At 41.3% G+C, this 106,116-nt stretch overlaps 2 protein-coding genes, 6 long non-coding RNA genes and 1 pseudogene across 13 annotated transcripts; 6 read left to right on the top strand and 3 right to left on the bottom strand.

Moving 5' to 3' along the window:
- Window positions 1–2,533: 2,533 nt before the first annotated feature.
- Window positions 2,534–7,363, top strand: LOC120721955 (annotated as a pseudogene).
- A 1,313-nt stretch (window positions 7,364–8,676) lies between these two features.
- Window positions 8,677–16,853, bottom strand: LOC120721952. The gene is made up of 3 exons (XR_005693302.1): window positions 16,791–16,853; window positions 16,615–16,676; window positions 8,677–9,021 (listed from the first exon to the last, which is right to left on the bottom strand). It is a non-coding gene; the product is annotated as an uncharacterized LOC120721952 (long non-coding RNA).
- A 195-nt stretch (window positions 16,854–17,048) lies between these two features.
- LOC120721953 lies at window positions 17,049–17,530 on the top strand. The gene is made up of 2 exons (XR_005693303.1): window positions 17,049–17,160; window positions 17,314–17,530. It is a non-coding gene; the product is annotated as an uncharacterized LOC120721953 (long non-coding RNA).
- A 109-nt stretch (window positions 17,531–17,639) lies between these two features.
- On the bottom strand, window positions 17,640–28,901 carry LOC120721954. The gene is made up of 3 exons (XR_005693304.1): window positions 28,890–28,901; window positions 25,467–25,468; window positions 17,640–18,056 (listed from the first exon to the last, which is right to left on the bottom strand). It is a non-coding gene; the product is annotated as an uncharacterized LOC120721954 (long non-coding RNA).
- On the top strand, window positions 26,620–31,135 carry LOC120721951. Its single transcript, XR_005693301.1, has 3 exons — window positions 26,620–26,723; window positions 26,795–27,389; window positions 28,865–31,135. It is a non-coding gene; the product is annotated as an uncharacterized LOC120721951 (long non-coding RNA).
- A 148-nt stretch (window positions 31,136–31,283) lies between these two features.
- On the bottom strand, window positions 31,284–37,727 carry LOC120721949 (G2/M phase-specific E3 ubiquitin-protein ligase-like). Of its 4 annotated transcripts, XM_040012593.1 has the most exons (11): window positions 37,430–37,727; window positions 37,179–37,241; window positions 35,079–35,505; window positions 34,812–34,872; window positions 34,099–34,234; window positions 33,782–33,877; window positions 33,255–33,547; window positions 32,749–32,972; window positions 32,263–32,463; window positions 31,959–32,148; window positions 31,284–31,706 (listed from the first exon to the last, which is right to left on the bottom strand). In XM_040012593.1, the coding sequence occupies exons 3-11, from the start codon at window positions 35,184–35,186 to the stop codon at window positions 31,483–31,485; spliced, it is 1,533 nt and encodes a 510-aa protein (XP_039868527.1). In that variant the 5' UTR covers window positions 35,187–35,505; window positions 37,179–37,241; window positions 37,430–37,727; the 3' UTR covers window positions 31,284–31,482. The 4 variants fall into 4 exon arrangements, with proteins under 4 accessions (XP_039868527.1, XP_039868526.1, XP_039868529.1 ...); XM_040012592.1 differs by having other exon boundaries at window positions 37,179–37,727; XM_040012595.1 differs by lacking the exon at window positions 35,079–35,505.
- A 9,673-nt stretch (window positions 37,728–47,400) lies between these two features.
- LOC120721950 lies at window positions 47,401–49,315 on the top strand. The gene is made up of 3 exons (XR_005693300.1): window positions 47,401–47,426; window positions 48,520–48,564; window positions 48,747–49,315. It is a non-coding gene; the product is annotated as an uncharacterized LOC120721950 (long non-coding RNA).
- A 7,115-nt stretch (window positions 49,316–56,430) lies between these two features.
- LOC120721948 (kelch-like protein 10) lies at window positions 56,431–63,383 on the top strand. Its single transcript, XM_040012591.1, has 5 exons — window positions 56,431–57,284; window positions 58,924–59,407; window positions 59,838–60,452; window positions 61,369–61,518; window positions 62,924–63,383. The coding sequence occupies exons 1-5, from the start codon at window positions 57,133–57,135 to the stop codon at window positions 63,284–63,286; spliced, it is 1,764 nt and encodes a 587-aa protein (XP_039868525.1). The 5' UTR covers window positions 56,431–57,132; the 3' UTR covers window positions 63,287–63,383.
- A 25,268-nt stretch (window positions 63,384–88,651) lies between these two features.
- LOC120721956 lies at window positions 88,652–94,097 on the top strand. Of its 3 annotated transcripts, XR_005693307.1 has the most exons (5): window positions 91,280–91,566; window positions 92,077–92,210; window positions 92,572–92,732; window positions 92,798–93,013; window positions 94,051–94,097. It is a non-coding gene; the product is annotated as an uncharacterized LOC120721956 (long non-coding RNA). The 3 variants fall into 3 exon arrangements; XR_005693306.1 differs by lacking the exons at window positions 91,280–91,566; window positions 92,077–92,210 and adding an exon at window positions 88,652–88,743; XR_005693305.1 differs by having other exon boundaries at window positions 91,281–92,210.
- The last annotated feature ends 12,019 nt before the right edge of the window (window positions 94,098–106,116 follow it).

Genomic DNA, 106,116 nt, shown 5'->3' with positions numbered 1-106,116 from the left:
AAAGAAATCAAAGCTATGATATGCAGTGAGTCGGCTCAAACAATAAGCTAACAGGCTAATTAATTTGAATAGTCTCATGTTCTAACTGTTGTTAACATTAAGGTAAACTAGACCAATTTTTTCCATTTTATTAATTGTTACACTTTTTTGTTCGTTCACTATATATCACTATTCACCGCGCACGTATTTTCATTTTTGAATTGAGGTAAATGCTTAGTAACGAAAAACCTGATGAACGTGGATTTGACTGATAAAATTGACAACAAAATGTACCAAGATTGCCTTGAAAAATAAAGAATGTGCGAGAAAATAGAGAAAGCCCTTTTCTACCAGAGATGCACTAGATGTTTGTAACTTTATTTTGAAAGTCTTAAGCGGAAGTAAGGTTATTGTTTTAGGAAGAAAACACCGGCTGCTGCTGTTTTGCGTTGACAGATGTTTTATTTTGTCTTTGTGAGGTAGGCAGGGGACTGGCAAGAGAGCTATTAGATCATATCCGTATATAGGTTAATTCTCTAGCCTTAAAAACAACATTTTACAGATTTAATTTAAGAAGAAAAAAATTCACATCATTATTTATTAGATTTCCAACAAATGTATTTCACAAAGGAGGGAATAACGTGTCATTGAACGTGCTGCTTTGCTCAGCACAACAGTACCGCGTTTTACAAAACAAAAAACAAAAATTAAAGATTGTTACGGTGCTCCACTCTAATAATTACATAAAACAATAGACATATTGTGACTACAGCAAACAAAAAAACAAACAAACCCTAAAAGCCCTGCTTGCTTTTGTTACTAGGGACTGTCTGTTATCGTGTTTACCTGCCAGTAGCTCCTCCTGCACTGCTGAACACACATCTTGAATGGAATGCACGGACAGATAAAGCCTTTTTTTGTTGTAATTGCAGAACATGCTGGCATGCTTACATACTTGTTGAGACCAGTAGAATACATGATGTGTACAGATAATTTCAGTATGATTCATTTCACCTACTAATTCCTGGTCATTTTCTTCTAAAAAACTACCCTCCTTACCATCACGTCTTTGTTGCACAATGTACAACTGTAAGCAGAATATAAGAAAGCTTGGAAGCAATTTTGAAATAGTTCTCATGGGAATATTTCTTGATTCTTTTACAAAACAGATCTTCAAAAGCAGGATTCGGCTAACTATTGGTTACGGTTTTTTGGGTCTGTTAATCAAAAGAATATGAAGTGAATGAGGATGCAACTACTTGGTTCATGAACACAATTTTCCTCTGAAATGCAGCGATTTTCCTGAACAATAAACATTTTTGTTACCACCTTATTTTTTAGCCACCGTTTCCAATGTGGAAAACAAAACAATATGTTTATTTTGTTTTTATGTTATACATTGTCTTTGCCTTACATAATTCATCTGTATTTGTTTTTTTTTTTATTGTTTTCTCATGTTTTTAACTAATTGTGAAGCACTTTGGTCAACTCTGTTGCTTTTAAATGTGCTATAGAAATAAATTTGATGTGATTTGATTTGAATGCTACCGATTTTAAACCAGCTTTGGGGTTGCAGTTACTGAAGCTTGATGTACAGTACTGATTATCTAATGGATAAAAATAACATGGATATGGATTCAGTTCAGTCAAACAATCTAACAGTTAGATATATTGTGCTTGGAAAAATCTTCTGTATATACAGTAGTCAAGTGTTTCTTAACATTGGACAGTTGACCTACTACGCAGTGTACTTTGTTGTTATTTTTATATTTAGCCTTCTTTTGAAACCACAGGGTGAAAGTCAGTTGAAATCCAGGATATCACCATTGCATGAAAAGATCTCCAAGGGATGCCTGTTTAGTTTTAACTCTCTTTGAATGCTGAATCCTTCTTGTGTTGTGTAATCTTCAGGATCGTTAGCAGAGCTGCATGATACCTGTTGCATTTCGCACATATGGAGATTCACACCACCGTCACCCTTTGCTTTAATGAGGCACAGGCAGCTTAACGCAGCCATGAAGGCAGCTCTATCTCCTCTGTTGTTGAGTGATGAGTCAACAGCTGTGAGCTTGTTTGACTCATTGATTGTTAAATTATCATGAGGTAAACAGGTGGTGTGCTGGTGAGTTGTGCGTGAGGAACAGATGCCTAATGATTGAAGTGAAGCATGTACCTCACATGCACACAGGCACAAGCAGCTGCCCATTAATGATGATTAATGCAGAATATAATAAGAGTTAATAAGCAGCTCATCATATCAAGTTGTGGTCATGTAATTGAGCTGTAAATTGCACATTCCACACTGACAATACAGAAAGCCACTGATATTCTAAACTGCTTCTCCCATATTCAGACTACTTTTGCAGCCTTATAATTTCTAATTTGGTTTTTATTTTTAAATAATTATTTCCCTTTTAACAGAAGTTAAAGGCTGAACAACCTTCAGCATCCTCCATGCACAACGAAAAGGTCCATGTCATAGCCTTATAAATTATGTTTCTCCACTTGACTACCTCTGGCAATAAGTGATACCCTGAAAATCAATCACTGGACATTTCTCTGACTGCTGAGAATTTATTTACTCTCTACTTTACCAATAAGAATTTTCTTCTTCTGGTTCTGTTGGACAGGTTGTTTCAGAGGTTCTCAGAAATTGACAAGGGACTGTGGCACACACAGCCGGTCTTCAGTTCTTGCTGGTTTTGCCCTGTTGCAGCGGCACCATGGCCAACCGTGAAGAGTCCAAGAAGATGAATGGCAATTCTGGTGACTCTTCTACCCTTTTGGAATCACCCAAAGTGAGCATGCAGCTTAAAAAAGAGATCTCATTGCTTAATGGAGTCAGTCTGATCGTAGGAAACATGATAGGCTCTGGGATCTTCGTGTCCCCGAAGGGTGTCCTCATTTACAGTGCCTCTTACGGACTCTCACTAGTCATCTGGGCGATTGGAGGTCTGTTCTCAGTAATTGGGGCCCTTTGTTATGCTGAGCTGGGCACCACAATCACCAAATCAGGAGCCTCTTATGCATACATACTGGAGTCATTTGGTGGTTTTATTGCATTTATTCGTTTGTGGACATCTCTGCTGATTATTGAGCCCACGAGCCAGGCAGTCATAGCCATCACATTTGCAAACTAACTGGTGCAGCCGCTCTTTCCAACATGTGAGCCACCGTATGCGGATCCAGGCTCATTGCTGCAGCATGTGTTTGTAAGTACTTTTAGTTCTGTTTATATCCAACTTCTGTCTGCTCATATCTATCTAGCCTTTTCTGCAGTAGTAAGTGTTCCTCTCTTTCCAGGCCTGCTGACATTCATCAACTCTGCGTATGTAAAGTGGGGCACCCGTGTTCAGGACATTTTCACCTACGCTAAGGTGGCAGCCCTGATCGTCATTATAGTCACTGGCATCGTCAAGCTATGCCAAGGTGAGTGGTGACGACAGTACTCCCCTTTTCATGTAGTTTGGAAATTATGATTAAATAACATCCACAGACAGATGATCCCTTGGCTTTAGTGCCTGTTGGAGGTTTTCTAGGTGTCAGGAAAATTAATTTTGTTTTGGACGCATAATTCATGGAATGTCTATTTGTCAGTTAGGAACTTTTAAATCAGGACTTCAGTCCTGAATTATCAGTGCAGCTGAAGAAAGTTAACACTGTAGCTGTAAACCCATTCTTGAAATAGTACAGAACTTTCATAAAGCAAACCCAATGCAAAAGCAGTCTTGGAACTCATTGGATAGTCCTCTAGTTTACCTGGTCAGGCCAACAAACTATTTATGGAGTCTTCAAGTAAAGTCAAGAAATCTTCCTCTCTCTGTGGTGGTCATCGCCTGCAAATGCATACTATTAAAAAAACAAGTTAAAAAAATCTAAATCATCAGATGGCAGCCACCAGTCTCAAGTCCTTCTTTTGATCAGTACAAAGACTGATTAACTTCATCCACACAAAGTCTACTGTAATGTGTTTGGTGAACAAACCCAAACTATAAACAGAAACCAGAATCCTTCCAGTTCCAAAGAAAAGTCAATTAATGATAAGGTCTGTATAATCATATTGATATGCATTAATCCTGATTAATGGATTGCTTTAGATGTTATATTTCTGAAGGTCAGCAGTGCCTTCAGAAATAATAACACTTCTGCTTAGGAGTAAGCAGAGATCTTTGCATGAAAGTTTATGACAAATGACTCTGGGATATTGCTTCAGTAAACATTTTCCTAAGGACTTTATGGTCTTAATCGCAAGTTCATGTCGTAATGAATATGGTATAAATTTTGAAAATTACAGGTTCATTTAGAATAAAGTGAGTGATAAAGCAGGGGCTACCTCAAGTCAGCTACTAATTACCATACGAAGGTGTCCTCAGAATCCTTTTATAACTGCTTGGTGCTACAAACCAAACTGAAATCTCGGGAACCATCAACATACTTCTCGCCAGAACACCTAATGCTGTGTATCTGTGGCATCTTATCACTGTTAATTTGAATGCAATGAGATTTCACAGACTGTTGCTTTGATTGTCATGTTTCCATTTTAGGCTATACAGGCAACTTTGAATCATCCTTTCAGGGATCATCTACCGACCCCGGTGACATTGCGTTGGCGCTGTACTCTGCCCTGTTCTCTTACTCTGGCTGGGACACTCTCAACTTTGTAACTGAGGAGATCAAAAGTCCTGAAAAGTACATTTTCTTTTCAGTGTTTTTTTTTTTTTTTTTTAATATTATTATTATTATTATTATTATTATTTTCCTCAGTAGAAAAGATGTGACAAAAATACTCAGCCTGATCAAATACCCCGTTTTTCCAGGAACCTGCCCATGGCGATTGCCATCTCTATGCCGATTGTCACCATTATTTACATCCTCACTAATGTTGCCTATTATGCTGTTCTGGATGTCAGTGCTATACTGGCCAGTGATGCAGTTGCAGTGGTGAGTAAACAAACTGAAAAGTAGCTAATGAAATGGAAAACTATACTTGTGTTTGAGTTTAAGTTGTTGAACCAGTTTCTGTTTACTGCTTAGACGTTTGCCGATCACACGCTTGGTGTAATGAGCTGGACCATTCCCATTGCTGTGGCTTTGTCCTGCTATGGAGGCCTCAATGCATCTATTATAGCTGCATCCAGGTAGAACAAACAAATATGCAATGATTTAAGAAGTGCAATAAATATACTGTGGTGATTTCTTTTTTTTTTTAACCATTTATTTTTAGGGGTTGATTTATCTTTAAATGGCAGAAATGGTATCCTTTGTGTCCAGGTTGTTCTTTGTGGGATCTCGTGAGGGTCACCTTCCAGATGCTCTGTCCATGATCCATATACAGAGATTCACTCCGATTCCTGCTCTGATCTTCAATGTATGTAAATAGAAATGCAGATTATAGTGGTGGAAGAAGCTCCTACTTAATAACAGCTCACTGGGAATCCTGTGATTACTACTCCTTGACTGCATTATTGAAACTCAAGGGTGTCAGTTTCATTTCTTGTGTTGGGAAATAAAAGGATATAATACAAACTGCTATCATAGGCCGTAAACCATAAGGGGCCCTTGGCACACTTGTTCTATTGTACTTGCTCAAACTATGAAACAAACTCAGATTCTGGTGTCATTTTCCCCATCTGCTGTCCAGTGTGTCATGTCGCTGATCTACCTGACAGTGGAAGACGTCTTCCAGCTTATCAATTACTACAGCTTTAGCTACTGGTTCTTCATGGGGCTGTCCATCGCTGGCCAGATCTACCTCCGCTTGAAGGAGCCAGACAGACCCAGGCCTCTTAAGGTATCTCAGGTTTTCCATGTTCAGTTTGAATATAATGCATGTAATGTTAGAATGTGGGTGACTCATTTTAATTATATGTAATTATAGCATTAAAAGTAATGAAACAGATTTAATTTGGCTTTATTTAATGCTTTAGAAAAAAAAAAAACAGCTTCTACACACACTTTTCTGCTTTGCCAACATTAAGCTGACTGTTTCACTAATAAGTAAAGTTACAGTAACTGGATGGATGTTATGCTGAGGTATGAAGAATGTCACAGTGTAGGTTTACTCATATAAAATCCAAAATAATGATGATGAAGCAAATATTTTCATACTATGTTTTTATTTAGGAGGATCTGTTTTTGAACTCGTGACTCTCTCTGCAGCTCTCATTATATACCCGGTGGTGTTCTGCCTCTGTACCATTTTCCTGGTGGCAGTTTCCTCTCTACAGCGACACCATCAACTCCCTGATCGCATTGCCATTGCCCTGTCTGGTGTTCCAGTCTACTTCCTGGGTGTCTACCTGCCAGGAGTCCAAACGACCACCTGTCATCACTAGCTGCTGCGTGAGTGCACTACATGGGAAGCAAGAAGGATTTGTCATTTTCACTTAACTTCGTGTTGGTTAGTTGACTCAGGTGGTGTTGTCTGTTTTTTGCAGGTTCTCTGACTGACTTCACCCAGTACACCTGCTTCTGTGTGCTGACTGAGATGGACAAAAGTCAATAGACTCTGTTACACTTTAAAACCCAGAGTTTGTGCATCCTCACAGCCAACAGATGTGGCCTTCAGCTGTATAAAACAAACACTCCTTTGTTGTACTGTCCACTGTCATCTGAGTTGTTTACAGCACTGAAGGTGCTGCAACAGATGCACATATTCACCTAAAGATTTTTGTTCTGGGAAAACATTTCAAGGTGCAGTAGAGAGGTGGTTATGCAGTTTATTTATTATTAATCCTTATTAAGTTTAGCAGGTAATTTTATATACTATATGCCTTTTAAACAGTATATGCCTTTGAGACTTCACTGGTGCTATGAACATGACTGCAGGGACCAGAGCATAATGCAGGTTAATATTCTCTTCTGGGTTCTAACTAAAAGGTGTGAGTGTGTTTAACATTGATCTAAACTATTGGTCTTATTTATTTTCTAATGAAGAAGGGGAGAAAATACTACTGCTGCTATTTGAGGACAGTGACTCATCCCTGTAATGTCATTGCCTTTATTTACTCTTGGCCTCATTGCTTGTAGTTTCTTGCTGTGTGGTTTTTTTTTTTTTTTTTTTTTTTTTTTTTTCCAACCAACATAACATGTTTTCCATGTGTTGAATTCAATGACTCTTGAGTGTTTCAAGAGTGGCAGAGCTGAGGTGGGTTTAGTGTAATTCACCCTGTTTCACAGTATGAGATGCTGTAAGCCTTTTTTTTTTTTTTTTTTTTTTTTTTTTTTTAAACCCACTGTTGTTATTTTTGAAACACATAACTAATATGCACTTTCTTTTTGTTCTTAATCATGTCCACACAGACACTTTGTTCATTCCACATCTTTAGTCCAGTTGTGGAACTTCTGCACATCCTGTCTTCTAAAGTAAACTATGCTCCAGACATCTTGTATCTCAGAATCTTCATTTCATCTCAAAAGAGAACCTTTTAGTTTCAGATTTGTGCCTTGGTCAGATTTGGAGCTTTAGTTTTAGTCCAGTCTGCTAGCTGTTGTTGTATGCACGTAGCTGCTGTATGGCTTTTGAAAATTGTCTGTAAAATTCCATATTTTTAGTTTAAATGATCTGTCCTGTCAAAACCTGACTGCAAATGAGAAAAGTTGCAGAAAAAACAGCTAGTCTAGCTGGCTTACAGATATAAACCTGGGTCATTCTGAGTAAACATCACAGAGCGATCACAAGATGTAGCGAATTGTGGAATTATATGTAGCAATATGTGTGACTTGGCAAGGTAGATGTTTTATAACAGAGGTTGCTTTGTTTTTTTTGTTTTTGTTTTTTTACAGGGCGATATGGATAAAAGAAGCTCAATTGATCAGTTTAATTCTGAGTACATCAAATACTGCTGTTTAGTCAAAGCTGTCTCAGAGGTATGATCCTGAGACTGGTTTTATCCCAGGAATATAAAGGGTGTGTCTGTGTATGTGGCATCTTTTGCCTGGCTTGAAAAACACCGGGAACATTTCATAAGCAAAGCATTCAGTCTGTTCAGGGTCTTCCATTTTGAAATTAGACTAAACGTTCAGCAGACGTCCTGCTGTTTCATCTGCTCTGTGCAGCTTGAAGTTGGTTTCATTAAGATTGATTAGCATTTTTAGTTAAATTTTCAGTGGGTCTGATCAGCTCCAGCAGCAGGAGTCCAATCCTGTTGTGCCCTGTTTAGTCTCATAGCTATTTTTGACTCACTGCATTTTAATATTAAACCACATGTTTTCGACTAGCAAATGTAAGTAACTAAAAGCAAAATGAGAAATTGAGTGAAGCAGGACAAAAATTACAGGATGAGCATTAGATATACATTCTTTAGTGTTTTAAACCATCTGTTTTTACTTTATTGTTGCATGTGCCGTACTGCACAACATTGCCACCATCAGAAAGGAGAGGACTCCTGTGGTGGAGGTGCAGCCTGATGATGACCTCCAGCCAGTGCACTTGGCAGAGCTGCACGGGACAGAATTGTGCAACACAATTTCGAATATTAAAAACATGACAAAACATTTTTCATTGAAATTTATTTGAGCATCTTTTTCTGTCTCATCAAAAAAAAGCCAGTCATCATTTGCCAGGAGAAAAAAAAAAAAAAAAAATCATATATACTGTATCACGCAAGGTCATCAATAGTGCTCTGTATGAAAGTGTATTTTTACTTACTCTGAAGTTCCTTTTGAAGCAACTCGATTTCTAGTTGAACTTTTGCCTCATTAGAGCTTGAAGTTCGATTTCACCTAGAAGCTTTTGTTTCTTTAGCTCAGTATACTCCATTTTTTGCTGGAGACTTCTCTTATAGAGCAAACGAATGTCACCCTGTTTCAATTGTAGAGACAACATTTAACGGTCAATACATGTCATATAGGAAGTAAAATTAATTACAAGACTGCCCACCTCTGTATCAGGCCTCTCTGCCGGCCTCTTTGCCTGCAAATCATACTGCAGTCAGAAACGCATAGAAGTACACAAGTAGATACAAATTCAGGCCAAATTATGCATGCACTTACAGGGACATCCTCCAAACCACAGTCATCTGACAGGGTTGCTTCACTGTCCTGTGCAATGGAAACAAAATGGTGTTACAAAGGGATTGGGTACAGCCCATTGGTCTGAATAATTTAAAAAAAAATAATATATATATATATATATATATATATATATATATATATATATAGTGGCAATTCCTTTACTTTTGAAAAATCAAACGTCCCACAACTTAAAGTCCACAAGCCACTGCTGCACTGAGGTAATATTTCGTACGCAGGCAAAAGAAGTCCATTGTCCAAACATTTTAGTTCAAAGTTTTGGTTTTGGTTTATTTATCCATCTTGGCAAGCAATAACAAGATCCTTCCTGCTGCTTCTCCTGCTCTGGTAAAAAACCATAGGCCCACCCCAATGCATGCTGGTCCTATACCAGTCTCTTTATTTATAGAAACAAAATGGCCCTACAGCTCTTACTGACTAATTTAACAACATAACAACAAACAAAACAAATCATTTAAAACAAAAATATTAACCGACAAATAAACCCCAAAATATAAGTAAACTAACAACAAACTTTAACTAATTTCACAAAAAGAACAAATAAAGAACAAATAGCTCCAACACTCCGGCCCCTAATTGTGCATACAATCACAATTACTTTAAAGTCCCAAAGGGAGGAGCTATTCCCTTAAACAAATCCTTAATTTTCATTGAGGATTTTCTTCACGATGAGGCTTCCAGTAGCAAAATAAGTTTTGTCACTGGCCTTTCCAAAACACTGGTCCTTGTTTGTAGTCTCACAGAACGCACCAAGCCTTTTGCATCCTGGTTTACATTTAAGACTTTCGCCATCATCCATGATCCTCTTGGAGCTGTAGCGTCTGCAATTAAAACAACATCTCCAGGTATAAGACATCTTTTAGTCCTCATCCATTTTTGTCTTTCTTGCATCAAAGGTAGGTACTCAGAAAGCCATCTCTTCCAGAACAACTCTGCCATGTACTGTACCTGTTTCCACCTTTTCCTGACGTGCAAATCACTTGGATGAAACAGTCCTGGTGGAAAAACTGGTTTATTTTTCAGCAACAACAAGTGATTGGGTGTCAGTGCTTCAAGATCATTTGAGTCATCTGAAACTTTAGTAATGGGTCTGTCGTTCATTATAGCTTCAACCTCACAGAAAACTGTTTGGAGTCCTTCATCATCCAGAACTTGCTCCTTAAGAACTGAGGCTAAAATATTCTTTATTGAACGAATGAGACGCTCCCACACACCACCTTGGTGAGAAGCTGCTGGGATGTTGAAGTTCCATTTCATGCCATCCTGAACAAAAGCCTTTTGAATTTTGGCAGGGTCCAGCTCAGTCAAACTTTCTTTCAACTCTCGATTCGCCCCAACAAAATTTGTAGCATTATCAGATCTGATGGTCGAAACTGGGCCTCGTCTACAGATGAACCTCCTCACAGCATTTATACAAGAGTCTGTATCAAGTGTACATGCAATCTCCAGATGTACTGCACGACTGGTGAAACAAGTAAAAAGGACTCCATACCTTTTAAGGAGACTTCGTCCTCTTTTAACACTTATAGGTCCAAAATAGTCCACTCCAACATTTGTGAATGGAGCTATGTCTGGCAGGACTCTCTCTTCAGGCAGATCCGCCATCTTTTGTTCAACAAACTTTCCTCTGTTGCGTCTACACGTGATACAACGAGAGATGATTTTCCTGGCAGCAGAATTTGCATTTAGTATCCAGTAATTTTGTCTTAGTTTTGACAGCATGTGTGCTCTTCCTGCATGTCCCAACCTTTGATGGATATGGCGTAAAATCAGTGTTGACACATGCATATCTTTTGTCAAAATTACAGGATGCTTTAATTCCATAGGCATGGCTGCTTTATTCAATCGGCCACCCACTCTGAGGATTCCTGCATCCAACACTGGATCAAGTTTGTAGAGACAATTTCCCTTAGAAACTCCTTTAAGGCCATTGCGGATTAAAGCCATTTCAGTCGTAAATTTCTGTTGTTGTGCATATTGAAGAATAGCTTGTTCTGCCTTTACCAAGTCTTCTGGAGTCAGATTTCCTTTCTTCAAAGTGGTCTTAAATCTTTCCATTCTTATCTCCATTTCTTTCTGACCTTCCGGATCATTCTTATTCAAACCTGCAGCAAGCAACTCTTTCCTCTTCTGTGCCAACAACACCAAGACCTCTTTCATCTTTAAAAGCCAGGCTACAGAGATTTTAAGTTTTGCCCAAGACGAGAAGTAGAGGAAAAAATAGCTGGTAGGATTTTGTAATTCCCTCACAATGGCATTCATTGTCAGGTCCCTTTTGACCTCTGGGTCATCTGCAGAAATTACACTGTACTCCACATCCAGTTTAGGCCATTCCTTTTCTGACTTATAGAGAAATTCTGGCCCTTTTATCCATCTCCTACATTTGAGGAAATCCCCAGCTCTCATGCCTCTGGATGCGTCATCAGCAGGATTCTCCTTAGAAGAAACGTATCTCCACTGATTCACATCTGTTGCTTCTCGAATGACAGCAATTCTATTTGCAACAAAAGTATTGAATCTTCTGGTTTCATTGGAGATGTATTTCAGTACTGTTGTACTATCAGTCCAAAAAACTGATTTTTCCAACCTGACCTGCAGCTCCTTTTGCAGAAGCCTGTCCACCCGAACTGCAGCCATCAATTCCAACCTGGGAATTGTAGTTTGCTTGAGAGGAGCAACTCTAGCCTTTCCCAGGATAAAAGCTACATGCGTGACGTTATTCTTTTCCAACTTTAAATATGACACCGTTCCATACCCATCTTGACTTGCATCAGAAAAATGATGAAGTTGTGCCCCATCTGGTCTTCCAAAGCAATTTGGTTTAATGCAACGTTCCACTTTGAACTTTGAAATCAGCTGGAGATCCTCCAGCCAATCACGCCACCGCTGGGAAAGAGAGTGGGGAATAACTTCATCCCACTTCAAATTTTGTCGGCAAAGCTCTTGTAGCAACAGTTTAGCTGGCATACTGAAGGGAGACAAGATTCCCAAAGGATCATACAGTGAGCTGACCACAGACAAAATGCCCCTTCTGGTTGTTGGACGGTCCTGCAGGGAGGTTCTGAACTGGAACTTGTCTGTTGCTATGCACCACTGTAAACCCAGTGCTCTCTCAACTGGAAGTTGATCTGTGTCCAAATCCAGATCCTTAATTTCCTTTGCTCTTCTTTCCTCTGGGATTGACATGAGCACTGTGCGACTGTTGCTGATCCATTTTGAAAGCTTAAATCCTCCTTTAGCGCAGATATCTGTCAGTCTATTCACCATGTGCTCTGCCTCCTCTTCTGAAGCAACAGATTTCAAACAATCATCCACATAAAAGTTTCTTTTGACTGTATCAACCACTTCAGCTGGAAACTGTTGTGCATTATCATCTGCAGTTCTCTGTAGAGCATAATTTGCACAGCTTGGCGAAGATACAGCTCCAAACAAATGCACTTTCATCCTGCATTCCTGTGCAGACCTTGAAGTGTCACCATGTTGCCACCACAGGAAACGGAGAAAGTTGACATGCACTTCTGAGAAACATGGAATCAATGTCCGCCATTAATGCAACAGGCTCTTGTCTAAATCAGGCTCTTGTCTAAATCTGATCAGAACCCCAACCAGCGAGTTTGTGAGATCAGGTCCCTGTAGAAGCTGACTGTTCAATGATGCTCCTTTATAAGTTGTTCCACAGTCAAATACAACTCTTAATTTGCCCTTTGTGGGATGATACACTCCATGATGAGGGATGTACCACACCTTTCCATCATCTTTGTGCAACTCATCTACAGGCACAAACTCGGCATATCCTTGTTCAAGCATGTTGTTTACACATTCAGTGTATTCATCCTTATAATGAGTATCCTTTTCGAATCTCCGTCTGAGACTCTGGAGACGCTGCTCCGCGACACAGAGGTTATTTGGCAAACTGGAACCTTCTCTCCTGAAAGGCAAATCAATGTGATAATGATTTCCAATAAGCTTTATTGAACTACTAACAATATCCATGAAACACAGATCCTCTCTAGACATTTCAGTCTGCTCCTCTGATGATCTTTCATTAAAATCATGATTGTACTGTTTAATCAACATTTCTTCAAGACGCTCAACAGAAATCCTATTGGCTGTTACAGCAGTGCAGTTGGTTTTATTTCCACTGTTACTTCCAGTGCGCAGGGGACCATTTATGACCCAGCCAACTTTTGTTTTTACAGCATAAGGTCCACCCCCCACACTGTTTATCACCTTCCATGGCTCCAAAACATTGGAAGCATCAGTGCCTATCAGTAGCTCCACCTCTGCATTAACGTTGTGAAGTTTAACAGGTTTAAGATGAGGCCACTGATCGATGTCGCTTTGCTGGGGAATATTAACTGTAGAAACTGGCATAGTCTTTTGAGTCAAAACATCTGGCAATGGCATGAAATTATTTGCTTCCAAACCAGACACTTCCAAACCAGACAGAACTTGTGTACTAACAATCTTATCTTGACTCATTGTTCTCAAAAAGATATTGGTCTTTTTACCTTTTACATTCAGTCTTTTTGCCAGAGTTTCTGTACAGAATGTACCTGAACTTCCAGGATCCAAAAACGCATAGGTTTGCACAATTTTATTGCTCTTTTGGCTCTTAACTTGAACTGGAACTATAGAAAAAATTGCATCAACTTCATGACCAGCCCCAATATACCCACATGTCTGAGTGGTTGCAGTTGAAAAGTTGACATTAGAGTTTGTCCTCTGTTGAGTTTGTTCCAAAGACGCCCCTGGATCCTTTCGCTCTATATGAAGAACCCCTGGGTGCCTTTGGTGACACACGTCGCAATCCAAACGACTCCTACAGTCTTTGCTTGTGTGACCAACTTTTAAACAACCAAAACAAATTCCCCTTTCCTTGATAAAAGTCAACTTATCCTGATGCGTTTTAGCTTTAAAACTGCTTACAATTCTCTAGTAAATGATTGCTGTGTGAACAAAACAAACAACTATGCAGAACGGCGGAAGTTGTTCTGCTTCCAGTTGATTGAGCTTTGATTCCTGGCACTGTACTGACATTAGTGGCAAAACTACTTCCTTTTCTCCTTTGCTTGGTAGAACTTGAAGCTTTAAAGCTGCTTCCAGATTGTGAGTCTTGGATGTTGCCAAACACTGGATCTGATGCTACTTTTACCTGTTTTATTATAAAGGCAACCAGATCAGTGAATACTGCTCTGTAACCATTTTGTTCCTGCAGTTCATAGGCAACAACTCTCCATTTTTCCCCTCAATTTGTATGGAAGCTTCATAACAACCATTCTCATATTTGAGGGCAAATCCAACTCCTTCATATAAACAACTTGCTGTGTTAGATTCGAACATCCTTGAAGAAAAAGAGAGAATGACTGTAGACCTTTCACATCCTCACTTTTAATAGGTACCCAACTCACAATCCTCTCCATATATGCAGAGGCAATTTTATTTTCGTTCCCAAAATGTTCTTCAAGAAGATCTTTGGCTGTGGAATAGCCCTGCTCAGGAGGTAAGTGCTGACAACTATGCACCAAATCCCTAGGCTGCCCCCTAGTGAACTGCTCTAAAAAAATGCAAACAGTCGCTCCAGTTATCAGTTTTAGCTTCCACTCCATTTTCAAAGGCATAAATGATCTGTACTGTAAAGGGTCTCCATCAAACATAGGGATGTTTCTGGCGGGGAGGACAGAAGATAAGTTTTGTTTTACAAGCAAAGTAGTGATGTCATTTTGTTTTTGCATAATATTTACAATCTCCTTCGTGCAATTCCCAGTCAAAGTAGGAGCCTGAGGCTGTGTTTGCTGCGTCACTTGCGCTGAATCATCAACCTGATGTTGGGTTTGACTTTGTCTAGGTACGATTACTTGTGATTCAGATGCAGAATTTATACCAGAGTAATCTCTTGATGTTGGAACAAATGTATCGGCACAAGGATTTAAACTAGGCGCTTCTTGTACGTGCCCTCTTTCAAAATAAGAGTTCATTCCATCAGAATGCTCAGAGCTACAAACTGAACTTATTTTTAAGACACGAGGCTTTGCATTAGTGGCTGCCAGCTCTGTTTCCAAGGATAATGTCTCCTTTTCTTTTCTCAGTTTTTCCTCTTGCGCTTCGATAGAATGTTTTTTCTTTAATGCAGCAAGTCGCTCCATGAGCGCTGCCTTGTCAGCCGCAGCTTTAATGCAGGCGGAAGATGTTGATGAAATTCGACTTTGCTGTGACAAGGTTTTTGAAGGTGGTTTTACACTTGAGATATTAGAGACACTGTCTTCAGGTTTTATTTCATCCAAACTTTCAACAGCTTTATCATTACGAACAGTATTGCTTTGTTCAGTACGGCTCGCCCGCGTCCTGCAACCAAACCTTTACTTTGTCCATAAAAACAGAGAATGCTGTCACCTTCGACTGAAAATGTGCACTTTGCCTTTTCACTTCATCTTCTGGCAGTGGCAAACTTAAAAAGGATTCTTGCAAAGCGTTTGCATCTTGATAGCATTTAATAAACTTCCCAAATTCAGAAGACACTTCCTTAACGTTCTCATATGAGGTCATTAAAGCGGAAATTTTCCCCATGTACTTAGATGCTTGCTTACACATTGAACTGCGCTTTTCTTGGCATGTCTTTATATACAAATCCAAACCTTTTGGCGTAAATTTAACGCTTCTTTTCTCTGCTTGCATCTCAGTGTCATCCTCTCGTTTACTCTTAATATCCGACATTTTTATTGTCCTCTTGGATTATTTCAAACTTCATAAAGATGTACAGCACACTGAGAGTCCATAGCCTAAAGTACAAACATGACATCCATTTACCTGCCTTTTGCAGCGGACAAACATTTCCACAGAGGGCGTTGGCATGTTTCAATTAGCGATCCAATTATGCACCAATTTAGTACGGCAAAACTCAGTTCATCAGTCTTTGTAGTGAAATTATGTCTTTAAACTCCAATAGCTTCACCGTTTTCCTTTACGGCTTAAACAATATTATCACTCACCAGCTTTGATGAACGAGTGACATGTTGATCCAGGCCTCAACATCAAATCCGTCTGGATTACTCACCAGACGATCCAATAACTTTTATTCGAGTTCGACGGTGATCCTTGAAATCCTTATATCCATTAATGAAGGATTATTCCTTTGTCCACGGGAAGGTTTTTTACTTTATGTAGTGGCAATTCCTTTACTTTTGAAAAATCAAACGTCCCACAACTTAAAGTCCACAAGCCACTGCTGCACTGAGGTAATATTTCGTACGCAGGCAAAAGAAGTCCATTGTCCAAACATTTTAGTTGAAAGTTTTGGTTTATTTATCCATCTTGGCAAGCAATAACAAGATCCTTCCTGCTGCTTCTCCTGCTCTGGTAAAAAACCATAGGCCCACCCCAATGCATGCTGGTCCTATACCAGTCTCTTTATTTATAGAAACAAAATGGCCCTACAGCTCTTACTGACTAATTTAACAACATAACAACAAACAAAACAAATCATTTAAAACAAAATATTAACCGACAAATAAACCCCAAAATATAAGTAAACTAACAACAAACTTTAACTAATTTCACAAAAAGAACAAATAGCTCCAACAATATATATATCTCCCAACTTACTGTGCATGCTTCAGTCACCCCTTGCATGGGAACAGGTAAAAGTGATGGAGTGTTATGTAAAACTACACACGAAAAAAACCCACAATCTCAATAAATGTCAAAGTACAAAAAGCATTTTAATTAAGGCAACAACCAAATATTTTACATTGTACAAATAGAATTATGAGCTCATTTACCAGTTATGAAGGTGCTGCTGCTACTGCACCCCAGCTGCTGGTCTAAGGAAGAGCTGCCCCCAGCGATGCCCTCAACAATGGGTCTGGTGGCATTCAACCAGTGTCTTTGTACATATCTGTGTGTGACACAAGGAAACTTTTGATAAGTTGTCTGTATTCTTAAATACTTAAATTTTTTTTAATCTTTTTCTGTCAGACCTGACGAGAGCTGTTAACGAACTCCGTGAGGAGGTCAGAGCCATCCGCAATACCGGCTGCAATGAATCGGTAGATGCTGGGGGTACTGCCTCTGGATTTGCCCTTGCACAACATTGAGGAGCTAAACAATGCAGAGGCAGCTCTTCAATCACAAGAGGCAAATAAGGCAATGGTAAAGGTTATGTACACTTTGTAACTAAAGTGTAATAGCTGTCAGATGTGATTTAAATACATAACAACGGCCTGTTGATTAAACACACAAGCACTTGCATACACATTTAAGACATGAGACACGCTAATTCCATCTCTTAAAATGTATCTATAGGTGAGACGCTTTGCCTTGATTGGAGCCTGACGCAGCAGTTAGGGGCAAACTCTATGTCTGAGTTTGTCTTTGCACAAGCAGTGCAGAAATGGCTCCGATACGCCCCAGATCGTTTGGGTGGTGCAGGACGCACATCATGCAAAAAATTACAAACTTCTGTGAATCATATAAACGTAAATAGGAAACTGTCTTTTAATAAAGTATTTAGCAAACGAAACATGCCTATTGACCTTTTTTTGTTTATTTTTTTTCTCTGTTACATCACATGCAATGCTTTCTTATTTTAGGATATTAATATTGACATGATACATTGTGAGACATTTGGTTTTTTTTATAAAGGGTGTCCAATTTAAGGAATAAATACAATTATGTGTTTAGGTGGTTGAAGTATTGATGGAAACATGTAGTAGTTTAGTATTGGTTAAAATACCTATAAAGAAAGGTAGATTTCCAGTCATTATTTAACTGTTGTTTTAATAAAAAGCAACTGTGCGAAAGAGGTGGAAAATCAACACCATAGCTCAACAGTGTTTCAATATCAGAATCTGAAATTGTTTCAATGTCAGCAGTATTAGAAAATATAACGTTGAATCAACGTCAGGTTTCAACATTGATTCAACATCAAAACCTGACGTTGATTCAACGTTAAAAAAGGGTGCAAGAGTGACGTTAGGTCAACGTCACACTTCAACGTTGATTCAATGACACAGCCTGATATTGACTCAACATTGTTTCAATGTTTCCTTGCTATCTTAGCCTTAAGGACAAATCTAAGGAGGAGGTTGGACTTTAGAGTTGAGCCAGAAATGTACGGCTGAGTGAGGGGCTACTTTTTGTCATCAAACTAAAAAGAAATAAAATGTAGGCTTAGAAGACACGGTTGGTTGTTTGGTTCAGCATCTCTGAATATCTTCAGAGCTGTAGAGGCTTCAGAATGTAGAAGTTTGGATGGAAACTCCAAATACTTGAAGCCTACAAGATGCATCTTTAAAAAAGTCAAAAAGAAGCGAAAAATTGCTCTCGCTAAAACCAAAATAATATTTATAACAACAACAAAAGTGTATGATTTGGTAATATGATTGGAATGGAACAAATGGATTCTGAAAATCAGAGATTGAGTTTCCAAGTGAAAAATGCAGCTGAAAAACCTTCCTGTTATATGAAGACTTTTAACCTATAGTTCAGTATTGATCTGCCACAGTCAGCGAACAAAACTGCCAAAAAGGAAAAAGACATTAAGATCCTCAAAAGCTTGGCATAATATAGTCATACATTTTCACCTGAATACATCTGCCCTGTGCAAATCCGTTTCAAAGGCCTTTGCAGCTAATAATGGTCAATATATTAATTTAAAGAACACAGAAAAACAGCTGGTTCTTTTTCAGGGTTCATAGCTTTTTAGTGTAGAATACCAAGCTTTAATATTATAGAGATTTGCAAGTATCTACAAAGCATGATATGATGTGAAGTTCAACATCTGGGACATGTGTCCCGCTATGCATTGCAGAAAATGACTCAATCTCTTAGTACAGCAAACAAACAATGCAGGAGGGCGGGAAAATAATGGTCTCCTCTGCCGTGGCATCAGAAGTTGAGAATTGACGGGACAAAGTGTTGGGTTTCATGTTTTGGGTTGCCAAAGGCTTCACTGATGCCCAGAAGGAGGAGTACTTCAGGAGGAGATTCAGTGATGAAGAGCTGTCCAGAATCATCTCCCACATGAAGACATCCAGGAGCCTCCACATCATGTGTAGAATCCCAGTCTTCTGCTGGATCCCTGCTACAGTTCTGGAGCACATGTTGACTACAGAGCAGAGAGGAGAGCTGCCCAAGACCCTGACTGACATGTACTCACACTTCTTGTTGGTTCAGATGAAGAAGGGGAACAAACATGTGGGGGGACATGAAACAAGTGAGATGGCTGAAAGGAAATTTCTTCTGAATCTGGGGAGGCTGGCATTTAAACTAATTTTCTGCTAATTTTCAGATGCCAGGTCTACATCTAGAATCAAAATGAGCACATACATAAACAACCAAAGTGAAGCATTAAGACAAAACATAGCAACGTCAAACAGGGTCCACACATTTTGCCACAAATACATGCAAAACAACTAAATTGGGCCACAAAAGTGATGTAAATTGACCAAACTAAGACACAAATCAGACAAAAACAGATGCAGGATGATCACAAACAGACACGTCGGCTACAAACTGATGCAAAATGACTAAAATCACACGTGTAACACTTTCTACATATTTGACAACAGAAGAAAAACACAAACAAACTTGGAATGTATTTTTAATTTGGATTTTTTTTATTTCATGCCGAATTAGATATTTTAAAAATCAAGCCAAATCACAAAGTCTCCTCCCTGTTTGTACTGTAAGGTCAAAGCCCTACTGTACTACAGAGAACCCCAACAATCAAATGATCCCCCTCTGAGCAAGCACGAGGCGACTGTGGGGAAGAAAAACTCCCTTTAACAGGAAGAAACTTCCAACGGAACCGGGCTCAGAAGGGACAGCCATCCGCCGCGACCGGTTGGGGGGATGGAAATCAAAAGGAGACGAGATGGCGTGAACTACAGTTCTAAAATTTGGATTTGAGGGCTGATCCCAAAATTTTATGGTGATGTTTTTAAAAAAAGGATTTGGTGCTAAAAGTCTGCTTCAAGATTTTAAAAGAAGCAGGGCAGTGGGAAAAGCCAAAATGGTCATTTTAATGATCTCTGGCTTTAGTGAACCACCTGAAGGGTTTTAGCAATGTTTTTCCCACCGCAGAAAAAAACCTGGATATTTTGGACGTCTTTGGGGGACCCGGGATGACTCCGAGGCTGATTTTTAGATGTCTAATCAGAGCCTCGTCAAAAGATGAATCATTTGCCATCGAAGCCTTTAAGACATTGTCTGGGGAGCCAAACTCCTTGATGAGGCGTTTGGCTATTTTCTTGATGAACTTTGTCTTGTCATTTGTCAGACTTGTGGCAGACGCTGTGCTGCTGAGTTCAGGCTGCATTAGATTGCTCAGACGATTGATGACCGTGTCTATTTCTTTTGTAGTAGTTGCAATCCGAGCAGCAGACTTTTGGGTCTCAGGTTTAGATTTAAGGATGACTCTCATGATAAGGAGCAACGCAAGGTCATGGGAAATTTTCTCAACATCAGAAGATGAACCTGACACAGAACCCATCTCTGATATTTTGGAGGAATCTTTGAGAGAGTGTTTCAGGCTCAAGGCTCCAGATGATTTATCTGGAGAAATGCTCCCAGGTTTTGGCATTTGAGGTGGTTTTTCAGATGCCACAGAGCATTTATCTGGAGAAATGCTCCCAGTTTTTGGCATTTGAGGTGGTTTTTCAGATGCCACAGAGCATTTATCTGGAGAAATGCTCCCAGGTTGTGGCATTTGAGGTGGTTTTTCAGATGCCACAGAGCATTTATCTGGAGAAATGCTCCCAGGTTGTGGCATTTGAGGTGGTTTTTCAGATGCCACAGAGCATTTATCTGGAGAAATGCTCCCAGATTGTGGTGTTGGAAGTGATGCACCAGATTCTTTTCCTCTGCCATCTGAAGCAGGGCTTTTTTTCCTGTGTTGTGGTCTGTGTTCTTTTAATAAAGTTGTGGATGTCTTCCAGGGCCCCAGAAATCTTGTCCATTTGAACAATTTGATCTTCCTCTTCATTGCAGAAGAGTAAAAGCTTCTGCAAAAACCTTTCTACTGTGTCATCTATGAGGACATAGAGGACTTCAGCAGAAATGCGACGCTTTGAGCCCTCTACTGATTGTGGCGTCCTGGAGATGACCGTATCTGAGAGGGACCTACCCATTAGAGGTATGGGGATTTGATAGCCTCGATCCACCGTAAGTAGATCAAACACTTTTGCCACTAAGTCCTCCGTAAAATTCCTGATATGCCCACTATTTTTAAAGTCCCCCAAGGTCTTATCGATGAGGAAGAGTTCTTCTTTCTTTGTTAATTTGTCAAATAACTGATTAACGTCTGATATAATGACGTTAAAGTCGACTGAAGAAGAACGTTTAATTGCGGTTCCCAGGCTTGCCGTATGTCGAGAAGGGGAGCGATGAGCCTCTGTACTCTGGGGACCAGCCGTTTCAGGTACTGACCCTGGGAGAATGAAAACTATACTTTCATTGGAGGGCGCTGTTTCCTTCTTGGGGTGGCTGCAAATGTTTTGTAGACAAACAAAATGTTTCCTGTTTGCCTTTATTCTTTTTTTCAGCTCTGTTTTCATTTTTTCAAATTGTTTTTTTGCAAACATGGAAAAGTTGTGTTTGCGTGCTTTGAGCCTGGCGTGTGAGGTGGATGGCACACATTTGGAGAAGTGGTGTCTCACCTTGTGGATAATTAAGCCTGCGTTAAAGGCAGGTTTGGGCAAGTTACATTTCTCACAGAGCTCTTCACTGCTTGAATCCATGTTAGCAAGTATCTTTACGATGTCAGCTGCAACCATTTCTACTGGGGTTGGAGCCTGGATACTTTGCGTTTCTGCAGTCGGTTTTATTTTGCTTTGTGCTGTTAGAGCTGATTCTTCTGGGAGCTCATCTTTATCTTTTCCTGTCATCTCTCCATCTGAGCTCCTTGTTGACAGAATAACAGAAATCTCTGCGATTGCTGATTGCACTGATATTTTTGAACCAGTGCGTTCTGTACTGGAATGAGACCCATTTGTCCCACACTGGCAGCGCAGCTTACATGCTGCATACCTTTTCAGGCATGAGGCAGCGCAACAAACCATGCGGTGTAGTTTCTTAATACTACTAAATTTGCCGCTAACATAAACGGCGGGGTCTACTGGGAAATCGGGGCTTTTTTCAATCAGTGCAATGGTTGAGCTGACCTTTTCTGAGATCTCTTCCTCAACCATCAGCGTCAGCTTGTCAGCGCTCTTATCTTGCTGTTTTGAGACATTAAGAGCGCCGGCGATGGCAGCTGAGATCGAGTCTCCGAGGGACACCCTTATTTTCCCCTCATCCATAAACTCTTCCCTTATCATGGGTTCCTGAATAACAGGAAGGGCAATCTGCAGGATGCTGGCAGAGGCGATCTGAATGATTTCAGAAATCATTTCAGCGAGCACGGCATGGACGCTGGAGTCGCATTTTCCATTTTCTATTATGCTCCACTGAACTTCAGAGAGCCTTTCAAAGCACCTGTTGATTGGCGGGATAATCTGGTCTGGTGTGACCACGATTGAATTTTCATTTAATGTTTCCATTGTTGTGTCACAAATGTGATTTTCTTCGTCTGAGCCTGTGAGAATTTTCTTCTATTACAGAGCGCCGACTGCTGAACGTTTTGCAAACAGATGAGCATCGAGTTCTGATTTTTCTGTCTGAGAGCCGTTATTTATGGGCTCGGTTGTCTGTGACGTTACTGACAGGTCACAGCAAGCGCGAACGCCTTTGATCTGCTAGTGACGTCACAAGGAAAGCACGCGAAGACGCGGCGTTCCTTGCGCGCGCTCACAGATTTGAATGACGCCTCAGGTGTATGGTTCGTGACCCACCATAATCCCAGGATTCATTGCGAATCATAGGTTGGAGGAAGTTTTGGGGGGAAATGGCCTACAGTCGAAGCGGAGAAGAAATAAACTATTAAAAGTTAGTTCTGGGTTTTTATCCCACTTCATATATACACCAGAACACATGTTAGCATAATGAAAGAATTGTAGAATTAAGTAAATGGCCTGTATTTACATGGAGTGGAGTCAACAACAGCATAGTGCAGTTGTAGCCAGATGGGCTACTCGCCTTCCGTTTTTTTTCTTCTCTCATTCTCTCTCTCTCGCTCGCTCTACCACCCTCGCTCTCTTTCCGCTGCACTCGCTCCTTGTATCAGGTGATTGGGTTAATTGGGAACCCACCTGCACATTGATTGCAGGGTGGCGCTAGCCCGTATAAAGCTAAGCCGATGTTTTGTTGGATTAATTCTTCCCGAGCTTCAGGTGCGATACAGCAGTAAATGCTGACGTACTGATCAGCAAGAGCCGATTATATGACAGCTACAGGTATGCTCTCGCTTAACCTCAGATTCCCTCCGAATACTGGAATTTGTGTTAATATACTTTTTTCAGAATCAGAATCAGAATCAGAAAGGGTTTATTGCCAGATGTTGAGGAGGTTTACAACATTAGGAAATTGCTGCGGTGCTTCAGTGCAACATACTGTCATAAAAATATAAAAATAAGAATAAGAATTAAAAGTGCTAAGTGGATAGATATATACATGATATATACATGAGTGCAGGTGGTGATCAGTGCCAAACATGGAATGATGCAGTGAACACAGCGTAGGGTCATGTGTTAGTGGTGGGAACAGTCATATGGTTATTGTTCATGTGTCCGACAGCAGAGGGGAAGAAACTGTTCTTATGGCGAGAGGTTCTGGTGCGAATGGACCGGAGCCTCCTGCCTGAGGGGAGCAGGTCAAACAGACTGTGTCCAGGGTGAGAAGGGTCAGCTGAGATCCGAGCTGCACGCCGCAGTGTCCTGGAGGTGTACAGGTCCTGCAGAGATGGGAGTCTGCAGCCAATCACCTTCTCAGCAGAGCGCACAACACGCTGCAGTCTCTGTTTGTCCCTGATAGTGGCTCCAGCGTACCACACAGTGATGGAGGAGGTGAGGATGGACTCGATGATTGCAGTGTAGAACTGCATCATCGTCCGTGTTGGCAGGTTGAATTTCTTCAGCTGCCTCAGGAAGTACATCCTCTGCTGGGCTTTTTTAATGACGGAAGTGATGGTGGGCTCCCACTTCAGGTCCTGGGTGATGGTGGTACCCAGGAAGCGGAACGAGTCCACAGAGGTGATGGGGGTGTCAGTCAGGATGATGGGGGGGAGTGGAGCTGTGTGCTTCCTGAAGTCCACAATAATCTCCACTGTCTTCTGGGCATTCAGCACCAGGTTGTTGTGGCTGCACCAGGACACCAGACGTTCAACCTCCCTCCTGTAGGCAGACTCATCCCCGTCCGAGATGAGTCCGATAACGGTGGTGTCATCTGCAAACTTGATTAGCTTGACAGACTGGTGGGTGGAGGTGCAGCAGTTGGTGTACAGGGAGAAGAGCAGAGGAGAAAGAACACAGCCCTGAGGGGAGCCGGTGCTGATGGTCCGGGAGTCCGAGACATTCTTTCCCAGCCTCACATGCTGCTTCCTGTCCGTCAGGAAGTCAGTGATCCACCGGCAGATGGGATCAGGCACATTCATCTGGGAAAGCTTGCCTTGGAGATGGTCTGGAAGGATGGTGTTGAAGGCAGAGCTGAAGTCCACAAACAGGATCCTGGCGTAGGTTCCTGGGGAGTCCAGATGCTGCAGGATGAAGTGTAGGGCCATGTTGATGGCGTCATCTACAGACCTGTTGGCTCTATATGCAAACTGCAGGGGGTCCAGGAGGGGGGCCGTGAGGGTCTTGAGATGGGAGAGAACTAGGCGCTCAAATGACTTCATGACCACAGATGTCAGAGCCACGGGTCTGTAGTCATTTAGTCCAGTGATCCTAGGTTTCTTGGGGACAGGGATTATGGTGGAGGACTTGAAGCAGGCAGGCACATGACATGCCTGCAGTGAGGAGTTGAAAATGCCAGAAAACACTAGGGCCAGCTCGTTTGCACAGTGTCTGAGGGTGGCAGGAGACACACCGTCTGGGCCGGGAGCTTTTCGAGCATTCAGATTCTTAAACTGCTTCCTCACATCTGCTTCATGAATATGAAGAGTTGTGGTGGGAGGAGGTGGTGTGAAATCCTCTTTTGAGGGGGGTGTTGCAGGTGAAGTGATTGAAGGTGGTGATGGCTCTATGGAGGGGGGAGAGGTGGGGGAATGAGTGTCCAAAGTGTCTCTATTGTTGGGGCCGTTGGAGGTGTGAAGGCTGCCTGATGGCTCGTCAAAACGGCAGTAGAAGTCGTTGAGGGTGTTGGCCAAGAGCAAGTCGTCAGTGGAGTGGGGGGTTTTAGGCTTGTAGTTGGTGATATTCCTAAAACCTTTCCACACAGAGGCCGAGTCATTCTCTGAGATCTGCTGCTGCATCTTCTCAGAGTGCTGATGTTTAGCAATGTCCACTTCTTTAGTGAACCTGTACTTGGCCTCTCTGTAGCAGTCCCTGTCTCCACTTCTGAACGCCTTACTCTTTTCCAGCCACAGCTTTTTGAGTTTAGGAGTAAACCAGGGTTTGTCATTGTTATAACTCACCCTGGTGCGTGATGGCACAATGCTGTCCTCACAGAAGTGGATATAGGAGGTGACAGTGTCCGTAAACTCGTCCAAGCTGTTAGAAGCAGCCTTCATTGTGTCCCAGTCTGTAGACTCCAAACACGTGCGAAGCTCCTCCACAGCCTCGTTGCTCCACAGTTTTTTAGTCCTCACGACAGGTTTGGAGAGCTTCAGCCTCTGTCTGTACGCGGGGATTAGGTGGATCATGACGTGATCAGAGAGTCCGAGTGAAGCACGCGGCACCGCACGATAGGCCCCGCTGATCGTGCTGTAACAGTGGTCTAATGTCCTCTCCTCTCTGGTCGGGCATTTAATATACTGCTTGTATTTGGGAAGCTCATGGCTCAGATTGGCTTTGTTAAAGTCCCCAAGAGCAATGATGAGAGAGTCCGGGAATGTCCGCTCCATGTGCAGTATCTGCTCCGCGAGTGCACACTGAGCTGCCTGCGCATCTGCGTCTGGCGGGATGTAAACAGCGGCCAGGATGAATGAAGCAAACTCCCGCGGAGAATAAAACGGTTTGCAGTGAATGAAAAGGTATTCCAGAGAGGAAGAGCAGTGCTGAGCAATCACTGTTACATCTGTGCACCAGCCACTATTAATGTAGAAGCAGACACCTCCACCTTTGGTCTTACCAGAGAGAGAGGCCTGCCGGTCAGCGCGCAGCAGATGAAAGCCCTCCAGCTTGAGCGCGCTGTCCGGGATGTCCTCACAGAGCCACGTCTCCGTAAAACATAACACACAGGAGGAGGCAAAGTCTCTGTTCATGCTTCTCATCAGGGCCAGTTCGTCTGTCTTATTCCTGAGTGATCGTACATTAGAAAGGAAGATCCCAGGAAGAGCGGTTCGCAGTCTGCGTCTCCTCAAACGCACGAGTGCGCCGGCTCGCTTCCCTCTCTTTCGGCGTCTCGCTTTCCTGGTCAGGGTCAGCAGTAAATCTGCCGCAGATGCGACAAATATTGGAAATAAATCCACAGGCGTTGTAGTCCTGTAGTTAAGGAGCTCTTCTCTGGTGTACGAATATCCAGAGGAGTGCCCAGACACAGAAGAAATGCACAAAAACAAAACAAAGTAAACAAAAGTTTTCCGGCCTGTTGTAGCGCAGCAGTCTGTTTAATTCTGCCATTGCGGAGAGAGGTGTTCGTGTTATCTCCACCAATGAGAGTATAGTGCCTCCGGTCCTGGGGTAAGCCGTTTGAACTACTTTTATTAGCATTCATAGCTATAAGAGTTTAAGGTTACATTTATCTGTTTCAGGGTTTCACTGCTGTACTCACCCCTCCATGGCAAATTGCCCAACCTAAATTGGAAGAGTGGAGTTGGAAGAGACTCCTTGGTGGAGTCTGCTGTCTTGTCTTGTTTTTGTTAAGTAGGCTTACCTTGTTTTGGGTTCGCCTGGTGTTCTATTTTACCCTGGACTGTTGCTCGTACCCACGCTTCTGTGATCGGGCTGAAGTGACTCTCTGCCCGAGTGTCGTGCTGGGACTCTAAATCGCCTGGGTGGCCGGTCTCAGCCGGTGGGGAGCCAGACCGGCCTACGCCTGAGAATAATTATTACCAGCACGAGTGGTAGTTTGACCCGTGGGGAATAAGCCTTTCGTGTGTGTGTGTGTGTGTGTGTGTGATTTCTTTTATTAGAGTGTTTTAGTCTTTTTATGATTTGTAGCGAGCCTGACGCTCAGTGTCCTTATTCTTTTAACATATTTTTCTGTGTTTTATTTCAGTGAAGGAGGACGAGCCAGTGGCCCTGGGACCTCAGGTGGTGGGTCGTTTTCACACTTTCTTTTGTACAGCACTGGGTGGTCTGCAGTGATTCTTTTTGTGTGATTTCCTTTTGGTTCCACGGCTGCTGGTAAGTCCAAGTTCCACGATGGTTTTATTTTTACTGTAGGACACTGTCAATAATGATGCTACATCTTGACCTTTAATATTTTATTTATAAAATATTATTTATAATATTTTATTCATTTCTATAAATAAAACTGTTTTAATATTGGAAGCCAACCTGCCTCAGTGTGCATCCTTGAATCTGTGCGGTCTTTTATTCCTTTTATCTATTTTTCTTAAATATATTTCCTGGGGGTGCAATTCCCCTGGGTGGCGTTGTCAATTAATTTTGTTCATAACCCCGCCGACCACTTGGTCACACAGTCATATCACAAATGTTAGCGTAATGAAAAAGGCTTACAAAGTCAAATTTAGCTAACCTTCGGCTAAGTTACGTGACGTTAGTGATATCGCCACTTAACGCGGCTCTTTGGTCGGTTAGTTAGTTTAGGTTTGTGCCGAAGCTGGGTCTGTTTGTCGGTGTGACGCCAAACGTTGACGTTTTAGGAAACACCGAGCAGACGGTTCATACTTGCCAACATTCAAAACGGCTGTTGGGGGGGTGTAAATATATTTTACAGTGTTTATTTATTCGACAAAAGACGTTAAATGTCACAGTTATTATTGGCTGGCCGGAAACAGCGGGGGTGTCCAAATTCAGAGGCTGCTTCCACCTGAGGACCCGCCTTCGCGGTCTAAAGAAAGCCGGGTAGTACGTCACGAGCTCCCTCGGTGGAGTGAAACTGCGTCTGCTCCTTGCTATCTAAAATATAACCGGGCGCTGGCGTCAATTCTCCACCGTCTCACACTTTGTTTAATCAGTTTTCTGTTTGACGTTTATTCAGCTTTGTGAAAACCCCAGAGGACCCCTCCCGAGGGATTAATGAAGTTAAATTTAATCGAATAACTTTAATCTCAGCCAAAACGATTTACTCACGAACAAGTAAAACACTGGAAAAGCCAAACATATGGGGCGCCGTTTGTAAACTGAAACATGCCGAAATTAACAGCAACAAGTTTCCACATTTAGCTCGAAATCTTACAAAAACATGTTTTTTTCGAGTCATTTTTTACAACATTTAGTAAAACATTTTTAACTTTTCATATTTTAAATCTAAAATGTAAAATCTAAAATGTAAAATCTAAAATGTAAAATCTAAAATGTAAAATCTAAAATGTAAAATCTAAAATGTAAAATCTAAAATGCAAAATCTAAAATGCAAAATACGGATCTCAGCTCTGGAAAGGGAGAGGGATTTAAAAAGAGAGAGGGGACAGAAGAAAAGAGATGGGGAACTAAACAGTAAATCTAAATGTTACGGGAAACTAAATATTTAGCTAATATGCAAATTTATTGTACGGGTCAACGGAAATACCAAAATAAAAGCTTCAAGAAAACCTCCCGTGCTAAAGTGTGCCGGTCGTGGTCAGGTTCTGTGTTTGCGCTCCTATCACGGTCACTTTTGACTGCCATGAGCTGCTTCAACTATTCCCTACCAGCATGTCCAGCGATTTAGCTGAAAACATTGGAAGAGCAGTTTTGTCGGCCATTCAACGATAGTGCACCCTCGACCTCACAAACGACGCAGCACTTGGTAAGTTTATTGTATAGCATTTTGGACGGGTTGATAGCAGTGTTAGCAAAACTAGCAAAGCTAAATTACTTAGCTAGTCCTCAATTATTTCATTTGGTAGGCAGCAGACAGAGATCGAACATCATACAACTCTATTTATTTATTTGGTAGGTACGTAACAGTCGTTCTTGATGTAAATGTTTCCTTAGGAATCCAGCAATGCACCTGGACCAAGTAGACCTGCCGTCTCCACTGGGATACCATACCGCTCGGTAGGCCTTCTTACACATATCATTTAGCTGACTGATTTTTGTTTTTTCTTTGGTGTAATATGTCACCTTAAATTAAATCCTGTCAAAGTAATGATTCTGACTCTACATACATTTCATCTTCTTAGGGGTCCATCACTAGCAGTGTCACATCACCACCAACAACATTCACAAGTTTTACGTCATATTTTATTACTGTTTTTGCTGTGAAGTGTCTTTTGATTGCTCACTTTCATATTTTAAAACTATTGATAAAATATTACTCTCTAGCTAATCTGTCACCGTACAATTGCCTCAAATTACCCATCTTTTGTTATAGAATTGTGCTCATTGAGATTTTCTGTGCCGTGTTCTAGGATGGTTACCAAGGAAGGCTTCAGATTTCCAAAGAGGAATTGGAAAATGTTCTTTCCCTGAAAACATCTTTTACTGAAGCTGCATCTATCCTTTCAATCTCCAGGCCCACTCTGTATAAGTTACTGCAAGACTATAATATCTCAGAGTCAAAATTCAATGTAATCAGTGACCATGAGTTAGATCAGAGTGTCCCAGATAAAAACTGAACATCCAAATGTTGGAGAAGTGATGCTGATGGGTCATCTGCGTTCCAAAAACATAGTGGTTCAAAGATGGCGTGTAAGAAAGTCACTGCGGAGGGTGGACTCGGCTGGTGTTCTATCCAGGAGAACTGCAGTTGCTCGGCGAGTATATTCTGTGCCTCATCCAAATTTCATATGGCACATAGATGGAAATCACAAACTGATTCGTTGGAAGTTTGTTGTTCATGGTGCAATAGATGGATACAGCAGGATGTTGATGTTTCTTCAGTGCTCCAGCAATAATCGAGCTGAGACTGTGAAAGCCCTCTTTACTGCAGCTGTTGGACAATTTGGCAGACCCCTGCATATCAGGACTGATCACGGAGGAGAGAATGCTCAGATTTGGGAGGACATGCGAGCAAGCAGGGGTGAAAGCTCTGTCTTAATGGGAAGTTCTGTGCACAACCAGAGGATTGAGCGTTTCAACCGAGACTTAAACAACAACTGTAGCCGCATTTATGCACCTATATTTTATGAATTGGAATCACTTGGTATCCTAGACTTAGAAAATGCAACAGACCTATTTTGCCTTCATTATGTGTTTCTACCACGAATCAACCGCACTTTGAAGGAATTCAAAGCTGGATATAACATTCACTCTGTTTCCACTGAAGGTAATAGAACTCCCATCCAGCTTTTTTCCTGCGGAACTCATGTGTCTCATCGTCACAACCCAGAACTTTCTACAGCAGAGGTCTCCATACCCTCCTTGTCAAACTCTGAAAGTAGGTTTGTCCCATTAAATGACAGCGATTTACAAGAGCTATATACAAGCATTCACCCTTTCGAAGAAGACAACAATAATGGTAAAACATTGTTTCAACGAACACAGCAGTATATTTTTAACAAACTTGTAAATGTGTGACCTCAACCACAGGATACCAGTGATGTTCTAAAGAGTGATGACACTTAATATTCTTAAATGCTGTACAGTAAATGCATTTTTTGTACTACTGCAGAAGCCCCTCCCCTCTAGCAGTGATGCCTCCTGCCACATAAGGACTCAGAGTTAATGACTGACAGTGACTCATAGGCTATTCAGAAGGGTACAACCACTTTTAGTTTATGGGTAAAACCAGTTATTCAGATTGCAGTAAAGATCAAATTCACACTGTAACAGTGTAATACAGTATAACAGTGAAAATTATCAACACGGAACAGTCAGTCTTTAAATCAATTCACAAGATTACCTACAGTATTGTTTTAATCATTGTAAAGTTGCAATAGTCTTAATAAATGTTGCTGTTAGATGTCTAAGTAATCCTGGCCTGTTCTACAAAGCATGTTTAGTATACTCTGTGCATAAACTGTTTTGAAGTGTCCTTGTTTAAAAAAAAAAAAAAAAAAAAAAGCTTAATAAAATCATTAATTGTATTACACCAGTGACTTTATTGATTTGTCGTTGAAAATACAGAGTTAGCATTTTTATAAATCTATTGAAGCTTTGAAAATTATTACATTTCAGCATTAAATGCAGTCAGAATTTATTTCAAGTATCTTGTAAGAAGCAAAGTTACTTGAAACTACAATTAATGAACAGGATTAGAGTTAACAAACCCACCATTTTAATTTCACTTTTTTGGAACATGTTTAGATGGTGCTGAATAAAGCTCCATTCATGAGTGCTACTAAGAAGCAGTAATGAAAAGCATCATCATCAGCCATTGTTGTTTCATTCACAAAAAGCTGACGCTCATTTGCACATGTGTGTGTGCAATCGGGAGATGTTTGCTTTCATCGTGAATTAATGTTATTTTAGGAGCTGGTTGAAAACCTATGGCTGGAACCTTGCTGCTCCCGGTGGCAAAAGCCAAGATGTGACCAGGCCTCAAAGCTTTCACAAATGCCTCTTCATCCTTGGTAAGAGTTCTTTCTCCAAGTGAGTCTCTCAGCTCTTTATCTAAAAACAAAGAAAAACCACCGTTAACCTGGGGACACTAAAATAGTTAAAGCTTGAGCTAACAACTAAATGATGGCTAATGTTTTTATAAAAAATACAGAGGTTCTGTCTTTGCCTTGCTTGTCAGTTGTAAGCTATCATACATCTTTATTCCTGTTTTGTGTGCGCGCATGTGACATAAAAAGACAAAGTTTTACTTTAGTGTCCCAAATTGTTTCATGGCCAGACTACATTATGTGAATTTCTGCTTACTTTCGACACACTGGAGAAATTCCCGAAATTTGACCACCATCAGCTCCTCTCTAACTCTTCTGTTGCTCCCAAGGACAGAATAGCTTGGCCTGAGAACCCCAGCAATTAAACTGGCTGTCAGATCTTTGTCCTCCCCCGATAGGTCAAGCAGAACACGCAAACTGGGGTTCTCTCTCAGGAGTGATAAAATCTAGACAGAAAAGTTTAAATAATGGTTAAATTCCCGTTTTAAATACAAAAAGTAGCTCACTCTAAATGATTATAAAATAATGACCAATTGATACAGAAAAAAAATAAATCTCACTCCATAGTAGGACAAGCCATCAGTTAGTTGATCGAAACAGCTTTGCCGTTGCAGAACTGCAAGGTATAGAGCTGCATTTTTCACAAACAGATCTTTATTGGCCATGGTGACTGTGAGTGGAAGACCTTCAACTTGATATCGCCATGAGTCACAGCAGCTGACTGCTTCCTCCAAATCATGTTGAGTTGTTGCATTTACAACCTAAATATTTAAGAAAAACACTTTAAATGTTTGTTTTTTACCAGTGTACACAAATACTGCAGATGGTTCATTTTAATTGGACTCTAAATGTTTTTGTTTTGGTTTATTTGGCTGTATTTCACCAATAATTTTTTTTTTTAACAAAAAGGAAACAAATTGAAAATATAATACATGGAATTGCCTCTAATAACCAAAAGTGTATTTATTATATATTATAAAAGAAGACCAGAAGACTTGTGAATATAGGAAATATTACAATATTCTTGTTATAATATTGCAATTCACCTTTTTCAGATTCTCTCTTAACTCAGGGTCACCTATATTATCCGGTGTTAGGTGTACTTGAAGAATGTCTCCTGACACAATGTAGTCTACTACATGTGGAGAGAGAAAGGCAGGTGCTTCTCCACCTTGCACTATTATTGTGGACAACATCCTGCCAATGGTTCGATATACTCCATTTTGCAAGTGTAGGATGTTAAATTTCAGTGTGCATCCATTTGGTGTAGCTGAAAAATAACACACAAAAAAGTATATTCTGTACAGACCCAAAACTGATATCTTGAGATTGACAGACAAAAATGTATTACTTTTTTTTTTACTGTTTCAGACACAGAACATAACAGATTTATTATCTGTAGTCATTTATTAACTTGTTAATGTTCTGTCAAACAATGTTCAGATCAGGTGGTTGTTGCGTTTGTAACATTATAAAAACAAGTGTCGTCAACAAGCCTTTAGGCCTTGAGTAAGTAAGTTAGTTAGTTAGTTTGTCTATGAAATCATATTACCTTCAAAAGCACCACTGTCCTGAAAGATGGCCTTCACCAGTAAACGGAAAAACTCCCGCCTTGGCCCCCCAAGGTCAGCAGCATCTTCCTCTGTATCATGTTCATCGCTTGCAAATGTGACATAAAGCATCTCACAGCTTTCTGCAAACTTGGGTCTCTTGAACTGACGCAAAGCAGTCGACCACACATTGGCTCGACTGATATGGAGTTGTCTTGTTCCTGGTGTAATGACTTTCTCACTATGAGCTCTAAGAAGACCTTCAATTTCTTCTTTGCTGAGCTTCTTAAAAGACCTCAATAAAAAAGGGACAATGACAAACAGATCTTGGGGAAAAATGGAAATTTGCTGTACATTTGACTCAAGTGCACAGAGTTACAACAGATAATTATGTTGTGATAGTCCATATTAAATTAGTCAGAAATGTAATGTAAATGTAAACCTTTGTAATTGTGTAACTGCAAAAAAATGATGCAAGTGAAGATGCAAATAAGATATTCAATTATCAAAGGTTACTTTCAAATCTTACCTTGAAATATGAACTTCACTCTGTCTATCAGACTCTTCTAGGAGGCTACGCTGAATTGCCTCTTCAAGAGCTTCATCTTCCTCCAGGAAAATAGGGCTAAGTAGATAAGAGATATTAGAAATCATAAAACATGTCAGCCTTGAAGAATTTCTCACACTACATCTTTAAAAAAAAAAAAAAAAATTAAATGTAAATCCTAAAGTTGCAGTCATTCAGCAAAAAAACCCCAAACATGCAAATTGGAAACTTGCATCAAAACAATATCCTAAACAACATCTAAAATGAAGGATTTCTTTAACCCCTAGACAACAGCTTACACAAATTCTGCCACATTATATGGAAACATCTGCTGTCCCTCTGCCTGGCCCTCATTTTCACTCTCTTGAATGCAGCTCTCTGTTTCCTGATGCTTGGCCTCACTTTCACCTGGTGTTGTAGACAACGCATGATGCACTGAACAAAGGAAAGAAGGTCAGCATGACTTGCTTCATAATGTTAACAGAGCCTTTATATATCCTTATATTAGTTTAAGTGAAAGTTGGGCACATATTCCTCCTTGGCTGTAATCACCTGTGATAATTCGTAAACATTAAAATGGTAAATGGCCTGTATTTGTATAGCGCTTTTACTAGTCCCCCCTAAGGACCCCAAAGCGCTTTACACACCCAGTCATCCACCCATTCACACACACGTGGAGGCTACAGTTGTAGCCACAGCTGCCCTGGGGCAGACTGACAGAGGCGAGGCTGCCATATCGCGCCATTGGCCCTTCTGGCCAACACCAGTAGGCGGTAGGTGAAGTGTCTTGCCCAAGGACACAGCGACTGAGACTGTCCGAGCCGGGGCTCGAACCGGCAACCTTCCGATTACAAGGCAAACTCCCAACTCTTGAGCCACGATCGCCCCAATCGGACAAATTAATGATGCTCTCATCAAACAAACCCCCCAGGAATTATTACACACTACAGTAACAAAATCTAACTGGTCATCGAGCTTAGAACCTCACTAGGTTCTCATTCACGTCACATACCTCGTCTTCTCCGGCAGACTGGACTTTCAAAGTCACTGTCAGACAGCTCTTCTGGTTCCTCCTGAGGGAAAAGAAAGCATGTTCTACATAAAATCAAATACAGTTGCACCAAATCACTGGTAACACAGAGGCACATGGCTGCACTAAAAACTGTTTACACCTGCTGAAACTGCAATATTAATTAATACAATTAATAAAATTATGTTAAGGGAACAGACTCACTTTTTAGACAATAAATATTTCTGCACTGCAATATAAAATGTTTACCTGTGCAGGTTTTTGTATCCCTGCCATTATATAGAGGCAGGTGGTGGAACAAATCGAGCCAACTTCTTGGCCACCCCAAAGAAAACTGCTAGAAACATTTGGTTTCATTAGTCGTTTACATCCTCTAATTGTACTCAAATACTCAAAAGGGAATGTCTGGCCAGTTGACAGTGCAAATGTTCTTCTGAAGATTGCTGCTATTTCTTCTCTAAGTTGTGCTTCAGACCAGTCAGATGTAAAGGAGATCTTCCCAATAAGGCCATCTTGTGCTAGTTTTGCTCGTGAATCCCCTCTCGGTATGAGAAACGTTGATGCTGAAGACAAGGGCAAGCACACAACATCTTTTGTATAGTGTTTGCAGGTCTTGTTTTTTTCTCACAAAATGTGAGCGCGTAGCATGAGCTTGAGGAACTGATGGAAGAGGAACCTGAAATGAATTCAAACACAGATACAGATAGACACCTATGCATTATAATACATCCGTAAGGTTTCTGTTATCTGTTCATTAAAAACAAACAAACAAACTGTAGACTCAGACCATCTTACTATTGTCTACCCATTACACAGAAAACTGAATCTTTTGTATCTTGTAGATTAGCATTTGGTGATTTTTGGTCAAGCTAGTGATTCAGTCCCCAGGTGCTCTAATCTACAGCTACCAATGGGTTTATCTGAGTATGACTGTGTGCGAATGTTGGACAGAAAAAGTGCTTGTATTAATCTGTGCCTGTGAATGGGTAAATGAGATCTGTTGTATAAAGTGCTTTGAGCACTCAATTAGAGTAGAAAAGGCCTGCAGTTAGGTCAGTGTGTATTTGGACCCTAACAAGTTTTATTTTGTTGCCCGTTTACTGAAACATTTTCCAATCATAAATATATCATGGACATGATGTGCAGACTCAGCTTTAATTTAGGGTATCCATATTAAAATGATGATGTCATTACCAATTAAGCAGATAAAAGGCCTGGAATTGATTTGAGACGTAGTGTTTGCATTTTGAAAATTTTACTGTGAACAGACAACATGCAGTCAAAGAGAACATAACAGAAAAAAGAAAATTAAGAAATTAATACAGCCACTACAGTGACCATCAAAACGATGAAAAATATTGACGTAAAATTTTTTTTGCGACACCACAGAACAAATGATAGCGTATAATATGAAATGATAGATGTTTTCATATCGTCATATCGAACAGCCCTAATACAGAGGGTTCACTGCAAGGTGCAAGCCACTCATAAGCCTCAAGAATAGAAAGGCTAGAATGGACTTAACAAAAAAAAAAACAACCATCTAGTAAAAGCCAGCAAAATTTTGGAAAAACATTCTTTGGACAGATAAAACCAAGATCAACCTCTACCAGAATGATGGCAAGAAAAAAGTATGGAGAGGGGTGGAACGACTCACGATCCAAAGCATACCACATCATCTGTAAAACATGGCAGAGGCAGTGTGATGGTTTGGGCGTGCATGGCTGCCAGTGGCACTGGTAGTGTTTACTGAATATGTGACACAGGACTGAAGCAGCTGAATGTGTTCAGAGACATACTTGTCTGCTTAAGTCCAGCTAAAAGTAGTCACATTGATTGGGAGGCATTTCATAATAAAGGTGGAAGATGACCCAAAACATACAGTCTAAGCACCCCATGACTTTAATAAAGTAATGAAATAGAATATTCTTGAATGGCCAAGTCAGTCACTGGATTTTAACCCAATTGAGCATACATTTCAGTTGTTGAAGACTAAATTTAGGACAGAAAGGCCCACAAACAAACAGCAACTGAAAGTCAATGCAGTAAAGGCCTGGCAGAGCCTTTAAAAATTAATTTTTCCCCCTCACATTTTTATGCATTCATTTAGTCCAACCCACTGAATTAAAACTTAAAGTCTGCACTTCAACTGCATTGGAGTGGTTTCATTTTTAATTCATTCTGGTAATGTACAGAAGCAACATTAGAAAATGTGTCTGTATCCAACTACTTATGGACCTGACTGTATATCAAAACCAGTCAGCTAAGATAAGATAACATACCTTTATTAGTCCCACAAGGGGAAATTTCATGATAAATAAATTAAATGATATGTGTAAGAAGGCCTACCGAGCGGTATGGTATCCCAGTGGAGACGGCAGGTCTACTTGGTCCAGGTGCATTGCTGGATTCCTAAGGAAACATTTACATCAAGAACGACTGTTACGTACCTACCAAATAAATAAATAGAGTTGTATGATGTTCGATCTCTGTCTGCTGCCTACCAAATGAAATAATTGAGGACTAGCTAAGTAATTTAGCTTTGCTAGTTTTGCTAACACTGCTATCAACCCGTCCAAAATGCTATACAATAAACTTACCAAGTGCTGCGTCGTTTGTGAGGTCGAGGGTGCACTATTGTTGAATGGCCGACAAAACGGCTCTTCCAATGTTTTCAGCTAAATCGCTGGACATGCTGGTAGGGAATAGTTGAAGCAGCTCATGGCAGTCAAAAGTGACCGTGATAGGAGCGCAAACACAGAACCTGACCACGACCGGCACACTTTAGCACGGGAGGTTTTCTTGAAGCTTTTATTTTGGTATTTCCGTTGACCCGTACAATAAATTTGCATATTAGCTAAATATTTAGTTTCCCGTAACATTTAGATTTAACATTTAGATTTAACATTTAGATTTACTGTTTAGTTCCCCATCTCTTTTCTTCTGTCCCCTCTCTCTTTTTAAATCCCTCTCCCTTTCCAGAGCTGAGATCCGTAATTTGCATATTAGCTAAATATTTAGTTTCCCGTAACATTTAGATTTAACATTTAGATTTAACATTTAGATTTAACATTTAGATTTAACATTTAACATTTAGATTTATATATAACATTTAGATTTAACATTTAACATTTAGATTTATATATAACATTTAGATTTATATATAACATTTAGATTTAACATTTAGATTTAACATTTAACATTTAGATTTATATATAACATTTAGATTTAACATTTAACATTTAGATTTAACATTTAACATTTAGATTTATATATAACATTTAGATTTAACATTTAGATTTAACATTTAACATTTAGATTTAACATTTAGCATTTAGATTTATATATAACATTTAGATTTAACATTTAATATTTAGATTTATATATAACATTTAGATTTATATATAACATTTAGATTTAACATTTAACATTTAGATTTATATATAACATTTAGATTTAACATTTAACATTTAGATTTATATATAACATTTAGATTTAACATTTAGATTTAACATTTAACATTTAGATTTAACATTTAACATTTAGATTTATATATAACATTTAGATTTAACATTTAAAATCCTGTTTTAAATATGAAAAGTTACAAATGTTTTACTAAATGTTGTAAAAAATGACTCGAAAAAACATGTTTTTGTAAGATTTAGAGCTAAATGTGGAAAAATGTTGCTGTTAATTTTGGCATGTTTCAGTTTACAAACGGCGCCCCATACTTCCAACATAAATGAAGACAGAAAACTAAATAGCAGTGGCGTTTGCAGGGTTACTGAAGTTGGACTACCTGGTATATAATGTTGTGCTACGTGATTGCTAGCGACACAGGTTTGTTAGCATAACATTAGCACAGTGAAGCTGGAGGATGAACGCCAGCTTCACTTTTTTCCACTTGATAAAAGTTAACGTGAGGGATTCTGGTGGTTAGGGACAAATGCAATGGCATAGCGATGACCTCTGCTCCTGTTTTGGGTTTTTATATTTTGCTTTATTCGTCTTGTGATTTGTATTTAAACAGTCGTTTTTGGTCATCTTGTTTCTTCAATTTCTGCATTAATACTTCAGTTCCCATTTTATGGCTTCCTCTTAATCAGCGTAAATGAGGAGGAATGGTGAGTCCTTGCACTGCTTTGCTTGTTTTCATTTGACTGAACTAACTTCATTAGAGTTATTTGATATTGTATTTTGCACTATCCTACTGTATATTACTGTAATAGTAGTATTCTTATTGTATATATGGTATATCTTATTCCTCTGTTCCTCTGTCTCTCTTGCTGCATTGAGTATGTGTATGACTAAAGAATTTCCCTCGGGATAAATAAAGTTCTTCTTATCTTATCCTTAAGATTTGTACAACAAAGTATTTTCAGTTTTAAGCTGGAAGAATGGGGTTTTGCACAGCTTATCATGTTAATGCAAGGAAAAAAGGGCACGTAGCGCATCGGTGATGTGTTCACTAATATAGAACTAAAATGTGTGTTACCTTAAAATGAGCAAATCCTTTGTCACAAAGTTGTATATGAATACTGCTCATTGTATAAATTCAGTCATTTTAAAGTCTATCAAAAACAAGTCAAATCCTGACAATATTAATGAGACGTTTCTAAAATTCTTCTACACAGATGGTCTGAATTTGTGAAGCGAGTGGTATCGCTCTCCGTCCCCGGCAGTCGGCTCCTCCTTGTTTTTTCTAAGCCACGATTAGGCTCGTTGAGAGCAGGCATGTGCATGCAGACAGTGTTTGTTTTTACATCTGGTGGGTAACGTCCCTCCCTATATTTTTGGAACAGTACCTCTGAAGCTTGATTTAGATTTCTGCAGGAAATTTACGTTCTAACTTCAGATGTAACACCTCTTAACACTAAACCGGTCCATTCCACGCTGTTGTTTCCAGTTACAGCGTATATTTCCTGCTGAAGCATATTTCAGGCATAAGACAGAAACATTACAAAAATATACACCTGCAGGCCACTCTATTGTCTTTATTTGACTAAATGCACTAAATTGCTGCCACAAGCTTTTGAACACATGTACCTAATAAAGTGGCTGGTGAGTGTAAGAGTATCCTCAGTCCCAGCTTGGATAAAGACGTGTCTGTGTGTCTTTGTTCCCTGCAGTAGTGCCCTCTCCAGCTCAGTCATCATCCACATACCCCAGGACACTGTCCGAGCCAAAGAGATCATCGCCCACGTCAACACGCAGAAGACTCAGGTCAGCTATTACGCAGAGGCTATCTCAAGCTGCCAAAGACCAATCGCTCGCCAGTCTGGCTGACAAGGTACTAAAAGTGTTTGACGTTACGTGGGGACGCTTCATATTTCATTCATACCCTCTTCCTTTCAGACCTGTCAGCTGGTGACAGTGTGCTGCTAGCTTCAGCTATTTAGGCCCTGAACGCAGTACGGGGCGAGTACATCGCAACCAAAGCTTCTCCTTCCGCTGAGTCTGAACAAGTAGTGCTCTGCAATGACCAGGATACGCTGAGAGCAAAGTACAGCGGTCACAACAGCCAGTCGTCACTGCACGTGGACTGGCACGAAGAGGAGTGGGTGAGTTGATCAGCAGTTATTGGCTGTTTTCTGATTCCAGATTTTTTATTTCTTTAGCATGAGAACAGACAAGCTTAGTTTCTTGGCACACATTGTGGATACAGCTTAATATCTTAACTAGACTCTGAACTCTGTTTTTCTTTTCTTGTTGCTTCTTCTTCTTCTTGAGTCATCCCTCTCATGTTGATTTCCAGCTCAGGTCACTCCTTACTTTTAAGAAGTTGGAGGATTCGTGAGCAGATTTTTCCTTCACCATATCAGCCGACTTTATTCTATGAGAAAATACTCTTAAATGACTCTTCTTTAAAAAGTGTTCAGTGTTTTATGTCTGGTCCGTGTGTCATCTTTGTCTTTACAATGTTGCAGCAATACTGTAGTAATGATATGATATGATATACCTTTATTAGTCCCACAAGGGGAAATTTAAATGTTGGTTTAGTGTAAGCTCAGCTTTTTAACTAATGTAAGAAGTGTTATGACTGACTCGTTTTTAATACCTAAATCTGGCCTCAGTGCACGAACCTAAATGAATCGGTACATATGAAAGCGCCCAAGTCACAAGCTGTGTTCAAGGACATGGATAAAACAAAAAGGTTCAAATTTGTGCACAAAAACCCCACAAATCAGTGTCACTGTTTTAAAATCTGCTGCGAGACCGCTCTAAATGTCAGCTTTTTCTTTACGTAAAGACTGGGGTCTGTAACATATCAGCTCGTTTCTTATTTATTAAAGAACATGCCTGACACCAGGCTTTTGAGTTAACGGCTCCATTAGATCTCTGCAAGTATTTTTAAGTATTTTTAGGTTCTTTCCAGCAGGATTTGTGGCTAGTTCTGGAGCTTGACCCTAAAAGATTTCAGTGTGTCGGTGCTTCTGCTTTCCCTGTTGTCCTTCTGTTCCGTATGCACATATATTATCTTTTTTTCTGTTTCTGTCAAATTTAAAAACAACTGCACTCTGAAATACACACTCTTTGCAAGATGTTGTCTAAACTAGTGGTTGGAAGGCATATTTGTGTTTGGTCTCTGATGGTTTATTTACACTTTTTGCAGGCCACGCCCACGGACTACAGAGCCATGATGAGCAACAAAGCCAAGAAGTCTATGGACTTCCTGCTGATGCAGGACACCGCCCCGACGATAGCCACGGACGTGTCACTGCAGTACCGCCTCGACATCGTCTTCTGCCAAACGGTCACCTACACATATTTTAATTATTGAATGTCTGAGCTGATGCGTTTATCCTGCAGTGACTCAGAGTGAAGGAGAAGGCCAAGAAGAAGTGTAAATATCATAAAAGCAAGGAGTTCAGAGCTCTACGACTTAGTGTCTTTATGGTATTTATGTGTGTAATGGAGACCAGGGGTTCCATTACCCTTACTTGTATTTTTATTAATTGACTGACTGATTTGTATTTAAAAACCATAATGAAGAAAAACACACACTGGTTGATTGTGATCTTTATTAGGTTTTTTGGGTTGTTATTTAAGTGACTCGTGAAAGGTGAAGAGACAGGGGGACTGGCCATCCTACCTGTGTCAGGAAAAGAACCCGTGTTAGAGCTGTTCACATTTAATCATTTGTCTGTAACCTAAATTAGTTGTATATGTAAAAAGAGAAGTGTTAACAGTACTCACTTTGTAAAGAGTAAAAGCAGCTCAATCACCTGCTTATGAGCTCCTGGAGCAAACCAATGTGCCAGGCTAGGGGAGTGTGTGTTGGAGTGATTTTGTTAAAAGTTGTCATTATTGTGCTTGGACCTTGTCTTGAACTGTATGTTCAGATATTTTTCTGTTCCTCCCCCACATGTAGGATGTTGGGGATGTTACTAGCTATAGTTTTCAACTGCAGGCACAATCTATGTAAGATTCTGGTTTCCTTATTTGGTAAGGAATGTTCACTTCCTGCCCTTTACAGTATGGGCTCACCATGTAAATGGTGGACTGTTAAAGAGGTTAAGCCATATACGAGGTTGAGGGGAGATGCCCTTTTATGACTAGAGATGTGGTTAAAACGTTTGTAACCAGGAAGTCACGTATACAGACACACATACACTCTCTCTCACTCACTCACACACACACACACACACACACACACACACACACACACACACACACACACACAGTGCCTTAGCTTTTACCACACAACATATGGGGTTTACAATGGGCGGTTGTGTAACTGTTTTCATTCAATAAAAGGCTGGAGTTGGAGTTGTCTGAGTTTGGGTGTAGAGCTTGCAACTCTGAGAATCTGACCAGGCTTCCCCTGCACAAGTAAAAACCAATCGAACTCTGATTGTCTTACTTTGTTCTGAGTCAGCGAGGGCTGAAACCTAACTGTGTGGTTAAGGTGTTTTAATGCAGCGGTCCCCAACCGCCGGGCCACGGACCGTTGTTTGGTCGAGAGATGAGGCTCGGGTGTGAAATGTATGGTTTTCAGAGTTTTTATCATTTTTTATCGTTATTTTGTTATCGTTTTTATCGTTAACTCTGTTTTCCTGGGTCTTTCACGTGTGTTATGAATAAATCTTCTTTTTTTCCGGTACCGGTACTAGTTTTATTTTGTTGTATTTATCTGTGACACCTTAAAGGCCAGTCCATGAAAATATTGTCGGGCATAAACCGGTCCGTGGCGCAAAAAAGGTTGGGGACCACTGTTTTAATGTATATAGAAGAGACTGAAGTTTATATGTTATGGAATTATTTATAGGACTTGTTCCAAATCTTCATATGTCTATGATGTGTTATATCAGCCCATTCTCACTCCCGAGGCGTAACATGTCGTTCCTGAGGAACGCGAAAGGAGACCTTTGGCGTTCTTATGGTACGCGGCGGGCTATGGCTGGAATCCAGTGCAATGACGCTCCCGCGGTAATAGAGGTTCCAGCCCTGTATTCCAGCCCTAAACCTAACCTTATCCCTAGCCCTGACCATAACCTTATTCCTGACCTTAACCAGGACTTTAATGATGTTAAATAGCGTGTTTCTAAGCGATTTGAAGAAAAGGAGCAAACATGTGTAGATTCAGTCCAGACGGTTCTCATATTTCCTCTTTTTTCCGAGGTCGTCATTTAGGAACGTGGTGGGTAGCCAAAAACGTAATATGGTGACGATTTGTCACCTAGCGTAAAATGTTACGCTTTGGGAGTGAGAACGTGTTGGTTATATTGTAGTGGTTTTCTTATGGGGAGGGTTTTGTTTTCCTTTGGTTTGCTGACCCCCAGACTTGGTCTATTCCAGATGCTCACCTGAATCAGGTAGAGTATGACAGGAAGCCATTTGCTTTTCAGAAGGGTTGGATTCTTTGCTGTATCACCATGTGTTCTCATTAATAAAGTACATTTTACTCCAGTCTCGTGCTATTTTAGTGGAAGTGACCCATGACTGACAATATGACTATTAAAAGTCTGAGTAATACTGTAATTTTCTGCTGCTCATTCCTGTGCAACATCCCATTTGGCCTCCCGTCATATTTCTTTTCAAGATTTTCTTATTTAATCACTAGTGTACATATATTTATATTTATAGATACATATATATTTAGTCATCTTTTCTCTTTTACCACGTCTCTCTAATATTTTGCTCTTTACTATTTTTCTATTTTTAATTTTATTATATTTTATTATATTTCTACTGTACCATGCTGCTGAGTGACTGCTGCTCGTCAAACACATTTCATTGCAATGTTGACCCTGTGCTAACTTGCATATGACAAATAAAACTGAAAACAGTAAAGGCAAAGGGAACACATCAAGTAAGGATTTCACACTCCCACTCACAACGGCACTTTCAAAGCATAAAGCCAAATATTTCAAAATTTCATTTTGAGGCATTTTAAAAATGAATGTGTTTGAGTTTCATTGCTCCAAAGCAATGTTTTCATATAAGCAAGACAACAACCAGTTTGCAACCATGTAAGTACAGTCCTCTATTGTAAACAGACGTGTTGGCAATCTGTCTGCGTTTATAAATTAGACAACAGTTATTTGCAGATCTTCATCAATCTGCCTGAGAGTGATTGCAGTCGGTCTGAGTTGGACTGCAACTGTTTTGAGTCAGGTTGCCTCCAAGGAGGCAGTTTATTATTTTCCTTTCCTAGTTGGAGAGATGGCTGTTGTTTTGTTTTTACTGTAGTGTGCTGGGCCATTAATGGCTCAGGGGCTGCAGCGTATCCGCGCCAACACCTAAGGCCAACGTGGAATCACCGGTCAGACTAACATAAAGAAAAAATCTGTTAAATTACACATTTGTATTCATTAAGTCACAGACAATGAAAACAAGCAGAAATCAAGATGTAATATTTTTATAATTTTATTGATGTTAAATTAAAGTCCCAGCTTAGTTATGTTGTCAGTGCAAGTCACTTCAATCTGTATAGCACCAAAGGAAACAATGGTGTTTTCAAGGTGCTTCACACTGTAAGGTAACAACTTACAGTATTAAAAAGAAAACCCCAAAAGAACAAACCCCTCTGAGCAAGCACGAGGCGACAGTGGGAAGGAAAAACTCCCTTTTAAGAGGAAGAAACCTTCGACAGAACCAGGCTCAGGGCGGGGTGGCCATCTGCCGCGACCATTCCTGGGGATTTCAAAAATGACTTGATCTGATCTAAATGTAAAACTAGCTAATTTAAAGTGTCCAGTGAGTTTTAGAAAATATCTTGCTGTTGATATCACGATGTCACTATAAAGTGGAAACTTTGTTTCCTCCCTTAAACCTCCCAAAAAATGCACGCACCGATGAGAAGCACTTAGATATGCAACTTGGTTCTGGGAATATCTTTCTTTTGAAAGTTTTAACAATATCTTCATCAAGATCTTGGACGTTTAATTGCCAGAATGTCACAATAACCGCTGCATGCTTCCATCTTTTACAGAGGGATTTGAAAACCCTCTCGCTGAGTTTCTTGAACTTCTCTGGGGGGATTTTGTCGTATTCTGCCCTGATTTCAGTCCAGATTTTCATGGTAAGCCGGTTGGAGATAGCTTCAGCATTTTCAATGCTGAAGACTGTGCCTGATTTTTTTGCAACCCGGGAAATCAGTCCTTCCACAAAGATTTCCACTGAAAGTCTGCATCTTTCTTTCTTTTCATATGATTCCAGTCTATCGATAATTGTTACTGCCAACAGGTGTTCTTGGAATACTGAAGTAGTTATGATATTAAATATTGGTTGTCCCATGAAATTCACTGAATCCTCCTCCCCACTCCTCCCCATTTTCACTGATATTTGTGACCAATTATATAATTGGTCACAAATATCAGTGAAAATGGCATTAGCAATGCAGTCAAAATAATTCTGCACTTTTCGGTCTAAATGCAAATCCATCCCCTTGAATTTGTCCAAGAGTAGATCCAACAAACGTTTTTGGTGAGAATGAGGGCACTTTAAAAGTTTACCAAGCTTTGAAAGCACAGCCTGAATTAATGTCTCTAACCATCTTTCAAAGTCTAAGGTGTTTTCAGGTGGCTCACAGTCTACAGAAGATCTGTGATTCTGTATCTTTTTATATGACTCCGTTTGACTTATGTTTGTTAACGGTGGGATGCTGGCTTCATGTTCAACACAGGATTTCTGCTGCTGGGGATCTGGAATTGGATTGTTTTCTGCTTTTGCAGCACTGTGTTGGTCAGCATTTTGACAGCGTTCTTCTTTGTTTGCTGTTTCTTGGCTGTTAGCATCTATATTCTGTGCTGTATCAAACTCCTGCTCAGCAGAATCGTCCAAAAATTTCACAGGTGACAAAAACGTTTTGCCAGTGGTGGTGTGGACAGAACAGTTTTCATGTACAGGGGAGTTCTGGGAAGACCTCAGTGGTGATACTGCTACTGACTGTTCACACAGGTCCATTACGTCCTCTACAAAACCTGCAAGCCGCTTAGCGGTGAAGCAATCCGGATAGCCTGAGGTAAGCTCTTCCCACTGCTTGTTCGAAAAACTACTGAACAAGTTATTCAAGAGGGATACCAAAGCATCTACTGTAGAATTATCCCGATTGGTCTGAACTGTTTCATCATTTGTCATTGTGTTACAGTTTGAGCTTGCCATTTCACTTTTTTGTTTTTTATGCCTAAAATGTTGTTTTGTGTTAAACTCCGTGTTTGAACGTTTAAAGCGCTGCTGTCCCGCTGTATGAATGCGTTTCAACTGAACAGCCAGGTCTATATATAAGGTCGGTTTCTTTGTAACGTCACCAGTCAAAGGACTGGCCCGGCTCGTCATAACGAAAGGGGCGGGACAAATCTGTTGCTTAGCAACTGAAAAAAAGGCACACCGCGCTGAATGCTACATCCGTCCTGCGACGGTACACCGCCTCCGCACCACCGTTTAAACATGAAGTGTGGATGTTAGAAGATCCCAAATATGGTGAGCTACTGGAAAATTACTCACGTTTTTGTTCTTGAGAGTGAGCGATAATAAGCGACATTTTATTGAGAAATTACAGTAGTCTGTCTGTTTCTCTTCATAGCTCTTTTCAAAACACGGTTACCTTTGGTTTGTTTGGCTCGCAGCTTAAAACGTAGTTTCAGTGTTTTTTCGCCTTCTGTGATTAATTCTGGTTTGCCTGCTTTATGGAGCTCAAACCAAGGCAAAATTGAAGTATCAGTATTTAAATGTAAATAGACTCAAACTAGGAGTGGATCAAAGGGGGTCCTTTCAGGTGCCAAATCTCCACTGCTAACATTTTATGCATGTTTAGCTTAATTGTAGAAAAGGTGCTTGTAATAATGTTTGGGTGAATAGGTGAATGAGGCATGTTGTATAAAGCGCTTTTTAATGCACGAGCAAAATACAAAAACCCTATATAAAAAGCAGTCAGTTTACCATTTATGTATTTGTTCCATTGAACGCTTCTGTGAAAATCAATTTGATACTTGTTCAAATAAAAAATTTGAATCGATTAGTTGTTTTCTCAACATTTATTAATCGACTATATGCAGAAAACTGTGACACTGTGGAACCCTTATTTTAAAGACCTCGTAGTTTGATGGTTTGCTCCCTGGCCGTGGTTCTGCCAGAGGGTGCTTCCTGTTAAAAGTGAGTTGTTCCTTCCCACTGTATTGAGGTTTTTTCGTTTTAATTGTAGACTTTCTACCTTACAATCTATACCACCTCGAGGAGAATGTTGTTGTGATTCAGCTCTGCATAAATACAATTAAATCGAATTAAGTGGGTTCAGCTAATTTGTGAAATAAATGTGAGTGACACGGTAAGTAATAGCCTGCATGTAACTCATTGTAAGAAGAGCAATATCGCCCCCTCCTGGTTCAACTTTTTTTTTCTTTGCAGTAATCTTTCCAATAATAATACATATGCACTAACCTCATGCTTGCTGTTAACAATAGCCTAAAGACATAAAATCAAGTTTAGTTTTTTCTTTAAGTTTATGTTTTTTATATGGTTGGCATTTATTTTGTTTCTTTTTAATAATTATATTGATTCTATTGATTGTTTGCCAAGCACTGAGGTCTCTGCTTAGACTGTGCTACTGGGATCACTGATTTAAAAATGAGGCAAAAGCACCAAAGTTGTGCTCAAAAACAGTACAGTGAGCTACAACCTGTTGCTGTAGTAATTCTAACACACTTATTGTTTTTAAATACATACATGTTTAGTTTTTTTAAACCTAATTATATAATTTTTTTTGCAAAAGTGTCACCTAAACACCCAAATATACGTAATTCAAAACTTACTTTAATTATTACCCATTTGGCTGGTAACATGGACCCAGTCTGATGGATAGTTACTGAACAGATAGTCTTTTCTTTAAAGGCTGCAGTCAAAGCAAATCATTGTAAAAACAAGACAAGTCAATAAAAAACAAGTAGTAGCTATAATACTAAACTACAATAGAGAGAAAATCCAGTAAATATAATTATATTATGTAAAAAAATATACAAATATTTACCTCTAATTTAAAAAGACATTACAAGGGTACTAGTTTCATTTTAATCTAAACATAATCTAAATTGACACTAAATCAGTTTAAATATTACAGCTGAAGGTGATTTTAATAAATGTACTGCTGCTTGACTTTGTTTTACTACTGCAGTATAATTTATCATGTACAAAAGCTCCAAATGTTGTTTCTCTGACTTAATGTTCTGATGACGTTTGTGTTATTTTGCAGGAAATAGTCAGGACCCAGATGAACCTGTGCTGGAATTCAGTGTGGGTGAGTAATATGAGCATTTATGAAGGCTGTCCATGACCCGTAATTAAATTTAGCGTCATTAGTCTTATTTTGTCTCTCAGTGCAGGTATGTAATGTGACAAAACCTCTAATGATCTGATATGTTTGGGATGGATGGGCTGTGAATTATATAGTGAATTGTCTTATTTTGTCGCTCTGTGCAGGCTTTCTACTTACAGGGTGGTGGGTCTCAGAGGACAATTGCTACCCCTGTTGAAGTGAACAACGTGTGGAGTGCAACTGGCTTTGTGGCATAGCTGGCTCTGGCCTTGGACTGTGTGTTTTTACTTTGTACCTAAATGGGACACTGGACTTTTAACTATTATTCATTGTGTTTATAAATAAAATTTTAGAATTTTATTGACTGTCATCTTTTTGCCCACGGCGGAGACGGTTGGTCAGACCTAGAATCTCTTTATGTGTGTGTGTGTGTAACATCAGCAGGGTTTTGCATAAAAGAGTGTGAGCAGGTCAAAAGGTCAATTCATTTATTGTAGTTTTATGGCAGCACCTTCTAGTGGCCTTGAAGCAAACAGTCTCCTAACTAAGCCATGGCATCTCCGGTCTCTCCTACTTTTGTGTGCTGTGCTGGAGGAGCAGCATTGGATCTAGTGATACTGAGTAAGCTGATTAGGACCGGCCTGGAGAAATGTGGTTTGCATGAAGTATCAGGAGAAAAACAACCTTGTATTGTAAAATAATAATACACGAATAATAAATACTTTTCATGACATTCAGATTTCTGGACTCACGAGTTCATAGAACATTAATGTTACGAAACATTGAGATAAGTCTTAAAACTACATTGTATACTTATTATTTATTTACTTTAATCAGATTTGACTGGTATTTTTAAACATTAAGTTTTTGTTCCTTCAACTATTGTATTTAAGCTTATGACTCACTCACAGTATGTTTATATAACTGTCTAAAAAACAGTGAGGATGTGGCCGCAGTGGCTGAGAAGCAAGAAGTTTGCTTTTTCTTTTTTTTCCTTTTTTTTAAATTGGGAAGCATAAATGAACATACCAGAAAACCCTGCACGAAGGAGCCATATTTGTTTTTTGTGTGTGCATAAGATGAAGCTTTAGTATTATTACACATATGATAATGGTGTTAGCATGCAACACACAAACTCAAGTGGTGTTGCCAAGATAGTTGCTGACTGGCAAGAAACTTCTAGAAGAAATCTGGTGACAGTCCAAAGCACAAATGAACATGTTTAATACTCGTGCAAGACCCTGTGGGAAGGTGCCAGATTGCTGTATTTTGTGTGAATCAGGAAAAGTGCACGGTGATGACTAAAGCTTATAAAACATCTCTCTCCTTATGTGTGCATATATGAGAAAGAAAATTCTGCCAAAGCAACTTTAGCTTCTTGCAAGCATCAGTACACAAAGGATGCTAACACAAAGCTAGCCAAGAACCAAGAGTGATTTTAAAGTTGAACGTATGCCGACCCCAGCAGCCAAAGGGAGCTCAGGGGAGAGCTTCTTGGGGTCCAGTGATGTGTCCTGAAGAGACGACATGAGCTCTCCCTCCTGTAGGCCCACCCCAGCAGTAGGTGCTGTCTGTCTCATTCCGAGTTAACTGCTACTCCTCTACATCTAAACGAGCCAGTTGAGGAGGTTCAGGCATCTGACAAGGGTGCCTCTTGAGCGCCTCCTGGGTGAGATGTTCCAGGCATGTCCCACCAGGACAGACAGGACACACCCAGGACATGTTGGGGAGATCACAGCACTCAGCAGAGAATGCCTCAGTGTCCCCCAAATAATGGAGGAGCTGGCTCGGGAGAGTAAGGTCTGGGTCTTCTCTGCTTATGCTACTGCCACCGAAACTAGACACCAGGTAAGCTCAGAAAAATGAACAACCTGTTTAAATAAAGGTTAATTTAAAAAAAATGTCTGTCATTAGCTAGTCTGTGTACATGTACTTCTTCTCCAGTGTTGAAAATGTTAAACTCACAACCTGCACATTTTCTGGTTGCATCATCAAATAAATACCCCCAAAAGTAGTCTGAGTACTTTTACACTGGTTTTATGCTGCGATATTTTCAAAGTCTTTCACTGAACACATTCAGTCACACATTGTTCATAATTTATTGGAAGTTTATTGTTTAATGTCCTGTCTAAATAACTTCAGTCACCATTTGTATTCATTAATGAATAACTGACTTCTAATATTAAAAGAAATAGAAACTGTTGTGCTGTTGTTCACGTAGAAGGGCCTGCTTCTGGATGTCCAGACTTTGTGCGTCAGTGGGAAGGTCAGGGTACAGGGTTCGAACCTCCTCATGAGATGTGGTATCTGCTGGATAAAAGCAAGCTACATCACATCAGGGATTGTCCTAGAGCTGCCCTACAGTAACAATCAACTGACTAATATATGAAATACTTGCAGTAGCACAATAATAAACACAAAGCAAAAAAAATGTTTAGTGAAGATAAAAAAACCCCATCAAAGTTTTAGTTTGGATAAAGGGAGACAGAGCACCAATCTAAACAAGTCTAAACCATCTACAAAGTGATTGTAGGAGGAAACAACCTTGACTTCCTTTACATAGCTTAGTACTGAGAATAAAAGAAAAGCATGATTAGAATTATTTGTGCTTCTTCTTCTTTCGGCTGCTCCCTTTAGAGGTCGCTACAGTGGATCATCCGCCTCCATCTCTCTATTTCTAGCATCCTCCTCAGTCACACCAACCCCCTGCATGTCCACCTTCACTACATCCACAAATCCAGCACCACAGTTACTCTCTTCGCACCTTATCATAGCCTTCACTCCTACCCTCTCTATGCCTCCCGTCTCCATCCTCTTCAGAGTTGCCTCGCTTCCTTCTCTAATTCAATTTTCATCCAAAGTACTCCTCTCTTCTCAACGCACATTCTTCACATTAGCACATTTCCATCTCTATACTTGGTTACTCTCTTCCAGGACAATTTATGTGCCTTGCCATTCATTAAAAATCATTTTCTCCTTAGTGTCCAGCCTCACATACAACTCACTACAAGCCTTTTCCTGTGCCAGTGACACCTCTCTCTTTGCTGTGCACCTAGCCTTTTAGTACTCCTTCCTCCAGCTCCCTGACTATCCCACTCTTTCTTTGCCAGTCTCTTCCTTGAATACATTCCTGAATCTGTTATTATTTGTGCAATGAAAATTAAATCAAGAAAGATTTTGCTTTTACAGTCTCACTGCAGGTTGATACATTATAAGCACGCCTGTGGTTCACATAAGCATTAAAAGCTTGTATTACTCCCTGATGTTTTGCCTGTTAGCATGTGCAGCAGCTGGAGAAGGACTCCTAGCTGAAGACAGGACAGCTTCTCGATGTGCAGATTGGTCGTCTTCTACGCAGAAGCAAAGGAGAAAAACCCCAAATTAAACAGAACAACTACTTCTAATTACAAACAGACGTCTCTCTAAAACCGTGGCAGCAGTTCACCATGTCAAATGCTTTCTTGTCGTGCACAGTGACTATAACAATTAGCAGTGGCATGCACAGACATTTTGGGGGGCAAGTGCTCCAGGGGGGAAAAAGGGCACTTTTTGCATATGTGGAAAACCTTTTCTTTTTATAATAAAAAAATTGCACAGGTTAAATGCAATTTGACTTTTATTTCAAAACATTCTCTAAAAATCAAAAATCACACCACAAAAAGATAAAATCTGTATCCAACTCTAAACCATATACATACATATTCTCAAGTGTCCATTAAATGGAGTGTACTGCTCTAAAGAAGCATCCTTCTTGGTGCCATGTCTTTGTAGATGTTGATGACCTCGTTGTAATTGATCCCCACATCTTTCTCAATGGCCAACAAGAGGAGATCAGACAACCTTTCTTCTCCACACAAACTTCTTAGTTTATTTTTGATTATTTTTAGCTTTGAAAAGGATCTTTCAACTGTCGCAGTTGTCACTGGTAGTGTTGCGTAGATCTGAATCATTTTGACAAAGGCAGGAAAGATCAGCTGGCCATTGTTTTCCCTTAGTATCAGAAATATTTCTCTGAGGTCTTTTGAACTAAAGCTGGATATATATATATATATAAATATATATATATATATATATATATTTTTTTAATGTGTGTGTGCGTGCGGAGTCTTGTCTGTGCCCCTCAACAATAACATTTAACTATTAATCACAGTTTTGCTAAATAAAAGGATCTGGCTTGCATCAGTCACATGATCACATTTAACCAATGATCGCCCTTGACGGCAGAACGCGCTGGTTACGAGCCGGGAACGAGCTCACAAAGAGCACGCGCATTTTTTCCGGTCCGGAGCTGTAGGAGAAACACAAGTTAACTCAGAGACACAGACTGATGCGACAAAACCAGTAAGTAGGTGTACAGCGTACACTGTAGTGTATAGCACCCAGGAGTATTAGCTTATTACGTACACGTTGGTAAGTTGTCTTGTTGCAACTGACGAACTGAAACAAACGAGCGTGCTGTGTGTGCAACAGCGCGACAAACATTACCTGTCCTTTTATTAACTGGACAAGTAGTGCTGGTCATAGCTGCTGGCTACCTGTGTAAGGCTGTCATGGGTCTGTAGCTCTGTCACCGTTTTAGGGAACATATTTAGTTTTAAAGTAAGTTACAGGGCTTTTCCTGCCTTTCTGGAGGGATTATATTTCACTAAAAAACGATCTAATATGCATGTCCACATAATTATGCATTATTATAATTATAATATATTAAAAGCACACGCTGTATTTTAAAGAACATACATTAAGAAGCAGATTATATTAGATTTATATTTTAAATAAGACAAAATTTGGATTTTACAGCAGTAAAATTATTGTATCTCTACAGTTTAAAAATGTAATAAGCTTTGCCCTGCACAGAGTGGATAGTGAAACAAATGGAATCATCATAAATACATTATTTCATATTTATTACTTCCCCCTCCTCATTGCGTTATTATTGTAGCTCTAGTAATAAATAAATAAAAAAAAGATTCTGGATCAGCACCATGATGCCCATAGTATATACAGTATTCTGAAGAAGGTCTAAAATGTCACTGTGTGTGCGTGCATGTGTGTGTTTTATGTATATGGATTTGTAAAAAAAAATATTACTCATGATATAACATTGTCCAGACATGGCTGGTAAGGACATGAGGAGGAAACAGTAGGAGCTGTGTGAGGCTACTAAAGGCAGTGCTATAACATTTTTCTGTCATCATTTTATTTTAGATTAAGTGCTGGAGTTGTTAGGTGTGGATAATTAGATTATAGTTTATTGCAATAGCAAGTTGTGCCTTGTTCTCAGATGGACAGCAAGTGGAGAGTGATATATGAAATGATGGGATGGAAGGAAGAAGAGAAGCAAAGAGTGATTCACAGGCAGAGCCTAAATTATTTCTCACAGTTTTTTGTTGCCTTATGGTTCCAAGTGCTGTCACCAATCTTTGCATTTTGTTATTATCTCATGACACTTGTTTAATCAGCTACCATCTCTCCTATGGACTTTTTAATGTCTACAGTCTCAGATCAACACAGCCCTGCCCTCCAGCACTATCCACAGCAACCTCTCAACAGCAACATTGTACCCATCAGGTAAAACATCGGCTACGTTTGCTTTGCCTTGTTGCCCATATTAGATTCTTGATGAATGTGTGTTGTTGTTATTCAGCCTGGTTCAATGTGCCCCTTTTTAACTTTGAGCACCCGCCCCTTTAAACCTCTCTGCACAGCCCTGCTTATTGTGTTTACCTAGCAAGAGTTGAAAAGTCCGACATGCGGCTTATTGTGATCTAGTCACCCTGTGTGCATGTCTGGTGTGGCTACTCAGCAGCCATACATTACAGGGAATGAAAAAATCTTTTCAATTTGTTATTGTTGCAATTGCATTCTCTTAATAAAACCCAGTATCTACAGTGCAGGCTCTCCTACTGAAAGTTTTTGAGGTACCTACAAAAAATGTCCAGTTCACCAGCAGTTTAATGCTCTAAAGATTTATTTCAGTCCTTCATGTTGGAGTCTCAGATGTTAACACATGGCAGCACTGCACTTTAAAGATGTTACGTGGACTCTGCTGACTCCATTGCTTCTTCTGGCACATTTGCAAGTGGCAGGACGTCACGAGGAAAGGTGTACTCAGTCATGTTGCAAAGTCCGGACACCACACAGCAGCTCAAGGCGCTGCGGAAAATCTCCATGTTGCACGCCTCATACCACTCACTGGTTAAAGCGTCGTAGTACTCAACGTTCGAAGTGCTGATGAAGCCGTGGAAACCCCCGACGACAAAGAGGTGATCGTCAATTACCTCAATGCCAAAGTTGCTGCGGGGGGTCAGCATAGAGGACACGAGGTTCCACGTATTGGAATGTGGGTTGTAAGCCTCAGCGGTGCACAGACGGTTGTTTCCATCGAAGCCACCAACCTAAAAGTAAATACGTGGGTCAAATGATTGAATGTAAGTGTAACCAGCTTCACCGTACCCCTGTAAGAAAATGTACCTGCTATATGTCTTTAGCTGTTTTTGCACAGATACTCCAGAAAATGACTGAAGAACTAAGTTGCAATACTGTCCAAAGTTTCCCTTAATATGTAGCAGATACAAGGAGATTGTTTACCTTAGGTGTGATCTGACTACTGGAAATACTCTGATTGGTTTAGGGTTTTACCTGGACACAATAAGAATAAAGGGAAGTTTTCACTCCCCCTTGTTATTTCAGCTGCGGTTCTGTCTGGTAACAGTCTATAGGTTTGAGTAAGGATGTATCCATAGGTCTTTTTGGAGCACTAGCTGACAATTTATGAATCTTTAGCCAAATGTCACACAAATATACTGTGTCGCTTCACACCATTTTTTCTCTTATGTGAAACTGAAAAATAACTCTATTTCTCAGTATATCTGTCATCTGCTTTGTGGTATTTTCCACTATATTGCACAGAATGATATATTTGTTCATGATAAAAGCACCAACTTTATATGTACTGAGGAAAATCCAGTGTTTAGAAAGGTGGATGTCCTGCAGAGCGTGTAAAATGTGGGACATTGGTTCAAGATGTGGGAGAGGGGGGAAAGCATAAAAATGCTGTGCAGTCCTCCTTATAGAGGGACATCTGATCCCCCAACCTGCACAACATGAAGTATGAAGTAACACCAGTAACACAACACCTTATGGAGGTAAACCAATGTGTAGAAAGTGATGTGCAAAGCTGTTCATAGGAACATCCTCCATCCATGGTGGTGTAATCTTTATTCTGATGCTGAATTGATTGATTTATGAATTTACTGTAAACATTTCTTACATTTTTCTTATTGCAAGCAGACAAACCTGTCCCGGGATTGTTCCTGCTCCTCCCCTTCATTTTATAAACACTCTAAATCAAACTCATTCCATTATATATTTTTTTATTTTAGGATGATGTTTTCATACAATCCTCTACATCTGCATCAAACCAGGCTTGTCATATACAACCTGCTTTTAGTCGTATATATTATATCTTTGAGCAATTGCTCAGCAACAGAGTTGGACGTGCGTGCAGTCTGTGCTCAGACAGGTGACTGCTTGCACCTGTCTGTGGTAACACTGTCATGCACCATCATTAACAGTCTTGCACTATACATGCAGTGCGTATATCATATATTGTGGCTCTATAAAAATCTATTTAGATCACAAACCTGTGTTTTGTTTGTTTGTTTGTTTCTTTCTTTCTTACTACTATTGTACATCAGTAAAGTGCAGGAGCCCATTTTTCCAACTAGATAAAAGTCTTATACAACCCAAGAAAACAGCTTAACCATGAATCACACTTTGTAATATCTGTGTTTGGCACTGTCATGTATTTTTAGACTCATATGTTTAATAACAAATATTTTGGCTTGTGTAGTAAGGAAAGTACAGGGGATATAATGTAGTGTCCACAAAGAATTGTGCCAATGACCTAGCATGCATAAAAACAGGACCATCACTAATCCACAATACTTTGACTCTGTTCATGTTACAGCATTGTGTATTAAAACGTGGGTAAAAACTGATGGTTACAAATGTTTATTTGTGTGTTTGTAGTTTCCTGGGGAGATAAACTGGATTGCATTTTTGTTGGGAACTGTTATTTCAACATAACGGAGTCCAGTACAGCACGTCCCCAACAACTGGAACCTCAGTAATAATAGAGCCAACACACGAAACAATAAAATGCAGAAAAATCTGAAAAAACGTCCTATTAACGTTGAATATGAGCTAAATATGATATTGTAGTCCATTCGTAAGAGTGTTTTGAAGTGCTTATTTTACTATTTGACCTCTGTGAGGCAAACATACAAAATGCTGTATGCTATCTGTGAGGCTCATATGCAATTTCTTAAATCCAAATCAAATCAAAACAAAGCTTTTATGCAATGAAAGGTTCATTAAAACAATGTAAATATACATTTCAAAACAATTCTATGGGGCAACTGTTGCCAAGTCATGATGATGTCATAGGCTCCATTCCCCAAATTCCACAGTTAGGTTTGATTTTGTGATCTGAACACTTCAAGACAAACTTCAGACAAAAAACTAAGAAAAACAGTCACAAAACTCAAGATGAGTGAAGAAGGCCAGCCGCCATACAAGCCGAGCTCAGTGTATAATGAACTCCGTTCGGAGGGACAATTTTGTGATGCAATCATCAAAGTGGAGGATGTTGAATTTCCGGTCCACAGGGTCATCCTGTGTAACTGTACGCCGTACTTCAGGTGAGTTGCTTACCTGATAATGTGAAGGACAGTTGACTGGTTTATACCTGTGAAAAATGTAATTCATGTACTTAGTCTGTGAAACAGTGCCAACAAAAAGGAACGGGTTGAATCATAAAACTTTTGTGATAGAAAGACTTTGTCACGGTCAACTGACAGATACACCCAAAACATAATGCAAACATTTGCAGATTTCATCTTTACCTTCACAGAGCTCCAGATTCCACTTCAGTAACTGTGCCATTTAAAAAGCACTGTGAAGCACTTGGTGATTGTGTGAAGTCTAATTGAAGTGTTTTATTAAGTTACATTAATATCTTCCCCACTGTTTGATACAGTAAGACACACCAGACTTCCTGATACTAAAAATGTTGAATTTTGTTATACAGTTATACGCTGAGCAAAAGTTTTGAGTTGCCTCTCATTTTTTTATATTTTGCTTTGAAACAGATGATTTTTTAAAAGTCCACTTGAGCAATAGTTCTCAACGTGTTTTTTTGAAGACTTGTAAAGGTTTCGTTTGGACATTTTTCACCCTTTTTAGTCCAGTGCTTGTACCCGAGGAATGGTTTTGTTTTTGTTCATTTGTTTATTTGTTTGTTAAGCCATTTAACGCTGATATATGAATCATTCAAGCATAAAAAGGACACTAAAACTCAAAGGATGAACCATTATTGTTTCTACACATAACGCATACTTAGTGAAGAATCAATTTTAAAGACAAATGGTAAATGGCCTGCATTTGTATAGCGCTTTACTCAGTCCCTAAGGACCCCAAAGCGCTTTACACTACATTCAGTCATTCACCTATTCACACACACATTCACACACTGGCAATGGCAAGCTACGTTGTAGCCACAGCTGCCCTGGGGCACACTGACAGAGGCAAAACAAGGAGTAGCACGTATTTAAAAAAAAGTAATGTTCTACAGCAAATGAACAGTATCTGAAAGTCATGTCCTTAAGAAAAAAGAAAGAATGCAGCAAATTCATGACACAAGACCATTTAATCCATCTACTTATCATGAAACCTCATCAGAAATGGTTTCATGGTTCATGTAAAACCTGTTAAAACCAATAAATAAATGTTAAGAAAAAAAAAAGAAAAGAAATGGTTGTGGAAGGGAAACAGAGACTGTAATTAAGCAACATGCACTGGAACTTCCATAAGGAAAGGAAACAGACTGAGGTATGCCAAATTATGCAATAACTAGACTAAAGATCAGGGCAAACTGGCCTTATGGAGTTGATTTCAATATTTGTCATAGAGGTACAACAGTGAGTGTCTAGAGTTAACTTTAAAACACGGTGGAGGCTCTGTCGTGGTGTGGGACTGCATTGTGTTTGGCAAAAGCTTCATAAACATGGTGCCAATGTAATAAAGACATTGAAAACCCAACAATCAAGCGCACTAAACATGTACAAACTCTGTTTTGGAGTTATATACTCTATGGCAATATGGACTAGACATTACAAGACTATCACAGTAATCACATAGTAACACATGTAATTAGGAAATCATTTCCATTCCTGTCAACAGATTTTATATATTTATCTTACTTGTGCATAACATAGTTTATTATCTTGTTGCCTCCACACCGTTTAATATTCTCTACTCTGTCTCCATCTCTACCCTCAGGGCTCTTTTCACCCGCTGGAGCGACCCAGACAAACAGGTCTTCAACATACCTGGCGTGTCTCCTGAGATGATGGCACTCATCATTAACTTTGCATACACTGGCTCAGTTTCCATAACGGGGGAAAATGTAATGGAACTTCTCATGGCAGCTGATCAACTCAATGCAATGGACATTGTGAAACTCTGCTCTGACTTCCTCGGGGAGCAACTGTGCCCAGAGAACTGCGTTGGCATTTGGCAGTTCACAAAAGTATGCTTATCACCCGAACTACGCGCCAAGGCCTACCACTACATCATCAATAACTTTAAGCAGGTTGTTCTTGAGGAGGAGTTCCTGCAGCTAACTGTGGAAGAACTTGTTGACATCCTTGATAGAGATGACCTCAATGTGCAGTTGGAGACCACTGTGTATGAAGCGCTTACAACGTGGATTAGCCATGTACCTGCAGAACGGAAACAACACCTCACCGCTCTGTTGCCCAAGGTCTATAAACTTTCATTACTACATTTAGTTTGGACTTAAATCTTCAGCATTTAAGTCATAGATTGAGTCGATCCATCTGGGTATAAGGATGCTTTAATATCTTGAGATGTTGCTCTTTTCAGCTGTAGCCAAACCACATTTAAGAAATTCTCTTCAAGAGCATTAAAACCGTATCAGATCTCTACACACATACTATAGAATAAATTATATTTATTAAATATAGTTGCTAGGGCTATGACTAAAAACTGTCCCTGCTGACGAAAAGGCTAATGGTGTCTGACTTTGGTCGCTCTCTTGCTATCAATAAGAAAATTAAACAACATTAGGAGCATTATCCTAAAGAAGCTTGAGTTTACTAAAACTGATGTAGTTGAAATTCAGTGTTTTTTCTATTTTCTAAGTCATATTCTCTTCTGTCATCTCTCTGTAGGTCCGACTGGGATTGATGACGTCAGACTACCTAAAGGACAATGTGCTGTCTAGTGAGCTGGTGGGGGCCAATTCTGAGTGCCTGTCCATGATAAGTAATGCCATCTTAGACATACATGGTCTAGGAAGCAGACCCTTCATGTCTGGCTTGTGTCACCCTCTTGTTCGTCCCCGCCTGCCTCATTCCATCCTGCTGGCCATTGGGGGGTGGAGTGGTGGTAATCCAACTAACAGCATCGAGGCCTACGATTGCCGGGCTAACCGCTGGGTCAACGTAACGAACAACCTCGAGTTTCCTCGTGCTTATCATGGAGCCGCCTTCCTCAACGGGTACGTCTACTTCATTGGTGGCTTCGACAGGGTGGAGCATTTCAGCAGCGTCCGTAGGTTTGACCTGACCACTCGCGCCTGTAAGGAGGTGGGGCCCATGCACTCCTGCCGCTGCTATGTGAGTGTGACTGTGTTGAACGGGTTCATCTATGCCCTGGGAGGCTTCGACGGGCATGTACGACTCAGCAGTGCAGAGCGCTATCAACCTGAAATCAACCAGTGGAGTCTTATTGCACCGATGCACGAACAGAGGAGCGACGCCAGCTGCACAACACTTAACAACCGGGTGGGTGAAGTAAAAGAGTAGCAGAGAAATAGAGTAGGGTCTCAGGCACACAGGCCTAGAGACCTGTCAGCAACCTTTGGTAACAACCAGTTGCTAGGGAAAAATGTGTACTCCTCAGCTGGTTAGGCAGTGATTGTATGAAAGACTCTACAGATTTCTACAGCAAATAGTTTGTGAGTATTTGCAGACAAGTCAGAGTACTCCATGCAAACCTCAACAGTCTGCTTACGACCAAAGGAAACACAAGGAGGCTTGTGGTGCAACACCTTCCTGGTTACAATTTCACAGTAGTGACAGCCATCAACCTCCAGCAACCACTTGCCAACCAGTCAGGGAATACACATTTTTACAGTGAAGCGAGGTGCAAGATAGGTCACAAACTGGTTTCTGTGTTCATGTTTTCAAATTTAAAAGTATAGTTTAAAAAGTTGAAAAATATACTAATATATATCTATTTTGTTTCTAACTGATCACAAGTGCATCTTTGCATTTATGTACAGTACTTTAGTTGAGTTGACTTGTCAACTAAAATATAACAGATATTAAAAAAAATAGTAAAACACATCATTATTTTATTATATTAAGATCCCAGATTACAATTATTTATCTGCATTCCTGAACAGAAAAATTAGCCTTATTGATTGAATGTTATGTTTGATTCATTTCTGGCTTTCTGACTGAAAGAAGTCCCACATACTCAGGTAAAATTTGGGTGCATAAACATGTTTTTATGACAGGTAATTGTAAAACACACACATTTGTTATTACACATTTGTATTTTTCAGTTGGACACTTGGGTACTGAGTATCGGTCTTACTTCACAAATGATGTGGAAACATTTCACTTACAGGTAACATTGTTTCCAACTGAAATCTAAGAAATGTAAAGATATTTAATGTCCCTTTTTTGTTTTCAGATTTACATTTGTGGTGGATTCAATGGCAACGAGTGTCTGCAGACAGCTGAATATTACAACCCAGAGAGCAACCAGTGGACGATGATCAGTCCCATGAACAGCCGCCGCAGCGGGATAGGCGTCATTGCATATGCGGATCATGTCTTTGCAGTAAGACCACAAAGTAGTGCTGACACTCACGTAACATACAAATCAAATCTGTAATGTGCTTTGATCAGCAAGGCTTAACACAGATATGGCTGACACAGAATTTTGCTAACTTTGTTTTGTATTTATCAATGATCAGATTCCTATCCTGACCACAGGTTCAGAGAAGGCATTCTTACTCATTCTATGTATTAATTTAACCGATTAATGATGTTTCTGCCTCATTTTTCTTTTCATGTTCCCCATTACCAAAATGTTGTGTCTTTAATGATTTCACTCATGATTTCACATTTCACTCAGTACAACAGAAATACTTATTCAAAACCAACATTGTCATCCTCATCGTTCCATAGAGGACATATGTTAGAGACAATTTCAAACTCATCCTGCAACACCTTTAGAAAAATGAGGGAATAAGCCAAGTGATTAGAACTCATCCTCTGGGGACGGTAGGCATTTTAGCTGTAAATTTTATCTTGCTATTTGCCTTAAAACCACTTATTTAGTTGTTTTGCAGCTGCACCCTTTGGTAAAAAGCAAAGATTTTAGTCTCACCTTCTGAGACACACTTCTTTCTTTATTTAGCTAGCTACCGTTTAGTATTTATTTTCTATTCAGACTAAGTCTGTATTCAAATAAAGGAAAAGTTATTATCAGCAGAATGCAGTGACCTTACCCTGGTGCTGACCTCAGGGTCTTTGATCAGGCTTTTAGGCCCCAAGGCCTGTCAGGGCTACTTTAATCTGTTATAGGAAGAAAGGACTGGAACTCAATGTTCCTTTTTGGACTAAAGGCAAAAGAGCTGTGAAGACATTTATACTGAAAACACAAATACTTTTTGTCGAGGGCTATTCATCTTTGTTGATAATGGCGTGGTGTGATAGACAACAGTGCTTTAATAGCTGTAGTTGAGGCTTGAGTGAAAAAAGGTCTCATACAGACTTCCACAACAGCTGGCTTCTACTTTATTTTACTTTCTCCTTTTAATTCAGAAGTCATTTTCACACACCACTGCACCCTGATCTTTTCTAGACATTCCCAACAAATGTGGGCCTGTGAGGATGCAAATACTGGGACGTTAATGGGCCTTTTTTAAACAACTTTTATGTGTAAACTCCATATAACAGCATGAGAATATGTCAGGTAGCTGTTCGCTTTATCCAGGTAAAACCCTAAACCAATCAGAGTATTTCCAGTAGTCAGATCACACCTAAGGTAAACAATCTCCTTGTATCTGCTACATATTAAGGGAAACTTTGGACAGTATTGCAACTTAGTTCTTCAGTCATTTTCTGGAGTATCTGTGCAAAAACAGCTAAAGACATATAGCAGGTACATTTTCTTACAGGGGTACGGTGAAGCTGGTTACACTTACATTCAATCATTTGACCCACGTATTTACTTTTAGGTTGGTGGCTTCGATGGAAACAACCGTCTGCGCACCGCTGAGGCTTACGACCCACATTCCAATACGTGGAACCTCGTGTCCTCTATGCTGACCCCCCGCAGCAACTTTGGCATTGAGGTAATTGACGATCGCCTCTTTGTCGTCGGGGGTTTCCACGGCTTCATCAGCACTTCGAACGTTGAGTACTACGACGCTTTAACCAGTGAGTGGTATGAGGCGTGCAACATGGAGATTTTCCGCTGCGCCTTGAGCTGCTGTGTGGTGTCCGGACTTTGCAACATGACTGAGTACACCTTTCCTCGTGACGTCCTGCCACTTGCAAATGTGCCAGAAGAAGCAATGGAGTCAGCAGAGTCCACGTAACATCTTTAAAGTGCAGTGCTGCCATGTGTTAACATCTGAGACTCCAACATGAAGGACTGAAATAAATCTTTAGAGCATTAAACTGCTGGTGAACTGGACATTTTTTGTAGGTACCTCAAAAACTTTCAGTAGGAGAGCCTGCACTGTAGATACTGGGTTTTATTAAGAGAATGCAATTGCAACAATAACAAATTGAAAAGATTTTTTCATTCCCTGTAATGTATGGCTGCTGAGTAGCCACACCAGACATGCACACAGGGTGACTAGATCACAATAAGCCGCATGTCGGACTTTTCAACTCTTGCTAGGTAAACACAATAAGAATAAAGGGAAGTTTTCACTCCCCCTTGTTATTTCAGCTGCGGTTCTGTCTGGTAACAGTCTATAGGTTTGAGTAAGGATGTATCCATAGGTCTTTTTGGAGCACTAGCTGACAATTTATGAATCTTTAGCCAAATGTCACACAAATATGCTGTGTCGCTTCACACCATTTTTTCTCTTATGTGAAACTGAAAAATAACTCTATTTCTCAGTATATCTGTCATCTGCTTTGTGGTATTTTCCACTATATTGCGTAGAATGATATATTTGTTCATGATAAAAGCACCAACTTTATATGTACTGAGGAAAATCCAGTGTTTAGAAAGGTGGATGTCCTGCAGAGCGTGTAAAATGTGGGACATTGGTTCAAGATGTGGGAGAGGGGGGAAAGCATAAAAATGCTGTGCAGTCCCCCTTATAGAGGGACATCTGATCCCCCAACCTGCACAACATGAAGTATGAAGCAACACCGGTGTACCACAAGGCTGTGTGATGAGCCCTTTCCTCTACTCCCTCTTCACCCACAACTGCAGACCTGCTGATGTTTCCAACACCATCATTAAGTTTGCAGATGACACCACGGTGATTGGCCTCATCAGTGACAACGATGAGGCCGCCTACAGGGAGGAGGTGGATCGTCTGGCTGAGTGGTGCGACACAAACAACCTGCTGCTTAACACCGAGAAGACCAAGGAGCTCATCGTGGACTACAGGAGGAATGCTGACCCACATCCACCCATCCACCCGGCTGTGGAGCATGTGAGCAGCTTCAAGTTCCTGGGAGTCCACATCTCCGAGGATCTCACCTGGACGACCAACTGCTCCAAGCTGGTCAAGAAGGCTCACCAGCACCTCTTCTTCTTGAGGACTCTGAGGAAGAACCACCTGTCCTCAGACATCCTGGTGAACTTCTATCGCTGCACCATCGAGAGCATCCTGACCAACTGTATAACAGTCTGGTACGGGAACTGCTCTGCCTCGGACCGGAAGGCGTTACAGAGGGTCGTGAAAACTGCCCAGCGCATCGCCAGAGCACCACTTCCTGCCATAAAAGACATCTACAGGAAGCGGTGTCTGAAAAGGGCTGGGAAAATCATCAGAGACCCCAGTCACCCATCACATGGACTCTTCACCCTCCTGCCCTCTGGGAGGCGCTACAGGAGCCTCCGGACTAAGACCACCAGGTACCGGAACAGCTTCTTCCCCACAGCTGTCAGACTCCTGAACTCTGCCTCCTGACATCTGACCCACGTTAACTCATGGACTGAACACACACACACACACACACAATGGACAACTGTACCCTCAAACACACAATAATAACATGGACTGAACCACCACTCACAACCACTAGCACTTTATATAGCCTCTGTAGAAATTATCCACACCCTCACTTATCTTAACTGCACTACTGTATAGCTCTGTGTAAATAATCATTCTGTACATACGATAATTTTTAACCCTACAACTGTTTACAACTTGCATAGTTCCCATTTCTGTTTAGCTGTATATCTCAGATTTCTGTAAAGTTATTTCATATTCTGTATAGTTTTATCCTGTTCATATCCTGTACATAGCTTGTACTCACTACAGCCTGTACATACGTATAGTTATAGAATATTCACAACATACTTCATACCATGTACATTATAACATACCATAATAGACCCATTTCTGTAATATACTTACATATCTATATTATTGCTAATATATATTGTAATATATCTATATCACTAAAGCACTTCTGGATGGATGCAAACTGCATTTCGTTGCCCTGTACCTGTGCATGTGCAATGACAATAAAGTTGAATTCTAATTCTATTCTAACACCAGTAACACAACACCTTATGGAGGTAAACGTGTAGACAGCGATGTGCAAAGCTGTTCATAGAAACATCTTCCATCCATGGTGGTGTAATCTTTATTCTGATGATGGATTGTTCCTGCTCCTCCCCTTCATTTTATAAACACTCTAAATCAAACTCATTCCATTATAATTTTTTTCATTTTAGGATGATGTTTTCATACAATCCTCTACATCTGCATCAAACCAGGCTTGTCACATACAACCTGCTATTAGTCCTGCATATTATTTATTTTAGGACTCCCTGTGACCTCTGTGTTGGTCTATGATAACATTACACGTATTGATGCATATACTTGTGATGCTTAGAGGCACTGTAAACTTTAATAAATGTTGCATTAAAGTTTATACCAAAACTGCGATGCTAGCTCACACATTGCTCATTGCAATTCCTGTTTTCATAGCCATTGCTATGAAAAAGTAGAATGGGAGGGAGAGCCTTCAGTTTTCAGGCACCTCTTCTCTGGAACCAGCTTCCAGTTTGGATTCAGGAGACAGACACTATCTCTACTTTTAAGATTAGATTTAAAACTTTCCTTTTTGGTAAAGCACATAGTTAGGGCTGGACCAGGTGACCCTGAATCCTCCCTTAGTTATGCTGCAATAGGCATAGGCTGCTGGGGGACTCCCATGATGCATTAAGTTTTTCCTTTTCAGTCACCTTTTTCACACAGTATGTGTTAATAGACCTCTCTGCATTGAATCATACTTATTATTAATCTCTGTCTCTCTTCCACAGCTTGTCTTTTATCCTGTCTTCCTTCTCTCACCCCAACCGGTCGCAGCAGATGGCCCCGCCTCTCCCTGAGCCTGGTTCTGCCAGAGGTTTTCTTCCTGTTAAAAGGGAGTTTTTCCTTCCCACTGTCGCCAAAGTGCTTGCTCATAGGGGGTCATATGATTGTTGGGTTTTTCTCTGTATCTATTATTGTAGGGTCTACCTTACAATATAAAGCGCCTTGAGGTGACTGTTGTGATTTGGCGCTATATAAATAAAATTGAATTGAATTGCTCATCTTCCTCCAGATCTACACACTTCAATTACAAGAACTTACTATTTTTGCCCTTATGGTTCTCCTTCTGCACTTAAAGCCCCGACAGAGCCGTGGAAAAGGGTGCTTTATTCCCTCTGACATTTCCATCCATCTATCTGTCCATTTCCTTTGGCAGTGAGACTTTTTGTGATTAAATAAATCTTGAGATAATTGAAACTAGAGAGACTGAGAAACAGAGAAAAATGCAAACATGCTCAAGAAAAAAAAAGTCAGGCAGCGATTCAGTCTCAGTAGAAGTCGATGCTTTTACATGACTTTCTGGCTGATGTCAAGGACTGGATGTTCCACAATCTCCTCCAACTAAATTTGGACAAAACTGGGATTATTCAGGGGGAAGAAAAGCTTGAATGACTTCAGTCCGTCCTCTGTTTTGCCGCATGCACTCCCCTCTCTCTGCCTCTCCCTTTCTCTCTCTCTTAATCTCTCTCTTCTTCTCTTTCCCTCCTCTGCACTTTCTCTCTTTTTGTCTTCTTCTTTATCTCACAGACAAAGCACTGGTTGCTCGTTTTTGGTCAGAGTCACCTTGAGGCAAACAGAGCTTTGTGTGCATTTGAGTGCATCTGCATAGGAATTTATATATATACACTGTGTGTACATAAAGGTCACGTCCAATTATTAATAAATACTGATACATAGAGTGATACATTTTAGGCTGGGAGAGGGGTGTATCGTTGTTCCTTTTCAAACACTTAGACCATGAAATGACTGAAATGAAGGTGTAGTGAGTTGTTTCAGTGCAGGACATTATTTGTTAAAGTTTTACTTTTTGGTTGCTGTTGTTTAGTGACTGATTTTCACACTCTGTGAGTTTATTCATGAGCGAAGCACTTGTACTGTACACTGAGCCCTACATCTGCTCCATGCTGCATTTATCACTGAAAACATCTCAACACTTAAGGCCACAGCAAGGGGATGCCATGTAGATGTCTTTGTGGTCTGACCATGACTTAGGAGTATCCACACTAATGGGCTTCACAGGCAAATCCCAACCACAGATACTGGAAGAATACCTTAAGAGTTGGGTTATAATATGTGCTGTCATTTTCTATGTTAGTGCTGTGGTCATATTGGGAATAAGTGAAGATTAGGGTATGTTAGGAGTAAAGCTACTAGTATAGACTTTGGTTAATAACAGGCAAACATTAAAGCAAAACTCCTAAGTATGTTCCAGTCCATGTTGTGAGGTGTTAGAAACCTGCGAAGAGGAGCTTGCCTGTTTTTTCAGATCAGTATGGAGGGCAAAAATGCAGGAAGTGCAATAGAGTGCAAACGTTTTTTCAGCCACATCTCATTTATTTATATTCTGCTTATAAAATGAGAAATAGGAGCATCAAACATACAATTTTATCTCTGCAAACATACATGGAAAAACAGAGGCTTTACAATTCTAATTAGATTGAAGGTCAATATTTGTTAGTCTATAGCAGGCCATGGACCGCCATCGTGGGTGATAAACTACCAGTCTGTGACCTATACTGTGACCTAAACTGGTGACATGTGCAGGGTGTACCCTGCCTCCCGCCCTGTGAGGGCTTGCATCAGCTCCAGTCAAAGCGCAACCCTGCATTGGATAAACACAAGAAAATACATGAATGCATCTTTCCTTCAAGATCCAACGCCACTGGCTGATATGCAGCTTCAAACTATGAAAGAGCCTCAACTGTGTTTTACAGATGACTGTAGGCACTCCCTGTTGTTTCCATTTCTCTTCCTTAAGAATGGCTTCTTTGCAGCCCTTCTACTGACACGATTTCTGATGAGGCATCAGCAGAAATTCTTTGTTTGTGCAACTGACTGTTATTAACGACATTTCTAAAGAAACTGTTCAAAATGGGCTCCTTGCTAAGCTATCTGTTGTTCATCGTCACAAAACTGGTTCATCCCTTTACATGCCACAATGTTGAGTGGCTTAACAAACAAACAGCAAAAAAACAAACATCCACAATTGACTGAAAATGAAAAAGCAGACAAAAACTGGAAAAACTGTATTGCATAAAGAAATCACGGTGGCTCCAGACTTTTGCACAGGAATGGTGCAAGCAGAGGACTTTCATCTGGGAGAGCAAGGTCTGACTGTGCTGATTTATCTTTAGCCTGTGTGACGTAAATGCGTATGCTTCTGCTCTCCTGTTAGCAGGGACTCAGAACAGAGAGGAAGTAGTGCTAAAATGCTGTATTTTAATCTATTTTACTTTGTTTTATTCATGTTTTTATTTGCTTCGCTTTCAGGTCTGGGACACAAGTTAAAGTCCAAGTTGTGTGTGCTTAAAGAAGACTGACTCTTCAATAATTTCCATCACTCTGGATTGATTTACTCAACTACTGCATGTAATAGTACTTAAAACTGATGTGGGCCAACACAGTGGTCAGCAACTTCCCCAATTAGTGTAACATATAGTGAAGTAACTTTAATGAGCTTCTTGGACTTAATGAGAACAACATTTCATAAAACACATTGCTTGGGAAATTAACTACGGTACTTCATCATGTACCACTCTAGTGACAACAGGGGGAAATAGCTGATTATGTAAATTAGGTTCTCAACATTAAACTTGCCCATGTGCCTCAGGCTTCACAGAGAGGGCCTGCTACTTTGAGGCCATGGTGTTAGCTTTACTTTTAACCTCTCTCCATGAAGCTCTCGCCGCTTCCTCCATTAGCACCGGATGCCGGCACTGGATATAAATTGCGCAGCGTAAAATCACCCAGTATGAACACAGTTGCTGGGAACAGTGGGCTACTGAAGGTATGTGTAAGTGAGCAAAGTGCCAATTTTTTTTACAGTATTCACATGTGGTCTAGCATCTACAGTTTGCAATAACTGTCTAAAAAGGCTATGCATGCACGTTCCCTTACACGATGTAACGAAAGACTCGCGCAAGTACATACTGACGATCCAAACCACCCAAACACACACTAACAGGGATACACACACACACACACACACATACACACACACGTTGGGAAGCACTGACATGCACAAAGCACAGAGGTTTTGAAAAAATTATTAGCTAAAGTTACTCGGCTGATGGCTGATGCTCTAAAAGCTCTGTGCAATACAACTTTAATAGCACTGGCAACAGGGCACACACACATCCACGCACACACATATACACAGAGCCATTTTCTCTCCCCTTATTTGCAATGTCTGGTTTGTCTGTCTCCTCCACTTTCTGTCTCTGTTTCTCTTTTGTATGTCTGCTCACTCTGTAGCCGAGGACTTACAGTAAAATACAGCTACTTGCTCATAAAACCAGTTAAAAAGACACAAACAGTGATTGTTCTGTGTGAGCGACTGTCAGCATACTGACAAACGACACAGAATTATTGCTTTACTGACACTTACATCATGGCATCAGCTGTGTAAAGACTACTTATGCACACAAGTAGGTGTATGTTTAAGACTGTATGTGTGTGTGTGTGTGTCCTACATATTGTGTAATCTGTTACCATTAAGCCAAACGTAGGGGAAATGCAAGGTCAACTTCCATCAGTGCTAAAGGGGCAGGGTGTGTGTGTGTGTGTGTGTGTGTGTGTGTGTGTGTGTGTGTGTGTGTGTGTGTGTGTGTGTGTGTGTGAGGTACAGAGAGGCGGCAGAGAGTGTGTATGTGCAGCGCCTGAGGGCTTTGTTCTGTACTGGTGCAATAAAAGACACATTAGAGAAAGAGAGAGATTACAGAAAAAAAATATTATCAACCATAAAATGGTCTTTTTTGGGGGTTTTTTTTTTTTTGCTCACACAGAAAAAACAACAAAAAATACAATAAATCTGTGTGGGTGTGAGAAGCAACAGAGCAGGGTTCACATGATGCATCTGCCTGAGAGTCCTGTAAATGCAACCAGTCTGCAGCAACAGAGAGGAGTCTGACATTCATTGATATTTGTTGTAAGGTACTGAGGCAAACACACATTTTGAAGCCTTAAGTGTAACAACGAGTGCCCTTTAAGAGCTGTGACACTGCTAGAGGGAAGAAATATCAGAAGAAAAGTCTGCAAAGGAGAATCTGGAGGATGAAGAAAGGGACTAGAAGGGGAGCGAGAAGAGGGTGGTGGCACTTAGAGCCCCGGAGAGCAGCCATTTGGCTTTCTACCTTTAATCCCTCTCGCTCATGGAGCTTCAATGAAGAGATGACAGAGGATGAAAATTCAGATCAGGAGGGGGAAGAAATTGAGCTTCCAGAAGGATCAGGTGTAGCAAAAGAAGGTGAAATAACTGCTGAAACAGAAAGTATCCGAGCTCTAAACCCTGTAGAACAGGCTGCAGTTAACGTCATCCATGAGATATTTGGTGAAATGGATTCAAGTAGCGTAGAGCCCTGTGAGAAATATCGCTCAAACAAACCTGCCTCTAATTCAGAATTATTTAATTCAGGAGACCTCTTCTCCAGATGTGTGCCATCCACCTCAAGCACTGGGCTAAAAGCACGCAAACACCACTTTTCCATGTTTGCAAAAAGACAGTGTGAAACAATGAAAAAAGAGCTAAAACACACAAAAAAGACACACAGGAAATATTTTGTTTGTCTAAATAACCTTTGCAAATACCCAAAGTATTGTAGCGGAGCAAGACTGAACAGAATTCTGTCTCCTCCTTGTCTGAGCTTGCCACAGTATGAAACAGTGGCCTCTGATGAAAGCATAGTTTTCATCCTGCCAGGGTCAGTACCTGAAACTCCTCGTCCCCAGAGTGCAAACTCTGATCGAGCCCCTTCCCGAAATACGCTTCTTTGTTACCCAAGTTCTTCTTCAGTGGACTTTGACACCATTAGATCAGACGTTAATCAATTATATGATACACTCACAAAGAAAGAAGAAGTCCCTATGTTCGAAAAAACATTGGAAAACATTAAAAGTAGTGGGGAAATCAGAACTTTTTCTAAGGAGGTAACAGCTAAAATGTTCGATCTGTTTATGACGAGTCGAGTGCATCAAATTCCCGTAGCTCTAAGCGGGAGATCCCTCTCAGACACCGTCATCTCCAGGACTCCACAAACAGTAGATGGTTCAAAGCGTCCCTTTTCTCCTGAAGTCCTCTATGTCCTCATAGAAGACGCGGCAGAAAAGTTTTTGCAAAAACTTTTACTGTGGGTGGAGAACAAAGAATACTCTCTGGCATCCATCGACTCACCTCCAATGGCAAAACCTAAGAGCGTTTCTCCAGAAAAATGGTCTCTGGCATCCATCGACTCACCTCCAATGGCAGAACCTAAGAGCATTTCTCCAGAAAAATACTCTCTGGCATCCATCGACTCACCTCCAATGGCAAAACCTAAGAGCATTTCTCCAGAAAAATGCTCTGCGAGCATTTCAGGCTCTCTTAAAGATTCCTTTGAAGTATTAGAGATGGGTGTTGTGTCAAGGTCATCTTCTGATTTTAAGAAAATGTCCACTGACCTCTCCTTTTTGCTCTTTAAGACACTTCTTTTAAAATGTAAGTCTAAGACCATGCAATCTGTGGTTAAGACCACAAGTACTTCAAGAGAAATACACACTCTCATCAACGATCTGACAGAGTTGATACAGCCTGAACTCAGCAGCACAGAGTCCGCCATAAATCTGATAAATGACAAGAATCAGTTCATTAAGAAAATGGCCAAATCCCTCATCAAGGACTTTGACTCCTCAGACAATGTCTTAAATGCTGCGATGTCAAATGATTCATCTTTTGACAAGGCTGTGATTGTCATGGTTCAGCTGTGTGGCAGGCAGGAGAGGACCCAAACGCAAACTCACGGAGACAAAACGTAAACTCAAAAATACAGCTTTAATGCTGGCAAAAGGTGAAACACGAAAACAGTATTAAACTAAACTGGGAAAGCTAAACATAAAGTATACCAGGAACCACAGGGAGAATCACACACAGCATGAGGGAGACTACGACACTGACAAAGAGAAACACAGAGCTTAAATACACAGAGGGAATGAGACACAGGAGGGGAGCACAGCTGGGAGTAATCAGGCTGGACGAGACAGGGACGCAAAACTAGAAACACTCACATGAGGCATGGACCTACAAAGTAAAACAGGAAACACACTGACTGAATTCTAAACATGCAAACTTAACAGCAACAGGGGAGACATAACATGGAACACAGGGAAGCCATATGACAAAGCCAAAGAGCAAAACCTAAGATAACCATAACTGAGACCTAGGGAAACACGAAACAGTACCACAAAGGACTCAAAACATAATCCATAATATAAAAACACGAGATCTCTCCAAAATGAAACAGGAAACATGAGAGGCAGACATGACAACATAAGACAACAGACATGAAACACACGAAGGGCAAGGGAGACTTCACAGGGGTTGAAAACACAAGGGGGAACTAATAAGCAAATGAACATAGGAGACCTGATGAGCTTAACATACTATAAACATCAAAATGAACTAAAACTCAAAACACTGGGTCCTAAGACCCAGGATCGTGACAGTGATAAGTCATTTGAAATTCGGGCTCCCCAGTCCTCCAGCAAAGTCCAAAATTTCCAGGTTTTTTTCAGCAGTGTTAAAAGCTTTTTTAAAACCCTTTACGTGCTGCTTTAAAGGGCAGCAATGATTACATGACATTTTTGGCTTTTTCCTGCTGCCTTGCTTCTTTTAAAATCTGGTTCCGTTGGAAGTTTCTTCCTGTCAGAAGGGAGTTTTTCTTCCCCACTGTCGCCTTGTGCTTGCTCAAAGGGGGATCATTTGATTGTTGGGCTTCTCTGTAGTACTGTATTGTTTTTACCTTACAGTACAAACAGGGAAGAAACTTGTGATTTGGCGCTTTATTTAAGATATATATCATATACAAAATATCATATATATCAAATAAAACAATAATATCAAATAAAAACATTCAGACTGTTGTCTTGTTTTTCTATGTTGTCAAATACGTAACAAGTTGAGTGTGTGCATTCTGGTCATTAGCATTTTTGGTTTTTTCATTTTTAATGTATTTGAGCTGAATTCGGGGTGCGAGGTAGTTGCTTACTACAGCATGTTTGTATAGACACTATGGAGTTCTGAGCTACTAGGAAGTAGGAAGAGGCTGACTTAACCACCCCTCCCTCCTACCACACATACAAGATTTATTTAAATTTGTAGGATCTGATCTCTTTCAGAACCCAGCTTTGCTCTCAGGAGGTAGGAGTTAGTCTGAAACTTCAAAATGAGGTGGCCAGCTCTCTTCCATGTGTGTGACATAAGCGACTGAATCTGACAAAAAAATTGAATATTTTTCTGTCCTTTGAACATCCAATACGTACAAATAGAATAGAATAATGCTTTAAATGTCCCACAAGGGGAAATTTGGTTGTATAAGCGGCAAAAAGAAACAAAAATACACACAGAACAGAAAGACAATTTTTACATATTTTACATACAAACCCAGGTTGTAGTGTGCAAACAGAGCAAGATACTGAAAGATGTTTACATATTTAGAATATTTAGAATATTTTGAAAAGTGCAGGTTGTGTATTGTACCTGTGCATTAAAAAGTAGACATGTAACTTCCAATAAGTTAGTGTATATATAGACTGAGAGAAGTAATGTGCAAGTTATAACAGCAGAAGTTGTCACAGCACTGATGTAAACCTCTATGTTTGTTGGGAGCAGTTTTGATTGTGCAGTCTGACAGCTGTAGAGAGGAAGGACCTGCGGAAACGCTCCTTCAAGCATCTAGGATGCAGCAGTCTGTCACTGAAGGAGCTCTGCAGTCCAGCAACATTTACATGCACGGGGTGGGAGACTCTGTCCATCAGAGAAGTTATTTTGGCCAGAGTCCTTCTGTCTCCCACCACCTGCACTGGATCCAGGGTGCATGCCAGCACAGTTCCCTGTGGGGCCCCTGTACTGCATATGAGTATGTATGTATGTATTGTAGAATTCAAGTAGGTGCAATATGTCGGTGAGTGCAGAATTTAGGAGAATCACAACAATCCATTTGCAGTCCAAGTTCTTCCCCCCTGTTGGACAGTCATTCTGCGAGCCTTATGAATGTGTTTGCAAAGAATCAGATCTTAGTGAACTCTGGCTCAAGGTCAGGGGTCAGAGGTCAAGTTGTCTGAAAATCTTGTAAATGTGATAACTTTAGAACAAGATGATGTAGAATTTTGAAATTGATACCATAGGTGTATCTATTATGAGGCTGAGTGGGACGATTGGTCAGTATCAGTAGCCATGTGCATGACTAGTTTCATTTCATGTAGTAAATCTTTACATTGTAGACTTTATTTTTCTGGTATTTTCTTAGCCTCATATATTTTTTAAAAAGCACATAAAAAGGAGGAAGCAGGGGAAATGGGTGAGGGTGAGCATCTGAGTGACTTTAATCCAAATTGCGATGCTTAGGCGACTTGACCCAGGCAGCTCTAAACGAGCAAAGCCTGGTTTCATAAAGACATAACAGTGTGAAAAAGTGTTCATCAATCCCTCCTTTCCTTTTCACTGCTAGAAAAATGGAAAATTTATGCAGTAATTTACTGAAACGTGTATAAAAATATGTGGAGGCACAACACACTGCTCCAGTAATGTTCAGGTCCGGTCGTTACTGAAACATTGTGTTTTTCTAAATAATGGCATTCTATTCTATTCTATCTAGCTATGCTTTTCCTACATTTGCTGTGTCTTTGGGATTGTTGTCATGCTGAAAAATGAGGCCATTGTCATTAAGATGACCAATTTCCAGATGGTATTGCAGATGGAATAAACGAAGAATTCAAGTGCGTTTCATTAAAGCTGGTTTGACGGTTTGACCAGCTTTGATTATGACTGACATGCAGATACTTTAGGGTGTCTTCACTCATTCAGGAACCTTCCTAAACAAAGTTGACTTTTAGCAATGGTACTGCTACCTGGATGTAGGCCAGGCTTCTCTCAGAAGAGATGTTTGGTTTGCGAGTGCTTCTTCAGCTTGGGAATTAGCCAACTTCTGCTGATAAATGACCCATCACCGAGGGTGATGGTTTCCTTTTTCTGTATTTGGTGCCAAATGGAAAAAATGGTATATAGGTTCACTATGAGGCAAAAAACAAACAAAAAACCCCCAAACCACACGCAACAATGTATCACTTCCAGCGTGTTTTAAACGAAAAATCAGAACGGATTATGTTTTCATCACAACTGTGTTCCAGCCAGGTGAGGAGAGCTACCTTCGTCATGCTTCCCTAACCTATTAATCTCGGTTTCGTACACCTTTCAGCAAAAGAAGCATCACATTGAAGCTACTTTGAATGCATCGTGTACCTGAATATTGTTGCTTATTTGCTTGATGAATTACTTGCAAGATGACATGAAAAAACAAACAAAAAAAAGGCATAATTTCCTGTGGTCGACTAAACCATTAAGCCTTCCGGGAGGCATGTAATCAGACAGAATCTAAGCTCTGTGGTGGTGCAGAGTGAGCATGTGCACAGAGCGCTATGTTAAAGTATAAAATATATCACATACCAAACGTGCCCCACATTCTAAGGTTTTCTTGGATCAATCCAGAGTTTTCCATAAAATATTCTGAGCTCTCCTCACAGATTTATCTGCTTCCAACCACGGATTGAAATAACATGACTGAGCTTTAAGATGTTCTGGATTCAAAGCAACATCCCGGTGCATCACAGGTGTCTCTTTCAGCTTCTCCTACCACAGATTTGTTAACCGTTTGCACAAACCTTCACAGCCCTGCCAAGCATCCTTTGCTTATCCAGCAAAGCTCAGAAGCTGTCTCCAGCTAATTTATCCAGAAAGATGCACAACAACAACGTGGAGGCAAGCTGCTGAATGCCGATGTTAGGCAGCCTACCAGCTCTTATTACAAAGTCTTCAGCAACATGTTATTTATTTCTGTATTTGAGGTTCATTTTCTTGTTGGCTTTGATTAGAGCAGGGACTCAATAAACTACTTCCATTCTTCCTCAGTCAGTCTTGACTAAACAGTTTCTAAAATGTCAGGACACATACACCACCACCCGTCTTTCCAAATTCCTTTGGAAAGATAAACCCCCGCGTATCAGCTTAAAAACGCTACAAAGAACCAAGGATAGAGGAGGATTAGATCTGCCTAATTTTCACCAATACTTCTTAGCCAACAGGCTTCAGTTCATCTCAGAATGGTCAAAACATACCTTCTTAGTTGAGCCCTGGCTAGATGTTGAACAGGCACTATGCAAGGATCTAGAGATTTCAGACCTACCATTTATTAGCTCAAACATCAAAAGACATGAATGCTTTAAAAGTATCAACATCAGCTTCTCTCTGACAGCATGGTGGGAGTTTCTAAAAATAACGGAGTCTTCACTAATCCCATGCAAACGTACACCTATCTGGAATAACCCTGACATATTACAAAACAATAATATGATTACCGGTAATTTCCCAGAATGGAGTTGTAAAGGAATTAAATACTTAGAACATATATTAGAGGGAACAGAATTTATCCCATTTGACAGACTAGTTGCACAATATGGGATCAACAAGAAAAGATTTTTAGAATATCAACAAATTAAATCCATAATAAAAAAGAAATTTAACCTCAGTCAAGTTGAATTACAAACACCACCAAGTGCGGCACATTTCCTTACTCTTAAATCCCCCAAATTATTATCTAAAATATACAGAACACTTTCTAAATTAGATGAACCAATATCCCTTCCTGTTGCAAAGTGGGAAGCAGATTTATCAGTCAGTTTAGACCAAAACTTCTGGTCTCAGATTTGCTTAAAAACCTTTAAATTGATTAAAAATCCCAGTCTGCAATTAATACAATACAAAATATTACATAGAGTGCACTATACAGGTCATCGGATGTTCAAGATGGGCTTTACTTTTTTTTTTTTTTTTTAAATCACTTTATTTAAATATCAAAATTCACAATTACAAATACACAAAATACAAGCACCATGCACAAATTATTCACATCTTATTTTACATATTACAATAATAAAAGCTCCCACGGCAAATCATTTCCTAATTTCATATCTCTCGTTTTTCTTCTTCTCAGCTCAGTGACAATGTTTTTACATACGGTGAAACTACTTATCATTTTTTGTTCTATAACACCTTTAGCTCTTGTTTTCCATATGTGGACATTTATAATACACATCACCAGCCAAAACAATCTTCTTTTATTATCACTCATCTTTTCTTTAAACAAACCATGGGCTTTACATCTTCCAACAACTGCTCACACTGTCAAGGCAATACACCAGACAATTACATCCATGCTCTTTGGTTCTGTCCACCAGTGCAAAAGTTTTGGCGCGAGATATGTGAAGACTTATCGAAGTGTCTGAAATGTAACATTCCAACTTCCCCCTTAGTGTGTTTGTTGGGCAGCTTAAATAATGTCACTTCAGAAAAGAATATAGCCCATATGGTTTTCACTGCCCTATGCATAGCCAAGAAAACAGTCCTCATGAACTGGAAAAATAAAAACAATCTTAATTCTAACCAATATAGAAATTATCTATTAGATTACATTAGTCTTGATACAGCCTCTGCCACCACATCAGATCAATTGCTCTGGGCTCCTTTGATCAGCTCCATCACCTAGTGGGGGTGGGGGGTCATAGTTTGGTCCCGCCTTCAATGTTGTGATTGGTGTGGGGGTAGGGACAGGCTTAGGGCGTCGGGGGGGTTCCCCGGAGGCATCTTCCTTGGGGGGCTCAACCCGGGGTAGCAGTTATGTCCGGTTGGGGGCTCTTTTCTGACTGTTTCCTCGTAGCTGAGTGCAGCGGGGCTAGGGGAGGGTCTGTGCTGACGGACGTGGGTTACTGACCTGGTAGCCTGGCTGCCCCTGGGTGGGTCCAGGATGGGCGTGAGGTTCTGGGGGCACTCCGTCTCTGGGCCGGGGCCCTGGTCGGGCCTCGGGGCCTTGGGTCCTGGTTTGTGTGTTGCCGGGGTTGTGGGCGGGTGGGTGCATGGGGGCCCATCCCTGGCGGATGATGCCGCCGGTGTGTCGAGCCACCTGGGGGGCTCTTCAACTGGTGGGGGAGATTGTCACACCTTGCAGGAGCTTTCCTCTCCTCAGGAACTCTCTGCAGGAGGGTGAGATACAGGAGAGGTGGAGGAAGATCTCAGCCTGGGCGTCTATCGTCTCATGTAGTCTGGAAGATGAGTGGATGGTGGGGTGGGTGCAGTTTTCTCAACTTAGACATTCACATTACTCACACCCTCATTACACATACATATAGGATCTTGGGGGTGGGCACGATACATGGAGTCCATGTTACCATCAAGGTGTACACCCCACCCCTGGTGTCGTTGCCCACCTCTCAATTTTAAATACACGTAGACATTGAGGGCTAGCAGGAGGGACTATGCGCTTACCTGCTGCTCTCTGGCAGGTAGCTCCATGCCCTCCTGGGTTTTAATTGCACCTTAGAACACACATGCATCAACACTACAATGAGCGGGTGGAGGGAGGTTTGGAGTCTTCTCTCACCCCCGTTCTCTGCGGCCTGCTGGAGCGGGGGGGCTAGGAGGAGGAGTTGGCCGTCCGACTGCGGTCTGGAGTGTGGGGCCTCCCTGCTGCTGCGGAGTCGGGGCGGTCTGCCTCTCCCCACCGCAGGGAAAAGGGTAACACCACCTGGGTCTGGGTGCAGTTCCCCCCTCCAGGGGCAAGGGTACCTAGACCCGGTTCGTAGAGTACGCTTGGGGAGTGTGATCGTGTATACAGCGTCTCTTTATGTCTGTCTCCACGTCGGTTGAGTGTGGAGTGAGTGCATATGAGAGCATGAGGGGGGGAATGGATGTTTGTGTCTGTGTGTGCCTGTACGTCTGTGTCTATATGTCAGGTTGGGTATCAGACACCACCTCTCTGGGACATCTCAGGCCCTCCAAGGTTTGGAGGCCTATCTCCACCCACCACCACTTCCCCTGCCAGTGGCGGACTCCCTCAGGTGTCGGTGCGTTGGTGGTACTTTGTATCTGGGGGTGGGCGTCTGGGTACACACCGGCTCACTCCTTGGCGGCCGCTTATTGGGGCCTGGAACCTGGGGCTCGCTCGGGCCACTTCGGAGGTGGGGTGCCCCCGGCCTCTCGGCCTGGGGCTTGGTCACTCAGGCACAGCTGGCTGCCGGCGGAGCTCACGGGCGCGTCACTGCAACTCCCCCTGGCTTCTGCTCCGCGGCTGCTGAATGAGCCCTCATCTGGGACTCTCCTCAGCTCTTACTGGGACAGTGGCGCGGCTGCCCCTCTGTGGGTCTTCCTTGGTCTCTTGTGTTCTGGGGGCCTCTGGATGTCTGGAGTTTTGATCTCCTCCATACCTGCTTCATGCCCTGGAGGACGGGGCTGTGGCTCCCCACACTCCCTAGCAGATCATTACATGGAGAAACCTTTGGAATGCAAGCATGCTGATCCACACAGGTATGCACACAGGTGTACACATGGGTATTCACAGACGCGGACTACAGCTTTCTTGGCTGCGGCCTCAAAGCACATTGTGCGCTGTCTATCTTGCGTGCTGCACAATATCGTTTATTATTTAGTAACTATTGATGCTATTGAACTATTGATGCTGCTAGCTAGTTTATTCTGATGGTGCTTTTTTTTTTCTTATTATGTTGCTCTTTGTTGTTTGCTTTCTCTTCTGTTTTTTTTTCTCCATACAGGTGACCCAGGTGTTTTGTTTTTTTTGTTTGTTTGTTTTTTTTCTGTCTTCCCCCCCTTCTCACCGTCTCTTCTCCCCTTTGGTTTTCTTTCTCTCCCTCTCTTTCTTTCATTCTTTCTCCCTGTCCTATCCCACAGTCATGTCTGTCCCGTTTGTAGCAACTGAAAATAAAATAAATTCATAATTATAATAAAGGTCAATCAAATGGACCAATATGGCAAGGCCACGATGATCCACTTGGTAAAATAAATCCGCTTGGCATCTTTCTTGGCCTTAAGACAACAATTCTGATGGCTATAAATCCAAACGGGACCAAAAAATAAATAAATAAATTGTGAAATAAATATCATTTAAACAATCAGTTGATCTTTTAGACAAACACAATCTGGGGTCAATACTGACTGATCGGATAAAACAAACAAACAAAAAACAGTTGACCTACAAATTTCACTGTGTCCACAGTTTCTCTTCTTTCATCAGTCACAGAGTTGCAACAGAGAGAATCCATACCTGAGTGACGTACTCTGCTGTAATCGGCAGAAAGTAGACTTTGTCAGCCAGATCTTTGGAGGTCTGGGCCCTATTTCAGGAAGGCGGTTTAGTGCAAACTCTGAGTAAGTATGGCATGAGAGAGAGAGAGGGAGGGGGGGGGAGAGGGAGAGAGAGAGAGAGGGAGGGGGGGGGAGAGGGGGAGAGAGAGGGAGGGGGGGGGGAGAGAGGGGGGGGGGGTGAAACGAGACAGAGAACCGCTCTCGGTGTAAGCCAGGCCCAGTCGCTTGGCGGCCGCCTCGCATCTCTCTTTTTCCCCCATCTCCTTTCTGTAATACACCGGTGGCTAGCGGCCCTCTGTTGTAGCTCCGCGTTAGCCACCACCCAACAACAGAGTTATTTTTTCCACATCGAACAGCATCTGGACAATCCACCACCTTTCACTGTTTTTACCATTACTAAAATGAATAAATGAATCACCAGCCCATATAAATGAAAAGTAAGTCCAGCAGCCAACCAAGAGTCATCATGAAAGACTAGGGGGTGACACGAGAGCATGAGCGGGCCTGGGTGTCAGCCAGCCAGGCCTGGGTGTCAGCCAAGCCGCGCTAGCCAGCTAGCTGCCATGCGGCGCTAGCAGTAACATGTGAGAGAACTGTTGCTAATATGGGACTTCTTGATAAAACGAGCAGATATTTGAAGTTTACACACCTACATTCTCGCCTGAAAATAGGGGAGGCTGTCATAAAGTTCAACATCAGTAACTTAGCGCGCACAGCTGTATAGAAACTCTGTGGTGCTAGCTAGCACGCAGTATGAGTTATTGTAACTGTCAGCACAACGAAAATAAACTACACCTAAACTCAGTTTATATCTGACCCAAATAGAGTGCAGTTCATAACTTCTTACCTGAAATTCAGTTCACCTCACGCTCTGACCGGCAGCCGCTTGCTTCTCCTGCCTTCGGTTTCCCTTATCCACGATTGAGCTCCGCGTTAGCCACCACCAGTCGATCAGCGGCTGCCTCGCATGTTTCTTTCCCCGCATACTAGGGGAAAGAGACATACACCGGTGGCTAGCTAGCTCCGCGTTAGCCACCACCAAACAACTCAGTTATTTTTTCCACATCGACCAGCATCATCGGCCCATATAAACGAAATATACGTCCAGCTAAGACAAAGACTGTTTGCAAGCGATCGGGGGTGAAAGGAGTTAGAGACGCCTCACTGAAAGGGTGCTTTTTAGCGAAGGGTCGCTAGCCGCGCTAGGTAGCTAGCTGGCTAGCAGCAACACACAAGAGAACTGTTGCCAATATGGGATCTCTTGATAAAACGAGCAGATATTTGAAGTTTACACACCTACATCCTCACCTTAAAAGTTTATTTTGCGACCTAGAAACACTAATAAAATACATATAAAACGAAATGGTGGCCACCATTGTTTGACTAGGTAGAGGCGTGCTATGAATTGTGGGATATGGAGTTTTCCACCAAGCATACACCCTTGCGGTTACCTTAACTATTAGATGGTTCGCGCAACCTTAAAAATTCCAATGGCTCCTGAAAGCAGCGCCGCTGTGGCGCCATTGATATTGTCCTCATTACGGTAATCCAAATACAGGTAGACAGGCCGTACATACCACTAGAGAGAGCCAGCACACCACAAATGAAGTTTGAAATCTGTTTCTAGGGGGCCAAAAGTTGAATCTTTCTCATGGGCCTAGAAATGGGCCAAAATTTGCACTAAAATCTAAATATTTAAAAAACTACAAAATTTATAAACACCAAAAGTCATAGCATACTAGTCCAGACCCAGCCGCACAAAATGATATAACATATGTAACCCTTGTGTCAAAACTGTGCGGCACATAAGCGCGGGAAAGTTTTCACTAAAATATTAAATTTCAGGCGGAAGATGGATAATAATAATAATAAGAATAAGAATAATAAGAATAAGAATAAGAATAAGAATAAGAATAATAAGAATAAGAATAATAAATCCGAGAAATAGTAATAAGTGTGCCTTTTGGCATAGGCACACTTAATTAAAACTAAGTAGCTGCCGCCATTGTTGGAAACTGGAATTGGCTGGGCCGCGCTATGAATCGGGTTTGGCCACAAAGGATACACCCGACCCATCCTTCTGTTAGGATGCCTGGGTCGTTGACCCAGGGTATTTGAGTTTATTATATTATTTATACTTAGTCTTTGGTTTCTTTGAGTTCTGTCTCATGGGTTATGTCTCTGTCTTCTTTAGTTGCTCTGTCTCCCCTATCACCTATATTCCCGTGTTCAGTCAGTGTTTGTGTCTGCCCTGGTCCCACGTCTCTGTTCCCTCTGTAGTGTCTGCATGTGAGTCTGTGTTATGTGTTTCCTGTTTTACTTTGAAGGTCTCTGTCTTATCTCAGTGTGTTCAGTTTACGCTTCCTTTTGTCTCGTCAGTTCTGATTTGCCCCAGCTGTGTTTCCCTCCTGTTATTCATTCCCTGATTGCTCCTTCTGTGTATTTAAGCCCTGTGTTTCTCTGTGTCCGTGTCGCGATCTACCGTTTATTTTGCTGTGTGTTTTGCCCGTCCACCGGTGTTAGTTTATTTTTGACATTTTCCAGTTATGCCATGTTTGCGTTCAGCATTAAAGCTGTTTTTGTTTAAGTTCTGTCTCCAGAGTCTGCACCTTGGGTCCTTTTCCTGTCTGCACACAGCCGCACCTAACAGAAGATCGCGACCAGAACATGGACCCTGCAGACTCTTCAGCTTTTGGATTCAACGCTGAGATGGAGCGGATGATTAAGCTCCTTGACCGCATTGCTCAGGCCAATGATTTGAGGACCATGGCAGTTGGGCTAAGTGCTGTAGATGCCATCATTCGGAGCAACCCTCGGCTTACTCAGTTTTCTATGGACACTGTGCTGGGCGGCTCCATAGCTGCCTGGAGGGAGCAAGTCAGGGCTGGCGAGCTTGCTCTCTCTACCTTCACTTCCACTTCTTTACCGCCGCCCCAGGACAACACACACTCACCACCTGCCTCGTCGCTACCTCAGACTGCCTCTCCTTCCTCACACCAGCCGGGACCTTGTTCGCCTGCCCATTCGCCTGCCTTTTTCCTGGCGGCCATGTGGTCGGATGAGGAGGAGGTCTCCGTATCTCCGCCAGTTTCAGTTCCCTCATCTAGAAGGAAGCGACGCCATCGTCACTCCTCTCCTCGGTCATCCGTCCAGCAACCTGTCTCCGCTGGAGGGTCCGAGGGGCCCGTTCAGCCACCTGTCTCCGCTGGAGGGTCCGAGGAACCGCATCAGCCACCTGTCTCCGCTGGAGGGTCCGAGGAAGCGCTTCAGCCGTCTCTTCCTGCTGGAGGATCCGAGGGGCCAGTTCAGCCTCCTGTCTCTGCTGGAGGGTCCGAGGGGCCCGTTCAGCCGTCTCTTCCTGCTGAGGGATCCGAGGGGCCCGTTCAGCCACCTGTCTCCGCTGGAGGGTCCGAGGAACCGCTTCAGCCACCTGTCTCCGCTGGAGGGTCCAAGGAACCGCTTCAGCCACCTGTCTCTGCTGGAGGGTCCGAGGAACCGCTTCAGCCACCTGTCTCCGCTGGAGGGTCCGAGGAATCGCTTCAGCCGTCTCTTCCTGCTGGAGGATCCGAGGGGCCAGTTCAGCCTCCTGTCTCTGCTGGAGGGTCCGAGGGGCCCGTTCAGCCGTCTCTTCCTGCTGGGGGATCCGAGGAACCGCTTCAGCCACCTGTCTCCGCTGGAGGGTCCGAGGAACCGCTTCAGCCACCTGTCTCCGCTGGAGGGTCCGTGGAACCGCTTCAGCCACCTGTCTCCGCTGGAGGGTCTGAGGAACCGCTTCAGCCACCTGTCTCTGCTGGAGGGTCCGAGGAATCGCTTCAGCCGTCTCTTCCTGCTGGAGGATCCGAGGGGCCAGTTCAGCCTCCTGTCTCTGCTGGAGGGTCCGAGGGGCCCGTTCAGCCGTCTCTTCCTGCTGAAGGGCCCGAGGGACCGCTTCAGCCACCTGCCTCCGCTGGAGGGTCCGAGGAACCGCTTCAGCCGCCATTAGCCTCTGCTTTGGCTATGCCTGGTCCAGCTTCTGCCTCGGCTTCTGCTACACCTGGTCCAGCCTCAGCTTCTGCAGTTCCGCCTGGTCCGGCCTCCGAGTCTGCAGTTCCGCCTGGTCCGGCCTCCGAGTCTGCAGCTCCGTCTGGTCCGGCCTCCGAGTCTGCAGCTCCGCCTGGTCCGGCCTCAGCCTCTGCAGCTCCGCCTGGTCCGGCCTCAGCCTCTGCAGCTCCGCCTGGTCCGGCCTCAGCCTCTGCAGCTCCGCCTGGTCCAGCCTCCGAGGGTTCAGTTTTGTCTGCCCCTGAGGTCTCCAATCTGTCTGTTCCTGCACGTCCTGCCCGGCCTGCACGTCCTGCCCGGCCTGTTCGTCCTGCCCGGCCTGTTCGTCCTGCTCATCCTGCACGTCCTGCTCGTCCCGTTCGGCCTGCTCGTCCTGCACGGCCTGCTCGTCCCGTTCGGCCTGCTCGTCCTGCACGTCCTCTCCGGCCGATGACTGGACGTCATTGCTGTCATGGACGGCCCCCTGAACTACGTCGCCGTCGGTGCCTCCCGCCCGGCCGGCCTCCTGATCTGCTCGGTCGCCGTCGGTGCCTCCCGCCCGGCCGGCCTCCTGATCTGCTCGGTCGCCGTCGGTGCCTCCCGCCCGGCCGGCCTCCTGATCTGCTCGGTCGCCGTCGGTGCCTCCCGCCCGGCCGGCCTTTTGATCTGCTCGTTCGCCGTCGGTGCCTTCCGCCCGGCCGGCCTCCCGATCTGCTCCGTCGCCGTCGGTGCCTCCCGCCCGGCCGGCCTCCCGATCTGCTCCGTCGCCGTCGGTGCCTCCCGCCCGGCCGGCCTCCCGATCTGCTCCGTCGCCGTCGGTGCCTCCCGCCCGGCCGGCCTCCCGATCTGCTCCGTCGCCGCCGGTGCCTCCCGCCTGGCCGGCCTCCTGAACTGTTTTCTGGGCTCTTGGGCCGTCAGCCTCCGGGCCGGCCCCCTGACCTTTTTGTGAACTGTTTTTCCTGGCTGCCTGCGCCTGTCATGAGCCTGTTTTTTGTTCTGTTGCTTTCCAGGCTCCGTTGTTTGTTCTTTTTCTTTTTTTTGTTTCTGGCTCTTTGTTTGGTTTGTTTCGAGCCCTCCATCCTGTTTCCCCCGCCGCCCACCCTGGTTCGGTTGTTTTTGTTTTTTTGGTTTTGATGTTTTGGTTGGGCTGTCTGGAAGCCAGCCCTTAAGGGGGGGGTACTGTTAGGATGCCTGGGTCGTTGACCCAGGGTATTTGAGTTTATTATATTATTTATACTTAGTCTTTGGTTTCTTTGAGTTCTGTCTCATGGGTTATGTCTCTGTCTTCTTTAGTTGCTCTGTCTCCCCTATCACCTATATTCCCGTGTTCAGTCAGTGTTTGTGTCTGCCCTGGTCCCACGTCTCTGTTCCCTCTGTAGTGTCTGCATGTGAGTCTGTGTTATGTGTTTCCTGTTTTACTTTGAAGGTCTCTGTCTTATCTCAGTGTGTTCAGTTTACGCTTCCTTTTGTCTCGTCAGTTCTGATTTGCCCCAGCTGTGTTTCCCTCCTGTTATTCATTCCCTGATTGCTCCTTCTGTGTATTTAAGCCCTGTGTTTCTCTGTGTCTGTGTCGCGATCTACCGTTTATTTTGCTGTGTGTTTTGCCTGTCCACCGGTGTTAGTTTATTTTTGACATTTTCCAGTTATGCCATGTTTGCGTTCAGCATTAAAGCTGTTTTTGTTTAAGTTCTGTCTCCAGAGTCTGCACCTTGGGTCCTTTTCCTGTCTGCACACAGCCGCACCTAACACCTTCAAATCTGGGGAAATGAAGAACGCATTGTCGACCGCATTTGGAGGCGTCTTCGAATTTGGACAGCCTTCCTCCTGTCGCTGTAACGTAATTGGCCTCGTACACAGCTACGATACCGGAGACTGCTGCTTCTTCTTCTTCTTCAGGGTTTAACTGCAGCTGGCATCCTTGTACATGCAGTGCTGCAATCTTCTGTTTCAGTCTGTTATTACACTGCTGTTTACCTACTGTTTATTCCTGCGTCTTTCGGGATCTTACAAAGCTTCAAACGACGCGTCGACTAGTGGTGCAACTGATCGAAAATCTCTTGGATCGGATCACTGTTTTAAGTCAGTGAGCTGACCATAACTATTGCTTGACAGACCCACCACGCGCTTTTTTTTTCTTCTTTTTCGAATCTTCGGATCACGTGCGTTTCAGCATCAGTTCGGATTACGGATCAACCGTGATCTGCTGCACCACTAGCGTCGACTATTAAATATGTTGTTGACAATTTTGATAGTTGAAGTAATCGTGACTAGTCGAGGAATCATGGCAGCCGTAGTCTGTAGCCCACATAATTAAACACTTTAGTTAGACAAAACGTGAGTTTTGATCTTATGTACGGTATAGCCTGTATAATAAATAAATATGTAGGCCAATAAGTACAAAATCCAGAGAGCTACACAACATGGGACGGTTCATTTACAAAGAAGTGGACAATTTTACAGAGCTTCATTAACTCTTCCAGTCACATATCCTGAAAAGGTTGAGTTAAATTGATTGTCCCCGGTGAATGGGAGGTGTCTGTTTACCTCGGAGATTGAGTGGCAGTCCACAGAGAAAAACTTTGGTCAGATCCGTCTTCATCTAATCCCAGCTAACTGAATTTTGTGTTTCTTCAGTGTTTGGCGGCATGATGTCGAGGATGTGCCGCTTCCCAACCACTGATGGGAACCACCTACGAGTGCTGGAGCAGATGGCTGAGAGTGTCCTGTCTCTAAACGTTCCCAGACAGCCTTAGATGTAAACTGGGATGGTTTGCATCTAAAAGTGAAGTTGCAGGAAGGACAGTGAGCACCTTCAAGTCAAGGGCCGTGGTCTTCAGCAAAGAAAGAGCAGAGTCCTGTCTCCAGGTCAGGGATGACTCGCTGCATCAAATGGAGAATTTTGGTACCTCAAGGTCTTATTCACAAATGAAGGGAGAACAGAGCGGGAGGTTGACAGACAGATTGGGGCTCTGTTGTTTTGAAGTAAGAGTTAAGCATAAAAGTGAAGCTGTTGATTTATCGGTCAATCTACCTCCCCACCATCAACTATGGTCGTGAGCTTTAGATAGTGACAGAAAGAATGAGATGGCAGATATAAGTGACAAAATAACCCTTCTCTGAAGGGTAGGCAGCCTTTGCCTTTGTGATAGGATGAAGAGTTCAGTCATTGGGGAGGCATTTGGATTAGAGACACTGCTCCTTCACATCGAAAGGAGGCAGCTGATGTGATTCTGGCATGTGATTTGGATGCCTTCTGGACACCACCTGCATGAGGTGTTTTAGGCATGTCCTGGAGGTAGGAGGCCCCAGGGCAAACTGAGGGCTCGGTGGAGAGATTACATTTCACAGTTGGCTTGGAAATAATTCAGTTTTCCCCCAGATGAGCTGGAAGAGGTGGCTGGCAAAAGGGAGGTCTAAGTTTCTCTCCTTAGATTGACCAAACCCATGACTTTGAACGTGGATATATAGGACAGGGAGGATAAATAAAAGGATGTTACATTAAACCAGTGGTTTCCAAACCTTTTTTTTTTTTTTTTTTTTGCTAGGCCCCTGTTTGTTTTACAAGAAAATCTTCGCAGCCCCCCGGCACAAACACATTCTCAAACCACACACAGCCATTTATTGTTTTCAAACTCCACTGCAGTTTCTTTCACACCTCAAACCTTTAAAAAACCAAAAGCAAACAAATAAAAGTAAACTACAATAAATTACAGGTTGGAACAAAATAAACTAATACCATCTTTATTTTAAGCTTAGTTGTTTCATTCCCCGTTTGTAAGAATAATTTTTCAAAACATGCCTCTCTGTGCAAAGTGGGTTTAAAAACATAAAACGTGATTTGGACAGGGGAAATGGGTTTTGGTTTAGACACAAATACATATGATTTTAAAAAAATCTTCTTGTGATCACACATACTTCTTTTTGTGCCTCTAAAACATCCTCGTTTGTCTTTCCAGAACAAACATATGATGTCATAACTGTCGGAGCACCGGCCTCTCACTGCCAGGGTTTCTAAAAATGGCGTTCTGAGGAAGCTCATCCAGAAGTTTGAGGAAGCAAAGAAACAGTAAGTTGAGAGTAAAGTCGGGCGTCACATTAGGGCTGGGCGATATGGCCTAAAATCCATATCGCTGTATAATTTGAAGCACGTGCAGTAATGATATATATCGGGAAATATTCTTTTCTTCTGTATAACATATTTTCCACACTATATGGCACACTTAATTAATTTTCTCAAAAATCGAAAGAGTGCCTATGTATGAATTCTGGTTGTGCTTACTGACCTCGAACCGATTTTGGCGTGCAGACATCTGTTAAAAAATGTTTTAGTACTACTTTGGTAAGCTGCACTGCTTGATGGATTGTCAGAGCATTACGGCTGCCGTAGTGAGGAGCTTCATGGAGTAATCTGGGTCCAAAACTCCGTGGGCTTCAGCTCCCAAAGTCGGATGAACACTGAGAGTTAAAAACGGTCTAAATTCTTTCATCTTTAATAAAATCATCAACCTTGCTGCTTTACCAGGTGTAACAGTTAAGTTTAACATCCATGCATCAATGAAAACAGAATTTATTAAATTTAACGGAGTTACAAGTTAACAGGAAGTTAGCTTGCTAGTTTCCACCTAAACATTTCATACCATGTTCTGACTGAGAGATTTTTTAAACTAATTAAAACGTACAGCTCTGCTACCACTTCCAACATAAATGAAGACAGAAAACTAAACAGCAGTGGCGTTTGCAGGGTTACTGAAGTTGGACTACCTGGGCCCTATTTCAGGAAGCCGGTTTAGAAAACTCAGAGTGAAAAACGATACTCAGGGTTGAGTAACCCCGAACTGTCCAACTCGGAATATTCGGTTTCAGAAAGGCTGATAACAAGTAGTTCAGTCAACGCGGAGTTGCTTTAACCCCAAGTTAAGCGCGCGCATGAGGATACATAAAGCCCTGATTAGTGGAGCACAGATTAAGCGAGTCACCATGGAGACGGAGGGAAAGAAGGCGCGGTCAATGTATTTTACAGCGCTTGAGGCCGAAATTCTTATGGCAGCATATGCCGATAACATGCAAATTCCGCGGAAAAAAAAGTAACACAGCCTCAGCTGCGAAAGAAAGGGAGCATGCATGGCAAAACAAAGCCGACAGAGTCAATGCGTGAGTGTTAATTTAAACATTGATCTAGGGATTTCCACCCATTTAACACGTTATTTTATTATATTTTATTTTATTTTTTATTTTATACATTTGATTTTGTGATGTGATTTGAGCGCAGGTGCAACCCAACAGGCCCCAAACGTTCCTGGCAGCAAGTAAAAATGAAATATAAAAATATAGTCCAAACAGGTAAGGTGTAATTGTATTATGAGCCATAGTGCTTGGTCTGTTTGTCCGATGTAAATCAATTGCAGTTAGAGGCTACATTAATTTCCCCTCTGTAAGCATTTATTGAAATTATCTGAGCACATTACAAGTACATATTTGCTTACTCTGTATGCTCAAATGTGACCCGTTATAGCCAACAGAAAAAAAAGCGGAGGCCCGAAAAACAGGTAGGGGTCCTCCACCACCACCACTCACAGAGGCTGAGCAGTTGGCTTCCACATTTGTGATAATGTTGGCAGCATCACATATGATCTTCACAGTGCAGAAAACACAAATTAGCATCCATTACTATAATGAAATAATTTGTTAGTTTGAAATGCTACAGGGAACTATGTACCTGTACATTAATGCTGTGGAAAGACTTCCTGTTCACATAGTCTCCTTCATTTACTGAAGGAGCAATGATTGGAATGTGAGTGCCATCTATACAGTCAATCACGCCTGGGAACCGTGAGAATAAATGTAAAATTTAAGTAGTAGTTCAAGTATCACCACATCATGAATTAAGTTTCGTTCATCCTGATACCTGCAATTTTGTGGAATCCCTCTTTGATAAATCTTGTGGGTCTATGACCGGGGAACACCACAAACGAGTACACGAGACGTTTCAGTGCAACTGTAACATTCCTGACTGCCCGACAGACGGTAGCCTTGGAAACGTGCTCAGCGTCACCAATATTATACAGAAAGCTCCCGTTTGCAAAAAACCAAAGTGCAATACAAATAATAAGTACAGAACTGAGAGGATGTCCCCGATGTGTCACATGAGCAATATTAGGCCTGAGGATGTTATTCAAATAAATTATAGATTGTGCTGAAAAACGGTAACGTTCACACAGGAAATCATCAGGAAATGATAAAATGTCCGAACGCGCTCTAATCACTCTCTCCCGGCGGAGAGCTCTGCGGAGAATTTGGGCTTCAACATCTACTGGCTCTTCAAGGAAGGAGCACGCCATGTCTGACACTTCCTACAGTCAGGTTTCCGACAAAGAGGCGGAGAACGTCAGGGTTAGTTGAAGTAAACCTGCTAGGGGGCAGGTTAGCTTCACGGAGTGTGTCGTCATGGTGACTCACTGAGGCTTCATCTGAACTCGCTTTGTGAAACCGAAAACCCAGAGTTTTCGTTAACTCAGGGTATACTTACTCAGTTTTTCCACTAAACCGGCTTCCTGAAACAGGGCCCTGGTATATAATGTTGTGCTACGTGATTGCTAGCGACACAGGTTTGTTAGCATAACATTAGCACAGTGAAGCTGGAGGATGAACGCCAGCTTCACTTTTTTCCACTTGATAAAAGTTAACGTGAGGGATTCTGGTGGTTAGGGACAAATGCAATGGCATAGCGATGACCTCTGCTCCTGTTTTGGGTTTTTATATTTTGCTTTATTCGTCTTGTGATTTGTATTTAAACAGTCGTTTTTGGTCATCTTGTTTCTTCAATTTCTGCATTAATACTTCAGTTCCCATTTTATGGCTTCCTCTTAATCAGCGTAAATGAGGAGGAATGGTGAGTCCTTGCACTGCTTTGCTTGTTTTCATTTGACTGAACTAACTTCATTAGAGTTATTTGATATTGTATTTTGCACTATCCTACTGTATATTACTGTAATAGTAGTATTCTTATTGTATATATGGTATATCTTATTCCTCTGTTCCTCTGTCTCTCTTGCTGCATTGAGTATGTGTATGACTAAAGAATTTCCCTCGGGATAAATAAAGTTCTTCTTATCTTATCCTTAAGATTTGTACAACAAAGTATTTTCAGTTTTAAGCTGGAAGAATGGGGTTTTGCACAGCTTATCATGTTAATGCAAGGAAAAAAGGGCACGTAGCGCATCGGTGATGTGTTCACTAATATAGAACTAAAATGTGTGTTACCTTAAAATGAGCAAATCCTTTGTCACAAAGTTGTATATGAATACTGCTCATTGTATAAATTCAGTCATTTTAAAGTCTATCAAAAACAAGTCAAATCCTGACAATATTAATGAGACGTTTCTAAAATTCTTCTACACAGATGGTCTGAATTTGTGAAGCGAGTGGTATCGCTCTCCGTCCCCGGCAGTCGGCTCCTCCTTGTTTTTTCTAAGCCACGATTAGGCTCGTTGAGAGCAGGCATGTGCATGCAGACAGTGTTTGTTTTTACATCTGGTGGGTAACGTCCCTCCCTATATTTTTGGAACAGTACCTCTGAAGCTTGATTTAGATTTCTGCAGGAAATTTACGTTCTAACTTCAGATGTAACACCTCTTAACACTAAACCGGTCCATTCCACGCTGTTGTTTCCAGTTACAGCGTATATTTCCTGCTGAAGCATATTTAAGGCATAAGACAGAAACATTACAAAAATATACACCTGCAGGCCACTCTATTGTCTTTATTTGACTAAATGCACTAAATTGCTGCCACAAGCTTTTGAACACATGTACCTAATAAAGTGGCTGGTGAGTGTAAGAGTATCCTCAGTCCCAGCTTGGATAAAGACGTGTCTGTGTGTCTTTGTTCCCTGCAGTAGTGCCCTCTCCAGCTCAGTCATCATCCACATACCCCAGGACACTGTCCGAGCCAAAGAGATCATCGCCCACGTCAACACGCAGAAGACTCAGGTCAGCTATTACGCAGAGGCTATCTCAAGCTGCCAAAGACCAATCGCTCGCCAGTCTGGCTGACAAGGTACTAAAAGTGTTTGACGTTACGTGGGGACGCTTCATATTTCATTCATACCCTCTTCCTTTCAGACCCGTCAGCTGGTGACAGTGTGCGGCTGCAAGCTGCTAGCTTCAGCTATTTAGGCCCTGAACGCAGTACGGGGCGAGTACATCGCAACCAAAGCTTCTCCTTCCGCTGAGTCTGAACAAGTAGTGCTCCGCAATGACCAGGATACGCTGAGAGCAAAGTACAGCGGTCACAACAGCCAGTCGTCACTGCACGTGGACTGGCACGAAGAGGAGTGGGTGAGTTGATCAGCAGTTATTGGCTGTTTTCTGATTCCAGATTTTTTATTTCTTTAGCATGAGAACAGACAAGCTTAGTTTCTTGGCACACATTGTGGATACAGCTTAATATCTTAACTAGACTCTGAACTCTGTTTTTCTTTTCTTGTTGCTTCTTCTTCTTCTTGAGTCATCCCTCTCATGTTGATTTCCAGCTCAGGTCACTCCTTACTTTTAAGAAGTTGGAGGATTCGTGAGCAGATTTTTCCTTCACCATATCAGCCGACTTTATTCTATGAGAAAATACTCTTAAATGACTCTTCTTTAAAAAGTGTTCAGTGTTTTATGTCTGGTCCGTGTGTCATCTTTGTCTTTACAATGTTGCAGCAATACTGTAGTAATGATATGATATGATATACCTTTATTAGTCCCACAAGGGGAAATTTAAATGTTGGTTTAGTGTAAGCTCAGCTTTTTAACTAATGTAAGAAGTGTTATGACTGACTCGTTTTTAATACCTAAATCTGGCCTCAGTGCACGAACCTAAATGAATCGGTACATATGAAAGCGCCCAAGTCACAAGCTGTGTTCAAGGACATGGATAAAACAAAAAGGTTCAAATTTGTGCACAAAAACCCCACAAATCAGTGTCACTGTTTTAAAATCTGCTGCGAGACCGCTCTAAATGTCAGCTTTTTCTTTACGTAAAGACTGGGGTCTGTAACATATCAGCTCGTTTCTTATTTATTAAAGAACATGCCTGACACCAGGCTTTTGAGTTAACGGCTCCATTAGATCTCTGCAAGTATTTTTAAGTATTTTTAGGTTCTTTCCAGCAGGATTTGTGGCTAGTTCTGGAGCTTGACCCTAAAAGATTTCAGTGTGTCGGTGCTTCTGCTTTCCCTGTTGTCCTTCTGTTCCGTCTTTTTTTCTGTTTCTGTCAAATTTAAAAACAACTGCACTCTGAAATACACACTCTTTGCAAGATGTTGTCTAAACTAGTGGTTGGAAGGCATATTTGTGTTTGGTCTCTGATGGTTTATTTACACTTTTTGCAGGCCACGCCCACGGACTACAGAGCCATGATGAGCAACAAAGCCAAGAAGTGTATGGACTTCCTGCTGATGCAGGACACCGCCCCGACGATAGCCACGGACGTGTCACTGCAGTACCGCCTCGACATCGTCTTCTGCCAAACGGTCACCTACACATATTTTAATTATTGAATGTCTGAGCTGATGCGTTTATCCTGCAGTGACTCAGAGTGAAGGAGAAGGCCAAGAAGAAGTGTAAATATCATAAAAGCAAGGAGTTCAGAGCTCTACGACTTAGTTTCTTTATGGTATTTATGTGTGTAATGGAGACCAGGGGTTCCATTACCCTTACTTGTATTTTTATTAATTGACTGACTGATTTGTATTTAAAAACCATAATGAAGAAAAACACACACTGGTTGATTGTGATCTTTATTAGGTTTTTTGGGTTGTTATTTAAGTGACTCGTGAAAGGTGAAGAGACAGGGGGACTGGCCATCCTACCTGTGTCAGGAAAAGAACCCGTGTTAGAGCTGTTCACATTTAATCATTTGTCTGTAACCTAAATTAGTTATATATGTAAAAAGAGAAGTGTTAACAGTACTCACTTTGTAAAGAGTAAAAGCAGCTCAATCACCTGCTTATGAGCTCCTGGAGCAAACCAATGTGCCAGGCTAGGGGAGTGTGTGTTGGAGTGATTTTGTTAAAAGTTGTCATTATTGTGCTTGGACCTTGTCTTGAACTGTATGTTCAGATATTTTTCTGTTCCTCCCCCACATGTAGGATGTTGGGGATGTTACTAGCTATAGTTTTCAACTGCAGGCACAATCTATGTAAGATTCTGGTTTCCTTATTTGGTAAGGAATGTTCACTTCCTGCCCTTTACAGTATGGGCTCACCATGTAAATGGTGGACTGTTAAAGAGGTTAAGCCATATACGAGGTTGAGGGGAGATGCCCTTTTATGACTAGAGATGCGGTTAAAACGTTTGTAACCAGGAAGTCACGTATACAGACACACACACACTCTCTCTCACTCACTCACACACACACACACACACACACACACACACACACACACACACACACACACACACACACACACACACACACACACACACACACAGTGCCTTAGCTTTTACCACACAACATATGGGGTTTACAATGGGCGGTTGTGTAACTGTTTTCATTCAATAAAAGGCTGGAGTTGGAGTTGTCTGAGTTTGGGTGTAGAGCTTGCAACTCTGAGAATCTGACCAGGCTTCCCCTGCACAAGTAAAAACCAATCGAACTCTGATTGTCTTACTTTGTTCTGAGTCAGCGAGGGCTGAAACCTAACTGTGTGGTTAAGGTGTTTTAATGCAGCGGTCCCCAACCGCCGGGCCACGGACCGTTGTTTGGTCGAGAGATGAGGCTCGGGTGTGAAATGTATGGTTTTCAGAGTTTTTATCGTTTTTTATCGTTATTTTGTTATCGTTAACTCTGTTTTCCTGGGTCTTTCACGTGTGTTATGAATAAATCTTCTTTTTTTCCGGTACCGGTACTAGTTTTATTTTGTTGTATTTATCTGTGACTCCTTAAAGGCCGGTCCATGAAAATATTGTCGGGCATAAACCGGTCCGTGGCGCAAAAAAGGTTGGGGACCACTGTTTTAATGTATATAGAAGAGACTGAAGTTTATATGTTATGGAATTATTTATAGGACTTGTTCCAAATCTTCATATGTCTATGATGTGTTATATCAGCCCATTCTCACTCCCGAGGCGTAACATGTCGTTCCTGAGGAACGCGAAAGGAGACCTTCAGCGTTCTTATGGTACGCGGCGGGCTATGGCTGGAATCCAGTGCAATGACGCTCCCGCGGTAATAGAGGTTCCAGCCCTGTATTCCAGCCCTAAACCTAACCTTATCCCTAGCCCTGACCATAACCTTATTCCTGACCTTAACCAGGACTTTAATGATGTTAAATAGCGTGTTTCTAAGCGATTTGAAGAAAAGAGCAAACATGTGTAGATTCAGTCCAGACGGTTCTCATATTTCCTCTTTTTTCCGAGGTCGTCATTTAGGAACGTGGTGGGTAGCCAAAAACGTAATATGGTGACGATTTGTCACCTAGCGTAAAATGTTACGCTTTGGGAGTGAGAACGTGTTGGTTATATTGTAGTGGTTTTCTTATGGGGAGGGTTTTGTTTCCTTTGGTTTGCTGACCCCCAGACTTGGTCTATTCCAGATGCTCACCTGAATCAGGTAGAGTATGACAGGAAGCCATTTGCTTTTCAGAAGGGTTGGATTCTTTGCTGTATCACCATGTGTTCTCATTAATAAAGTACATTTTACTCCAGTCTCGTGCTATTTTAGTGGAAGTGACCCATGACTGACAATATGACTATTAAAAGTCTGAGTAATACTGTAATTTTCTGCTGCTCATTCCTGTGCAACATCCCATTTGGCCTCCCGTCATATTTCTTTTCAAGATTTTCTTATTTAATTACTAGTGTACATATATTTATATTTATAGATACATATATATTTAGTCATCTTTTCTCTTTTACCACGTCTCTCTAATATTTTGCTCTTTACTATTTTTCTATTTTTTATTTTATTATATTTTATTATATTTCTACTGTACCATGCTGCTGAGTGACTGCTGCTCGTCAAACACATTTCATTGCAATGTTGACCTTGTGCTAACTTGCATATGACAAATAAAACTGAAAACAGTAAAGGCAAAGGGAACACATCAAGTAAGGATTTCACACTCCCACTCACAACGGCACTTTCAAAGCATAAAGCCAAATATTTCAAAATTTCATTTTGAGGCATTTTAAAAATGAATGTGTTTGAGTTTCATTGCTCCAAAGCAATGTTTTCATATAAGCAAGACAACAACCAGTTTGCAACCATGTAAGTACAGTCCTCTATTGTAAACAGACGTGTTGGCAATCTGTCTGCGTTTATAAATTAGACAACAGTTATTTGCAGATCTTCATCAATCTGCCTGAGAGTGATTGCAGTCGGTCTGAGTTGGACTGCAACTGTTTTGAGTCAGGTTGCCTCCAAGGAGGCAGTTTATTATTTTCCTTTCCTAGTTGGAGAGATGGCTGTTGTTTTGTTTTTACTGTAGTGTGCTGAGCCATTAATGGCTCAGGGGCTGCAGCGTATCCGCGCCAACACCTAAGGCCAACGTGGAATCACCGGTCAGACTAACATAAAGAAAAAATCTGTTAAATTACACATTTGTATTCATTAAGTCACAGACAATGAAAACAAGCAGAAATCAAGATGTAATATTTTTATAATTTTATTGATGTTAAATTAAAGTCCCAGCTTAGTTATGTTGTCAGTGCAAGTCACTTCAATCTGTATAGCACCAAAGGAAACAATGGTGTTTTCAAGGTGCTTCACACTGTAAGGTAACAACTTACAGTATTAAAAAGAAAACCCCAAAAGAACAAACCCCTCTGAGCAAGCACGAGGCGACAGTGGGAAGGAAAAACTCCCTTTTAAGAGGAAGAAACCTTCGACAGAACCAGGCTCAGGGCGGGGTGGCCATCTGCCGCGACCATTCCTGGGGATTTCAAAAATGACTTGATCTGATCTAAATGTAAAACTAGCTAATTTAAAGTGTCCAGTGAGTTTTAGAAAATATCTTGCTGTTGATATCACGATGTCACTATAAAGTGGAAACTTTGTTTCCTCCCTTAAACCTCCCAAAAAATGCACGCACCTGATGAGAAGCACTTAGATATGCAACTTGGTTCTGGGAATATCTTTCTTTTGAAAGTTTTAACAATATCTTCATCAAGATCTTGGACGTTTAATTGCCAGAATGTCACAATAACCGCTGCATGCTTCCATCTTTTACAGAGGGATTTGAAAACCCTCTCGCTGAGTTTCTTGAACTTCTCTGGGGGGATTTTGTCGTATTCTGCCCTGATTTCAGTCCAGATTTTCATGGTAAGCCGGTTGGAGATAGCTTCAGCATTTTCAATGCTGAAGACTGTGCCTGATTTTTTTGCAACCCGGGAAATCAGTCCTTCCACAAAGATTTCCACTGAAAGTCTGCATCTTTCTTTCTTTTCATATGATTCCAGTCTATCGATAATTGTTACTGCCAACAGGTGTTCTTGGAATACTGAAGTAGTTATGATATTAAATATTGGTTGTCCCATTAAATTCACTGAATCCTCCTCCCCACTCCTCCCCATTTTCACTGATATTTGTGACCAATTATATAATTGGTCACAAATATCAGTGAAAATGGCATTAGCAATGCAGTCAAAATAATTCTGCACTTTTCGGTCTAAATGCAAATCCATCCCCTTGAATTTGTCCAAGAGTAGATCCAACAAACGTTTTTGGTGAGAATGAGGGCACTTTAAAAGTTTACCAAGCTTTGAAAGCACAGCCTGAATTAATGTCTCTAACCATCTTTCAAAGTCTAAGGTGTTTTCAGGTGGCTCACAGTCTACAGAAGATCTGTGATTCTGTATCTTTTTATATGACTCCGTTTGACTTATGTTTGTTAACGGTGGGATGCTGGCTTCATGTTCAACACAGGATTTCTGCTGCTGGGGATCTGGAATTGGATTGTTTTCTGCTTTTGCAGCACTGTGTTGGTCAGCATTTTGACAGCGTTCTTCTGTGTTTGCTGTTTCTTGGCTGTTAGCATCTATATTCTGTGCTGTATCAAACTCCTGCTCAGCAGAATCGTCCAAAAATTTCACAGGTGACAAAAACGTTTTGCCAGTGGTGGTGTGGACAGAACAGTTTTCATGCACAGGGGAGTTCTGGGAAGACCTCAGTGGTGATACTGCTACTGACTGTTCACACAGGTCCATTACGTCCTCTACAAAACCTGCAAGCCGCTTAGCGGTGAAGCAATCCGGATAGCCTGAGGTAAGCTCTTCCCACTGCTTGTTCGAAAAACTACTGAACAAGTTATTCAAGAGGGATACCAAAGCATCTACTGTAGAATTATCCCGATTGGTCTGAACTGTTTCATCATTTGTCATTGTGTTACAGTTTGAGCTTGCCATTTCACTTTTTTGTTTTTTATGCCTAAAATGTTGTTTTGTGTTAAACTCCGTGTTTGAACGTTTAAAGCGCTGCTGTCCCGCTGTATGAATGCGTTTCAACTGAACAGCCAGGTCTATATATAAGGTCGGTTTCTTTGTAACGTCACCAGTCAAAGGACTGGCCCGGCTCGTCATAACGAAAGGGGCGGGACAAATCTGTTGCTTAGCAACTGAAAAAAAGGCACACCGCGCTGAATGCTACATCCGTCCTGCGACGGTACACCGCCTCCGCACCACCGTTTAAACATGAAGTGTGGATGTTAGAAGATCCCAAATATGGTGAGCTACTGGAAAATTACTCACGTTTTTGTTCTTGAGAGTGAGCGATAATAAGCGACATTTTATTGAGAAATTACAGTAGTCTGTCTGTTTCTCTTCATAGCTCTTTTCAAAACACGGTTACCTTTGGTTTGTTTGGCTCGCAGCTTAAAACGTAGTTTCAGTGTTTTTTCGCCTTCTGTGATTAATTCTGGTTTGCCTGCTTTATGGAGCTCAAACCAAGGCAAAATTGAAGTATCAGTATTTAAATGTAAATAGACTCAAACTAGGAGTGGATCAAAGGGGGTCCTTTCAGGTGCCAAATCTCCACTGCTAACATTTTATGCATGTTTAGCTTAATTGTAGAAAAGGTGCTTGTAATAATGTTTGGGTGAATAGGTGAATGAGGCATGTTGTATAAAGCGCTTTTTAATGCACGAGCAAAATACAAAAACCCTATATAAAAAGCAGTCAGTTTACCATTTATGTATTTGTTCCATTGAACGCTTCTGTGAAAATCAATTTGATACTTGTTCAAATAAAAAATTTGAATCGATTAGTTGTTTTCTCAACATTTATTAATCGACTATATGCAGAAAACTGTGACACTGTGGAACCCTTATTTTAAAGACCTCGTAGTTTGATGGTTTGCTCCCTGGCCGTGGTTCTGCCAGAGGGTGCTTCCTGTTAAAAGTGAGTTGTTCCTTCCCACTGTATTGAGGTTTTTTCGTTTTAATTGTAGACTTTCTACCTTACAATCTATACCACCTCGAGGAGAATGTTGTTGTGATTCAGCTCTGCATAAATACAATTAAATCGAATTAAGTGGGTTCAGCTAATTTGTGAAATAAATGTGAGTGACACGGTAAGTAATAGCCTGCATGTAACTCATTGTAAGAAGAGCAATATCGCCCCCTCCTGGTTCAACTTTTTTTTTCTTTGCAGTAATCTTTCCAATAATAATACATATGCACTAACCTCATGCTTGCTGTTAACAATAGCCTAAAGACATAAAATCAAGTTTAGTTTTTTCTTTAAGTTTATGTTTTTTATATGGTTGGCATTTATTTTGTTTCTTTTTAATAATTATATTGATTCTATTGATTGTTTGCCAAGCACTGAGGTCTCTGCTTAGACTGTGCTACTGGGATCACTGATTTAAAAATGAGGCAAAAGCACCAAAGTTGTGCTCAAAAACAGTACAGTGAGCTACAACCTGTTGCTGTAGTAATTCTAACACACTTATTGTTTTTAAATACATACATGTTTAGTTTTTTTAAACCTAATTATATAATTTTTTTTTGCAAAAGTGTCACCTAAACACCCAAATATACGTAATTCAAAACTTACTTTAATTATTACCCATTTGGCTGGTAACATGGACCCAGTCTGATGGATAGTTACTGAACAGATAGTTTTTTCTTTAAAGGCCGCAGTCAAAGCAAATCATTGTAAAAACAAGACAAGTCAATAAAAAACAAGTAGTAGCTATAATACTAAACTACAATAGAGAGAAAATCCAGTAAATATAATTATATTATGTAAAAAAAATATACAAATATTTACCTCTAATTTAAAAAGACATTACAAGGGTACTAGTTTCATTTTAATCTAAACATAATCTAAATTGACACTAAATCAGTTTAAATATTACAGCTGAAGGTGATTTTAATAAATGTACTGCTGCTTGACTTTGTTTTACTACTGCAGTATAATTTATCATGTACAAAAGCTCCAAATGTTGTTTCTCTGACTTAATGTTCTGATGACGTTTGTGTTATTTTGCAGGAAATAGTCAGGACCCAGATGAACCTGTGCTGGAATTCAGTGTGGGTGAGTAATATGAGCATTTATGAAGGCTGTCCATGACCCGTAATTAAATTTAGCGTCATTAGTCTTATTTTGTCTCTCAGTGCAGGTATGTAATGTGACAAAACCTCTAATGATCTGATATGTTTGGGATGGATGGGCTGTGAATTATATAGTGAATTGTCTTATTTTGTCGCTCTGTGCAGGCTTTCTACTTACAGGGTGGTGGGTCTCAGAGGACAATTGCTACCCCTGTTGAAGTGAACAACGTGTGGAGTGCAACTGGCTTTGTGGCATAGCTGGCTCTGGCCTTGGACTGTGTGTTTTTACTTTGTACCTAAATGGGACACTGGACTTTTAACTATTATTCATTGTGTTTATAAATAAAATTTTAGAATTTTATTGACTGTCATCTTTTTGCCCACGGCGGAGACGGTTGGTCAGACCTAGAATCTCTTTATGTGTGTGTGTGTGTAACATCAGCAGGGTTTTGCATAAAAGAGTGTGAGCAGGTCAAAAGGTCAATTCATTTATTGTAGTTTTATGGCAGCACCTTCTAGTGGCCTTGAAGCAAACAGTCTCCTAACTAAGCCATGGCATCTCCGGTCTCTCCTACTTTTGTGTGCTGTGCTGGAGGAGCAGCATTGGATCTAGTGATACTGAGTAAGCTGATTAGGACCGGCCTGGAGAAATGTGGTTTGCATGAAGTATCAGGAAAAAAAACAACCTTGTATTGTAAAATAATAATACACGAATAATAAATACTTTTCATGACATTCAGATTTCTGGACTCACGAGTTCATAGAACATTAATGTTACGAAACATTGAGATAAGTCTTAAAACTACATTGTATACTTATTATTTATTTACTTTAATCAGATTTGACTGGTATTTTTAAACATTAAGTTTTTGTTCCTTCAACTATTGTATTTAAGCTTATGACTCACTCACAGTATGTTTATATAACTGTCTAAAAAACAGTGAGGATGTGGCCGCAGTGGCTGAGAAGCAAGAAGTTTGCTTTTTCTTTTTTTTCCTTTTTTTTTAATTGGGAAGCATAAATGAACATACCAGAAAACCCTGCACGAAGGAGCCATATTTGTTTTTTGTGTGTGCATAAGATGAAGCTTTAGTATTATTACACATATGATAATGGTGTTAGCATGCAACACACAAACTCAAGTGGTGTTGCCAAGATAGTTGCTGACTGGCAAGAAACTTCTAGAAGAAATCTGGTGACAGTCCAAAGCACAAATGAACATGTTTAATACTCGTGCAAGACCCTGTGGGAAGGTGCCAGATTGCTGTATTTTGTGTGAATCAGGAAAAGTGCACGGTGATGACTAAAGCTTATAAAACATCTCTCTCCTTATGTGTGCATATATGAGAAAGAAAATTCTGCCAAAGCAACTTTAGCTTCTTGCAAGCATCAGTACACAAAGGATGCTAACACAAAGCTAGCCAAGAACCAAGAGTGATTTTAAAGTTGAACGTATGCCGACCCCAGCAGCCAAAGGGAGCTCAGGGGAGAGCTTCTTGGGGTCCAGTGATGTGTCCTGAAGAGACGACATGAGCTCTCCCTCCTGTAGGCCCACCCCAGCAGTAGGTGCTGTCTGTCTCATTCCGAGTTAACTGCTACTCCTCTACATCTAAACGAGCCAGTTGAGGAGGTTCAGGCATCTGACAAGGGTGCCTCTTGAGCGCCTCCTGGGTGAGATGTTCCAGGCATGTCCCACCAGGACAGACAGGACACACCCAGGACATGTTGGGGAGATCACAGCACTCAGCAGAGAATGCCTCAGTGTCCCCCAAATAATGGAGGAGCTGGCTCGGGAGAGTAAGGTCTGGGTCTTCTCTGCTTATGCTACTGCCACCGAAACTAGACACCAGGTAAGCTCAGAAAAATGAACAACCTGTTTAAATAAAGGTTAATTTAAAAAAAATGTTTGTCATTAGCTAGTCTGTACATGTACTTCTTCTCCAGTGTTGAAAATGTTAAACTCACAACCTGCACATTTTCTGGTTGCATCATCAAATAAATACCCCCAAAAGTAGTCTGAGTACTTTTACACTGGTTTTATGCTGCGATATTTTCAAAGTCTTTCACTGAACACATTCAGTCACACATTGTTCATAATTTATTGGAAGTTTATTGTTTAATGTCCTGTCTAAATAACTTCAGTCACCATTTGTATTCATTAATGAATAACTGACTTCTAATATTAAAAGAAATAGAAACTGTTGTGCTGTTGTTCACGTAGAAGGGCCTGCTTCTGGATGTCCAGACTTTGTGCGTCAGTGGGAAGGTCAGGGTACAGGGTTCGAACCTCCTCATGAGATGTCGTATCTGCTGGATAAAAGCAAGCTACATCACATCAGGGATTGTCCTAGAGCTGCCCTACAGTAACAATCAACTGACTAATATATGAAATACTTGCAGTAGCACAATAATAAACACAAAGCAAAAAAATGTTTAGTGAAGATAAAAAAAACCCATCAAAGTTTTAGTTTGGATAAAGGGAGACAGAGCACCAATCTAAACAAGTCTAAACCATCTACAAAGTGATTGTAGGAGGAAACAACCTTGACTTCCTTTACATAGCTTAGTACTGAGAATAAAAGAAAAGCATGATTAGAATTATTTGTGCTTCTTCTTCTTTCGGCTGCTCCCTTTAGAGGTCGCTACAGTGGATCATCCGCCTCCATCTCTCTATTTCTAGCATCCTCCTCAGTCACACCAACCCCCTGCATGTCCACCTTCACTACATCCACAAATCCAGCACCACAGTTACTCTCTTCGCACCTTATCATAGCCTTCACTCCTACCCTCTCTATGCCTCCCGTCTCCATCCTCTTCAGAGTTGCCTCGCTTCCTTCTCTAATTCAATTTTCATCCAAAGTACTCCTCTCTTCTCAACACACATTCTTCACATTAGCACATTTCCATCTCTATACTTGGTTACTCTCTTCCAGGACAATTTATGTGCCTTGCCATTCATTAAAAATCATTTTCTCCTTAGTGTCCAGCCTCACATACAACTCACTACAAGCCTTTTCCTGTGCCAGTGACACCTCTCTCTTTGCTGTGCACCTAGCCTTTTAGTACTCCTTCCTTCAGCTCCCTGACTATCCCACTCTTTCTTTGCCAGTCTCTTCCTTGAATACATTCCTGAATCTGTTATTATTTGTGCAATGAAAATTAAATCAAGAAAGATTTTGCTTTTACAGTCTCACTGCAGGTTGATACATTATAAGCATGCCTGTGGTTCACATAAGCATTAAAAGCTTGTATTACTCCCTGATGTTGTGCCTGTTAGCATGTGCAGCAGCTGGAGAAGGACTCCTAGCTGAAGACAGGACAGCTTCTCGATGTGCAGATTGGTCGTCTTCTACGCAGAAGCAAAGGAGAAAAACCCCAAATTAAACAGAACAACTACTTCTAATTACAAACAGACGTCTCTCTAAAACCGTGGCAGCAGTTCACCATGTCAAATGCTTTCTTGTCGTGCACAGTGACTATAACAATTAGCAGTGGCGTGCACAGACATTTTGGGGGGCAAGTGCTCCAGGGGGAAAAAAGGGCACTTTTTGCATATGTGGAAAACCTTTTCTTTTTATAATAAAAAAATTGCACAGGTTAAATGCAATTTGACTTTTATTTCAAAACATTCTCTAAAAATCAAAAATCACACCACAAAAAGATAAAATCTGTATCCAACTCTAAACCATATACATACATATTCTCAAGTGTCCATTAAATGGAGTGTACTGCTCTAAAGAAGCATCCTTCTTGGTGCCATGTCTTTGTAGATGTTGATGACCTCGTTGTAATTGATCTCCACATCTTTCTCAATGGCCAACAAGAGGAGATCAGACAACCTTTCTTCTCCACACAAACTTCTTAGTTTATTTTTGATTATTTTTAGCTTTGAAAAGGATCTTTCAACTGTCGCAGTTGTCACTGGTAGTGTTGCGTAGATCTGAATCATTTTGACAAAGGCAGGAAAGATCAGCTGGCCATTGTTTTCCCTCAGTATCAGAAATATTTCTCTGAGGTCTTTTGAACTAAAGCTGGAGTGGAAGACCTTTAATTCTGTTTTGAGCTGGTCCTCATCTTCTCCATAGAATTCACAGAGGATGTGGACAGCTTCAATGGCTTCTGGGTTTGGTGGGCCTACCCAGTTAGCATGCACAGTTAAGGGCTGGAAGGACTGAATGATTCTGGCCGTTGGGCTTCCAGTATTGTCCCCTTTGAACCTCCTGTTCAGTTCCCCAGTCATGATGTCCAGAAAGGTGAAATATACACCACTCCTGAAATATGCCTCCACTGACTCAAACTGAGCACCTACTTGAGACACTGTGGTGCTGTGTTGGAAACGCACTGGAACTTTCCGCTTTCTCTCCTGACCAGGCACCACGGTAGGTACTGGAATGTTGAAACTCTCTGCCTTCTCTGATGCACATCTAAATATCTCTCCAAATTTTCTCCTCAGACCTCATGGTTTGCAATGTGTGAAGCACACCATCAATTACCTTGTAGGCAGTGGAATGGTCCAACCCTTCTTCCTGCAGAGAATCTGATGCCAAAGCAAGGGACTTCGAATACTGGTGTGGTGAATTCCATGCAGAGAATGAACATAAAATAATGGCATTTCTGTACATCTGAGCATCACCTTGGGCCAGGTTAGGTGGGTCACTGTCACTGATGTCATCAAAGAGCATCAAAAATGGCTTTCAAATTTCTCTGAAGTGCCTTCAGTGCTTTTCCCTGCAAGCCCATCGAGTATCTGACAGCTGCTGGAGCTCCATAACACGTTGTCCAGGAAAGAGAGACTCCTGAAATTTGACCAAGGCAGCATTGACGCTTTGGGGAGCCTGAGCAAAAGGCATACAATTTCTCCACCAAGTTGAAAAAGTCCACCCTTCTTTTCCTTCTTCCTTCACT

This window comes from Simochromis diagramma, unplaced genomic scaffold (genome assembly GCF_900408965.1).
Source record: "Simochromis diagramma unplaced genomic scaffold, fSimDia1.1 OVJJ01000613.1, whole genome shotgun sequence".
Taxonomy (NCBI): domain Eukaryota; kingdom Metazoa; phylum Chordata; class Actinopteri; order Cichliformes; family Cichlidae; genus Simochromis; species Simochromis diagramma.
The sequence above is the reverse complement of the archived record's forward strand: the minus strand, read 5'-3'. Positions and strand labels throughout refer to the sequence as shown.

Excerpts from the sequence above, each read along its gene's own strand:
- LOC120721949 (XM_040012592.1), bottom strand. The coding sequence starts at position 35,186 with ATGAAACCAAATGTTTCTAGCAGTTTTCTTTGGGGTGGCCAAGAAGTT. Across the intron at positions 34,235-34,811 it reads AGTCTGCCGGAGAAGACGAG|TGCATCATGCGTTGTCTACA; the intron begins GTATGTGACGTG and ends TCCTTTGTTCAG. Across the intron at positions 31,707-31,958 it reads ATTTCTCCAGTGTGTCGAAA|ATAAAGAGCTGAGAGACTCA; the intron begins GTAAGCAGAAAT and ends CTTTGTTTTTAG.
- LOC120721948 (XM_040012591.1), top strand. The coding sequence starts at position 57,133 with ATGAGTGAAGAAGGCCAGCCGCCATACAAGCCGAGCTCAGTGTATAAT. Across the intron at positions 59,408-59,837 it reads TCACCGCTCTGTTGCCCAAG|GTCCGACTGGGATTGATGAC; the intron begins GTCTATAAACTT and ends ATCTCTCTGTAG. Across the intron at positions 61,519-62,923 it reads ATGCGGATCATGTCTTTGCA|GTTGGTGGCTTCGATGGAAA; the intron begins GTAAGACCACAA and ends ATTTACTTTTAG.